Here is a 121,896-nt window from a genome sequence, read left to right as displayed (position 1 = left end):
CCAGCTCTGAACGGTCCCAACCCTAACCCAGCTCTGAACAGTCCCAACCCTGACCCAGCTCTGAACGGTCCCAACCCTAACCCTAACCCAGCTCTGAACGGTCCCAACCCTAACCCAGCTCTGAACGGTCCCGACCCTGACCATGAACCCAGCTCTGAACGGTCCCGACCCTAACCCTAACCCAGCTCTGAATGGTCTTAACCCTAACCCAGCTCTGAACGGTCCCAACCCTAACCCAGCTCTGAACGGTCCTAACCCTGACCCTGACCCAGCTCTGAACGGTCCCAACCCTAACCCAGCTCTGAACGGTCCCAACCCTAACCCAGCTCTGAACGGTCCCAACCCTGACCCTGACCCAGCTCTGAACGGTCCCAACCCTAACCCAGCTCTGAACGGTCCCAACCCTAAACCTGACCCAGCTCTGAACGGTCCCAACCCTGACCCAGCTCTGAACGGTCCCAACCCTGACCCAGCTCTGAACAGTCCTAACCCTTACCCAGCTCTGAACGGTCCCAACCCTGACCCAGCTCTGAACGGTCCCAACCCTAACCATGAACCCAGCTCTGAACGGTCCCAACCCTAACCCAGCTCTGAACGGTCCCAACCCTAACCCTAACCCAGCTCTGAACGGTCCCAACCCTAACCCTGACCCAGCTCTGAACGGTCCCAACCCTAACCCTTACCCAGCTCTGAACGGTCCCAACCCTAACCCTGACCCAGCTCTGAACGGTCCCAACCCTAACCCTGACCCAGCTCTGAACGGTCCCAACCCTAACCCTAACCCAGCTCTGAATGGTCCTGGAGACAATCACATGACTGACAATCAACAGCATCCCTGCGATGGTTTACTGACACACATTTAGTAAGTGTGTGTGTTAGTCTCTCTCTAACCAGGTCTTCGAGAGAGAAGAGGTGTGTGTCTGAGTCTTCAGGGAGGAGGGTCCTCAGCGCCTCAGCCAATGAAAACAGGTATTCAGTGTTCCGTCCGCTCGGTCCGACTGCATCTACAATCTGATTGGCTATCAGCTCCAGGGGGGCGGGACCCAGGTAGTCAGGGTTGTCATTAGAACCGATGTAGAGCAGAGCCTGGCTGGGTGCAGGGGGAGTGTCAGCGTGTCGTGTGGGGGTCACGGAGGGTCGGGGGTGAAAGTTCACTGCGATGACGCGATAACCGCCCTTCTCCCGGTGGTCAAGGTAACACTTCACTTCCTGCTCTCGGCCAGATGGCAGCTTATATGCCACGCCCCAGACACAACCCTGAGAGAGAGGAGAGAGAGAGAGAAGCCAAGTTATACCAGCCACGACCTTTACCAATAAAACTACCAGAGACCAATCACTGCCAATAGCAGGAGACACAGGGAGACATTCAGTGACGATTGGCGGCGAAGAGCTCGGAAAGTCCCAAATTTATCGAAATTATCAGCGGCGCAACTGTGCGATAACTAAATCAGAGGGAGGGTCTTGCTAGCTAGCTTTGACACTGCACTGGATAGGCTAGCAGCCAATGAGACGCTGTGCTGAATAGGCTAGCAGCCAATGAGACGCTGCGCTGAATAGGCTAGCAGCCAATGTGACGCTGCGCTGGATAGGCTAGCAGCCAATGAGACGCTGCGCTGGATAGGCTAGCAGCCAATGAGACGCTGCGCTGGATAGGCTAGCAGCCAATGAGACGCTGCGTTGAATAGGCTAGCCGCCAATGAGACGCTGTGCTGAATAGGCTAGCAGCCAATGAGACGCTGTACTGAATAGGCTAGCAGCCAATGAGACGCTGCGCTGGATAGGCTAGCAGCCAATGAGACGCTGTGCATGCTGTTTGGAAGCTACACTGACAAAGGGAGAACTGGCCAGCGGAGAGAAGGACAGAAGACAAATCTGAGGACATCTATATTAGAGGTCTGAGGGCCAGCATCTGGAATCAAAAATAATTGTATTAGTCACATGCGCCGAATACAACAGGTGTAGACCTCACAGTGAAATGCCGAATACAACAGGTGTAGACCTCACAGTGAAATCCTTCTTACAAGCCCTTAACTAACAATGCAGTTTAAAAAATACGAATAAGAAACAAAAGGGAACAAGTAATTAAAGAGCAGCAGTAAAATAACAATAGCGAGGCTATATACAGGGGGTACCAGTACAGAGTCAATGTGCGGGGGCACCAGTTAGTCGAGGTAAAATGGACAGTTGAAGTCGGAAGTTTACATACACCTTAGCCAAATACATTTAAACTCAGTTTTTCACAATTCCTGACATTTAATCGTAGTAAAAATGATTCCCTGTCTTAGGTCAGTTACATTTACATTTACATTTAAGTCATTTAGCAGACGCTCTTATCCAGAGCGACTTACAAATTGGTGCATTCACCTTATAATATCCAGTGGAACAACCACTTTACAATAGTGCGTCTAAATCTTTTAAGGGGGGGTTAGAAGGATTACTTTATCCTATCCCAGGTATTCCTTAAAGAGGTGGGGTTTCAGGTGTCTCCGGAAGGTGGTGATTGACTCCGCTGTCCTGGCGTCGTGAGGGAGCTTGTTCCACCATTGGGGTGCCAGAGCAGCGAACAGTTTTGACTGGGCTGAGCGGGAACTGTGCTTCCTCAGAGGTAGGGAGGCGAGCAGGCCAGAGGTGGATGAACGCAGTGCCCTTGTTTGGGTGTAGGGCCTGATCAGAGCCTGAAGGTACGGAGGTGCCGTTCCCCTCACAGCTCCGTAGGCAAGCACCATGGTCTTGTAGCGGATGCGAGCTTCGACTGGAAGCCAGTGGAGAGAGCGGAGGAGCGGGGTGACGTGAGAGAACTTGGGAAGGTTGAACACCAGACGGGCTGCGGCGTTCTGGATGAGTTGTAGGGGTTTAATGGCACAGGCAGGGAGCCCAGCCAACAACGAGTTGCAGTAATCCAGACGGGAGATGACAAGTGCCTGGATTAGGACCTGCGCCGCTTCCTGTGTGAGGCAGGGTCGTACTCTGCGAATGTTGTAGAGCATGAACCTACAGGATCGGGTCACCGCCTTGATGTTAGTGGAGAACGACAGGGTGTTGTCCAGGGTCACGCCGAGGCTCTTAGCACTCTGGGAGGAGGACACAAGGGAGTTGTCAACCGTGATGGCGAGATCATGGAACGGGCAGTCCTTCCCCGGGAGGAAGAGCAGCTCCGTCTTGCCGAGGTTCAGCTTGAGGTGGTGATCCGTCATCCACACTGATATGTCTGCCAGACATGCAGAGATGCGATTCGCCACCTGGTTGTCAGAAGGGGGAAAGGAGAAGATTAATTGTGTGTCATCTGCATAGCAATGATATGAGAGACCATGTGAGGATATGACAGAGCCAAGTGACTTGGTGTATAGCGAGAATAGGAGTGGGCCTAGAACAGAGCCCTGGGGGACACCAGTGGTGAGAGCACGTGGTGCGGAGACAGATTCTCGCCACGCCACCTGGTAGGAGCGACCTGTCAGGTAGGACGCAATCCAAGCGTGTGCCGTGCCGGAGATGCCCAGCTCAGAGAGGGTGGAGAGGAGGATCTGATGGTTCACGGTATCAAAGGCAGCAGATAGGTCTAGAAGGATGAGAGCTGAGGAGAGAGAGTTAGCTTTAGCAGTGCGGAGAGCCTCCGTGACACAGAGAAGAGCAGTCTCAGTTGAATGCCCAGTCTTGAAACCTGACTGATTAGGATCAAGAAGGTCATTCTGAGAGAGATAGCAAGAGAGCTGGCCAAGGACGGCACGTTCAAGAGTTTTGGAGAGAAAGGAGAGAAGGGATACTGGTCTGTAGTTGTTGACATCGGAGGGATCGAGTGTAGGTTTTTTCAGAAGGGGTGCAACTCTCGCTCTCTTGAAGACGGAAGGGACGTAGCCAGCGGTCAAGGATGAGTTGATGAGCGAGGTGAGGTAGGGGAGAAGGTCTCCGGAAATGGTCTGGAGAAGAGAGGAGGGGATAGGGTCAAGTGGGCAGGTTGTTGGGCGGCCGGCCGTCACAAGACGCGAGATTTCATCTGGAGAGAGAGGGGAGAAAGAGGTCAAAGCACAGGGTAGGGCAGTGTGAGCAGGACCAGCGGTGTCGTTTGACTTAGCAAACGAGGATCGGATGTCGTCAAGGTAGCAAAGGTAGCAAAGAGGTAGCAAAGAGCTTCCTAGTGTTAGAGGCAGATGCTTGGAGTTTAGAGTGGTAGAAAGTGGCTTTAGCAGCAGAGACAGAAGAGGAAAATGTAGAGAGGAGGGAGTGAAAGGATGCCAGGTCCGCAGGGAGGCGAGTTTTCCTCCATTTCCGCTCGGCTGCCCGGAGCCCTGTTCTGTGAGCTCGCAGTGAGTCGTCGAGCCACGGAGCAGGAGGGGAGGACCGAGCCGGCCTGGAGGATAGGGGACAGAGGAAATCAAAGGATGCAGAAAGGGAGGAGAGGAGGGTTGAGGAGGCAGAATCAGGAGATAGGTTGGAGAAGGTTTGAGCAGAGGGAAGAGATGATAGGATGGAAGAGGAGAGAGTAGCGGGAGAGAGAGAGCGAAGGTTGGGACGGCGCAATACCATCCGAGTAGGGGCAGAGTGAGAAGTGTTGGATGAGAGCGAGAGGGAAAAGGATACAAGGTAGTGGTCGGAGACTTGGAGGGGAGTTGCAATGAGATTAGTGGAAGAACAGCATCTAGTAAAGATGAGGTCAAGCGTATTGCCTGCCTTGTGAGTAGGGGGGGAAGGTGAGAGGGTGAGGTCGAAAGAGGAGAGGAGTAGAAAGAAGGAGGCAGAGAGGAATGAGTCAAAGGTAGACGTGGGGAGGTTAAAGTCACCCAGAACTGTGAGAGGTGAGCCATCCTCAGGAAAGGAACTTATCAAGGCGTCAAGCTCATTGATGAACTCTCCAAGGGAACCTGGAGGGCGATAAATGATAAGGATGTTAAGCTTGAAAGGGCTGGTAACTGTGACAGCATGGAATTCAAATGAGGAGATAGACAGATGGGTCAGGGGAGAAAGAGAGAATGTCCACTTGGGAGAGATGAGGATTCCAGTGCCACCACCCCGCTGGCTCGATGCTCTAGGGGTATGCGAGAACACGTAGTCAGACGAGGAGAGAGCAGTAGGAGTAGCAGTGTTATCTGTGGTAATCCATGTTTCCGTCAGCGCCAGGAAGTCTAGGGACTGGAGGGTAGCATAGGCTGAGATGAACTCAGCCTTGTTGGCCGCAGACCGGCAGTTCCAGAGGCTGCCGGAGACCTGGAACTCCACGTGGGTCGTGCGCGCTGGGACCACCAGGATAGAGTGGCAGCGGCCACGCGGTGTGGAGCGTTTGTATGGCCTGTGCAGAGGGGAGAGAACAGGGATAGACAGACACATAGTAGACAAGCTACAGAAGAGGCTATGCTAATGCAAAGGAGATTGGAATGACAAGTGGACTACACGTCTCGAATGTTCAGAAAGTTAAGCTTACGTTGCAAAAATCTTATTGACTAAAATGATACAGTACTGCTGGCTGGTGGAGTAGGCTAGCTAGCAGTGGCTGCGTTGTTGACTTTGAACGTGTAGCTGGCTAGGTAACCTCGATAGTTTCAGTACTACACCTTGTCATGATACAAAGCAACTTTGTAGCTAGCCAGTTAGGATCACCACTTTATTTTAAGAATATGAAATGTCAGAATAATAGTAGAGAGAATGATTTATTTCAGCTTCTATTTCTTTCATCACATTCCCAGTGGGTCAGAAGTTTACATACACTCAATTAGTATTTGGTAGCATTGCCTTTAAATTGTTTAACTTGGGTCAAACATTTCAGGTAGCCTTTCACAAGCTTCCCACAATAAGTTGGATGAATTTTGGCCCATTCCTCCTGACAGAGCTGGTGTAACTGAGTCAGGTTTATAGGCCTCCTTGCTCGCACACGCTTTTTCAGTGGCCACCATTTTTCAGTGATGTCCACTCCAATACCTTGACTTTGTTGTCCTTAAGCCATTTTGCCACAACTTTGGAAGCATGCTTCTTCCTGACAGATGTCTTGAGATGTTGCTTCAATATATCCACATAATTTTCCTCCTCATGATTCCATCTATTTTGTGCAGTGCACCAGTCCCTCCTGCAGTAAAGCACCCCCACAACATGATGCTGCCACCCCCGTGCTTCACGGTTGGGATGGTGTTCTTCGGCATGCAAGACTCCCCCTTTTTCCTCCAAACATAACGATGGTCATTATGGCCAAACAGTTCTATTTCATCAGACCAGAGGACGTTTCTCCAAAAAGTACAATCTTTGTCCCCATGTGCAGTTGCAAACCGTAGTCTGGCTTTTTTATGGCGGTTTTGGAGCAGTGGCTTCTTCCTTGCTGAGCGGACTTTCAGTTTATGTCGATATAGGACTAGTTTTACTGTGGATATAGATACTTTTGTACCTGTTTCCTCCAGCATCTTCACAAGGTCCTTTGCTGTTGTTCTGGGATTGATTTGCACTTTTCGCACCAAAGTACGTTCATCTCTAGGAGACAGAACGTGTCTCCTTCCTGAGCGGTATGACGGCTGCATGGTCCCATGGTGTTTATACTTGCGTACTATTGTTTGTACAGATGAACGTGGTACCTTCAGGCATTTGGAAATTGCTCCCAAGGATGAACCAGACTTGTGGAGGTCTACCATTTATTTTTCTGAGGTCTTGGCTGATTTCTTTTGATTTTCCCATAATGTCAAGCAAAGAGGCACTGAGTTTGAAGGTAGGCCTTGAAATACATCCACAGGTACACCTCCGATTGACTCAAATGATGTCAATTAGCCTATCAGAATCTTCTAAAGCCATGACATCATTTTCTGGAATTTTCCAAGCTGTTTAAAGCCACAGTCAACTTAGTGTATGTAAACTTCTGACCCACTGGAATTGTGATACAGTGAAGTATAAGTGAAATAATCTGTAAACAATTGTTGGAAAAATTACTTGTGTCATGCACAAAGTAGATGTCCTAACCGACTTGCCAAAACTATAGTTTGTTAACAAGAAATTTGTGGAGTGGTTGAAAAACGAGTTTTAATGACTCCAACCTAAGTGTATGTAAACTTTCCAAAATCAACTGTACATGTAGGTTATTAAAGTGACTATACATTGATAATAACAGAGAGTAGCAGCGGCGTAAGAGGAGGTGGGGGGGCAATCCAAATAGTCTGGGTAGCCATTTGATTAGATGTTCAGGAGTCATATGGCTTGGGGGTAGAAGCTGTTTAGATCCTTGGACCTAGACTGTAACAGCGTTGCTTCTATCCCTCTTACCTACCACTCCACAAAAGACGCGGTCCTTGCAGAGCAAGTGAAACAATTACTTCATAATGCTGACAAGGAGGGGATGGCTGCCGTTTTACAGGCTCCTAACCAACTGTGCCATTTTGTTTATTTTTTTCCGCATTGTTTGTAACTCATTTTGACAACACCTTTTCCCTCTCAGAGGGGACTGAAAAGATTTGGCATGGGTCCCCAGAACCTCACGGCCCAGTACATCCCTGGGGCCAAGCTTCCTGACATCCGGGACCTATATACCAGGCGGTGTCAGAGGAAGGCCCTAAAAATGGTCAAAGACTTGTCACCCAAGCCATAGACTGTTCTCTATGCTACCGCACGGCAAGCGGTACCAGAGCGCCAAGTCTAGGTCCAAATGGCTCCTTAACAGCTTCTACCCCCAAGCCATCAGACTGCTACACAATTAATCAAATGGCTACCCAGACTATTTACATTGTCCCCCCCCTTCCCTTTGTTTTTACACTGCTGCTACTCGCTGTTTATTATGTATGCATAGTCACTTTACAAATTACCTCGACTAACCTGTACCCCGCACATTGACTCGGTACCGGTGCCCCCTGTATATAGCCTCGTTATTGTTATGTCATTTTCTCGTGTTACTTTTCGATTTAATTTTTGTACTTTACTTTATTTAGTAAATATTTTCTTAACTTTATTTCTTGAACTGCATTGTTGGTTAATAAAGGCTTGTAAGTAAGCATTTCACTGTAAGGTTGTATTCGGCACATGGGGCGGCTGGTAGCCTAGTGGTTAGAGCGTTGGACTAGTTGCCATTTCACACCTGGTACATTACCACACAAACACACAGGTGTAAGTAACTAGGTGGCAGCTCACCTCTGGGTCCTCCACCAGAGTCACGACTCGGCCAGGCTGAAAAGAGAGGACATGGAGGAGCAGATTGAGCTTTAATAAATACAACATTTTAAAAAGATCAACAACACTGAGCCTTCAGTCACCATATTACAGTTCTGATGCTGTAGAGCAGTTATGTAGCTAGCTGGATATCACCACTAGTCAACATAGACTATTACTGAATAATAAACTCACACTACCTTCACTTGTCACCAATAGAGACTGATACGTCACCTTGCCTGGCACTCCCCTGTGGTCCGTGCTGCCTTGCCAGAAGCGCCGGCTGAAGCCTATAATGTAGCCCATCCGCTTCTCCTCATAGGGAAAATCCACCTTCCAGATCAGAGAGCCATAACCGAACACCCACATAGCTACTGTACCTGTCTGGCTAACTGGCACACCTCACGTAGCGTGTACTGTCAAACGTTTACTTTTTAGCACTATACACCACCATCTTCGCTGTTTGTCACAGCTGTTACAGTACTGCATTCACAACGGAGCTCAATGTCGTGACCAGCTACTACTGTACTGCATTCACAACGGAACTCAATGTCGTGACCAGCTACTACTGTACTGCATTCACAACGGAGCTCAATGTCGTGACCAGCTACTACTGTACTGCATTCACAACGGAGCTCAATGTCGTGACCAGCTACTACTGTACTGCATTCACAACGGAGCTCAATGTCGTGACCTGCTACTTCTGTCTCAAGCAACCAGAAATTCGACACGTGATAGTCAGACACAACTTGCTCGCCCAGACTTTGCTTGCCAGGCATTAGTAATCAACCATCACCAAATTCAATCTGCACTCAAAATCAAGTCAAAGTTGAATCGTCACGTTTACAGGATACAGCAGGGGTGTAATCATGATGCCGATTCTGTTGCAAAACGTTTCTGTTTCTGTGACATGGGCAGCGCCAATGAGAAAGGTTACATGCATATAATAATCCGATTATTGTGGATAGTCGGATTAATATAATAGTTGATCTAAACGTTTACATGCGTTGCCTAATAATCATGTTTACATGGACACATCTGAAATCAGGCTACATAATGGTACAATGATAAATGCAGAAAATCGCCAATCAAAATACATTTTCTACCACAGCGACAACGTTATTCCTGGGAAGTATATTTGATTCTCAGTTCGGACATGTAACGTTTGTTTATCATAACTATTTCTAAGACGCAAACTTTCAGTTGTTCCGAACTCACTTCACTCGCGCTAGAGCACCTTACTCTGTTTATCTCAATCACCTGTTTTTCTGAGCAATCTTTCAAATTATTAGGACATGTAAACACCTTACTCTGTTTATCTCAATCACCTGTTTTTCTGAGCTATCTTTCAAATTATTAGGACATGTAAACGCCTTACTCTGCTTATCTCAATCACCTGTTTTTCTGAGCAATCTTTCAAATTATTAGCACATGTAAACACCTTAAATACACTGACGAAACGCCAATTAAGGTGTTTACATGTCCTAATAATTTGAAAGATTGCTCAGAAAACCATGTGTTTTAACCAGTGTATACTTCGATTTTGTCCTTATGCCGATTAAGATAAACAGAGTAAGGTGTTTACATGACTATTGCATAATCTGCCTACAGCCATAATCAGTTTAATATTAAATTATTCCTGCGCATGTAAACAAACTCATTGAGGCTATCTCCATTTTGAAGTAGTCCATGTTCTTCTTCATGACAGGCTGATCCCTCCTGATGACCCGGTTGGACATGACTCCAGAAGGGTCACCAGAAGGGTTCAGCCAATGAAGCCGGAAGTCCCACCAGTTAACTACATTAAAATGGTGAAAGCCCTCAATGGCGACGCCCATGCTAGTATGGCCCTTTCCCCACTGAAGAGGCCTTTATCATTCTCTATGGTCCGTTGCAGTTTTGGTTCCATTTTCTCTGTTTGCTTCGGTTTGGTAAACGGTTTCCGTAATGAAAACACCCAGGGTGGAAATGGGGCAGTGAAAGGCTTACTTGCAAGCTCTCCTCAACAGTGCAGTCCCCAATACAAATATCAATAATACAAAATATGACAAGTATTACAAAGTTGTATAGCCTACATAGTAATAAAACTGGTTGTGGTAGAATATATACAAATCAAGTGTTATTTGTCACATGCGCCGAATACAACAGGGGTAGACCTTACAGTGAAATGCTTACTTACAAGCCCTTAACCAACAATGCAGTTAAGAAAAATACCTTAAAAATTAAAGTAACAAAGAATTTAAATAGCAGCAGTAACTTAAGAATAGCGAGGCTATATACAGGGGGTACTGGTACAGAGTCAATGTGGAGGCTATATACAGGGGGTACCGGTACAGAGTCAATGTGGAGGCTATATACAGGGGGTACCGGTACAGAGTCAATGTGGAGGCTATATACAGGGGGTACCGGTACAGAGTCAATGTGGAGGCTGTCATGTCTTCCCTGTAGCTCAGTTGGTAGAGCATGGTGTTTGCAACACCAGGGTTGTGGGTTTGATTCCCACGGGGGGCCAGCACAGAAAAAAAAAAAAAAAAATGTATGAAATTGTATGAAATGTATGCATTCACTACTGTTAGTCGCTCTGGATTAGAGCGTCTGCTAAATGATGTAAATGTTAAGTGATATGACATGCTAACCTATAAAATCCTTTCTCTGTAATTAATATTACCTGATTAAGCTAATCATGTAAATGTAATTAACTAGAAAGTCGGGGCACCACGGAAGAATGTTTATAGAGCCGTTATCTTCCGAATAAACTCTTAAAATACTTAGTCATATTTTACATCGATAGCAGTCAATATTAACCCTTATCTTATTTTCAGTCTCATAATGAAAGTTGTAAATTCTTGGCTATCTTCACGAACCCTGGCTAACAAGTTGAATCAGCAATACAAAATTGGGTTTAATTATTTATTTACTAAATACCTAAACTAATCACACAGAATTACAAATACACCGAATACAAATGATGTCATACATGATGGCTGGTTACACAAAGGAAAGGGGGTTGGGCTTGAATGAAAGAGCGGGAAGACTTAGGAACAAAGAAACAGCAGCTATGCTATCGTAAATACATTATCTTATGCATTCTAAATTACCGCCCATTTAGAAAAGGAAAATGCAATAAATATTTACTCTGAGCTGCGCTTCGGTAGATTGATCGTAGATGCTGGCCGGGTTGGCCAACAGATCTTCCTGTCCTCGGAAGAATGTCTCTGGTGGTAAATTGGATACGTGGTGGTATCTTTGTCTGTCTGTTAGACTGGATCCGTTGTCCGTCCTTTCCTAGCCCCCGTCTACAGCGGCCGCTGCTAACTCAACGGCTAGGAAGTATCACTTCTGTAGTGAATAAGCTCAAAGTTCATACCATTCGCCACCAAAGCTCACGCCGAGGTTGGCTTAGTTCTGTACTTGACGTGTGTCCTTCTAATGTAGAGGCTGCAGACCTCACGTACTGGAACAATGGTTATCTTTTCGTCAAAGGCTTATATAGTGGAGAGGGGGAAGGATGTGTTTCATCGTTTATAACCCCTGTCTCTTCACAGGGGTGGGCCACTGATCAAGCAGGGCACTTTCCTTATGAAAACCCAATTAAAATTACATTTAATCTCCTAACAAACAATTTCAATATCAAACATTTCAATTGCATAACAATTCCATGTTACTCTGATAACTAGAGGGTGTATACTTTCTCAGGTACAGTTTATGTCATCCTGTCATCAGTCATAATGTCTCAGATGACAACCGAACTGACATCCATACTCATTACGTTCCCAAGCATATTTCCAACTGGTTTTATTACCAAAATATGGTTCCTTTTCCCCATTTGTTTGATGTTCCCAGACTCTCTATATTTAACACAGGCTATTCAAGTCCTTCAGTAGGGTCAGAAAGAGAGGGGAAGGGAGAAAGGTATTTATGGGGGGGTCATAAACCTTACCCACAGGCCAACGTCATGACAAGGCTATATACAGGGGGTACCGGTACAGAGTCAATGTGGAGGCTATATACAGGGGGTACCGGTACAGAGACAATGTGGAGGCTATATACAGGGGGTACCGGTACAGAGTCAATGTGGAGGCTATATACAGGGGGTACCGGTACAGAGTCAATGTGGAGGCCATATACAGGGGATACTGGTACAGAGTCAATGTGGAGGCTATATACAGGGGGTACCGGTACAGAGTCAATGTGGAGGCTATATACAGGATATACCGGTACAGAGTCAATGTGGAGGCTATATACAGGGGGTACCGGTACAGAGTCAATGTGGAGGCTATATACAGGGGGTACTGGTACAGAGTCAATGTGGAGGCTATATACAGGGGGTACCGGTACAGAGTCAATGTGGAGGCTATATACAGGGGGTACCGGTACAGAGTCAATGTGGAGGCTATATACAGGGGATACTGGTACAGAGTCAATGTGGAGGCTATATACAGGGGGTACCGGTACAGAGTCAATGTGGAGGCTATATACAGGGGATACCGGTACAGAGTCAATGTGGAGGCTATATACAGGGGGTACCAGTACAGAGTCAATGTGGAGGCTATATACAGGGGATACCAGTACAGAGTCAATGTGGAGGCTATATACAGGGGGTACCGGTACAGAGTCAATGTGGAGGCTATATACAGGGGGTACCGGTACCGAGTCAATGTGGAGGCTATATACAGGGGATACCAGCCTATGTATGACTCTCAATCAGCAACAACAATCTACACCTGTTCCTGATTGAGAGCCATACACAGCCGAAACAAAGAAAACCACCAACATAGAAAAAGAAACCTAGAACGCCCACCCATGTCACACCCTGGCCTAACCAATAATAGAGAACAAAAAACCCTCTCTATGGCCAGGGCGTTACAAGTTGAAGTCGGAAGTTTACATACACCGAAGCCAAATACATTTAAACTCAGTTTTTCACAACTCCTGACATTTAATCCTAGTAAAAATGCCCTGTCTCAGGTCAGTGGCTTCTCTCTTGCTGAGCGGCCTTTCAGGTTATGTCGATATATGTCTTGTTTTACTGTGGATATAGATACTTTTGTGCGGGCTATAAAACAAGACATATATCGACATAACCTGAAAGGCTGCTCAGCAAGGAAGAAGCCACTGCTCCAAAACCGCCATAAAAAAAGCCAGACTACGGTTTGCAACTGCACATGGGGACAAAGATTGTACTTTTTGGAGAAATGTCCTCTGCTCTGATGAAACAAAAATAGAACTGATTCCTCCAGCATCTTCACAAGGTCCTTTGCTGTTATTCTGGGATTGATTTGCACTTTTCGCACCAAAGTACGTACATCTCTAGGAGACAGAACGCGTCTCCTTCCTGAGCGGTATGACGGCTGCGTGGTCCCATGGTGTTTATACTTGCGTACTATTGTTTGTACAGATGAACATGGTACCTTCAGGGTTTTGGAAATTGCTTCCAATGATGAACCAGACTTGTGAAGGCCTACAATTGTTTTTCTGAAGTCTTGGCTGATTTCTTTTGATTTTCCCAATACATCCACAGGTACACCTCTAATTGACTCAAATTATGTCAATTAGCCTATCAGAAGCTTCTAAAGCCATGACATCATTTTCTGGAATTTTCCAAGCTATTTAAAGGCACAGTCAAGTTAGTGTATGTAAACTTCTGACCCACTGGAATTGTGATACAGTGAATTATAAGTGAAATAATCTGTCTGTAAACGATTGTTGGAAAAATGACTTGTGTCATGCACAAAGTAGATGTCCTAACCGACTTGCCAAAACTATACTTTGTTAACAAGAAATTTGTGAAGTGGTTGAAAAACGAGTTTTAATGACTCCAACCTAAGTGTATGTAAACTTCCAACTTCAACTGTATGTACATGTAGGTAGAGTTATTAAAGTGACTATGCATAAATAATTACAGAGAGTATCATCAGCATAAAAGAGGGGGTGGGGCAATGCAAAAAGTCTGGGTAGCCATTTGATTAGATGTTCAGGAGTCTTATGGCTTGGGGGTAGAAGCTGTTTAGAAGCCTCTTGGACCTAGACTTGGCACTCCGGTACCGCTTGCCGTGCGGTAGCAGAGAGAACAGTTCATTACTAGGGTGGCTGGAGTCTTTGACATTTTTAGGGCCTTCCTCTGACACCGCCTAGTATATAGGTCCCGGATGTCAGGAAGGTTGGTCCCAGGGATGTACTGGGCCGTACGCACTACCCTCTGTACCAGGCAGTGATGCAACCAGTCAGGATGCTCTCGATGGTGCAGCTGTAGAACCTTTTGAGGATCTGAGGACCCATGCCAAATCTTTTCAGTCTCCTGAGGGGGAATTGGTTTTGTCGTGCCCTCTTCACGACTGTCTATGTGTGCTTGGACCATGTTAGTTGGTGATGTGGACACCAATGAACTTGAAGCTCTCAACACAATAGGATATAGAGTATAAAATTATGAAATGTGTTTTGTCAAGTAGGTTTATTCTTATTTAAAAGTAATAAACACACACGCACTCAGTTGAGCAAACTATTTAAAAAATACAATAATCATTGAATTGATAGTGGGAAATAAATATATTATTTCAATAATCCAATCATTGTTGAAAGGTAGAAATGCATGATTCGAAAAAATTACTCCTTTATGTTCCAATAGCTTGTTCTTGTGAGCGCGTCTGAAGGCTGCTCCAAAACTTCAGTCGTGAGCGGGACAGCTCTTTCGAGAAAATGCATTTTTTTTCATTTAGGTTCGTTCAAACATGTCAAACGTTGTATAACATAAATCTTTAGGGCCTTTTTCAACCAGAGCTCCAATAAGATTCAAGGGGGATGATTGCATTGTCTTTCAAAACGTTTCGAAAGGGGAGGGTAGCCAGGGGCGCCAGCGTCATAATGGTGATGGCCCTCCTCATGTGACCAATTTCAACAGCGTCTCATTCATTCAGTTTTCACAGTAGGAGACTCAAACCACTTTGTAAAGACTGGGGACATCTAGTGGAAGCAATAGGAAGTGCTCAGTGAACCATTGCTCACTGTGTGAATTACAGGCAAAGTGGTGAAGTTGAGTCCACAATTCAGAATTCCACATCCTGTTAAGATCGGTCTCGGGGTTTTGACTGCCATATGAGTTCTGTTATACTCACAGACACCATTCAAACAGTTTTAGAAACTTTAGGGTGTTTTCTATCCACAAGTATTAATTATATGCATATCCTAGCTTCTGAGTTTGAGTAGGAGGCCGTTTAAAATGGGCACGATTTTTTTTCAAAAATCGCTGTAGCGCCCCCTATCCTAGGCGACCGTCAAGAGGTTAATGCTATTGGGAGCTGTGGAAAAAAACTATATTTTCCAAAGAGGAACTACAATCCCCAAACCCCCTTGTTCAAAGCCGACCGAAAACAGAAAGCGGAAACAACAGAGAACCACAAACACACACCCTTGTCTTGGCGATCTACTCAGGGAAATAAAATACCTTTACCTTTTAAGCAATACTATTAAAGTAGACATCTAAGAAAATACCAAGTCGACAAGTACTTAGTGGCATTTGACTAAGTTGGTCACCATGGCGCTGAAAAGAATACAGAAGGTAAGATGGTTAGTTAGCGTTGTGGCTAGCGGTGCCAGGCTAGCTAGCTAACTAACGTTAGCATCAGTCATCTATCGGAAGTTATTGTTTGTTAATGTTACGCTAACTAGATAATTGGTTCATTTCAAAACTAATCCTAACCACGTAGCTAGCTATCGAGCTGGACTGCACACATACGAGGAGACTAGTTAACAATTAATTAACACGGCCCACCATCTTAATGTTTAGCATGACATGGTATCGTGGTATGGCACCACGTCTGAACTAGATTGTAATTTTCTTTGTCAGCCATTCAACCCCTCTCCAGGACACAGTTATTCATGCTAAATACACTTATTTAGGTGCAGCACCTGTTCATAATGATAACTAGCTAGTCTAATTTGACTTGAGGTTGTAGCTAAGGCAGGGCATTATGAAGTAGGCCCATCATTATTACAGTCAAATGTATCTACGAATAAAGCTATGACCAAGGACATGTTAAGAAACCCAGCTTTTTCGTGGATGTAAAATGTGTCTGACCTAGTCCTCAAAGACAACTTTCAGTTTCATGTGTAACCCTTAGCACTACTTGTCTGACTTGTTTTGGCCCCTAGGAGCTTCATGACCTGCAGAGGGACCCGCCAGCACAGTGCTCTGCTGGACCCGTGGGAGAGGACTGTAAGTTTAGGACTCTGAGGGTAATGTAGTCTATATCCGCTGAAGGGGAGAGGGACTAGGGCTGGTTGTATAGGCCCTACCTAGAGGGACTAGGGCTGGTTGTATAGGCCCTACCTAGAGGGACTAGGGCTGGTTGTATAGGCCCTACCTAGAGGGACTAGGGCTGGTTGTATAGGCCCTACCTAGAGGGACGAGGGCTGGTTGTATAGGCCCTACCCGGAGGGACGAGGGCTGGTTGTATAGGCCCTACCCGGAGGGACGAGGGCTGGTTGTATAGGCCCTACCCGGAGGGACGAGGGCTGGTTGTATAGGCCCCTACCCGGAGGGACGAGGGCTGGTTGTATAGGCCCCTACCCGGAGGGACGAGGGCTGGTTGTATAGGCCCTACCCGGAGGGACGAGGGCTGGTTGTATAGGCCCTACCCGGAGGGACGAGGGCTGGTTGTATAGGCCCCTACCCGGAGGGACGAGGGCTGGTTGTATAGGCCCCTACCCGGAGGGACGAGGGCTGGTTGTATAGGCCCTACCCGGAGGGACGAGGGCTGGTTGTATAGGCCCCTACCCGGAGGGACGAGGGCTGGTTGTATAGGCCCTACCCGGAGGGACGAGGGCTGGTTGTATAGGCCCTACCCGGAGGGACGAGGGCTGGTTGTATAGGCCCTACCCAGAGGGACTAGGGGCTGGTTGTATAGGCCCTACCTGGAGGGACGAGGGCTGGTTGTATAGGCCCTACCCGGAGGGACGAGGGCTGGTTGTATAGGCCCCTACCCGGAGGGACGAGGGCTGGTTGTATAGGCCCTACCCGGAGGGACGAGGGCTGGTTGTATAGGCCCCTACCCGGAGGGACGAGGGCTGGTTGTATAGGCCCTACCCGGAGGGACGAGGGCTGGTTGTATAGGCCCTACCCGGAGGGACGAGGGCTGGTTGTATAGGCCCTACCCGGAGGGACGAGGGCTGGTTGTATAGGCCCTACCCGGAGGGACGAGGGCTGGTTGTATAGGCCCTACCCGGAGGGACGAGGGCTGGTTGTATAGGCCCTACCCGGAGGGACGAGGGCTGGTTGTATAGGCCCTACCCGGAGGGACGAGGGCTGGTTGTATAGGCCCTACCCGGAGGGACGAGGGCTGGTTGTATAGGCCCTACCCGGAGGGACGAGGGCTGGTTGTATAGGCCCTACCCGGAGGGACGAGGGCTGGTTGTATAGGCCCCTACCCGGAGGGACGAGGGCTGGTTGTATAGGCCCCTACCCGGAGGGACGAGGGCTGGTTGTATAGGCCCTACCCGGAGGGACGAGGGCTGGTTGTATAGGCCCTACCCGGAGGGACGAGGGCTGGTTGTATAGGCCCTACCCGGAGGGACTAGGGCTGGTTGTATAGGCCCTACCCGGAGGGACTAGGGCTGGTTGTATAGGCCTTACCTGGTGAAGTGATGCTCTATAGGCCTAATACATGTTCTCTTTCTATATTCCAGTGTTCCATTGGCAAGCAACAATAATGGGGCCAGTGAGTATGACTTCAAAAGGATGTGTGTGGTTTAATGATTGCAACATGGGTCATCTGAACAATAAGTATGAATGGGTATTGAAATAATTTTATTGTACATTTTTATAATTTATAACAATGTATATCTGTTCCTGTTATTCCTAGGGTGATAGTCCATACCAAAGTGGGGTCTTCTTTCTCACAATCCACTTCCCCACCGACTATCCCTTCAAGCCACCAAAGGTAAGAATTGATTTGTTATGGAAGTCATTACATCGTTAAACTGTTGCTAAAGAACGGTCCTTCGTGGATAAACTGAACATAAACACATGTCCATCTTTCTACAGGTAGCGTTCACAACGAAGATTTATCATCCGAACATCAACAGTAACGGCAGCATTTGCTTGGACATCTTGCGATCCCAGTGGTCTCCAGCATTGACTGTATCAAAAGGTGAGAGAACTGGGTTGGTACTTTACTACACATGCTGCCACAATGTAGCTGGCTAACTGGGTTTGGTACTTTACTACACGTGCTGCCACAATGTAGCTGGCTAACTGGGTTTGGTACTTTACTACACATGCTGCCACAATGTAGCTGGCTAACTGGGTTGGTACTTTACTACACATGCTGCCACAGTGTAGCTGGCTAACTGGGTTGGTACTTTACTACACATTCTGCCACAATGTAGCTGGCTAACTGGTAGAAATGACACACCTGGTTCCATTACATTTACATTTAAGTCATTTTAGCAGATGCTCTTATCCAGAGCAACTTACAGTAGTGAATGCATACATTTCACACATATATTTGTTTTTGTTTTTTTGTGCTGGCCCCCTGTGGGAATCGAACCCACAACCCTGGTGTTGCAAACACCATGCTCTACAAACTGAGCTACAGGGAAGGCTGTAGCTCAGCCCTAGTCCCTTCCATGTTAAAACATTGTTCTATCCATTTCCTTCCAACACTTGTAGAATGTTCTATTACAACCCTCCTATAACTTTAACCTGATCATTAAATCACAATATTACAACCCTCCTATAACTTTAACCTGATCGTTAAAATCACAATATTACAACCCTCCTATAACTTTAACCTGATCGTTAAAATCACAATATTACAACCCTCCTATAACGTTAACCTGGTAGTTAAATCTGAATGAACAATCTCACTGAATGTGAAATGTCGATGACCATTTAAGATGAACTTCATCTGTTGCTTCATCTGTTTCCCAGTTCTGTTGTCCATATGTTCGTTGCTCTGTGACCCGAACCCAGACGACCCCCTAGTTCCAGACATAGCACAGATCTACAAACTAGACAAAGAGAAGTGAGTATATTGTTACTGTGTGAAGGGCCTATTTCTCCAATGAGCTATTGGAACCAAATGCTTTGAATATCAAATTCAAATCAAATGTATTTATATAGCCCTTCTTACATCAGCTGATATCTCAAAGTGCTGTACAGAAACCCAGCCTAAAACCCCAAACAGCAAGTAATGCAGGTGTAGAAGCACAGTGGCTAGGAAAAACTCCCTAGAAAGGCAGGAACCTAGTAAGACACCTAGAGAGGAACCAGGCTATGAGGGGTGGCCAGTCCTCTTCTGGCTGTGCCGGGTGGAGATTACAACAGAACATGGCCAAAATGTTCATAAATGACCAGCATGGTCAAATAATAATAATAATAATAATAATAATAATAATAATCACAGTAGTTGTCGAGGGTGCAACTCGTCAGCACCTTTTCATAGCCGATCATTCAGAGTATCTCTACCGCTCCTGCTGTCTCTAGAGAGTTGAAAACAGCAGGTCTGGGACAGGTAGCACGTCCGGTGGACAGGTCAGGGTTCCACAGCCGCAGGCAGAACAGTTAAAACTGGAGCAGCAGCACGGCCAGGTGGACTGGGGACAGCAAGGAGTCATCATGCCAGGTAGTCCTGAGGCATGGTCCTAGGGCTCAGGTCCTCCGAGAGAGAGAGAAAAAGAGAGAATTAGAGAGAGCATACTTAAATTCACACAGGACACCTGATAAGACAGGAGAAATACTCCAGATATAACAGACTGACCCTAGCCCCCCGACACATAAACTACTGCAGCATACATACTGGAGGCTGAGACAGGAGGGGTCAGGAGACACTGTGGCCCCATCCGATGATACCCCCGGACAGGGCAAAACAAGCAGGATATAACCCCACCCACTTTGCCAAAGCATAGCCCTCACACCACTAGAGGGATAACTTCAACCACCAACTTACCATCCTGAGACAAGGCCAAGTATAGCCCACAAAGAGGACTTATTTAGATGGTTGCAGTATATTTGAACATTCTATAGCAAATCAACAGAGATGACACTTAAACTTTGTTTCATGTTATTTCTGTCTTTGTTATTGTGAGATAACCGTATTTATTTTGTTTCCAGATACAACAGACTAGCAAGAGATTGGACCCAGAAGTATGCAATGTAAAGGCCCTCCTGAAGATTTTTTTTAAAGTCACAAAACACTGTACATTCTGGTAATAGAAAGTAAACTTAGGTGATATGGAACACATTGTACTGTCAACATTTATCATGTGAACCCATGAACTATAGATGATTTTGTGTTTACAGGGGGTATACACTGCACATATGTACATTAAGGGTGATATAGGGTGACAGATATGGGGAACAACAACTGTACATTGTTGTTATCCCTACTTCCTGGTTTTGGGAACATTTGTTTCTCGTCTCATGAATGGAAGAGGAAGTCATTAGAATACTGTAGCCCACGGTTACATTCAGAATACTGTAGCCTGCTGTTCCAGTCATCAGAATACTGTAGCCTGCTGTTCCAGTCATCGGAATACTGTGGCCTGCTGTTCCAGTCATCGGAATACTGTGGCCTGCTGTTCCAGTCATCGGAATACTGTGGCCTGCTGTTCCAGTCATCAGAATACTGTGGCCTGCTGTTCCAGTCATCAGAATACTGTGGCCTGCTGTTCCAGTCATCAGAATACTGTAGCCTGCTGTTCCAGTACAACATACTCATGGCTCTGTTGACTGTCACCCATAAAGAGGGAAATTGAGGAATTGTATCAAACTTCTGGAACTACTTTAGTTGTTTTAGCATTAAGTCAGTAGTTGTATCATTAAAACATTGAAATACATACTCTGCAAATAACAGTGATTTAGGGTCTTCAATTATGGCTATGGCTAATGCTGTTTAGCACTTTTGTATAATTAAAGAATGGTACACTTTTTATTAATGTTCATGTGTTCTAATTCACTGCAGTTGAAAGCATGGAAAATTGTCCTGAGGTAAGCATGAGTTAGTTTTATTATGGGTTAAATATTCCACTGGTTTAAAGGCTCAACATGTTCAGTGGAGTGAATGATGCTCACAGTGAGTTGAGTTGTAAATGCTGACTGCTTAAAGACACTCCCAGGGAAACGAGTGCAGGCCGCTGGATGGAGATTCAGATGGTTACTCTTCTGATCCAACAAAGTGTGATGGGGACATGCCCCTGTTATTTGGTATGGCCAAGGGGCATCAGGCTGTCTTACAGAAAGTGTAATGGGGGCATGCCTGCCCCTGTTATTTGGTATGGCCAAGGGGCATCAGGCTGTCTTACAGAAAGTGTGATGGGGTCATGCCTGCCCCTGTTATTTGGTATGGCCAAGGGGCATCAGGCTGTCTTACAGAAAGTGTAATGGGGACATGCCCCTGTTATTTGGTATGGCCAAGGGGCATCAGGCTGTCTTACAGAAAGTGTAATGGGGGCATGCCTGCCCCTGTTATTTGGTATGGCCAAGGGGCTTCGGGCTGTCTTACAGAAAGTGTAATGGGGACATGCCTGCCCCTGTTATTTGGTATGGCCAAGGGGCATCAGGCTGTCTTACACCAATAGCTGATTGTTTACACCTCCATTGATTAAAGACAGTACTGTGCAGCCGTCTTCATCGACCTGGCCAAGGCTTTTGACTCTTGTCAATCACCGTATTCTTATCGGCAGACTCAACAGCCTTGGTTTCTCTAATGACTGCCTCGCCTGGTTCACTAACTACTTCTCAGAGTTCAGTGTGTCAAATCGGAGGGCCTGTTGTCCGGACCTTTGGCAGTCTATGTGGGTGCCATAGGGTTCAATTCTCGGGCCGACTCTTTTCTCTGTATACATCAATGATGTCGCTCTTGCTGCGGGTGATTGTTTGATCAACCTCTACGCAGACGACACCATTTTGTATACTTCCGGCCCTTCTTTGGACACTGTTAACAAACCTCCAGACGAGCTTCAACGCCATACAACACTCCTTCCGTGACCTCCAACTGCTCTTAAATGCAAGTAAAACGAAATGCATGCTCTTCAACCGATCGCTGCTCGCACCCGCCCTCACATCCAGCATCACTACTCTGGATGGTTCTGACTTAGAATTTGATTTATTTCACCTTTATTTAACCAGGTAGGCTAGTTGAGAACATGTTCTCATTTACAACTGCGACCTACAACTGCGAATATGTGGACAACTACAAATACCTAGGTGTCTGGCTAGACTGTAAACTCTCCTTCCAGACTCACATTCAGCATCTCCAATCCAAAATTAAATCTAGAATCGGCTTCCTATTTCGCAACAAAGCATCCTTCACTCATGCTGCCAAACATACCCTCGTAAAACTGACCATCCTACCGATCCTTGACTTCGGCGATGTCATTTACAAAATAGCCTCCGACACTCTACTCAGCAAACTGGATGCAGTCTATCACAGTGCCACCCGTTTTGTCACCAAAGCCCCATATACCACCCACCACTGCGACCTGTATGCTCTAGTCGGCTGGCCCTCGCTACATATTTGTCGCCAGACCCACTGGCTCCAGGTCATCTATAAGTCTTTGCTAGGTAAAGCTCCGCCTTATCTCAGCTCACTGGTCGCCATAGCAACACCCACCCGTAGCACGCGCTCCAGCAGGTATATCTCGCTGGTCATCCCCAAAGCCAACACTTCCTTTGGCTGCCTTTCCTTCCAGTTCTCTGCTGTCAATGACTGGAACGAATTGCAAAAATCACTGAAGTTGGAGACATATCTTTAAGCGTCAGCTGTCAGAGCAGCTTACGATCACTGCAGCTGTACACAGCCCATCTTTAAATAGCCTAACCAACTACCTACCTCATCCCCATATTTGTTTTTGTTTTTCTGCTCTTTTGCACACCAGTATTTCTACTTGCACATCCTCATCTGCACATATATCACTCCAGTGTAAATTGCTAAATTGTAATTACTTCGCCACTATTGACCTATTTATTGCCTTACCTCCTTACTTCATTTCCACACACTGTATACAGATTTGTGTTATTGACTGTAAGTTTGTTTATGTGTAACTCTGTGTTGTTGTTTTTGTCGCACTGCTTTGCTTTATCTTGGCCAGGTCACAGTTGTAAATGAGAACTTGTTCTCAACTGGCCTACCTGGTTAAATAAAGGTTAAATAAAATAAAATAGAAAAATTGTTTGTACAACTAATGCAATGAAACCCATGAGTCAAGAACGCAGCAAGGGCCTTCCCTGTAGGGCCTTCCCTGTAGCTCAGTTGGTAGAGCATGGTGTTTGCAACACCAGGGTTGTGGGTTCGATTCCCACGGGGGGCCAGCACAGAAAAAAAAAATGTATGAAATGTATGCATTCACTACTGTAATTCCCTCTGGATAAGAGCGTCTGCTAAATGACTAAAATGTAAAATGTAAAAAAAAAAATTCATCATTTTTATAAATGAAAGCCACGGGTCAAGAACGCAAAAAAATATAATTTATATAAATGTGTCATGTGTCAAGAACACGGCAATTTATTGGAGTAATTCTAAAGTCACTTGATTATTTATTGGTCACATGTTTTTATTCAATTGGTTGACGCTCCCATTTGTGGTGAATGTGCTGCGGTGAATGTTAAACTACGTCAACACCGCCATGACCTTATCCCACAATGCAGCGGGATGGTGAAGGAGCGTTATCCGTGCATGGCGGGGGCAAACGGACAGGACTGAATTCGGTAGCTAATAACTAATAATCACCGAGGAGGTTGTGAGTCAGTCAGTCCCGTTGTTGTCTCTGTCAGCTCTGACCGTCTAGTGTTTTCAACCAGAAATGGCGCCTTTCGGTCTGTTGTTTTCTGGCCTTTTGAAAAAGTCATTCAGTCTTTTCTCCGACGCTTCCTGTCTGACAAGGTAACATAAGGAGCAACACTTCCCGTTGTCTAGATAGATAGTTTTAGCTATGTTAGGTAGGTAGTTAGTAAGACTGTTTGGACATCCATAAAGCCAGTTCTGCAAAGGAATTGCTGCATGTCCAGCTATCACAGCAGTATTAGTCTAATTAGAGCCGAGCTAGCTAGCTAGTTAGGGTTAGCTAACGTTAGCTTGACTGGCACTGACTGGTGGCCAAGGACATGTTTTATTTAGTAAAATGTTTTTAACCTTTATTAAAAATGGGTAAGTCAGTTAAGAACACGTGTATTATTTACAATGACGGCAAAAGGCATCCTGTTTGGACGGGGGCTGGGATTTAAAATAAAAAATCTAGGACAAAACACAACATAACAAGAGATACCACAACACTACATAAAGAGAGACCTAAGACAACAACATGGTAGTAGAACAAAACATGGTACAAACATTACTGGGCTCAGACAACAGCACAAAGGGCAAGAAGGTAGAGACAACAACACATCACACAAAGCAGCCACAACTGTCAGTAAGAGTGTCCATGACTGAGTGTTTGAATGAAGAGATGGAGATAAAACTGTCCAGTTTGAGTGTTTGTTGCAGCTCTTTCCAGTCGGTAGTTGCAGAGAACTGAAAAGAGGAGCGACCCAGGGATGTGTGTGCTTTGGGGACCTTTAACAGAATGTGACTGGCAGAACTGGTGTTGTATGTGGAGGATGAGGGCTGCAATAGATATCTCAGATAGGGGGAGTGAACGGGTGCTGTATGTGGAGGATGAGGGCTGCAGTAGATATCTCAGATGGGGTGAGTGAACGGGTCTTGTATGGGGAGGATGAGGGCTGCAGTAGGTATCTCAGATCGGAGGGAGTGAACGGGTGTTGTATGGGGAGGATGAGGGCTGCAGTAGATATCTCAGATAAGGGGGAGTGAACGGGTGCTGTATGTGGAGGATGAGGGCTGCAGTAGATATCTCAGATAGGGGGGAGTGAACGGGTGTTGTATGTGGAGGATGAGGTCTGCAGTAGGTGTCTGTGTGTGACTGACCACATTGCTTAGATTTGGGTAAACTAGCCATCTAGGAACGATAAAACATGTTGACCTTCTGAATGTAGTGTTGGATTATTGTAGAGATTAGTCATATAAAAGAACTACCAGCTGGTCAATAGCTTCTACCCCCCCAGACCATCAGGCTGTTGAATAGCCACCACTCGTCATGCCACAGTTGTTAGTATCTATATAGTATTATTCAGTTTTATAAGTATAATTTTGTGTTGTTTTGCTTTGTCCTGCATCGTTGGATTTTGGTGCTCAAGAATTTCACTCTACCCTGTAATTATGTCTACAACTCTGTACATGTGACTATTAAACTCTCAAATCTAACTATGTATTGATGTGGTTGATTATCTATCTAGATATAGCCTATATTGGTCATATTAACATATTCAAATTGCATAGGACGAGCTTTATGGTGATATGAGGTGGATGAATGATGTGTGTACGGTTAGGGCTACCCCATTGATAGTTGTGTGTACGGTTAGGGCTACCCCATTCATAGTGGTGTGTTGGAGGGTTAGGGCTACCCCATTCATAGTGGTGTGTTGGAGGGTTAGGGCTACCCCATTCATAGTGGTGTGTTGGAGGGTTAGGGCTACCCCATTCATAGTGGTGTGTTGGAGGGTTAGGGCTACCCCATTCATAGTGGTGTGTTGGAGGGTTAGGGCTACCCCGTTCATAGTGGTGTGTTGAAGGGTTAGGGCTACCCCGTTCATAGTGGTGTGTTGAAGGGTTAGGGCTACCCCATTCATAGTGGTGTGTTGGAGGGTTAGGGCTACCCCATTCATAGTGGTGTGTTGGAGGGTTAGGGCTACCCTGTTCATAGTGGTGTGTTGGAGGGTTAGGGCTACCCCATTCATAGTGGTGTGTTGAAGGGTTAGGGCTACCCTGTTCATAGTGGAGGGTTAGGTCTACCCTGTTAATAGTGGTGTGTTGAAGGGTTAGGGCTACCCTGTTCATAGTGGTGTGTTGAATGGTTAGGGCTACCCTGTTCATAGTGGTGTGTTGAAGGGTAAGTTAGGGCTACCCTGTTAATAGTGATGTGTTGGAGGGTAAGTTAGGGCTACCCTGTTAATAGTGATGTGTTGGAGGGTTAGGGCTACTCCATTCATAGTGGAGGGTTAGGGATACCCTGTTCATAGTGGTGTGTTGAAGGGTTAGGGCTACCCTGTTCATAGTGGTGTGTTGGAGGGTTCGGGCTACCACATTCATAGTGGTGTGTTGGAGGGTAAGTTAGGGCTACCCCATTCATAGTGGTGTGTTGAAGGGTTAGGGCTACCCTGTTCATAGTGGTGTGTTGGAGGGTTAGGGCTACCCCATTCATAGTGCTGTGTTGAAGGGTTAGGGCTACCCTGTTCATAGTGGAGGGTTAGGTCTACCCTGTTAATAGTGGTGTGTTGAAGGGTTAGGGCTACCCTGTTCATAGTGGTGTGTTGAATGGTTAGGGCTACCCTGTTCATAGTGGTGTGTTGAAGGGTAAGTTAGGGCTACCCTGTTAATAGTGATGTGTTGGAGGGTAAGTTAGGGCTACCCTGTTAATAGTGATGTGTTGGAGGGTTAGGGCTACTCCATTCATAGTGGAGGGTTAGGGATACCCTGTTCATAGTGGTGTGTTGAAGGGTTAGGGCTACCCTGTTCATAGTGGTGTGTTGGAGGGTTCGGGCTACCACATTCATAGTGGTGTGTTGGAGGGTAAGTTAGGGCTACCCCATTCATAGTGGTGTGTTGAAGGGTTAGGGCTACCCTGTTCATAGTGCTGTGTTGAAGGGTTAGAGCTACCCCATTCATAGTGGTGTGTTGAAGGGTTAGGGCTACCCCATTCATAGTGGTGTGTTGAAGGGTTAGGGCTACCCCATTCATAGTGGTGTGTTGAAGGGTTAGGGCTACCCTGTTCATAGTGGTGTGTTGGAGGGTAAGTTAGGGCTACCCCATTCATAGTGGTGTGTTGGAGGGTAAGTTAGGGCTACCCCATTCATAGTGGTGTGTTGAAGGGTTAGGGCTACCCTGTTAATAGTGGTGTGTTGGAGGGTTAGGGCTACCCCATTCATAGTGGTGTGTTGAAGGGTAAGTTAGGGCTACCCTTTTAATAGTGGTGTGTTGGAGGGTTAGGGCTACCCCATTTATAGTGGTGTGTTGAAGGGTAAGTTAGGGCTACCCTGTTCATAGTGGTGTGTTGAAGGGTAAGTTAGGGCTACCCTGTTAATAGTGGTGTGTTGAATGGTAAGTTAGGGCTACCCTGTTCATAGTGGTGTGTTGAAGGGTTAGGGCTACCCCATTCATAGTGGTGTGTTGAAGGGTTAGGGCTACCCTGTTCATACTGGTCTGTTGGAGGGTAAGTTAGGGCTACCTCCTTCATAGTGGTGTGTTGAAGGGTAAGTTAGGGCTACCCTGTTCATAGTGGTGTTGAAGGGTAAGTTAGGGCTAGCCCATTAATAGTGGTATGTTGGAGGGGTAGGGCTACCCCATTCATAGTGGTGTGTTGAAGGGTAGGTTAGGGCTACCCTGTTCATAGTGGTGTGTTGAAGAGTTAGGGCTACCCCATTCATAGTGGAGGGTTAGGGCTACCCCGTTCATAGTGGAGGGTTAGGGCTACCCTGTTCATGGTGGTGTGTTGAAGGGTTAGGGCTACCCCATTAATAGTGGTGTGTTGGAGGGTTAGGGCTACCCTGTTCATAGTGGTGTGTTGAAGGGTTAGGGCTACCCTGTTCATAGTGGTGTGTTGAAGGGTTAGGGCTACCCCGTTCATAGTGGTGTGTTGAAGGGTTATGGCTACCCTGTTCATAGTGGTGTGTTGAAGGGTTAGGGCTACCCCGTTCATAGTGGTGTGTTGGAGGGTTAGGGCTACCCCATTCATGGTGGTGTGTTGGACGGTTAGGGCTACCCCATTCATAGTGGTGTGTTGAAGGGAAAATGTGGTGTGTTGTAGGGATAATGTATTGTGTTGTAGGGATAATGTATTGTGTTGTAGGGATATTGTATTGTGTTGTAGGGATATTGTATTGTGTTGTAGGGATATTGTGTTGTAGGGATATTGTGTTGCAGGGATAATGTATTGTGTTGCAGGGATAATGTATTGTGTTGCAGGGATAATGTATTGTGTTGCAGGGATAATGTATTGTGTTGTAGGGATAATGTGTTGTAGGGATAATGTATTGCGGCGTGCAGTGGGGATAATGTATTGCGGCGTGCAGTGGGGATAATGTATTGCGGCGTGCAGTGGGGATAATGTAGTGTGTCGTGCAGTGGGGATAATGTAGTGTGTCGTGCAGTGGGGATAATGTAGTGTGGCGTGTTGTAGGGCTAATGTATTGTGGCGTGTTGTAGGGCTAATGTATTGTGGTGTGTTGTAGGGCTAATGTATTGTGGTGTGTTGTAGGGCTAATGTATTGTGGTGTGTTGTAGGGATAATGTATTGTGGTGTGTTGTAGGGATAATGTATTGTGGTGTGCTGTAGGGATAATGTGTTGTGGTGTGTTTTAGGGATAATGTGTTGTGGTGTGTTTTAGGGATAATGTGTTGTGGTGTGTTTTAGGGATAATGTGTTGTGGTGTGTTGTAGGGCTAATGTGTTGTGGTGTGTTGTAGGGCTAATGTATTGTGGTGTGTTGTAGGGCTAATGTATTGTGGTGTGTTGTAGGGCCAATGTATTGTGGTGTGTTGTAGGGCCAATGTATTGTGGTGTGTTGTAGGGCCAATGTATTGTGGTGTGTTGTAGGGATAATGTGTTGTGTTGTAGGGATAATGTATTGCGGTGTGTTGTATGGGCTAATGTATTGTGGTGTGTTGTAGGGATAATGTCTTGTGGTGTGGTAGCTCTTTTCTCTACTATCAAATGAGGAGAGACAAACTTATCACACAAGTCAGAGTTATACTTAAACTAAATCTTTAATAATGAGAGCTTTGCAAAAGCAATGACTTGTCAATGATTCACCATTTTCTAATGATCCATTGAGAGTGGCGAGACAGAAGAACAAAGGTATTTTATAGCCAAGATACCCCCCTTTCAACCTACATGATGAACAACAGATGGATAGAATGGGTCACCAGGTGAAGATCTGGATGACAAGATACCTGTAATACATAGCGGACAGCATCTGCTGTGTCAACAGTTTTCATTGAATAGACCAGTGTCTGGCCCTCTGACTCCAAACTGCAACCATCTCTCCCTGGTACCATATAGAACAGAAACATTAAATCATGCTCTGGAATGTTCTTTAGGTTTTATCACCCAAAGACATCGTAAATCTCCTGTCAGTGTTATCTCCCAGAGGCCCTCCTCAGTAGAACACACACACAATAGTTAACAAAATACTCTATTCTGTTGCATAACACAACCATGATGCGATAAAAGCATTATAACATAATCTTAACATTTTTCCATGACAAGGGATAATGTGGTGTGTAGTAGGGATAATGTATTGTGGTGTGTTGTAGGGATAATGTATTGTGGTGTGTAGTAGGGATAATGTGGTGTGTTGTAGGGATAATGTATTGTGGTGTGTAGTAGGGATAATGTATTGTGGTGTGTTGTAGGGATAATGTATTGTGGTGTGTAGTAGGGATAATGTATTGTGGCGTGTTGTAGGGATAATGTATTGTGGCGCGTAGTAGGGATAATGTATTGTGGCGCGTAGTAGGGATAATGTATTGTGGCGCGTAGTAGGGATAATGTATTGTGGTGTGTAGTAGGGATAATGTATTGTGGTGTGTTGTAGGCTCGTCAATGTGATCCCAGCTGTAAAGAGTTTCACAACCAGTGCCGGCGCTCCCCCTAAGAGGCCCCTGAACGGATACATGAGATTTGTGAAACAGCAACAACCTCTCGTTGTCAGGGAGTATCCAGGTGACTGGTGTTAGAATGTATTGTATCTCTACAGTTTCACTCATTCCTTTATCTTCACACATCACTGAGTTCATGTTGATGTGAGTTTCAGACGTCAAAGCTGTCGATGTGATAAGGAAGATTGCACACCAGTGGAGAACTCTGACAGCAGACCAGAAACAAGTAGGTTGTGTCTTGATTCAGTAGGGACACCTTGGCCCCCCCCAGACCCTGACACCTTGGACAGCAAGGCCCCCCCCCCAGACCCTGACACCTTGGACAGCAAGGCCCCCCCCACACCCTGACACCTTGGACAGCAAGGCTCCCATACCCTGACATATTGGACAGCAAGGCCCCCCCCAGACCCTGACACCTTGGACAGCAAGGCCCCCCCAGACCCTGACACCTTGGACAGCAAGGCCCCCCCCCCAGACCCCGACACCTTGGACAGCAAGGCCCCAGATATCTTCTGTCTCCTTGGGTGACAGAGAATACATTTGACCCTTCTGTGGTCCATGTTTGCACCTTCCATCAGAGAAGACTACACAGACTGTCATGCGTCTACTTCCTACCAACATGGATCTACTTGGCGGTGTATTTAAATAACTGAAAATAGGCTGTTTGACTTATAGTCCACCTGAAAAGACATATCAATGTTGTTGTAATGTGGACAGACTTGTGTGGTTAATTAGCTAAATACACGTTGACTTTCCCCCACAGCCTTTTCAACAGGCGTCAGTGGATGCCAGGGAACAGTTTAAGGTGGACATGCAGAGGTACCAGTCCCAGCTCACACCTGCACAGGCTGCTGCTCTGAAACAGGAGAGGAGACGGAGGCTGGCCAAGAGGAAAGCCATCAGGAGGAAGAGGGTGAGTGTAGCTCATTGATCTTCATAGTGATGTGCTGTGGACACTATTTGGCATGACAGGCCCCTCCTAGTGAAAGTAATGGCATACTACTAAGGCCTTGTGTTAGTAGTGGTGTGTTCTGATGTTGTGCCACTGAAATGATCCTGGTGACTCATCTGACTTGACCACCGTCTTCCACTTTTAGGAGTTGAACAGTCTGGGCAAACCCAAACGTCCCCGGTCGTCCTTTAACATCTTTATGGCAGAACACTTTGAGGAGTCCAAAGGGACGACCACACAGGTTAGTACTGAGGAGTCCAGGGGGACGACCACGCGGGTTAGTACTGAGGAGTCCAGGGGGACGACCACGCGGGTTAGTACTGAGGAGTCCAGGGGGACGACCACGCGGGTTAGTACTGAGGAGTCCAGGGGGACGACCACGCGGGTTAGTACTGAGGAGTCCAGGGGGACGACCACGCGGGTTAGTACTGAGGAGTCCAGGGGGACGACCACGCGGGTTAGTACTGAGGAGTCCAGGGGGACGACCACGCGGGTTAGTACTGAGGAGTCCAGGGGGACGACCACGCAGGTTAGTATTGAGGACAACATGTTTAAAAAGTGAAAGGGTCGGAATACTTTCCGAAGGCGCTGGATAACACTTACCTGTTATAATGCTGCTATAACACTGTTACCTGTTATAATGCTGCTATAACACTGTTACCTGTTATAATGCTGCTATAACACTGTCACCTTTTTTCCCCTCAGGGCAAGATGAAGATGCTGCGGGAGGACTGGACCAAACTGTCAACCTCACAGCAACAAGTAGGTGGAATGAAGTGTTTGATATATAGTGCATTCGTAACGTTTTCATCAAGGATCTCTCTGTACTTTCCTCCGTTCATCTTTGCCTCGATCCTGACTGCTGCCACCACCATGCTTCACCGTAGTGATGGTGCCAGGTTTCCTCCAGATGTGACGCTTGGCATTTAGGCAAAATAGTTCAATCATGGTTTCATCAGACTGGAGAATCTTGTTTCTCATGGTCTGAGAGTCCTTTAGGTGCCTTTTGGCAAACTCCAAGCGGGCTGTCATGTGCCTTTTACTGAGGAGTGGCTTCCGTCTGGCCACTCTACCATAAAAGCCTGATTGGTGGAGTGCTGCAGAGATGGTTGTCCTTCTGGAAGGTTCTCCCATCTCCAGAGAGGAACTCTAGAGCTCTGTCAGAGAGACCATCATCTGACCAAGGCCATTCTCCCCCGATTGCTCAGTTTAGATGTAGTTATATACATATGGTGGTGGTGGTGGTGGTTTTAGATGTAGTTATATACATATGGTGGTGGTGGTGGTCGTATAGATGTAGTTATATACATATGGTGGTGGTGGTGGTGGTATAGATGTAGTTATATACATATGGTGGTGGTGGTGGTGGTATAGATGTAGTTATATACATATGGTGGTGGTGGTGGTGGTATAGATTTAGTTATATACATGTGGTGGTGGTGGTGGTATAGATGTAGTTATATACATGTGGTGGTGGTGGTGGTGGTATAGACGTAGTTATATACATGTGGTGGTATAGATGTAGTTATATATATATATGGTGGTGGTGGTGGTGGTATAGATGTAGTTATATACATATGGTGGTGGTGGTGGTATAGATGTAGTTATATACATATGGTGGCGGTGGTGGTATAGATGTAGTTATATACATGGTGGTGGTGGTGGTGGTGGTGGTGGTATAGATGTAGTTATATACATATGGTGGTGGTGGTATAGATGTAGTTATATACATATGGTGGTGGTGGTATAGATGTAGTTATATACATGGTGGTGGTATAGAAGTAGTTATATACATATGGTGGTGGTGGTATAGATGTAGTTATATACATATGGTGGTGGTGGTGGTGGTGGTATAGATGTAGTTATATACATATGGTGTTGTTGGTGGTGGTATAGATTTAGTTATATACATATGGTGGTGGTGGTGGTGGTATAGATGTAGTTATATACATATGGTGGTGGTGGTGGTATAGATGTAGTTATATACATATGGTGTTGTTGGTGGTGGTATAGATTTAGTTATATACATATGGTGGTGGTGGTGGTGGTATAGATGTAGTTATATACATATGGTGGTGGTGGTGGTATAGATGTAGTTATATACATATGGTGGTGGTGGTGGTGGTGGTATAGATGTAGTTATATACATATGGTGGTGGTGGTATAGATGTTGTTATATACATATGGTGTTGGTGGTATAGATGTAGTTATATACATGGTGGTGGTGGTGGTATAGAAGTAGTTATATACATATGGTGGTGGTGGTGGTATAGATGTAGTTATATACATATGGTGGTGGTGGTGGTGGTATAGATGTAGTTATATACATATGGTGGTGGTGGTGGTGGTATAGATGTAGTTATATACATATGGTGGCGGTGGTGGTATAGATGTTGTTATATACGTGGTGGTGGTGGTGGTGGTGGTATAGATGTACTTATATACATGTGGTGGTGGTGGTGGTGGTATAGATATATCAATATGGTGGTGGTGGTGGTGGTATAGATGTAGTTATATACATATGGTGGTGGTGGTGGTATAGATGTAGTTATATATATATATATGGTGGTGGTGGTGGTATAGATGTAGTTATATACATATGGTGGTGGTGGTGGTGGTATAGATGTAGTTATATACATGGTGGTGGTGGTGGTATAGATGTAGTTATATACGTGGTGGTGGTATAGATGTAGTTATATACCTATGGTGGTGGTGGTATAGATGTAGTTATATATATATGGTGGTGGTGGTGGTGGTATAGATGTAGTTATATACATATGGTGGTGGTGATGGTGGTGGTATAGATGTAGTTATATACATATGGTGGCGGTGGTGGTATAGATGTAGTTATATACATGGTGGTGGTGGTGGTATAGATGTAGTTATATACATATGGTGGTGGTATAGATGTAGTTATATACATATGGTGGTGGTGGTGGTATAGATGTAGTTATATACGTATGGTGGTGGTGGTGGTGGTGGTGGTATAGATGTAGTTATATACATATGTTGGTGGTGGTATAGACGTAGTTATATACATATGTTGGTGGTGGTATAGATGTAGTTATATTCATATGGTGGTGGTGGTGGTATAGATGTAGTTATATATATATGGTGGTGGTGGTGGTGGTATAGATGTAGTTATATATATATGGTGGTGGTGGTGGTGGTATAGATGTAGTTATATACATATGGTGGTGGTGGTGGTGGTGCTATAGATGTAGTTATATACATATGGTGGTGGTGGTGGTGGTGGTATAGATGTAGTTATATACATATGGTGGCGGTGGTGGTATAGATGTAGTTATATACATGGTGGTGGTGGTATAGATGTAGTTATATACATATGGTGGTGGTGGTATAGATGTAGTTATATACATATGGTGGTGGTGGTATAGATGTAGTTATATACATATGGTGGTGGTGGTATAGATGTAGTTATATAAATATATATGGTGGTGGTGGTATAGATGTAGTTATATACATATGGTGGTGGTGGTGGTGGTATAGATGTAGTTATATACATATGGTGGCGGTGGTGGTATAGATGTAGTTATATACGTGGTGGTGGTGGTGGTGGTGGTGGTATAGATGTAGTTATATATATATGGTGGTGGTGGTGGTATAGTTGTAGTTATATACATATGGTGGTGGTGGTATAGATGTAGTTATATACATATGGTGGTGGTGGTGGTATAGTTGTAGTTATATACATATGGTGGTGGTGGTGGTATAGATGTAGTTATATACATATGGTGGTGGTGGTATAGATATTGTTATATACATATGGTGGTGGTGGTGGTATAGATGTAGTTATATACATGGTGGTGGTGGTGGTATAGAAGTAGTTATATACATATGGTGGTGGTGGTGGTATAGATGTAGTTATATACATATGGTGGTGGTGGTATAGATGTAGTTATATACATATGGTGGTGGTGGTGGTGGTGGCATAGATGTAGTTATATACATATGGTGGCGGTGGTGGTATAGATGTTGTTATATACGTGGTGGTGGTGGTGGTGGTGGTATAGATGTAGTTATATACATATGGTGGTGGTGGTGGTGGTGGTGGTATAGATATATCAATATGGTGGTGGTGGTGGTGGTATAGATGTAGTTATATACATATGGTGGTGGTGGTGGTATAGATGTAGTTATATATATATGGTGGTGGTGGTGGTGGTATAGATGTAGTTATATACATATGGTGGTGGTGATGGTGGTGGTATAGATGTAGTTATATACATATGGTGGCGGTGGTGGTATAGATGTAGTTATATACATGGTGGTGGTGGTGGTATAGATGTAGTTATATACATATGGTGGTGGTATAGATGTAGTTATATACATATGGTGGTGGTGGTGGTATAGATGTAGTTATATACGTATGGTGGTGGTGGTGGTGGTGGTGGTATAGATGTAGTTATATACATATGTTGGTGGTGGTATAGACGTAGTTATATACATATGGTGGTGCTAGTGGTATAGATGTAGTTATATTCATATGGTGGTGGTGGTGGTATAGATGTAGTTATATACATATGGTGGTGGTGGTATAGATGTAGTTATATACATATGGTGGTGGTGGTATAGATGTAGTTATATAAATATATATGGTGGTGGTGGTATAGATGTAGTTATATACATATGGTGGTGGTGGTGGTGGTATAGATGTAGTTATATACATATGGTGGCGGTGGTGGTATAGATGTAGTTATATACGTGGTGGTGGTGGTGGTGGTGGTATAGATGTAGTTATATATATATGGTGGTGGTGGTGGTATAGTTGTAGTTATATACAGATGGTGGTGGTGGTATAGATGTAGTTATATACATATGGTGGTGGTGGTGGTATAGTTGTAGTTATATACATATGGTGGTGGTGGTGGTATAGATGTAGTTATATACATATGGTGGTGGTGGTATAGATATTGTTATATACATATGGTGGTGGTGGTATAGATGTAGTTATATACATGGTGGTGGTGGTGGTATAGAAGTAGTTATATACATATGGTGGTGGTGGTGGTATAGATGTAGTTATATACATATGGTGGTGGTGGTGGTATAGATGTAGTTATATACATGTGGTGGTGGTGGTGGTGGTATAGATGTAGTTATATACATATGGTGGCGGTGGTGGTATAGATGTTGTTATATACGTGGTGGTGTTGGTGGTGGTGGTATAGATGTAGTTATATACATATGGTGGTGGTGGTGGTGGTGGTATAGATATATCAATATGGTGGTGGTGGTGGTGGTATAGATGTAGTTATATACATATGGTGGTGGTGGTGGTATAGATGTAGTTATATATATATGGTGGTGGTGTTGGTGGTATAGATGTAGTTATATACATATGGTGGTGGTGATGGTGGTGGTATAGATGTAGTTATATACATATGGTGGCGGTGGTGGTATAGATGTAGTTATATACATGGTGGTGGTGGTGGTATAGATGTAGTTATATACATATGGTGGTGGTATAGATGTAGTTATATACATATGGTGGTGGTGGTGGTATAGATGTAGTTATATACGTATGGTGGTGGTGGTGGTGGTATAGATGTAGTTATATACATATGTTGGTGGTGGTATAGACGTAGTTATATACATATGGTGGTGCTAGTGGTATAGATGTAGTTATATTCATATGGTGGTGGTGGTGGTATAGATGTAGTTATATATATATGGTGGTGGTGGTGGTGGTATAGATGTAGTTATATACATATGGTGGTGGTGGTGGTGGTGCTATAGATGTAGTTATATACATATGGTGGTGGTGGTGGTGGTATAGATGTAGTTATATACATATGGTGGCGGTGGTGGTATAGATGTAGTTATATACATGGTGGTGGTGGTATAGATGTAGTTATATACATATGGTGGTGGTGGTATAGATGTAGTTATATACATATGGTGGTGGTGGTATAGATGTAGTTATATACATATGGTGGTGGTGGTATAGATGTAGTTATATAAATATATATGGTGGTGGTGGTATAGATGTAGTTATATACATATGGTGGTGGTGGTATAGATGTAGTTATATACGTGGTGGCGGTGGTGGTATAGATGTAGTTATATATATATGGTGGTGGTGGTGGTATAGTTGTAGTTATATACATATGGTGGTGGTGGTATAGATGTAGTTATATACATATGGTGGTGGTGGTGGTATAGTTGTAGTTATATACATATGGTGGTGGTGGTGGTGGTATAGATGTAGTTATATACATGTGGTGGTGGTGGTGGTATAGATGTAGTTATATACATATGGTGGTGGTGGTGGTATAGATATTGTTATATACATATGGTGGTGGTGGTATAGATGTAGTTATATACATGGTGGTGGTGGTGGTATATAAGTAGTTATATACATATGTTGGTGGTGGTATAGATGTAGTTTTATACATATGGTGGTGGTGGTATAGATGTAGTTATATACATATGGTGGTGGTGGTATAGATGTAGTTATATATATATGGTGGTGGTGGTGGTGGTATAATGTAGTTATATACATATGGTGGTGGTGGTGGTGGTATAGATGTAGTTATATACATATGGTGGTGGTGGTGGTGGTATAGATGTAGTTATATACATATGGTGGCGGTGGTGGTATAGATGTAGTTATATACATGGTGGTGGTATAGATGTAGTTATATACATGGTGGTGGTATAGATGTAGTTATATACATATGGTGGTGGTGGTATAGATGTAGTTATATACATATGGTGGTGGTGGTGGTGGTATAGATGTAGTTATATACATATGGTGGTGGTGGTATAGATGTTATATACATATGGTGGTGGTGGTATAGATGTAGTTATATACATGGTGGTGGTGGTGGTATAGATGTAGTTATATATATATATATGGTGGTGGTGGTGGTATAGATGTAGTTATATACATATGGTGGTGGTGGTATAGATGTAGTTATATACATATGGTGGTGCTGGTGGTATAGATGTAGTTATATACATGTGGTGGTGGTATAGATGTAGTTATATACATATGGTGGCGGTGGTGGTATAGATGTAGTTATATACATGGTGGTGGTGGTATAGATGTAGTTATATACATATGGTGGCGGTGGTGGTATAGATTTAGTTATATACGTGGTGGTGGTGGTGGTGGTATAGATGTAGTTATATACATATGGGGGTGGTGGTGGTATAGATGTAGTTATATACATATGGTGGTATAGATGTAGTTATATATATATATGGTGGTGGTGATGGTGGTATAGATGTAGTTATATACATATGGTGGTGGTATAGATGTAGTTATATACATATGGTGGTGGTGGTGGTATAGATGTAGTTATATATAGATGGTGGTGGTGGTATAGATGTAGTTATATACATATGGTGGTGGTGGTATAGATGTAGTTATATACATGGTGGTGGTGGTGGTATAGAAGTAGTTATATACATGTGGTGGTATAGATGTAGTTATATACATATGGTGGTGGTATAGATGTAGTTATATACATATGGTGGTGGTGGTATAGATGTAGTTATATACATATGGTGGTGGGGGTGGTGGTATAGATTTAGTTATATACATATGGTGGTGTTGGTTGTATAGATGTAGTTATATACATATGGTGGAGGTGGTGGTGGTATAGATGTAGTTATATACCTATGGTGGTTGTGGTGGTATAGATGTAGTTATATACATGGTGGTGTTGGTGGTATAGATGTAGTTATATACATATGGTGGTGGTGGTATAGATGTAGTTATATTCATATGGTGATGGTGGTATAGATGTAGTTATACATATGGTGGTGGTGGTGGTATAGATGTAGTTATATACATATGTTGGTGGTGGTGGTATAGATGTAGTTGTATACATATGTTGGTGGTGGTGGTATAGATGTAGTTGTATACATATGGTGATGGTGGTGGTATAGATGTATTTATATACATATGGTGGTGGTGGTATAGATGTAGTAATATACATATGGTGGTGGTGGTGGTATAGATGTAGTTATATATATATGGTGGTGGTGGTATAGATGTAGTTATATACATATGGTGGTGGTGGTGGTGGTATAGATGTAGTTATATACATATGGTGGTGGTGGTATAGATGTTGTTATATACATATGGTGGTGGTGGTATAGATGTAGTTATATACATGGTGGTGGTGGTGGTATAGAAGTAGTTATATACATATGGTGGTGGTGGTATAGATGTAGTTATATACATATGGTGGTGGTGGTATAGATGTAGTTATATACGTATGGTGGTGGTTTTGGTGGTGGTATAGATGTAGTTATATACATATGGTGGCGGTGGTAGTATAGATGTTGTTATATACGTGGTGGTGGTGGTGGTGGTATAGATATATCAATATGGTGGTGGTATAGATGTAGTTATATACATGTGGTGGTGGTGGTGGTATAGATGTAGTTATATTTATATATGGTGGTGTTGGTGGTGGTATAGATGTAGTTATATACATATGGTGGTGGTGGTGGTGGTATAGATGTAGTTATATACATATGGTGGTGGTGGTGGTATAGATGTAGTTATATACATATGGTGGTGGTGGTGGTATAGATGTAGTTATATATATATGGTGGTGGTGGTATAGATGTAGTTATATACATGTGGTGGTGGTGGTATAGATGTAGTTATATACATATGGTGGTGGTGGTGGTATAGATGTAGTTATATATAGATGGTGGTGGTGGTATAGATGTAGTTATATACAGATGGTGGTGGTGGTATAGATGTAGTTATATACATGGTGGTGGTGGTGGTGGTATAGAAGTAGTTATATACATGTGGTGGTGGTGGTATAGATGTAGTTATATACATATGGTGGTGGTATAGATGTAGTTATATACATATGGTGGTGGTGGTATAGATGTAGTTATATACATATGGTTGTGGGGGTGGTGGTATAGATTTAGTTATATACATATGGTGGTGTTGGTTGTATAGATGTAGTTATATACATATGGTGGTGGTGGTGGTATAGATGTAGTTATATACCTATGGTGGTTGTGGTGGTATAGATGTAGTTATATACATGGTGGTGTTGGTGGTATAGATGTAGTTATATACATATGGTGGTGGTGGAATAGATGTAGTTATATACATATGATGGTGGTGTTGGTGGTGGTATAGATGTAGTTATATACATATGGTGGTGGTGGTATAGATGTAGTTATATTCATATGGTGATGGTGGTATAGATGTAGTTATACATATGGTGGTGGTGGTGGTATAGATGTAGTTATATACATATGTTGGTGGTGGTGGTGGTATAGATGTAGTTGTATACATATGGTGATGGTGGTGGTATAGATGTAGTTGTATACATATGGTGGTGGTGGTATAGATGTAGTTATATATAGATGGTGGTGGTGGTATAGATGTAGTTATATAGATATGGTGGTGGTGGTATAGATGTAGTTATATACATGGTGGTGGTGGTGGTATAGATGTAGTTATGTATAGATGGTGGTGGTGGGTGGTATAGATGTAGTTATATACATATGGTGGTGGTGGTATAGATGTAGTTATATACATGGTGGTGGTGGTGGTATAGATGTAGTTATATACATGGTGGTGGTGGTGGTATAGATGTAGTTATATACATGGTGGTGGTGGTGGTATAGAAGTAGTTATATACATATGGTGGTGGTGGTGGTGGTATAGATGTAGTTATATACATATGGTGGTGGGGGTGGTGGTATAGATTTAGTTATATACATATGGTGGTGTTGGTTGTATAGATGTAGTTATATACATATGGTGGTGGTATAGATGTAGTTATATACCTATGGTGGTTGTTGTGGTATAGATGTAGTTATATACATATGGTGGTGGTGGTATAGATGTAGTTATATTCATATGGTGATGGTGGTATAGATGTAGTTATACATATGGTGGTGGTGGTGGTGGTATAGATGTAGTTATATACATGTGGTGGTGGTGGTATAGATGTAGTTAAATACATATGTTGGTGGTGGTGGTGGTATAGATGTAGTTGAATACATATGGTGGTATAGATGTAGTTGTATACATATGGTGGTGGTGGTGGTATAGATGTAGTTATATACATATGGTGGTGGTGGTATTGATGTAGTTATATACATATGGTGGTGGTGGTGGTGGTATAGATGTAGTTATATACATATGGTGGCGGTGGTGGTATAGATGTAGTTATATACATGGTGGTGGTATAGATGTAGTTATATACATATGGTGGTGGTGGTATAGATGTAGTTATATACATATGGTGGTGGTGGTATAGATGTTATATACATATGGTGATGGTGGTATAGATGTAGTTATATACATGGTGGTGGTGGTGGTATAGAAGTAGTTATATACATACGTGACTAACTGACTGATGTTTCAGGTCTACGTGACTAACTGACTCTGTTTCAGGTCTACGTGACTAACTGACTCTGATGTTTCAGGTCTACGTGACTAACTGACTCTGATGTTTCAGGTCTACGTGACTAACTGACTCTGATGTTTCAGGTCTACGTGACTAACTGACTCTGATGTTTCAGGTCTACGTGACTAACTGACTCTGATGTTTCAGGTCTACGTGACTAACTGACTCTGATGTTTCAGGTCTACGTGACTGACTCTGATGTTTCAGGTCTACGTGACTAACTGACTGATGTTTCAGGTCTACGTGACTAACTGACTCTGTTTCAGGTCTACGTGACTAACTGACTGATGTTTCAGGTCTACGTGACTAACTGACTGATGTCTCAGGTCTACGTGACTAACTGACTCTGATGTCTCAGGTCTACGTGACTAACTGACTCTGATGTCTCAGGTCTACGTGACTAACTGACTCTGATGTTTCAGGTCTACGTGACTAACTGACTCTGTTTCAGGTCTATGTGACTGACTCTGTTTCAGGTCTACGTGACTAACTGACTTCTGTTTCAGGTCTACGTGACTAACTGACTCTGATGTTTCAGGTCTACGTGACTAACTGACTCTGATGTTTCAGGTCTACGTGACTGACTGATGTCTCAGGTCTACGTGACTAACTGACTCTGATGTTTCAGGTCTACGTGACTAACTGACTGATGTTTCAAGTCTACGTGACTAACTGACTGATGTCTCAAGTCTACGTGACTAACTGACTGATGTCTCAGGTCTACGTGACTAACTGACTGATGTCTCAGGTCTACGTGACTAGCTGACTGATGTTTCAGGTCTACGTGACTAACTGACTGATGTTTCAGGTCTACGTGACTAACTGACTGATGTTTCAGGTCTACGTGACTAACTGACTGATGTTTCAGGTCTACGTGACTAACTGACTCTGTTTCAGGTCTACGTGACTAACTGACTCTGTTTCAGGTCTACAAGACTAACTGACTCTGTTTCAGGTCTACGTGACTAACTGACTCTGTTTCAGGTCTACGTGACTAACTGACTGATGTTTCAGGTCTACGTGACTAACTGACTCTGATGTTTCAGGTCTACGTGAATAACTGACTTTCTGTGCTCTGCAGGTCTACGTGACTGACTCTGTTTCAGGTCTACGTGACTAACCGACTGTGCTCTGCAGGTCTATGTGACTGACTGTGTGCTCTGCAGGTCTACGTGACTGACTGATGTTTCAGGTCTACATGACTAACTGACTCTGATGTTTCAGGTCTACATGACTAACTGACTCTCTGTGCTCTGCAGGTCTACGTGCAGCTGGCGGAGGATGATAAGGTGCGCTATAAGAATGAGATGAAGTCCTGGGAGGAACACATGATGGATATCGGACGGGAGGACCTGATCAGACGGAAAGAGACCCACAAGGACAAAACGGCTACTAAAGGAGGCAAACAGAAATCCAAAATGAAAGTGGTGAAGACTAAATCTGTAGGAGCTACGACAGCGAGGAGCGGGAAAAAGGCCTGAGTTGTTCTGGAGAGGAGGGGTGCCGTTATAAAGGCAAGGTACCGTCCCAAAATTGTTTTATTTTGTTTATCAGTTGTCCATAGTCATATCAATGCTCCTAGAGCCTCAAACTGTGAAAGAACCTTCATCCGTCTGGGAAAGATCATGAGACATTCTCAACTGACCGTCAGAATGAGAATTCACTGTTAACTATCATAAAGCAGTGCTTTTTCTAGTAGGAAAATATGAATTATGTCGAAGTTAAGTTCCTGTAAACAGGGCCACGTTCTGTATCTACTGTCTCTATACATTACGTACTGTACAGGCTAGTCTATACTAGATATAGTCTTTGTTAAGATAATTGCCGGCTGAGTGTTGACATACCAGTTACTTTGTTTGTAGACTATTCGTTTTTACCTGCGTAAAAAGTTGGCTCATGTTTTGTATCTAATCTTTATTAAATAAACATTTACGTACATTTAAAATAAAAAAAAGAACACTTCATATTATACACAATGTTTATACAGTGAAAACAAATTGGGAGGAAATCGACAAGGTACATAAACACTGTATGATGAAAGTAAACTATGTACAATATCTACACATTAATGCTCCCATCGTATAATAAAACTGAACAATATCTACACATTAATGCTGAACAAGGTGAACTGTATATAAGTCAGAGATGTGCTGAGTGATTCGGTGATGGCTCCTGTAGCAGAGCCTGGAAGTCTGGAGAGCAGACCAGCTTGGGTTAGGGTTAGAGTTAGGGGTTAGGGTTAAGGGTTAGGGGTTAGGTTTTAGAGTTAGGAAGTCTGGAGAGTGGTCCGGTGATGGCTCCTGTAGCAGAGCCTGGAAGTCTGGAGAGCAGACCAGCTTGTGTTTGACGTTCCCCAGGATACTCATGTCTCCAGTCGGGCCCTCAGACAGACGCACAGACACCAGTTGCTGTGGGAGAAATAACAGATGATTTAGCCCCTTATTGTCTGACCCTAAGACATTGTCTGCACATCCTGGATCACAGTGAATCAGGACTACGTGGTTCTTTAGGACTACCGTAAATTCCGGACTATAAGCCGCAACTTTTTTCCCAGGCTTTGAACCTCGCGGCTTAAACAATGACGTGGCTAATATATGGATTTTTCCCGCTTTCAATTTTTTTTCTCTCCAAAAAAACACATTCTGTGACGTGCTCAGTTTTTTGGCGGCATGAAGCTTTCATTTAGACCAATTAAATTGCCGAACGGGTTAAGGTAAACAACTTTTTTGTTTACTGTTTAGATTAAATCGAGCGCTCTCAAACTTCCCATCATTCTGATTACGGTAGTCATTTTGTCACCCTCATCATGGCAAAGACACGGAGAAATGCATATGATGCAGCTTTCAAGTTGAAGGCGATTGATCTGGCTGTTGGAAAAGGAAATAGAGCTGCTGCACGGGAGCTTGGTCTTAATGAGTCGATGATAAGACGTTGGAAACAGCAGTGTGAGGAATTGACTCAGTGCAAAAAGACAACTAAAGCTTACTGCTAATTTTTTATTTTTTGTTACAAGCCGTGTTTCGTTAAAGCCTATTTTTGTTACAAGCCGTGTTTCGTTAAAGCCTGTGTAAAGTTAATTTGTTTCAATGTAACGGTAGACACCTGCGGCTTATAGACGTGCGGCTTATTTATGTTCAAAAAAATAAATACATAATAATTCAGTGGGTGCGGCTTATATTCGGGTGCGCTTAATAGTCCGGAAATTACGGTAAACACATCCTGGACTACAGGACTACGTGGTTCTTTAGGACTAAACACATCCTGGATCACAGTGATACAGGACTACATGGTTCTTTAGGACTAAACACATCCTGGATCACAGTGAATCAGGACTATGTGGTTGTTTAGGACTAAACACATCCTGGACTACAGGACTACGTGGTTCTTTAGGACTAAACACATCCTGGATCACAGTGATACAGGACTACATGGTTCTTTAGGACTAAACACATCCTGGATCACAGTGAATCAGGACTACGTGGTTCTTTAGGACTAAACACATCCTGGATCACAGTGAATCAGGACTAAACACATCCTGGATCACAGTGAATCAGGACTGTGGTTCTTTAGGACTAAACACATCCTGGATCACAGTGCTACAGGACTATGTGGTTCTTTAGGACTAAACACATCCTGGACTACAGGACTATGTGGTTCTTTAGGACTAAACACATCCTGGACTACATGGTTCTTTAGGACTAAAAACATCCTGGATCACAGTGAATCAGGACTACATGGTTCTTTAGGACTAAACACATCCTGGATCACAGGACTATGTGGTTCTTTAGGACTAAACACATCCTGGACTACATGGTTCTTTAGGACTAAAAACATCCTGGATCACAGTGAATCAGGACTACATTGTTCTTTAGGACTAAACACATCCTGGATCACAGTGATGCAGGACTACGTGGTTCTTTAGGACTAAACGCATCCTGGATCACAGTGAATCAGGACTATGTGGTTCTTTAGGACTAAACACATCCTGGACTACAGGACTACATGGTTCTTTAGGACTAAACACATCCTGGATCACAGTGAATCAGGACTATGTGGTTCTTTAGGACTAAACACATCCTGGACTACAGGACTACATGGTTCTTTAGGACTAAACACATCCTGGATCACAGTGCTACAGGACTATGTGGTTCTTTAGGACTAAACACATCCTGGACTACAGGACTACGTGGTTCTTTAGGACTGAACACATCCTGGACTATATGGTTCTTTAGGACTAAACACATCCTGGATCACAGTGAATCAGGACTATATGGTTCTTTAGGACTAAACACATCCTGGATCACAGTGAATCAGGACTACGTTGTTCTTTAGTACTAAACACATCCTGGATCACAGTGAATCAAGACAACTAAAGCTTACTGCTAATTTTTTATTTTTTGTTACAAGCCGTGTTTCGTTAAAGCCTATTTTTGTTACAAGCCGTGTTTCGTTAAAGCCTATTTATTTTTGTTACAAGCCGTGTTTCGTTAAAGCCTGTGTAAAGTTAATTTGTTTCAATGTACCGGTAGGCACCTGCGGCTTATAGACGTGCGGCTTATTTATGTTCAAAAAAATAAATACATAATAATTCAGTGGGTGCGGCTTATATTCGGGTGCGCTTAATAGTCCGGAAATTACGGTAAACACATCCTGGACTACAGGACTACGTGGTTCTTTAGGACTAAACACATCCTGGATCACAGTGATACAGGACTACATGGTTCTTTAGGACTAAACACATCCTGGATCACAGTGAATCAGGACTATGTGGTTGTTTAGGACTAAACACATCCTGGACTACAGGACTACGTGGTTCTTTAGGACTAAACACATCCTGGATCACAGTGATACAGGACTACATGGTTCTTTAGGACTAAACACATCCTGGATCACAGTGAATCAGGACTACGTGGTTCTTTAGGACTAAACACATCCTGGATCACAGTGAATCAGGACTAAACACATCCTGGATCACAGTGAATCAGGACTGTGGTTCTTTAGGACTAAACACATCCTGGATCACAGTGCTACAGGACTATGTGGTTCTTTAGGACTAAACACATCCTGGACTACAGGACTATGTGGTTCTTTAGGACTAAACACATCCTGGACTACATGGTTCTTTAGGACTAAAAACATCCTGGATCACAGTGAATCAGGACTACATGGTTCTTTAGGACTAAACACATCCTGGATCACAGGACTATGTGGTTCTTTAGGACTAAACACATCCTGGACTACATGGTTCTTTAGGACTAAAAACATCCTGGATCACAGTGAATCAGGACTACATTGTTCTTTAGGACTAAACACATCCTGGATCACAGTGATGCAGGACTACGTGGTTCTTTAGGACTAAACACATCCTGGACTACATGGTTCTTTAGGACTAAACGCATCCTGGATCACAGTGAATCAGGACTATGTGGTTCTTTAGGACTAAACACATCCTGGACTACAGGACTACATGGTTCTTTAGGACTAAACACATCCTGGATCACAGTGCTACAGGACTATGTGGTTCTTTAGGACTAAACACATCCTGGACTACAGGACTACGTGGTTCTTTAGGACTGAACACATCCTGGACTATATGGTTCTTTAGGACTAAACACATCCTGGATCACAGTGAATCAGGACTACGTTGTTCTTTAGTACTAAACACATCCTGGATCACAGTGAATCAGGACTACGTTGTTCTTTAGGACTAAACACATCCTGGATCACAGTGAATCAGGACTAAACACATCCTGGATCACAGTGAATCAGGACTATGTGGTTCTTTAGGACTAAACACATCCTGGACTACAGCACTACATGGTTCTTTGGGACTAAACACATCCTGGATCACAGTGCTACAGGACTATGTGGTTCTTTAGGACTAAACACATCCTGGACTACAGGACTACGTGGTTCTTTAGGACTAAACACATCCTGAACTATATGGTTCTTTAGGACTAAACACATCCTGGATCACAGTGAATCAGGACTAAACACATCCTGGATCACAGTGAATCAGGACTATGTTGTTCTTTAGGACTAAACACATCCTGGACTACATGGTTCTTTAGGACTAAACACATCCTGGATCACAGTGAATCAGGACTATGTGGTTCTTTAGGACTAAACAGGAGAACTAGACTGTTAGGTACCTGTTCTAAAGGGGAAGGCCGTTCCCTCTGGGACGTCCATGGTGATGTTTCTCAACACCATCTAACCCTGTAATATGTCTATTATAATAACGGACCTGTTCTAAAGGGGAAGGCCGTTCCCTCTGAGACGTCCATGGTGATGTTTCTCAACACCATCTAACCCTGTAATATGTCTGTTATATTAACGGACCTGTTCTAAACGGGAAGGCCGTTCCCTCTGGGCCGTCCATGGTGATGTTTCTCAACACCATCTAACCCTGTAATATGTCTATTATATTAACGGACCTGTTCTAAAGGGGAAGGCCGTTCATAGTGATGTGTCTATTATATTAACGGACCTGTAGGAAAGAGAAGGCAGCTCCCTCTGATACGTCCATAGTGATGTCTCCCAGCACCAGCTGCACCTTGCCAGACTTCCTGATCTGTAGTTTACCCAGAAACCCCTCTGTGAACTCTGACAGGACAGGAACATCTTGACCAGCAGGGTCCTGAGGAAGAACATGGCCTTTAGGGTTAGGAGAACTCTGACTGGATGGGAACGCTGTCTCTAGCAGGGTCCTGTGGAAGAACATGGCCTTTAGGGTTAGGAGAACTCTGACCGGATGGGAACGCTGTCTCTAGCAGGGTCCTGTGGAAGAACATGGCCTTTAGGGTTAGGAGAACTCTGACCGGATGGGAACGCTGTCTCTAGCAGGGTCCTGAGGAAGAACATGGCCTTTAGGGTCAGGGGTTAGGAGAACTCTGACTGGATGGGAACGCTGTCTCTAGCAGGGTCCTGAGGAAGAACATGGCCTTTAGGGTCAGGGGTTAGGAGAACTCTGACTGGATGGGAACGCTGTCTCTAGCAGGGTCCTGAGGAAGAAGATGGAATACAACAAATATAGACCTTAGCGTGAAATGCTTCTCTGTTAGAATGAAGTGGACGGTAGAAAATAAGGATAGAATGTGGTCATTACTCACTGGTGCTTTATTGTGAGAGGAGCGCTTGCCGTCGGACTTGAAGTCTTTTTTAGCATTTTTTTCTGGGGCTGTGATTGGCTGGCCGGTGGCTGTGGTTGGCTGGCCAGGGACGGAGGCTGTGGTTGGCTGGCCAGGGATAGTATCAGGTAGCTGGATGAACAGAAACTCTTCTGTCTCTGAAACCGTCAGCTGGTGGAACAGCTCTGCTACAGAGGGCTGGTCTGGGCTCAGGACACCCTGGCCTGGTCTATACTGAGGGATCTGGTCTGGGCTCAGGACCCCCTGGCCTGGTCCGTACTGAGGTCCTGCTCCATGCTGAAGGGCCAGGTGTGGGTTAGTAGTAGCAGGAGCTCTGAATGCTGTAGGGCAACAAACACAGGACCATCAGCTACCTGGGAACCCGTTTGGATTGACAAGACTGAAACGCATGTATCATGTGTTTATGTATTGAGTCTGTGCACCTCCATATATCCTCCATGTATGTGCATGTCTAACTGTCTACATCCAGGGCCTTCAGGAAACACCCCTTTGACTTATTCCTAATTTTGTTGTTACAGCCTGAATTTAAAATGGATTACATTGAGATTGTGTCACTAGCCTACACTCAATACCCCATAATGTCAAAAATTGAATTATGTTTGTAGAAATTAACAAATTAAAAATGAAAAGCTGAAATGTCTTGAGTGAATAAGTTTTCAAGCCTGAATGAGTTCAGGAGTAAAATGTGCTGAACAATGGACTACCCCGTTGTCTCTGCCGATGTGCTGTTTGTTGTTATTTTCTCTCTTTTACTGTTAACAGTTTAATCAAACTCTGGCTTTAACAAGTTTACCAACGTCCTAGTTTTGTCCTCCCTCTACTTTCTTCCAAAAGCGTCCGGGTTGGAAACGTTTAATCTGGCATGGATCTGCAGGACCTCCAACAGACGGAAAAGCTGAGTAACGCGATGCCTTCTCACTGCAGTCGCTGTCCTCGGAATATACAGGAGGATCGCTGGGTTGTGAACCCTGCTTCAGATGCGATAGTTAGGCCGAGGGCAATTAAAGGGTAGGAAAGGAGGATGGTGTCTGTACCACCAGGAAATACAGGTAGTTAATGTTAATGTTAATCCCCCTGCACAGTCAGGCAACAACATGGATTCTGGAAAGAAATGCTGTCCACATGCTCAACCGGTCGCTCATTCAGCCGGTTAGAAACATTTCAACCAGTTTTCCCCACTAAGCAACGAGTCAGTCAGAGCCTGAGCCTTCCCAGGTGTCTCCTCCACCGTTACGGGGTCTGAGCCGCCGGAGTCTCCCCACCATTAGCTCTGACAAATTGACCTAGTCATTGGTGACTCCATTACCCCGTTGGCGACTCATTACCCGCAGTATTAGACTTAAAACGAATCATCCAGCGATCATACACTGTTTACCAGGGGGCAGGGCTACCGACGTTAAGGCTAATCTGAAGATGGTGCTGGCTAAAGCTAAAACCGGCGAGTGTAGAGAGAATAGGGACATTGTTATCCACGTCGGCACCAACGATGTTAGGATGAACGGCAGAGAGTCTCTGGCCCCCTCCCAGTTAGGGGGAGTGATGAGCTCTACGGCAGAGAGTCTCTGGCCCCCTCCCAGTTAGGGGGAGTGATGAGCTCTACGGCAGAGAGTCTCTGGCCCCCTCCCAGTTATGGGGAGTGATGAGCTCTACAGCAGAGTCTCTGGCCCCCTCCCAGTTAGGGGGAGTGATGAGCTCTACAGCAGAGAGTCTCTGGCCCCCTCCCAGTTAGGGGGAGTGATGAGCTCTACAGCGGATCTCTGGCCCCCTCCCAGTTAGGGGGAGTGATGAGCTCTACAGCAGAGAGTCTCTGGCCCCCTCCCAGTTAGGGGGAGTGATGAGCTCTACAGCAGTCACACAACTCAATCACTTGTTAAACTGTTTCCTGTTTCCTCCCAAAAGGTAGAATTTGTAGATAATTGGCCCTCTTTCTGGCTCACCCACAAACAGGACCAAGCCTGACCTGTTGAGGAGTGATGGACTCCATCCTAGCTGGAGGGGTGCTCTCATCTTATCTATGAACATAGACAGGGCTCTAACTCCACAATGAGAGAGGGTGCAGGCCAGGCAGCAGGCCAGGGTGCAGGCCAGGCAGCAGGGTGCAGGCCAGGCAGCAGGGTGCAGGCCAGGCAGCAGGGTGCAGGCCAGCTTAGTAGAGTCTGCCACTAGCAGATTCAGTAGCCATTGTGTCGTCACTCTCAACGGATCATTAGAAAATGGTGAATCGTTGAAAGTCGTTGCTATTGGAAAGCTCTCATTATTAAAGATGTAGTTTAAGTATAACTCTGACTGCTGTGAAAGGTTCGTCTCTCCTAATTTGATAATACAGAAATAAACCACCACAGGCACTAAATACAGCTGCTAGAATCTTGACTCGAACTGTCAAATTAGATCATTATTCCAGTGCTAGCCTCTACACTGGCTTCCTGTTAAGGATAAGGCTGAATTTCAAGGTTTTACTGTTAACCCACAAAGCAATACATAGACTTGCTCCTACCCATCTCTCTGATTTGGTCCTGCTGTACCTACACGTACGCTACGGTCACAAGACGCAGGCCTCCTAATTGTCCCTAGAATTTCTAAGCAAACAGCTGGAGGCAGGGCTTTCTCCTATAGAGCTCAATTTTTATGGAATGGTCTGCCTATCCATGTGAGAGATGCAGACTCGGTCTCAACCTTTAAGTCTTTACTGAAGACTCATCTCTTCAGTAGGTCCTATGATTGAGTGTAGTCTGGCCCAGGGGTGCGAAGGTGAACGGCAAGGCACTGGAACGACGAACCACCCTTGCTATCTCTGCCTGGCTGTCTCCCCTCTCTCCACTGGGATTCTCTGCCTCTGACCCTATTACGGGGACTGAGTCACTGGCTTGCTAGTGCTCTCCCATGTTGTCCCTAGGAGGGCAGCATCGCATCTTGCAAGGCTTTTTTCACTAAACTTGAGTGGGTTGAGTCACTGACATGATCTTCCTCTCCGGTCTTGGGTGACAGCTTTGTGGGCTCCACCTTGTCTCAGGGTAGTACGTTGGTGGTCTGTTGATGTCCCTCTGATGTTGGGGGGGGCTGTGTTTTGGCAAAGTGGGTGGGGTTATATCCTGCCTGGTTGCCCCCCTCAGTCCCCAGTGTCGGGGGGCTAGTGTCAGTCTGTCCTATCCTGTCTTCTCTGGTGTCCTGTGTGATCTTAAGTATGCTCCCTCTACTTCCGCCATCTCTCTCTGCCCCAGGACCATGCCTGACAACTCCTGGCTGTCCCCACTCCCCCAGGCCGTGCTGCTGATCCAGTTTCCGCTGTTCTGCCTGCGGCTATGGAACCCTGACCTGTTCACGGACGTGCTACCTTTTCCCAGACCTGCGGTTTCCTGTCTCTCTCTACCGTACCTGCAGTCTCGACTAGAGGTCCACCGATTGGGATTTTTCAACAACGATGCCGATTATTGGAGGACCAGAAAAAGCCGCTACCAATTAATCGGTCGATTTTTATTTATTGATATATATATATATGTATATGTAATAATGACAATTACAACAATACTGAATGAACAATGAACACAATACATCAATAAGATCTATTTAGTCTCAAATAAATAATGAAACATGTTCAATTTGGTTTAAATAATGCAAAAACAAAGTGTTGGAGAAGAAAGTAAAAGTGCAATAAGTGCCATGTAAAAAAGCTAATGTTTAAGTTCCTTGCTCAGAACATATGAAAGCTGGTGGTTCCTTTTAACATGAGTCTCCAAAATTCCCAGCTAAGAAGTTTTAGGTTGTTGTTATTATAGGACTATTTCTCTCTATACCATTTGTATACCTTTGACTATTGGATGTTCTAGTAGGTACTTTAGTATTGCCAGCCTAATCTCGGGAGTTGATAGGCTTGAAGTCATAAACAGAGCAATGAGAGCTGCTGGCAAACGAACTAAAGTGCTGTTTGAATGAATGCTTACGAGCCTGCTGCTGCCTACCACCGCTCAGTCAGCCTGCTCTATCAAATCATAGACTTAATTATAATATAATAACACATTAGAAATACGAGCCTTAGGTCATTTAATATGGTCAAATCCGTCAACAAAACATTTATTATTTCAGTGAAATACGGAACCGTTCCGTATTTATCTAACGGGTGGCATCCATAAGTCTAAATATTCCTGTTACATTGCACAACCTTCAATGTTATGTCATAATTACGTAAAATTCTGGCAAATTAGTTTCCAACGAGCCAGGCGGCCCAAACTGTTGCATATACCCTGACTGCGTGCAATGAACGCAAGAGAAGTGACACAATTTCCCTACTTTAATATTGCCTGCTAACCTGGATTTCTTTTAGCTAAATATGCAGGTTTAAAAATATATACTTCTGTGTATTGATTTTAAGAAAGGCATTGATGGTTAGGTACAGTCGTGCAACGATTGTGCTTTTTTTGCAAATGCGCTTTTGTTAAATCATCCCCCGTTTGGCGAAGTCGGCTGTCTTTGTTAGGAAGAAATAGTCTTCACACAGTTCGCAACGAGCCAGGCGACCCAAACTGCTGCATATACCCTGACTCTGTTGCACAGAACGCAAGAGAAGTGACACAATTTCCCTAGTTAAAAGAAATTCAAGTTAGCAGGCAATATTAACTAAATATGCAGGTTTAAAAATATATACTTGTGTATTGATTTTAAGAAAGGCGTTGATGTTTATGGTTAGGTACACATTGGTGCAACGACAGTGTTTTTTTTTTATGTGAATGCGCTTGTTACCCATTTTGCGAAGTAGGCTGTGATTCAATGATAAATTAACAGGCACCGCATCGATTATATGCAATGCAGGACAAGCTACATAAACTCGTAATATCATAAACCATGTGTAGTTAACTAGTGATTTATGTTAAGATTGATTGTTTTTTATAATATACGTTTAATGCTAGCTAGCACCTTACCTTGGCTCCTTGCTGCACTCGCATAACAGGTAGTCAGCCTGCCACGCAGTCTCCTCGTGGAGTGCAATGATCGGTGTCCAAAAATGGCGATTACCGATTGTTATGAAAACTTGAAATCGGCCCTAATTAATCGGTCAACCTCTGAATGCTCCGCTATGAAAAGTCAACTGACATTTACTCCTGAGGTGCTGACCTGTTGCACCCTCTACAACCACGGGGATTATTATCATTTACCTGAGGTGCTGACCTGTTGCACCCTCTACAACCACGGGGATTATTATAATTTACCTGAGGTGCTGACCTGTTGCTCCCTCTACAACCACTGTGATTATTATCATTTACTCCTGAGGTGCTGACCTGTTGCTCCCTCTACAACCACTGGGATTATTATCATTTACTCCTGATGTGCTGACCTGTTGCTCCCTCTACAACCACTGATTTGACCCTGCTGGTCATCTATGATCATCTTGAAGAACAATCTAGCCTTAATGGAGGCTGTCACCAACATTCAGTGGAAAATACAATTTACACATTCTTCTCTACAAAGTCTACACTGCACAGGCACTCTGGCCGCTAGAGAACTAAACAGATTTCGGAGGCTGTCACCAACATTCAGTGGAAAATACAATTTACACATTCTTCTCTACAAAGTCTACACTGCACAGGCACTCTGGCCGCTAGAGAACACTGCTGTGCTGGTAATATGACTTTCCCAATTTACACCTTTTATCTCTACCTGCACAGCCAGAATAGGATCGCGTTTCTTCCTAGGCTCCTGCCTTTCTAGGGAGTTTTTCCTAGCCACCGTGCTTCTACATCTGCATTGCTTGCTGTTTGGGGTTTTAGACTGGGTTTCTGTACAGCACTTTGAGACATCTGCTGATGCAAAAAGGGCTTTATAAATAAAGTTGATTGGACTCAGTGTAATAGTCGAATATTGTTTAACATGATTTTTGAATGACTACCTCATCTCTGTACCCCACACATACAATAATATGGAAGGTCCCTCAGTCGAGCAGGGAATTTCAACCACAATGACCAATGAGGTTTTCCAATGCCTCAAAGGGTACCTATTGGTAGATGGGTAAAAATGTAAAAAAACAGACATTGAATATCTGAGCATGGTGAAGTTATTAATTACACTTTGGATGGTGTATCAATACACCCAGTCACTACACAGATACAGGCGTCCTTTCTAACTTAGTTGCTGGGGATGAAGGAAACCACTTGGATTTCACCATGAGGCCAATGGTAACTTTTTAAAACAGTTAGAGTTTAATGGCTGATAGTCGACCTGACGATGGATCAACAACATGTAGTTACTCCACAATGTGAAAATATTGTACAATCCAGGTGTGCAAAGCTCTTAGAATCACCTTTGGCAGTGGGTGAGTGTCTAATATGTATTGACTCAAGGGTGTGAATACTTATGTAAATTTGATATTTCTATTTAATTTGATACATTTTGAAATCTAAAAATGATTTTAATCCATTTTGAATAAAGGCTGTAACACAATGTGGAATAAGTCGAGGGGTATGAATACTTTTTGAAGGCACTGTATATACTTACATGGAGTTGTTGCCTCTGTTATCAGGAAGTTTCTGGATTGATACAGTGGCAGTTGAATCGGCTTGTTCTTGGCATCATTTTTCAAACCAGGATCATCTAAAAACTACATGGGGGGGGGGGGGGAAAGTGTGCGGTTTAAATAAATATATGTATTTCAACCAGGGGTTGGAACTGGTTCGTGGAAATAATGAAATGTTTCTATGAACAGAACCAGAACCGTGAATGAAAGTGATCTATACTGTTCCGGAACAGAACTGTTACGTTAAACACATGGGAACCAGTTAATAACGTTATCCCTCTGTCAATCAGAAACTTCTTCCAGCGTCTGCCTGCCAGCTAAAAATCGTTGCCATTGTGTGTGCGTGTAGGCTACCTGCCCCTCGCCCTCCAAAGCATTGCTGTAACCTACTGACGTTACAAGCATGATTCAGAAGATGCGGGGAGAGATTTTTAATTAGCGAAGAATGGATTCACTTTTTCAATGCTAGTTAGGGATATTATAGTTATCACATTGGGTTTATTAACTACAGAAAGGTAAGATGTGATTTGCATTCTGGTGCCGCTCTGCACACACAAGCTTGTTAACTAGCTAGCTTCTCTGGTCCAATGTTAAACCAACTCTGAAGATCAAAGACATTCAAAGTTCCTCCAGAAGCCGCTCCTCTGTAGGTATAATTCTGTGGCCCTAATTCAAAATTTCAGTTGCATCTCACGCCCGACTAGTCTTTCTATCACACATGTAAACAACTCACTGAGCTATAGCGTTCCAGCTCCATAACAAGTTGCTCTACCTGCACTGCAGGATTGGTGAAGTTGGTTTAAACAAGCTGCTCTACCTGCACTGCAGGATTGGTGAAGTTGGTTTAAACAAGCTGCTCTACAGCACCGCAGGATTGGTGAAGTTGGTTTAAACAAGCTGCTCTACTGCACTGCATGATTGGTGAAGTTGGTTTAAAAAGGAACGATATAAACCGGTACTTTTCTTTGGTTCGGAACTTTTATTTTGCTGGTCAGAACACAATGGGACTAGTCATTAAGGCTGTGTTACTTTAGGTTGACTAGTCAATAAGGCTGTGTTACTTTAGGTTGACTAGTCATTAAGGCTGTGTGTTTTACTTTAGGTTGACTAGTCATTAAGGCTGTGTGTTTTACTTTAGGTTGACTAGTCATTAAGGCTGTGTTACTATAGGTTGACTAGTTATTAAGGCTGTGTTACTATAGGTTGACTAGTCATTAAGGCTGTGTGTTTTACTTTAGGTTGACTAGTCATTAAGGCTGTGCTACTATAGGTTGACTAGTCATTAAGGCTATTTTACTTTAGGTTGACTAGTCATTAAGGCTGTGTTACTTTAGGTTGACTAGTCATTAAGGATGTGTTACTTTAGGTTGACTAGTCATTAAGGCTGTTACTTTAGGTTGACTAGTCATTAAGGCTGTGTTACTTTAGGTTGACTAGTCATTAAGGCTGTGTTACTTTAGGTTGACTAGTCATTAAGGCTGTGTTACTATAGGTTGACTAGTCATTAAGGCTGTGTGTTTTACTTTAGTTTGACTAGTCATTAAGGCTGTGTTATTATAGGTTGACTAGTCATTAAGGCTGTGTGTTTTACTTTAGGTTGACTAGTCATTAAGGCTGTTTTACTTTAGGTTGACTAGTCATTAAGGCTGTGTTACTTTAGGTTGACTAGTCATTAAGGATGTGTTACTTTAGGTTGACTAGTCATTAAGGATGTGTTACTTTAGGTTGACTAGTCATTAAGGCTGTGTTACTTTAGGTTGACTAGTCATTAAGGCTGTGTTACTATAGGTTGACTAGTCATTAAGGCTGTGTGTTTTACTTTAGGTTGACTAGTCATTAAGGCTGTGTTACTATAGGTTGACTAGTCATTAAGGCTGTGTGTGTTACTTTAGGTTGACTAGTCATTAAGGCTGTGTTACTATAGGTTGACTAGTCATTAAGGCTGTGTGTGTTACTTTAGGTTGACTAGTCATTAAGGCTGTGTGTGTTACTTTAGGTTGACTAGTCATTAAGGCTGTGTGTTTTACATTAGGTTGACTAGTCATTAAGGCTGTGTGTGTTACTATAGGTTGACTAGTCATTAAGGCTGTGTGTTTTACTATAGGTTGACTAGTCATTAAGGCTGTGTGTTTTACTTTAGGTTGACTAGTCATTAAGGCTGTGTGTTTTACTTTAGGTTGACTAGTCATTAAGGCTGAGTGTTTTACTTTAGGTTGACTAGTCATTAAGGCTGTGTGTTTTACTTTAGGTTGACTAGTAATTAAGGCTGTTACTTTAGGTTGACTAGTCATTAAGACTGTGTTACTATAGGCTGACTAGTCATTAAGGCTGTGTTACTTTAGGTTGACTAGTCATTAAGGCTGTGTTACTACAGGTTGACTAGTCATTAAGGCTGTGTTACTACAGGTTGACTAGTCATTAAGGCTGTGTTACTTTAGGTTGACTAGTCATTAAGGCTGTGTTACTATAGGTTGACTGGTCATTAAGGCTGTGTTACTTTAGGTTGACTGTAATTAAGGCTGTGTTACTATAGGTTGACTAGTAATTAAGGCTGTGTTACTATAGGTTGACTAGTCATTAAGGCTGTTACTATAGGTTGACTAGTCATTAAGGCTGTGTGTTTTACTTTAGGTTGACTAGTCATTAAGGCTGTGTTACTTTAGGTTGACATGTCATTAAGGCTGTGTTATTTTAGGTTGACTAGTCATTAAGGCTGTGTTACTATAGGTTGACTAGTCATTAAGGCTGTGTTACTATAGGTTGACTAGTCATTGAGGCTGTGTTACTTTAGGTTGACTAGTCATTAAGGCTGTGTTACTTTAGTTTGACTCGTCATTAAGGCTGTGTTACTTTAGGTTGACTAGTCATTAAGGCTGTGTTACTATAGGTTGACTGGTCATTAAGGCTGTGTTACTTTAGGTTGACTGGTCATTAAGGCTGTGTTACTTTAGGTTGACTGGTCATTAAGGCTGTGTGTGTTACTATAGGTTGACTGGTCATTAAGGCTGTGTTACTATAGGTTGACTAGTCATTAAGGCTGTTACTTTAGGTTGACTAGTCATTAAGGCTGTTTGTTACTTTAGGTTGACTAGTCATTAAGGCTGTTTGTTACTTTAGGTTGACTAGTCATTAAGGCTGTTTGTTACTTTAGGTTGACTAGTCACTAAGGCTGTGTGTGTTACTTTAGGTTGACTAGTCATTAAGGCTGTTTGTTACTTTAGGTTGACTAGTCATTAAGGCTGTGTTACTTTAGGTTGACTAGTCACTAAGGCTGTGTGTGTTACTTTAGGTTGACTGTAATTAAGGCTGTGTTACTATAGGTTGACTAGTAATTAAGGCTGTGTTACTATAGGTTGACTAGTCATTAAGGCTGTTACTTTAGGTTGACTAGTCATTAAGGCTGTGTGTGTTACTTTAGGTTGACTAGTCATTAAGGCTGTGTGTTTTACTTTAGGTTGACTAGTCATTAAGGCTGTGTGTGTTACTTTAGGTTGACTAGTCATTAAGGCTGTGTTACTTTAGGTTGACATGTCATTAAGGCTGTGTTATTTTAGGTTGACTAGTCATTAAGGCTGTGTTACTATAGGTTGACTAGTCATTAAGGCTGTGTTACTATAGGTTGACTAGTCATTAAGGCTGTGTGTGTTACTATAGGTTGACTAGTCATTAAGGCTGTGTTACTTTAGGTTGAATAGTCATTAAGGCTGTGTGTTGTACTTTATGTTGACTAGTCATTAAGGCTGTGTTACTATAGGTTGACTAGTCATTAAGGCTGTGTGTTGTACTATTGGTTGACTAGTCATTAAGGCTGTTTTACTATAGGTTGACTAGTCATTAAGGTTGTTTTACTATAGGATGACTAGGCATTAAGGCTGTGTTACTATAGGTTGACTAGTCATTAAGGCTGTGTGTGTTACTTTAGGTTGACTAGTCATTAAGGCTGTGTGTTTTACTTTAGGTTGACTAGTCATTAAGGCTGTGTTACTATAGGTTGTCTAGTCATTAAGGCTGTGTTACTTTAGGTTGACTAGTCATTAAGGCTGTGTTACTTTAGGTTGACTAGTCATTAAGGCTGTGTTACTTTAGGTTGACTAGTAAATAAGGCTGTGTTACTTTAGGTTGACTAGTCATTAAGGCTGTGTTACTTTAGGTTGACTAGTCATTAAGGCTGTGTGTGTTACTTTAGGTTGACTAGTCATTAAGGCTGTGTGTGTTACTTTAGGTTGAATGGTCATTAAGGCTGTGTGTGTTACTTTAGGTTGACTGGTCATTAAGGCTGTGTGTGTTACTTTAGGTTGACTGGTCATTAAGGCTGTGTTACTATAGGTTGACTAGTCATTAAGGCTGTGTTACTATAGGTTGACTAGTCATTAAGGCTGTGTGTGTTACTTTAGGTTGACTAGTCATTAAGGCTGTGTGTTTTACTTTAGGTTGACAAGTCATTAAGGCTGTGTGTGTTACTTTAGGTTGACTAGTCATTAAGGCTGTGTTACTTTAGGCTGACTAGTCATTAAGGCTGTGTTACTATAGGTTGTCTAGTCATTAAGGCTGTGTGTGTTACTTTAGGTTGACTAGTCATTGAGGCTGTGTTACTTTAGGTTGACTAGTCATTAAGGCTGTGTTACTTTAGGTTGACTCGTCATTAAGGCTGTGTTACTTTAGGTTGACTCGTCATTAAGGCTGTGTTACTTTACGTTGACAAGTCATTAAGGCTGTGTTACTTTAGGTTGACTGGTCATTAAGGCTGTGTTACTTTAGGTTGACTGGTCATTAAGGCTGTGTTACTATAGGTTGAGTAGTCATTAAGGCTGTTACTTTAGGTTGACTAGTCATTAAGGCTGTGTTACTTTCGGTTGACTAGTCATTAAGGCTGTTTGTTACTTTAGGTTGACTAGTCACTAAGGCTGTGTTACTTTATGTTGACTAGTCATTAAGGCTGTGTGTTGTACTTTATGTTGACTAGTCATTAAGGCTGTGTTACTACAGGTTGACTAGTCATTAAGGCTGTGTTACTTTAGGTTGACTAGTCATTAAGGCTGTGTTACTACAGGTTGACTAGTCATTAAGGCTGTGTTACTTTAGTTTGACTCGTCATTAAGGCTGTGTTACTTTAGGTTGACTGGTCATTAAGGCTGTGTTACTTTAGGTTGACTGGTCATTAAGGCTGTGTTACTTTAGGTTGACTGGTCATTAAGGCTGTGTGTGTTACTATAGGTTGACTGGTCATTAAGGCTGTGTGTGTTACTATAGGTTGACTGGTCATTAAGGCTGTGTTACTATAGGTTGACTAGTCATTAAGGCTGTTTGTTACTTTAGGTTGACTAGTCATTAAGGCTGTTTGTTACTTTAGGTTGACTAGTCATTAAGGCTGTGTGTGTTACTATAGGTTGACTAGTCATTAAGGCTGTGTGTTTTACTATAGGTTGACTAGTCATTAAGGCTGTGTGTTTTACTTTAGGTTGACTAGTCATTAAGGCTGTGTGTTTTACTTTAGGTTGACTAGTCATTAAGGCTGTGTGTTTTACTTTAGGTTGACTAGTCATTAAGGCTGTGTGTTTTACTTTAGGTTGACTAGTAATTAAGGCTGTTACTTTAGGTTGACTAGTCATTAAGACTGTGTTACTATAGGCTGACTAGTCATTAAGGCTGTGTTACTTTAGGTTGACTAGTCATTAAGGCTGTGTTACTACAGGTTGACTAGTCATTAAGGCTGTGTTACTACAGGTTGACTAGTCATTAAGGCTGTGTTACTTTAGGTTGACTAGTCATTAAGGCTGTGTTACTATAGGTTGACTGGTCATTAAGGCTGTGTTACTTTAGGTTGACTGTAATTAAGGCTGTGTTACTATAGGTTGACTAGTAATTAAGGCTGTGTTACTATAGGTTGACTAGTCATTAAGGCTGTTACTATAGGTTGACTAGTCATTAAGGCTGTGTTACTTTAGGTTGACTAGTCATTAAGGCTGTGTGTGTTACTTTAGGTTGACTAGTCATTAAGGCTGTGTGTTTTACTTTAGGTTGACTAGTCATTAAGGCTGTGTGTGTTACTTTAGGTTGACTAGTCATTAAGGCTGTGTTACTTTAGGTTGACATGTCATTAAGGCTGTGTTATTTTAGGTTGACTAGTCATTAAGGCTGTGTTACTATAGGTTGACTAGTCATTAAGGCTGTGTTACTATAGGTTGACTAGTCATTGAGGCTGTGTTACTTTAGGTTGACTAGTCATTAAGGCTGTGTTACTTTAGTTTGACTCGTCATTAAGGCTGTGTTACTTTAGGTTGACTAGTCATTAAGGCTGTGTTACTATAGGTTGACTGGTCATTAAGGCTGTGTTACTTTAGGTTGACTGGTCATTAAGGCTGTGTTACTTTAGGTTGACTGGTCATTAAGGCTGTGTGTGTTACTATAGGTTGACTGGTCATTAAGGCTGTGTTACTATAGGTTGACTAGTCATTAAGGCTGTTACTTTAGGTTGACTAGTCATTAAGGCTGTTTGTTACTTTAGGTTGACTAGTCATTAAGGCTGTTTGTTACTTTAGGTTGACTAGTCATTAAGGCTGTGTTACTTTAGGTTGACTAGTCACTAAGGCTGTGTGTGTTACTTTAGGTTGACTAGTCACTAAGGCTGTGTGTGTTACTTTAGGTTGACTAGTCATTAAGGCTGTTTGTTACTTTAGGTTGACTAGTCATTAAGGCTGTGTTACTTTAGGTTGACTAGTCACTAAGGCTGTGTGTGTTACTTTAGGTTGACTGTAATTAAGGCTGTGTTACTATAGGTTGACTAGTAATTAAGGCTGTGTTACTATAGGTTGACTAGTCATTAAGGCTGTTACTTTAGGTTGACTAGTCATTCAGGCTGTTTGTTACTTTAGGTTGACTAGTCATTAAGGCTGTGTGTGTTACTTTAGGTTGACTAGTCATTAAGGCTGTGTGTGTTACTTTAGGTTGACTAGTCATTAAGGCTGTGTGTTTTACTTTAGGTTGACTAGTCATTAAGGCTGTGTGTGTTACTTTAGGTTGACTAGTCATTAAGGCTGTGTTACTTTAGGTTGACATGTCATTAAGGCTGTGTTATTTTAGGTTGACTAGTCATTAAGGCTGTGTTACTATAGGTTGACTAGTCATTAAGGCTGTGTTACTATAGGTTGACTAGTCATTAAGGCTGTGTGTGTTACTATAGGTTGACTAGTCATTAAGGCTGTGTTACTTTAGGTTGAATAGTCATTAAGGTTGTGTGTTGTACTTTATGTTGACTAGTCATTAAGGCTGTGTTACTATAGGTTGACTAGTCATTAAGGTTGTTTTACTATAGGATGACTAGGCATTAAGGCTGTGTTACTATAGGTTGACTAGTCATTAAGGCTGTGTGTGTTACTTTAGGTTGACTAGTCATTAAGGCTGTGTGTTTTACTTTAGGTTGACTAGTCATTAAGGCTGTGTTACTATAGGTTGTCTAGTCATTAAGGCTGTGTTACTTTAGGTTGACTAGTCATTAAGGCTGTGTTACTTTAGGTTGACTAGTCATTAAGGCTGTGTTACTTTAGGTTGACTAGTCATTAAGGCTGTGTTACTTTAGGTTGACTAGTCATTAAGGCTGTGTTACTTTAGGTTGACTAGTCATTAAGGCTGTGTTACTTTAGGTTGACTAGTCATTAAGGCTGTGTTACTTTAGGTTGACTAGTCATTAAGGCTGTGTGTGTTACTTTAGGTTGACTAGTCATTAAGGCTGTGTGTGTTACTTTAGGTTGACTAGTCATTAAGGCTGTGTGTGTTACTTTAGGTTGAATGGTCATTAAGGCTGTGTGTGTTACTTTAGGTTGAATGGTCATTAAGGCTGTGTGTGTTACTTTAGGTTGACTGGTCATTAAGGCTGTGTGTGTTACTATAGGTTGACTGGTCATTAAGGCTGTGTTACTATAGGTTGACTAGTCATTAAGGCTGTGTTACTATAGGTTGACTAGTCATTAAGGCTGTGTGTGTTACTTTAGGTTGACTAGTCATTAAGGCTGTGTGTTTTACTTTAGGTTGACAAGTCATTAAGGCTGTGTGTGTTACTTTAGGTTGACTAGTCATTAAGGCTGTGTTACTTTAGGCTGACTAGTCATTAAGGCTGTGTTACTATAGGTTGTCTAGTCATTGAGGCTGTGTGTGTTACTTTAGGTTGACTAGTCATTAAGGCTGTGTTACTTTAGGTTGACTCGTCATTAAGGCTGTGTTACTTTAGGTTGACTCGTCATTAAGGCTGTGTTACTTTAGGTTGACTCGTCATTAAGGCTGTGTTACTTTACGTTGACAAGTCATTAAGGCTGTGTTACTTTAGGTTGACTGGTCATTAAGGCTGTGTTACTTTAGGTTGACTGGTCATTAAGGCTGTGTTACTTTAGGTTGACTGGTCATTAAGGCTGTGTTACTATAGGTTGAGTAGTCATTAAGGCTGTTACTTTAGGTTGACTAGTCATTAAGGCTGTGTTACTACAGGTTGACTAGTCATTAAGGCTGTGTTACTTTAGGTTGACTAGTCATTAAGGCTGTGTTACTATAGGTTGACTGGTCATTAAGGCTGTGTTACTATAGGTTGACTGGTCATTAAGGCTGTGTTACTATAGGTTGACTAGTAATTAAGGCTGTGTTACTATAGGTTGACTAGTCATTAAGGCTGTTACTATAGGTTGACTAGTCATTAAGGCTGTTTGTTACTTTAGGTTGACTAGTCATTAAGGCTGTTTGTTACTTTAGGTTGACTAGTCATTAAGGCTGTGTTACTTTAGGTTGACTAGTCATTAAGGCTGTGTGTGTTACTTTAGGTTGACTAGTCATTAAGGCTGTGTGTTTTACTTTAGGTTGACTAGTCATTAAGGCTGTGTGTGTTACTTTAGGTTGACTAGTCATTAAGGCTGTGTTACTTTAGGTTGACTAGTCATTAAGGCTGTGTTACTACAGGTTGACTAGTCATTAAGGCTGTGTTACTTTAGTTTGACTCGTCATTAAGGCTGTGTTACTTTAGGTTGACTGGTCATTAAGGCTGTGTTACTTTAGGTTGACTGGTCATTAAGGTTGTGTTACTTTAGGTTGACTGGTCATTAAGGCTGTGTGTGTTACTATAGGTTGACTGGTCATTAAGGCTGTGTGTGTTACTATAGGTTGACTGGTCATTAAGGCTGTGTTACTATAGGTTGACTAGTCATTAAGGCTGTTTGTTACTTTAGGTTGACTAGTCATTAAGGCTGTTTGTTACTTTAGGTTGACTAGTCATTAAGGCTGTGTGTGTTACTTTAGGTTGACTAGTCATTAAGGCTGTGTGTGTTACTATAGGTTGACTAGTCATTAAGGCTGTGTGTTTTACTTTAGGTTGACTAGTCATTAAGGCTGTGTGTTTTACTTTAGGTTGACTAGTCATTAAGGCTGTGTGTTTTACTTTAGGTTGACTAGTCATTAAGGCTGTGTGTTTTACTTTAGGTTGACTAGTAATTAAGGCTGTTACTTTAGGTTGACTAGTCATTAAGACTGTGTTACTATAGGCTGACTAGTCATTAAGGCTGTGTTACTTTAGGTTGACTAGTCATTAAGGCTGTGTTACTACAGGTTGACTAGTCATTAAGGCTGTGTTACTACAGGTTGACTAGTCATTAAGGCTGTGTTACTTTAGGTTGACTAGTCATTAAGGCTGTGTTACTATAGGTTGACTGGTCATTAAGGCTGTGTTACTTTAGGTTGACTGTAATTAAGGCTGTGTTACTATAGGTTGACTAGTAATTAAGGCTGTGTTACTATAGGTTGACTAGTCATTAAGGCTGTTACTATAGGTTGACTAGTCATTAAGGCTGTTTGTTACTTTAGGTTGACTAGTCATTAAGGCTGTTTGTTACTTTAGTTTGACTAGTCATTAAGGCTGTGTTACTTTAGGTTGACTAGTCATTAAGGCTGTGTGTGTTACTTTAGGTTGACTAGTCATTAAGGCTGTGTGTTTTACTTTAGGTTGACTAGTCATTAAGGCTGTGTGTGTTACTTTAGGTTGACTAGTCATTAAGGCTGTGTTACTTTAGGTTGACATGTCATTAAGGCTGTGTTATTTTAGGTTGACTAGTCATTAAGGCTGTGTTACTATAGGTTGACTAGTCATTAAGGCTGTGTTACTATAGGTTGACTAGTCATTGAGGCTGTGTTACTTTAGGTTGACTAGTCATTAAGGCTGTGTTACTTTAGTTTGACTCGTCATTAAGGCTGTGTTACTTTAGGTTGACTAGTCATTAAGGCTGTGTGTTTTACTTTAGGTTGACTAGTCATTAAGGCTGTGTGTTTTACTTTAGGTTGACTAGTAATTAAGGCTGTTACTTTAGGTTGACTAGTCATTAAGGCTGTGTTACTATAGGCTGACTAGTCATTAAGGCTGTGTTACTTTAGGTTGACTAGTCATTAAGGCTGTGTTACTACAGGTTGACTAGTCATTAAGGCTGTGTTACTACAGGTTGACTAGTCATTAAGGCTGTGTTACTTTAGGTTGACTAGTCATTAAGGCTGTGTTACTATAGGTTGACTGGTCATTAAGGCTGTGTTACTTTAGGTTGACTGTAATTAAGGCTGTGTTACTATAGGTTGACTAGTAATTAAGGCTGTGTTACTATAGGTTGACTAGTCATTAAGGCTGTGTTACTATAGGTTGACTAGTCATTAAGGCTGTGTTACTTTAGGTTGACTAGTCATTAAGGCTGTGTGTGTTACTTTAGGTTGACTAGTCATTAAGGCTGTGTGTTTTACTTTAGGTTGACTAGTCATTAAGGCTGTGTGTGTTACTTTAGGTTGACTAGTCATTAAGGCTGTGTTACTTTAGGTTGACAAGTCATTAAGGCTGTGTTATTTTAGGTTGACTAGTCATTAAGGCTGTGTTACTATAGGTTGACTAGTCATTAAGGCTGTGTTACTATAGGTTGACTAGTCATTGAGGCTGTGTTACTTTAGGTTGACTAGTCATTAAGGCTGTGTTACTTTAGTTTGACTCGTCATTAAGGCTGTGTTACTTTAGGTTGACTAGTCATTAAGGCTGTGTTACTATAGGTTGACTGGTCATTAAGGCTGTGTTACTTTAGGTTGACTGGTCATTAAGGCTGTGTTACTTTAGGTTGACTGGTCATTAAGGCTGTGTGTGTTACTATAGGTTGACTGGTCATTAAGGCTGTGTTACTATAGGTTGACTAGTCATTAAGGCTGTTACTTTAGGTTGACTAGTCATTAAGGCTGTTTGTTACTTTAGGTTGACTAGTCATTAAGGCTGTTTGTTACTTTAGGTTGACTAGTCATTAAGGCTGTGTTACTTTAGGTTGACTAGTCACTAAGGCTGTGTGTGTTACTTTAGGTTGACTAGTCACTAAGGCTGTGTGTGTTACTTTAGGTTGACTAGTCATTAAGGCTGTTTGTTACTTTAGGTTGACTAGTCATTAAGGCTGTGTTACTTTAGGTTGACTAGTCACTAAGGCTGTGTGTGTTACTTTAGGTTGACTGTCATTAAGGCTGTGTTACTATAGGTTGACTAGTCATTAAGGCTGTGTTACTATAGGTTGACTAGTCATTAAGGCTGTTACTTTAGGTTGACTAGTCATTCAGGCTGTTTGTTACTTTAGGTTGACTAGTCATTAAGGCTGTGTGTGTTACTTTAGGTTGACTAGTCATTAAGGCTGTGTGTGTTACTTTAGGTTGACTAGTCATTAAGGCTGTGTGTTTTACTTTAGGTTGACTAGTCATTAAGGCTGTGTGTGTTACTTTAGGTTGACTAGTCATTAAGGCTGTGTTACTTTAGGTTGACATGTCATTAAGGCTGTGTTATTTTAGGTTGACTAGTCATTAAGGCTGTGTTACTATAGGTTGACTAGTCATTAAGGCTGTGTTACTATAGGTTGACTAGTCATTAAGGCTGTGTGTGTTACTATAGGTTGACTAGTCATTAAGGCTGTGTTACTTTAGGTTGAATAGTCATTAAGGTTGTGTGTTGTACTTTATGTTGACTAGTCATTAAGGCTGTGTTACTATAGGTTGACTAGTCATTAAGGCTGTTTTACTATAGGATGACTAGGCATTAAGGCTGTGTTACTATAGGTTGACTAGTCATTAAGGCTGTGTGTGTTACTTTAGGTTGACTAGTCATTAAGGCTGTGTGTTTTACTTTAGGTTGACTAGTCATTAAGGCTGTGTTACTATAGGTTGACTAGTCATTAAGGCTGTGTTACTTTAGGTTGACTAGTCATTAAGGCTGTGTTACTTTAGGTTGACTAGTCATTAAGTCTGTGTTACTTTAGGTTGACTAGTCATTAAGGCTGTGTTACTTTAGGTTGACTAGTCATTAAGGCTGTTACTTTAGGTTGACTAGTCATTAAGGCTGTGTTACTTTAGGTTGACTAGTCATTAAGGCTGTGTTACTTTAGGTTGACTAGTCATTAAGGCGTGTGTGTTACTTTAGGTTGACTAGTCATTAAGGCTGTGTGTGTTACTTTAGGTTGACTAGTCATTAAGGCTGTGTGTGTTACTTTAGGTTGAATGGTCATTAAGGCTGTGTGTGTTACTTTAGGTTGAATGGTCATTAAGGCTGTGTGTGTTACTTTAGGTTGACTGGTCATTAAGGCTGTGTGTGTTACTTTAGGTTGACTGGTCATTAAGGCTGTGTTACTATAGGTTGACTAGTCATTAAGGCTGTGTTACTATAGGTTGACTAGTCATTAAGGCTGTGTGTGTTACTTTAGGTTGACTAGTCATTAAGGCTGTGTGTTTTACTTTAGGTTGACAAGTCATTAAGGCTGTGTGTGTTACTTTAGGTTGACTAGTCATTAAGGCTGTGTTACTTTAGGCTGACTAGTCATTAAGGCTGTGTTACTATAGGTTGTCTAGTCATTAAGGCTGTGTGTGTTACTTTAGGTTGACTAGTCATTGAGGCTGTGTTACTTTAGGTTGACTCGTCATTAAGGCTGTGTTACTTTAGGTTGACTCGTCATTAAGGCTGTGTTACTTTAGGTTGACTCGTCATTAAGGCTGTGTTACTTTACGTTGACAAGTCATTAAGGCTGTGTTACTTTAGGTTGACTGGTCATTAAGGCTGTGTTACTTTAGGTTGACTGGTCATTAAGGCTGTGTTACTTTAGGTTGACTGGTCATTAAGGCTGTGTTACTATAGGTTGAGTAGTCATTAAGGCTGTTACTTTAGGTTGACTAGTCATTAAGGCTGTGTTACTACAGGTTGACTAGTCATTAAGGCTGTGTTACTTTAGGTTGACTAGTCATTAAGGCTGTGTTACTATAGGTTGACTAGTCATTAAGGCTGTGTTACTATAGGTTGACTGGTCATTAAGGCTGTGTTACTTTAGGTTGACTAGTAATTAAGGCTGTGTTACTATAGGTTGACTAGTCATTAAGGCTGTTACTATAGGTTGACTAGTCATTAAGGCTGTTTGTTACTATAGGTTGACTAGTCATTAAGGCTGTTTGTTACTTTAGGTTGACTAGTCATTAAGGCTGTGTTACTTTAGGTTGACTAGTCATTAAGGCTGTGTGTGTTACTTTAGGTTGACTAGTCATTAAGGCTGTGTGTTTTACTTTAGGTTGACTAGTCATTAAGGCTGTGTGTGTTACTTTAGGTTGACTAGTCATTAAGGCTGTGTTACTTTAGGTTGACTAGTCATTAAGGCTGTGTTACTACAGGTTGACTAGTCATTAAGGCTGTGTTACTTTAGTTTGACTCGTCATTAAGGCTGTGTTACTTTAGGTTGACTGGTCATTAAGGCTGTGTTACTTTAGGTTGACTGGTCATTAAGGTTGTGTTACTTTAGGTTGACTGGTCATTAAGGCTGTGTGTGTTACTATAGGTTGACTGGTCATTAAGGCTGTGTGTGTTACTATAGGTTGACTGGTCATTAAGGCTGTGTTACTATAGGTTGACTAGTCATTAAGGCTGTTTGTTACTTTAGGTTGACTAGTCATTAAGGCTGTTTGTTACTTTAGGTTGACTAGTCATTAAGGCTGTGTGTGTTACTTTAGGTTGACTAGTCATTAAGGCTGTGTGTGTTACTATAGGTTGACTAGTCATTAAGGCTGTGTGTTTTACTTTAGGTTGACTAGTCATTAAGGCTGTGTGTTTTACTTTAGGTTGACTAGTCATTAAGGCTGTGTGTTTTACTTTAGGTTGACTAGTCATTAAGGCTGTGTGTTTTACTTTAGGTTGACTAGTCATTAAGGCTGTTACTTTAGGTTGACTAGTCATTAAGACTGTGTTACTATAGGCTGACTAGTCATTAAGGCTGTGTTACTTTAGGTTGACTAGTCATTAAGGCTGTGTTACTACAGGTTGACTAGTCATTAAGGCTGTGTTACTACAGGTTGACTAGTCATTAAGGCTGTGTTACTTTAGGTTGACTAGTCATTAAGGCTGTGTTACTATAGGTTGACTGGTCATTAAGGCTGTGTTACTTTAGGTTGACTGTCATTAAGGCTGTGTTACTATAGGTTGACTAGTCATTAAGGCTGTGTTACTATAGGTTGACTAGTCATTAAGGCTGTTACTATAGGTTGACTAGTCATTAAGGCTGTTTGTTACTTTAGGTTGACTAGTCATTAAGGCTGTTTGTTACTTTAGGTTGACTAGTCATTAAGGCTGTGTTACTTTAGGTTGACTAGTCATTAAGGCTGTGTGTGTTACTTTAGGTTGACTAGTCATTAAGGCTGTGTGTTTTACTTTAGGTTGACTAGTCATTAAGGCTGTGTGTGTTACTTTAGGTTGACTAGTCATTAAGGCTGTGTTACTTTAGGTTGACATGTCATTAAGGCTGTGTTATTTTAGGTTGACTAGTCATTAAGGCTGTGTTACTATAGGTTGACTAGTCATTAAGGCTGTGTTACTATAGGTTGACTAGTCATTGAGGCTGTGTTACTTTAGGTTGACTAGTCATTAAGGCTGTGTTACTTTAGTTTGACTCGTCATTAAGGCTGTGTTACTTTAGGTTGACTAGTCATTAAGGCTGTGTTACTATAGGTTGACTGGTCATTAAGGCTGTGTTACTTTAGGTTGACTGGTCATTAAGGCTGTGTTACTTTAGGTTGACTGGTCATTAAGGCTGTGTGTGTTACTATAGGTTGACTGGTCATTAAGGCTGTGTTACTATAGGTTGACTAGTCATTAAGGCTGTTACTTTAGGTTGACTAGTCATTAAGGCTGTTTGTTACTTTAGGTTGACTAGTCATTAAGGCTGTTTGTTACTTTAGGTTGACTAGTCATTAAGGCTGTGTTACTTTAGGTTGACTAGTCACTAAGGCTGTGTGTGTTACTTTAGGTTGACTAGTCACTAAGGCTGTGTGTGTTACTTTAGGTTGACTAGTCATTAAGGCTGTTTGTTACTTTAGGTTGACTAGTCATTAAGGCTGTGTTACTTTAGGTTGACTAGTCACTAAGGCTGTGTGTGTTACTTTAGGTTGACTGTAATTAAGGCTGTGTTACTATAGGTTGACTAGTAATTAAGGCTGTGTTACTATAGGTTGACTAGTCATTAAGGCTGTGTTACTTTAGGTTGACTAGTCATTAAGGCTGTGTGTGTTACTTTAGGTTGACTAGTCATTAAGGCTGTGTGTGTTACTTTAGGTTGACTAGTCATTAAGGCTGTGTGTTTTACTTTAGGTTGACTAGTCATTAAGGCTGTGTGTTACTTTAGGTTGACTAGTCATTAAGGCTGTGTGTGTTACTTTAGGTTGACATGTCATTAAGGCTGTGTTATTTTAGGTTGACTAGTCATTAAGGCTGTGTTACTATAGGTTGACTAGTCATTAAGGCTGTGTTACTATAGGTTGACTAGTCATTAAGGCTGTGTGTGTTACTATAGGTTGACTAGTCATTAAGGCTGTGTTACTTTAGGTTGACTAGTCATTAAGGCTGTGTGTGTTACTTTAGGTTGAATGGTCATTAAGGCTGTGTGTGTTACTTTAGGTTGACTGGTCATTAAGGCTGTGTGTGTTACTTTAGGTTGACTGGTCATTAAGGCTGTGTTACTATAGGTTGACTAGTCATTAAGGCTGTGTTACTATAGGTTGACTAGTCATTAAGGCTGTGTGTGTTACTTTAGGTTGACTAGTCATTAAGGCTGTGTGTTTTACTTTAGGTTGACAAGTCATTAAGGCTGTGTGTGTTACTTTAGGTTGACTAGTCATTAAGGCTGTGTTACTTTAGGCTGACTAGTCATTAAGGCTGTGTTACTATAGGTTGTCTAGTCATTAAGGCTGTGTGTGTTACTCTAGGTTGACTAGTCATTGAGGCTGTGTTACTTTAGGTTGACTAGTCATTAAGGCTGTGTTACTTTAGGTTGACTCGTCATTAAGGCTGTGTTACTTTAGGTTGACTCGTCATTAAGGCTGTGTTACTTTACGTTGACAAGTCATTAAGGCTGTGTTACTTTAGGTTGACTGGTCATTAAGGCTGTGTTACTTTAGGTTGACTGGTCATTAAGGCTGTGTTACTTTAGGTTGACTGGTCATTAAGGCTGTGTTACTATAGGTTGAGTAGTCATTAAGGCTGTTACTTTAGGTTGACTAGTCATTAAGGCTGTGTTACTACAGGTTGACTAGTCATTAAGGCTGTGTTACTTTAGGTTGACTAGTCATTAAGGCTGTGTTACTATAGGTTGACTGGTCATTAAGGCTGTGTTACTTTAGGTTGACTGTAATTAAGGCTGTGTTACTATAGGTTGACTAGTCATTAAGGCTGTTACTATAGGTTGACTAGTCATTAAGGCTGTTTGTTACTTTAGGTTGACTAGTCATTAAGGCTGTTTGTTACTTTAGGTTGACTAGTCATTAAGGCTGTGTTACTTTAGGTTGACTAGTCATTAAGGCTATGTGTTTTACTTTAGGTTGACTAGTCATTAAGGCTGTGTGTGTTACTTTAGGTTGACTAGTCATTAAGGCTGTGTTACTTTAGGTTGACATGTCATTAAGGCTGTGTTATTTTAGGTTGACTAGTCATTAAGGCTGTGTTACTATAGGTTGACTAGTCATTAAGGCTGTGTTACTATAGGTTGACTAGTCATTGAGGCTGTGTTACTTTAGGTTGACTAGTCATTAAGGCTGTGTTACTTTAGTTTGACTCGTCATTAAGGCTGTGTTACTTTAGGTTGACTAGTCATTAAGGCTGTGTTACTATAGGTTGACTGGTCATTAAGGCTGTGTTACTTTAGGTTGACTGGTCATTAAGGCTGTGTTACTTTAGGTTGACTGGTCATTAAGGCTGTGTGTGTTACTATAGGTTGACTGGTCATTAAGGCTGTGTTACTATAAGTTGACTAGTCATTAAGGCTGTTACTTTAGCTTGACTAGTCATTAAGGCTGTTTGTTACTTTAGGTTGACTAGTCATTAAGGCTGTTTGTTACTTTAGGTTGACTAGTCATTAAGGCTGTGTTACTTTAGGTTGACTAGTCACTAAGGCTGTGTGTGTTACTTTAGGTTGACTAGTCATTAAGGCTGTTTGTTACTTTAGGTTGACTAGTCATTAAGGCTGTGTTACTTTAGGTTGACTAGTCACTAAGGCTGTGTGTGTTACTTTAGGTTGACTGTAATTAAGGCTGTGTTACTATAGGTTGACTAGTAATTAAGGCTGTGTTACTATAGGTTGACTAGTCATTAAGGCTGTTACTTTAGGTTGACTAGTCATTCAGGCTGTTTGTTACTTTAGGTTGACTAGTCATTAAGGCTGTGTGTGTTACTTTAGGTTGACTAGTCATTAAGGCTGTGTGTGTTACTTTAGGTTGACTAGTCATTAAGGCTGTGTGTTTTACTTTAGGTTGACTAGTCATTAAGGCTGTGTGTGTTACTTTAGGTTGACTAGTCATTAAGGCTGTGTTACTTTAGGTTGACATGTCATTAAGGCTGTGTTATTTTAGGTTGACTAGTCATTAAGGCTGTGTTACTATAGGTTGACTAGTCATTAAGGCTGTGTTACTATAGGTTGACTAGTCATTAAGGCTGTGTGTGTTACTATAGGTTGACTAGTCATTAAGGCTGTGTTACTTTAGGTTGACTAGTCATTAAGGCTGTGTGTTGTACTTTATGTTGACTAGTCATTAAGGCTGTGTTACTATAGGTTGACTAGTCATTAAGGCTGTGTGTTGTACTATTGGTTGACTAGTCATTAAGGCTGTGTTACTATAGGTTGACTAGTCATTAAGGTTGTTTTACTATAGGATGACTAGTCATTAAGGCTGTGTTACTATAGGTTGACTAGTCATTAAGGCTGTGTGTGTTACTTTAGGTTGACTAGTCATTAAGGCTGTGTGTTTTACTTTAGGTTGACTAGTCATTAAGGCTGTGTTACTATAGGTTGTCTAGTCATTAAGGCTGTGTTACTTTAGGTTGACTAGTCATTAAGGCTGTATTACTTTAGGTTGACTAGTCATTAAGGCTGTGTTACTTTAGGTTGACTAGTCATTAAGGCTGTGTTACTTTAGGTTGACTAGTCATTAAGGCTGTGTTACTTTAGGTTGACTAGTCATTAAGGCTGTGTGTGTTACTTTAGGTTGACTAGTCATTAAGGCTGTGTGTGTTACTTTAGGTTGAATGGTCATTAAGGCTGTGTGTGTTACTTTAGGTTGACTGGTCATTAAGGCTGTGTGTGTTACTTTAGGTTGACTGGTCATTAAGGCTGTGTTACTATAGGTTGACTAGTCATTAAGGCTGTGTTACTATAGGTTGACTAGTCATTAAGGCTGTGTGTGTTACTTTAGGTTGACTAGTCATTAAGGCTGTGTGTTTTACTTTAGGTTGACTAGTCATTAAGGCTGTGTTACTTTAGGCTGACTAGTCATTAAGGCTGTGTTACTTTAGGCTGACTAGTCATTAAGGCTGTGTTACTATAGGTTGTCTAGTCATTAAGGCTGTGTGTGTTACTTTAGGTTGACTAGTCATTGAGGCTGTGTTACTTTAGGTTGACTAGTCATTAAGGCTGTGTTACTTTAGGTTGACTCGTCATTAAGGCTGTGTTACTTTAGGTTGACTCGTCATTAAGGCTGTGTTACTTTACGTTGACAAGTCATTAAGGCTGTGTTACTTTAGGTTGACTGGTCATTAAGGCTGTGTTACTTTAGGTTGACTGGTCATTAAGGCTGTGTTACTTTAGGTTGACTGGTCATTAAGGCTGTGTTACTATAGGTTGAGTAGTCATTAAGGCTGTTACTTTAGGTTGACTAGTCATTAAGGCTGTGTTACTTTAGGTTGACTAGTCATTAAGGCTGTGTTACTTTAGGTTGACTAGTCATTAAGGCTGTGTGTTGTACTTTATGTTGACTAGTCATTAAGGCTGTGTTACTACAGGTTGACTAGTCATTAAGGCTGTGTTACTTTAGGTTGACTAGTCATTAAGGCTGTGTTACTACAGGTTGACTAGTCATTAAGGCTGTGTTACTTTAGTTTGACTCGTCATTAAGGCTGTGTTACTTTAGGTTGACTGGTCATTAAGGCTGTGTTACTTTAGGTTGACTGGTCATTAAGGCTGTGTTACTTTAGGTTGACTGGTCATTAAGGCTGTGTTACTTTAGGTTGACTAGTCATTAAGGCTGTTTGTTACTTTAGGTTGACTAGTCATTAAGGCTGTTTGTTACTTTAGGTTGACTAGTCATTAAGGCTGTTTGTTACTTTAGGTTGACTAGTCATTAAGGCTGTGTTACTTTAGGTTGACTAGTCACTAAGGCTGTGTGTGTTACTTTAGGTTGACTAGTCATTAAGGCTGTTTGTTACTTTAGGTTGACTAGTCATTAATGCTGTTTGTTACTTTAGGTTGACTAGTCATTAAGGCTGTGTTACTTTAGGTTGACTAGTCACTAAGGCTGTGTGTGTTACTTTAGGTTGACTAGTCATTAAGGCTGTTTGTTACTTTAGGTTGACTAGTCATTAAGGCTGTGTTACTTTAGGTTGACTAGTCATTAAGGCTGTGTTACTACAGGTTGACTAGTCATTAAGGCTGTGTTACTACAGGTTGACTAGTCATTAAGGCTGTGTTACTATAGGTTGACTGGTCATTAAGGCTGTGTTACTTTAGGTTGACTGTAATTAAGGCTGTGTTACTATAGGTTGACTAGTAATTAAGGCTGTGTTACTATAGGTTGACTAGTCATTAAGGCTGTTACTTTAGGTTGACTAGTCATTAAGGCTGTTTGTTACTTTAGGTTGACTAGTCATTAAGGCTGTTTGTTACTTTAGTTTGACTAGTCATTAAGGCTGTGTTACTTTAGGTTGACTAGTCATTAAGGCTGTGTGTGTTACTTTAGGTTGACTAGTCATTAAGGCTGTGTGTTTTACTTTAGGTTGACTAGTCATTAAGGCTGTGTGTGTTACTTTAGGTTCACTAGTCATTAAGGCTGTGTTACTTTAGGTTGACATGTCATTAAGGCTGTGTTATTTTAGGTTGACTAGTCATTTAGGCTGTGTTACTATAGGTTGACTAGTCATTAAGGCTGTGTTACTATAGGTTGACTAGTCATTAAGGCTGTGTGTGTTACTTTAGGTTGACTAGTCATTAAGGCTGTGTTACTTTAGGTTGAATAGTCATTAAGGCTGTGTGTTGTACTTTATGTTGACTAGTCATTAAGGCTGTGTTACTATAGGTTGACTAGTCATTAAGGCTGTGTGTTGTACTATTGGTTGACTAGTCATTAAGGCTGTTTTACTATAGGTTGACTAGGCATTAAGGCTGTGTTACTATAGGTTGACTAGTCATTAAGGCTGTGTGTGTTACTTTAGGTTGACTAGTCATTAAGGCTGTATTACTTTAGGTTGACTAGTCATTAAGGCTGTGTTACTTTAGGTTGACTAGTCATTAAGGCTGTGTTACTTTAGGTTGACTAGTCATTAAGGCTGTGTTACTTTAGGTTGACTAGTCATTAAGGCTGTGTGTGTTACTTTAGGTTGACTAGTCATTAAGGCTGTGTGTGTTACTTTAGGTTGAATGGTCATTAAGGCTGTGTGTGTTACTTTAGGTTGACTGGTCATTAAGGCTGTGTGTGTTACTTTAGGTTGACTGGTCATTAAGGCTGTGTTACTATAGGTTGACTAGTCATTAAGGCTGTGTTACTATAGGTTGACTAGTCATTAAGGCTGTGTGTGTTACTTTAGGTTGACTAGTCATTAAGGCTGTGTGTTTTACTTTAGGTTGACAAGTCATTAAGGCTGTGTGTGTTACTTTAGGTTGACTAGTCATTAAGGCTGTGTTACTTTAGGCTGACTAGTCATTAAGGCTGTGTTACTATAGGTTGTCTAGTCATTAAGGCTGTGTGTGTTACTTTAGGTTGACTAGTCATTGAGGCTGTGTTACTTTAGGTTGACTAGTCATTAAGGCTGTGTTACTTTAGGTTGACTCGTCATTAAGGCTGTGTTACTTTAGGTTGACTCGTCATTAAGGCTGTGTTACTTTAGGTTGACAAGTCATTAAGGCTGTGTTACTTTAGGTTGACTGGTCATTAAGGCTGTGTTACTTTAGGTTGACTGGTCATTAAGGCTGTGTTACTTTAGGTTGACTGGTCATTAAGGCTGTGTTACTATAGGTTGAGTAGTCATTAAGGCTGTGTTACTTTAGGTTGACTAGTCATTAAGGCTGTGTTACTTTAGGTTGACTAGTCATTAAGGCTGTTTGTTACTTTAGGTTGACTAGTCATTAAGGCTGTGTTACTTTAGGTTGACTAGTCATTAAGGCTGTGTGTTGTACTTTATGTTGACTAGTCATTAAGGCTGTGTGTTGTACTTTATGTTGACTAGTCATTAAGGCTGTGTTACTACAGGTTGACTAGTCATTAAGGCTGTGTTACTTTAGGTTGACTAGTCATTAAGGCTGTGTTACTACAGGTTGACTAGTCATTAAGGCTGTGTTACTTTAGGTTGACTCGTCATTAAGGCTGTGTTACTTTAGGTTGACTGGTCATTAAGGCTGTGTTACTTTAGGTTGACTGGTCATTAAGGCTGTGTTACTTTAGGTTGACTGGTCATTAAGGCTGTGTTACTATAGGTTGACTGGTCATTAAGGCTGTTACTTTAGGTTGACTAGTCATTAAGGCTGTTTGTTACTTTAGGTTGACTAGTCATTAAGGCTGTTTGTTACTTTAGGTTGACTAGTCATTAAGGCTGTGTTACTTTAGGTTGACTAGTCATTAAGGCTGTGTGTTACTTTAGGTTGACTAGTCATTAAGGCTGTTTGTTACTTTAGGTTGACTAGTCATTAAGGCTGTTTGTTACTTTAGGTTGACTAGTCATTAAGGCTGTGTTACTTTAGGTTGACTAGTCACTAAGGCTGTGTGTGTTACTTTAGGTTGACTAGTCATTAAGGCTGTTTGTTACTTTAGGTTGACTAGTCATTAAGGCTGTGTTACTTTAGGTTGACTAGTCATTAAGGCTGTGTTACTACAGGTTGACTAGTCATTAAGGCTGTGTTACTTTAGGTTGACTAGTCACTAAGGCTGTGTGTGTTACTTTAGGTTGACTAGTCATTAAGGCTGTTTGTTACTTTAGGTTGACTAGTCATTAAGGCTGTGTTACTTTAGGTTGACTAGTCATTAAGGCTGTGTTACTACAGGTTGACTAGTCATTAAGGCTGTGTTACTACAGGTTGACTAGTCATTAAGGCTGTGTTACTATAGGTTGACTGGTCATTAAGGCTGTGTTACTTTAGGTTGACTGTAATTAAGGCTGTGTTACTATAGGTTGACTAGTAATTAAGGCTGTGTTACTATAGGTTGACTAGTCATTAAGGCTGTTACTTTAGGTTGACTAGTCATTAAGGCTGTTTGTTACTTTAGGTTGACTAGTCATTAAGGCTGTTTGTTACTTTAGTTTGACTAGTCATTAAGGCTGTGTTACTTTAGGTTGACTAGTCATTAAGGCTGTGTGTGTTACTTTAGGTTGACTAGTCATTAAGGCTGTGTGTTTTACTTTAGGTTGACTAGTCATTAAGGCTGTGTGTGTTACTTTAGGTTCACTAGTCATTAAGGCTGTGTTACTTTAGGTTGACATGTCATTAAGGCTGTGTTATTTTAGGTTGACTAGTCATTAAGGCTGTGTTACTATAGGTTGACTAGTCATTAAGGCTGTGTTACTATAGGTTGACTAGTCATTAAGGCTGTGTGTGTTACTTTAGGTTGACTAGTCATTAAGGCTGTGTTACTTTAGGTTGAATAGTCATTAAGGCTGTGTGTTGTACTTTATGTTGACTAGTCATTAAGGCTGTGTTACTATAGGTTGACTAGTCATTAAGGCTGTGTGTGTACTATTGGTTGACTAGTCATTAAGGCTGTGTTACTATAGGTTGACTAGTCATTAAGGCTGTGTTACTATAGGATGACTAGTCATTAAGGCTGTGTTACTATAGGTTGACTAGTCATTAAGGCTGTGTGTGTTACTTTAGGTTGACTAGTCATTAAGGCTGTGTTACTTTAGGTTGACTAGTCATTAAGGCTGTGTTACTTTAGGTTGACTAGTCATTAAGGCTGTGTTACTTTAGGTTGACTAGTCATTAAGGCTGTGTGTGTTACTTTAGGTTGACTAGTCATTAAGGCTGTGTGTGTTACTTTAGGTTGAATGGTCATTAAGGCTGTGTGTGTTACTTTAGGTTGACTGGTCATTAAGGCTGTGTGTGTTACTTTAGGTTGACTGGTCATTAAGGCTGTGTTACTATAGGTTGACTAGTCATTAAGGCTGTGTTACTATAGGTTGACTAGTCATTAAGGCTGTGTGTGTTACTTTAGGTTGACTAGTCATTAAGGCTGTGTGTTTTACTTTAGGTTGACTAGTCATTAAGGCTGTGTGTGTTACTTTAGGTTGACTAGTCATTAAGGCTGTGTTACTTTAGGCTGACTAGTCATTAAGGCTGTGTTACTATAGGTTGTCTAGTCATTAAGGCTGTGTGTGTTACTTTAGGTTGACTAGTCATTAAGGCTGTGTTACTTTAGGTTGACTAGTCATTAAGGCTGTGTTACTTTAGGTTGACTCGTCATTAAGGCTGTGTTACTTTAGGTTGACTCGTCATTAAGGCTGTGTTACTTTACGTTGACAAGTCATTAAGGCTGTGTTACTTTAGGTTGACTGGTCATTAAGGCTGTGTTACTTTAGGTTGACTGGTCATTAAGGCTGTGTTACTTTAGGTTGACTGGTCATTAAGGCTGTGTTACTATAGGTTGAGTAGTCATTAAGGCTGTTACTTTAGGTTGACTAGTCATTAAGGCTGTGTTACTTTAGGTTGACTAGTCATTAAGGCTGTGTTACTTTAGGTTGACTAGTCATTAAGGCTGTTTGTTACTTTAGGTTGACTAGTCATTAAGGCTGTGTTACTTTATGTTGACTAGTCATTAAGGCTGTGTGTTGTACTTTATGTTGACTAGTCATTAAGGCTGTGTTACTACAGGTTGACTAGTCATTAAGGCTGTGTTACTTTAGGTTGACTAGTCATTAAGGCTGTGTTACTACAGGTTGACTAGTCATTAAGGCTGTGTTACTTTAGTTTGACTCGTCATTAAGGCTGTGTTACTTTAGGTTGACTGGTCATTAAGGCTGTGTTACTTTAGGTTGACTGGTCATTAAGGCTGTGTTACTTTAGGTTGACTGGTCATTAAGGCTGTGTTACTATAGGTTGACTGGTCATTAAGGCTGTTACTTTAGGTTGACTAGTCATTAAGGCTGTTTGTTACTTTAGGTTGACTAGTCATTAAGGCTGTTTGTTACTTTAGGTTGACTAGTCATTAAGGCTGTGTTACTTTAGGTTGACTAGTCACTAAGGCTGTGTGTGTTACTTTAGGTTGACTAGTCATTAAGGCTGTTTGTTACTTTAGGTTGACTAGTCATTAATGCTGTTTGTTACTTTAGGTTGACTAGTCATTAAGGCTGTGTTACTTTAGGTTGACTAGTCATTAAGGCTGTGTGTGTTACTTTAGGTTGACTAGTCATTAAGGCTGTTTGTTACTTTAGGTTGACTAGTCATTAAGGCTGTTTGTTACTTTAGGTTGACTAGTCATTAAGGCTGTGTTACTACAGGTTGACTAGTCATTAAGGCTGTGTTACTACAGGTTGACTAGTCATTAAGGCTGTGTTACTATAGGTTGACTGGTCATTAAGGCTGTGTTACTTTAGGTTGACTGTAATTAAGGCTGTGTGTTACTATAGGTTGACTAGTCATTAAGGCTGTGTTACTATAGGTTGACTAGTCATTAAGGCTGTTACTTTAGGTTGACTAGTCATTAAGGCTGTTTGTTACTTTAGGTTGACTAGTCATTAAGGCTGTTTGTTACTTTAGGTTGACTAGTCATTAAGGCTGTGTTACTTTAGGTTGACTAGTCATTAAGGCTGTGTGTGTTACTTTAGGTTGACTAGTCATTAAGGCTGTGTGTTTTACTTTAGGTTGACTAGTCATTAAGGCTGTGTGTGTTACTTTAGGTTCACTAGTCATTAAGGCTGTGTTACTTTAGGTTGACATGTCATTAAGGCTGTGTTATTTTAGGTTGACTAGTCATTTAGGCTGTGTTACTATAGGTTGACTAGTCATTAAGGCTGTGTTACTATAGGTTGACTAGTCATTAAGGCTGTGTGTGTTACTTTAGGTTGACTAGTCATTAATGCTGTGTTACTATAGGTTGACTAGTCATTAAGGCTGTGTTACTTTAGGTTGACTAGTCATTAAGGCTGTGTTACTTTAGGTTGAATAGTCATTAAGGCTGTGTGTTGTACTTTATGTTGACTAGTCATTAAGGCTGTGTTACTATAGGTTGACTAGTCATTAAGGCTGTGTGTTGTACTATTGGTTGACTAGTCATTAAGGCTGTTTTACTATAGGTTGACTAGTCATTAAGGTTGTTTTACTATAGGATGACTAGTCATTAAGGCTGTGTTACTATAGGTTGACTAGTCATTAAGGCTGTGTGTGTTACTTTAGGTTGACTAGTCATTAAGGCTGTGTTACTTTAGGTTGACTAGTCATTAAGGCTGTGTTACTTTAGGTTGACTAGTCATTAAGGCTGTGTTACTTTAGGTTGACTAGTCATTAAGGCTGTGTTACTTTAGGTTGACTAGTCATTAAGGCTGTGTGTGTTACTTTAGGTTGACTAGTCATTAAGGCTGTGTGTGTTACTTTAGGTTGAATGGTCATTAAGGCTGTGTGTGTTACTTTAGGTTGACTGGTCATTAAGGCTGTGTGTGTTACTTTAGGTTGACTGGTCATTAAGGCTGTGTTACTATAGGTTGACTAGTCATTAAGGCTGTGTTACTATAGGTTGACTCGTCATTAAGGCTGTGTTACTATAGGTTGACTAGTCATTAAGGTTGTTTTACTATAAATGACTAGTCATTAAGGCTGTGTTACTATAGGTTGACTAGTCATTAAGGCTGTGTGTGTTACTTTAGGTTGACTAGTCATTAAGGCTGTGTGTTTTTTTCTTTAGGTTGACTAGTCATTAAGGCTGTGTGTGTTACTTTAGGTTGACTAGTCATTAAGGCTGTGTTACTTTAGGCTGACTAGTCATTAAGGCTGTGTTACTATAGGTTGTCTAGTCATTAAGGCTGTGTGTGTTACTTTAGGTTGACTAGTCATTGAGGCTGTGTTACTTTAGGTTGACTAGTCATTAAGGCTGTGTTACTTTAGGTTGACTCGTCATTAAGGCTGTGTTACTTTACGTTGACAAGTCATTAAGGCTGTGTTACTTTAGGTTGACTGGTCATTAAGGCTGTGTTACTTTAGGTTGACTGGTCATTAAGGCTGTGTTACTTTAGGTTGACTGGTCATTAAGGCTGTGTTACTTTAGGTTGACTGGTCATTAAGGCTGTGTTACTTTAGGTTGACTGGTCATTAAGGCTGTGTTACTATAGGTTGAGTAGTCATTAAGGCTGTGTTACTTTAGGTTGACTAGTCATTAAGGCTGTTTGTTACTTTAGGTTGACTAGTCATTAAGGCTGTGTTACTTTATGTTGACTAGTCATTAAGGCTGTGTGTTGTACTTTATGTTGACTAGTCATTAAGGCTGTGTTACTACAGGTTGACTAGTCATTAAGGCTGTGTTACTTTAGGTTGAATAGTCATTAAGGCTGTGTTACTATAGGTTGACTAGTCATTAAGGCTGTGTTACTTTAGGTTGACTAGTCATTAAGGCTGTGTGTTACTATAGGTTGACTAGTCATTAAGGCTGTGTTACTATAGGTTGACTAGTCATTAAGGCTGTGTTACTTTAGGCTGACTAGTCATTAAGGCTGTGTTACTATAGGTTGACTAGTCATTAAGGTTGTGTGTGTTACTTTAGGTTGACTAGTCATTAAGGCTGTGTTACTTTAGGCTGACTAGTCATTAAGGCTGTGTTACTATAGGTTGACTAGTCATTAAGGTTGTGTGTGTGTTACTTTAGGTTGACTAGTCATTGAGGCTGTGTTACTTTAGGTTGACTAGTCATTAAGGCTGTGTTACTTTAGTTTGACTCGTCATTAAGGCTGTGTTACTTTAGGTTGACTAGTCATTAAGGCTGTGTTACTATAGGTTGACTGGTCATTAAGGCTGTGTTACTTTAGGTTGACTGGTCATTAAGGCTGTGTTACTTTAGGTTGACTGGTCATTAAGGCTGTGTGTGTTACTATAGGTTGACTGGTCATTAAGGCTGTGTTACTATAGGTTGACTAGTCATTGAGGCTGTGTTACTTTAGGTTGACTAGTCATTAAGGCTGTGTTACTTTAGTTTGACTCGTCATTAAGGCTGTGTTACTTTAGGTTGACTAGTCATTAAGGCTGTGTTACTATAGGTTGACTAGTCATTAAGGCTGTGTGTTGTACTTTATGTTGACTAGTCATTAAGGCTGTGTTACTACAGGTTGACTAGTCATTAAGGCTGTGTTACTTTAGGTTGACTAGTCATTAAGGCTGTGTTACTACAGGTTGACTAGTCATTAAGGCTGTGTTACTTTAGGTTGACTAGTCATTAAGGCTGTGTGTTACTATAGGTTGACTAGTCATTAAGGCTGTGTTACTATAGGTTGACTAGTCATTAAGGCTGTGTTACTTTAGGCTGACTAGTCATTAAGGCTGTGTTACTATAGGTTGACTAGTCATTAAGGTTGTGTGTGTTACTTTAGGTTGACTAGTCATTAAGGCTGTGTTACTTTAGGCTGACTAGTCATTAAGGCTGTGTTACTATAGGTTGACTAGTCATTAAGGTTGTGTGTGTGTTACTTTAGGTTGACTAGTCATTAAGGCTGTGTTACTTTAGTTTGACTCGTCATTAAGGCTGTGTTACTTTAGGTTGACTAGTCATTAAGGCTGTGTTACTATAGGTTGACTGGTCATTAAGGCTGTGTTACTTTAGGTTGACTGGTCATTAAGGCTGTGTTACTTTAGGTTGACTGGTCATTAAGGCTGTGTGTGTTACTATAGGTTGACTGGTCATTAAGGCTGTGTTACTATAGGTTGACTAGTCATTAAGGCTGTTACTTTAGGTTGACTAGTCATTAAGGCTGTTTGTTACTTTAGGTTGACTAGTCATTAAGGCTGTGTTACTTTAGTTTGACTCGTCATTAAGGCTGTGTTACTTTAGGTTGACTAGTCATTAAGGCTGTGTCACTATAGGTTGACTGGTCATTAAGGCTGTGTTACTTTAGGTTGACTGGTCATTAAGGCTGTGTTACTTTAGGTTGACTGGTCATTAAGGCTGTGTGTGTTACTATAGGTTGACTGGTCATTAAGGCTGTGTTACTATAGGTTGACTAGTCATTAAGGCTGTTACTTTAGGTTGACTAGTCATTAAGGCTGTTTGTTACTTTAGGTTGACTAGTCATTAAGGCTGTGTTACTTTAGGTTGACTAGTCACTAAGGCTGTGTGTGTTACTTTAGGTTGACTAGTCATTAAGGCTGTTTGTTACTTTAGGTTGACTAGTCATTAAGGCTGTGTTACTTTAGGTTGACTAGTCATTAAGGCTGTGTTACTACAGGTTGACTAGTCATTAAGGCTGTGTTACTACAGGTTGACTAGTCATTAAGGCTGTGTTACTTTAGGTTGACTAGTCATTAAGGCTGTGTTACTACAGGTTGACTAGTAATTAAGGCTGTGTTACTTTAGGTTGACTAGTCATTAAGGCTGTGTGTTACTATAGGTTGACTAGTCATTAAGGCTGTGTTACTATAGGTTGACTAGTCATTAAGGCTGTGTTACTTTAGGCTGACTAGTCATTAAGGCTGTGTTACTATAGGTTGACTAGTCATTAAGGTTGTGTGTGTTACTTTAGGTTGACTAGTCATTAAGGCTGTGTTACTTTAGGCTGACTAGTCATTAAGGCTGTGTTACTATAGGTTGACTAGTCATTAAGGTTGTGTGTGTGTTACTTTAGGTTGACTAGTCATTGAGGCTGTGTTACTTTAGGTTGACTAGTCATTAAGGCTGTGTTACTTTAGGTTGACTCGTCATTAAGGCTGTGTTACTTTAGGTTGACTAGTCATTAAGGCTGTGTTACTATAGGTTGACTGGTCATTAAGGCTGTGTTACTTTAGGTTGACTGGTCATTAAGGCTGTGTTACTTTAGGTTGACTGGTCATTAAGGCTGTGTGTGTTACTATAGGTTGACTGGTCATTAAGGCTGTGTTACTACAGGTTGACTAGTCATTAAGGCTGTGTTACTTTAGGTTGAATAGTCATTAAGGCTGTGTTACTATAGGTTGACTAGTCATTAAGGCTGTGTTACTTTAGGTTGACTAGTCATTAAGGCTGTGTGTTACTATAGGTTGACTAGTCATTAAGGCTGTGTTACTATAGGTTGACTAGTCATTAAGGCTGTGTTACTTTAGGCTGACTAGTCATTAAGGCTGTGTTACTATAGGTTGACTAGTCATTAAGGTTGTGTGTGTTACTTTAGGTTGACTAGTCATTAAGGCTGTGTTACTTTAGGCTGACTAGTCATTAAGGCTGTGTTACTATAGGTTGACTAGTCATTAAGGTTGTGTGTGTGTTACTTTAGGTTGACTAGTCATTGAGGCTGTGTTACTTTAGGTTGACTAGTCATTAAGGCTGTGTTACTTTAGGTTGACTCGTCATTAAGGCTGTGTTACTTTAGGTTGACTAGTCATTAAGGCTGTGTTACTATAGGTTGACTGGTCATTAAGGCTGTGTTACTTTAGGTTGACTGGTCATTAAGGCTGTGTTACTTTAGGTTGACTGGTCATTAAGGCTGTGTGTGTTACTATAGGTTGACTGGTCATTAAGGCTGTGTTACTATAGGTTGACTAGTCATTGAGGCTGTGTTACTTTAGGTTGACTAGTCATTAAGGCTGTGTTACTTTAGGTTGACTAGTCATTAAGGCTGTGTTACTATAGGTTGACTAGTCATTAAGGCTGTGTGTTGTACTTTATGTTGACTAGTCATTAAGGCTGTGTTACTACAGGTTGACTAGTCATTAAGGCTGTGTTACTTTAGGTTGACTAGTCATTAAGGCTGTGTTACTACAGGTTGACTAGTCATTAAGGCTGTGTTACTTTAGGTTGACTAGTCATTAAGGCTGTGTGTTACTATAGGTTGACTAGTCATTAAGGCTGTGTTACTATAGGTTGACTAGTCATTAAGGCTGTGTTACTTTAGGCTGACTAGTCATTAAGGCTGTGTTACTATAGGTTGACTAGTCATTAAGGCTGTGTGTGTTACTTTAGGTTGACTAGTCATTAAGGCTGTGTTACTTTAGGTTGACTAGTCATTAAGGCGTGTGTTACTATAGGTTGACTAGTCATTAAGGCTGTGTGTGTTACTTTAGGTTGACTAGTCATTAAGGCTGTGTTACTTTAGGTTGACTAGTCATTAAGGCTGTGTTACTTTAGGTTGACTAGTCATTAAGGCTGTGTTACTATAGGTTGACTGGTCATTAAGGCTGTGTTACTTTAGGTTGACTAGTCATTAAGGCTATGTGTGTTACTTTAGGTTGACTAGTCATTAAGGCTGTGTTACTTTAGGTTGACTAGTCATTAAGGCTGTGTGTGTTACTTTAGGTTGACTAGTCATTAAGGCTGTGTTACTTTAGGTTGACTAGACATTAAGGCTGTGTGTTGTACTTTATGTTGACTAGTCATTAAGGCTTTGTTACTATAGGTTGACTAGTCATTAAGGCTGTGTTACTTTAGGTTGAGTAGTCATTAAGGCTGTGTGTGTTACTTTAGGTTGACTAGTCATTAAGGCTGTGTGTGTTACTTTAGGTTGACTAGTCATTGAGCCCTAGGACCATGCCTCAGGAGTACCTGGTATGATGACTCCTTGCTGTCCCCAGTCCACCTGGCCGTGCTGCTGCTCCAGTTTCAACTGTTCTGCCTGCGGCTATGGAACCCTGACCTGTTCACCGGACGTGCTTGTTGCACCCTCGACAACTACTATGATTATTATTATTTGACCATGCTGGTCATTTATGAACATTTTAACATTTTAACATCTTGACCATGTTCTGTTATAATATCCACCCTGCACAGCCAGAAGAGGACTGGCCACCACTCATAGCCTGGTTCCTCTCTGGGTTTCTTCCAAGGTTATTGGCCTTTCTAGGGAGTTTTTCCTAGGGGAGTTTTTCCTAGCCACCGTGCTTCTTTCACATGCTTTGCTTGCTGTTTGGGGTTTTAGGCTGGGTTTCTGTACAGCACTTTGAGAATATCAGCTGATGTACGAAGGGCTATATAAAAATAAATTTGATTTGATATCCAAATGCGCTACTGTTTTTCAGCCATGGCCTGCAAAGTCATCATTCAATGTTCTGGCGCCTTCTGAGAGCCTATGGGAGCATTAGAAAATGTCACGTTACAGCAGAGATCCCCTGTTTTGGATAGAGATGATCAAGAAGGCCAAGAAATGGTCAGAGAGGGCGCTTCCTGTTTGGAATCTTCTCAGGTTTTGGCCTGCCAAATGAGTTCTGTTATACTCACAGACACCATTCAAACAGTTTTAGAAACTTTGGAGTGTTTTCTATCCAAAGCTAATAATTATATGCATATTCTAGTTTCTGGGCAGGAGTAATAATCAGATTAAATCGGGTACGTTTTTTATCCGGCCGTGAAAATACTGCCCCCTATCCATAAAAAGTTAAGGCTGTGTTACTTTAGGTTGACTAGTCATTAAGGCTGTGTTACTTTAGGTTGACTAGTCATTAAGGCTGTGTTACTTTAGGTTGACTAGTCATTAAGGCTGTGTTACTATAGGTTGACTAGTCATTAAGCTTGTTTTACTATAGGATGACTAGTCATTAAGGCTGTGTTACTATAGGTTGACTAGTCATTAAGGCTGTGTGTGTTACTTTAGGTTGACTAGTCATTAAGGCTGTGTTACTTTAGGTTGACTAGTCATTAAGGCTGTGTTACTATAGGTAGACTAGTCATTAAGGCTGTTTTACTTTAGGTTGACTAGTCGTTAAGGCTGTGTGTGTTACTTTAGGTTGACTAGTCATTAAGGCTGTGTGTTGTACTATAGGTTGAGTAGTCATTAAGGCTGTGTGTTTTACTTTAGGTTGACTAGTCATTAAGGCTAAGTTACTATAGGTTGACTAGTCATTAAGGCTGTGTGTTGTACTATAGGTTGACTAGTCATTAAGGCTGTGTGTTGTACTATGGGTTGACTAGTCATTAAGGCTGTGTGTTTTACTTTAGGTTGACTAGTCATTAAGGCTGTGTTACTATAGGTTGACTAGTCATTAAGGCTGTGTTACTTTAGGTTGACTAGTCATTAAGGCTGTGTTACTTTAGGTTGACTAGTCATTAAGGCTGTGTGTGTTACTTTAGGTTGACTGGTCATTAAGGCTGTGTTACTTTAGGTTGAATAGTCATTAAGGCTGTGTTACTTTAGGTTGACTAGTCATTAAGGCTGTGTTACTTTAGGTTGACTAGTCATTAAGGCTGTGTTACTATAGGTTGACTAGTCATTAAGCTTGTTTTACTATAGGATGACTAGTCATTAAGGCTGTGTGTTGTACTTTATGTTGACTAGTCATTAAGGCTGTGTTACTATAGGTTGACTAGTCATTAAGGCTGTGTTACTTTAGGTTGACTGGTAATTAAGGCTGTGTTACTATAGGTTTACTGGTTATTAAGGCTGTGGTACTTTAGGTTGACTAGTCATTAAGGCTGTGTTACTTTAGGTTGACTAGTCATTAAGGCTGTGTGTGTTACTTTAGGTTGACTAGTCATTAAGGCTGTTTGTTTTACTTTAGGTTGACTAGTCATTAAGGCTGTGTGTGTTACTTTAATTTGACTAGTCATTAAGGCTGTGTGTGTTACTTTAGGTTGACTAGTCATTAAGGCTGTGTTACTTTAGGTTGACTAGTCATTAAGGCTGTGTGTGTTACTTTAGGTTGACTAGTCATTAAGGCTATGTGTGTTACTTTAGGTTGACTAGTCATTAAGGCTGTGTTACTTTAGGTTGACTAGTCATTAAGGCTGTGTGTGTTACTTTAGGTTGACTAGTCATTAAGGCTGTGTTACTTTAGGTTGACTAGACATTAAGTCTGTGTGTTGTACTTTATGTTGACTAGTCATTAAGGCTTTGTTACTATAGGTTGACTAGTCATGAAGGCTGTGTTACTTTAGGTTGAGTAGTCATTAAGGCTGTGTGTGTTACTTTAGGTTGACTAGTCATTAAGGCTGTGTGTGTTACTTTAGGTTGACTAGTCATTGAGCCCTAGGACCATGCCTCAGGAGTACCTGGTATGATGACTCCTTGCTGTCCCCAGTCCACCTGGCCGTGCTGCTGCTCCAGTTTCAACTGTTCTGCCTGCGGCTATGGAACCCTGACCTGTTCACCGGACGTGCTTGTTGCACCCTCGACAACTACTATGATTATTATTATTTGACCATGCTGGTCATTTATGAACATTTTAACATTTTAACATCTTGACCATGTTCTGTTATAATATCCACCCTGCACAGCCAGAAGAGGACTGGCCACCACTCATAGCCTGGTTCCTCTCTGGGTTTCTTCCAAGGTTATTGGCCTTTCTAGGGAGTTTTTCCTAGGGAGTTTTTCCTAGCCACCGTGCTTCTTTCACATGCTTTGCTTGCTGTTTGGGGTTTTAGGCTGGGTTTCTGTACAGCACTTTGAGAATATCAGCTGATGTACGAAGGGCTATATAAAAATAAATTTGATTTGATATCCAAATGCGCTACTGTTTTTCAGCCATGGCCTGCAAAGTCATCATTCAATGTTCTGGCGCCTTCTGAGAGCCTATGGGAGCATTAGAAAATGTCACGTTACAGCAGAGATCCCCTGTTTTGGATAGAGATGATCAAGAAGGCCAAGAAATGGTCAGAGAGGGCGCTTCCTGTTTGGAATCTTCTCAGGTTTTGGCCTGCCAAATGAGTTCTGTTATACTCACAGACACCATTCAAACAGTTTTAGAAACTTTGGAGTGTTTTCTATCCAAAGCTAATAATTATATGCATATTCTAGTTTCTGGGCAGGAGTAATAATCAGATTAAATCGGGTACGTTTTTTATCCGGCCGTGAAAATACTGCCCCCTATCCATAAAAAGTTAAGGCTGTTACTTTAGGTTGACTAGTCATTAAGGCTGTGTTACTTTAGGTTGACTAGTCATTAAGGCTGTGTTACTTTAGGTTGACTAGTCATTAAGGCTGTGTTACTATAGGTTGACTAGTCATTAAGCTTGTTTTACTATAGGATGACTAGTCATTAAGGCTGTGTTACTATAGGTTGACTAGTCATTAAGGCTGTGTGTGTTACTTTAGGTTGACTAGTCATTAAGGCTGTGTTACTTTAGGTTGACTAGTCATTAAGGTTGTGTGTTTTACTTTAGGTTGACTAGTCATTAAGGCTGTGTTACTATAGGTAGACTAGTCATTAAGGCTGTTTTACTTTAGGTTGACTAGTCGTTAAGGCTGTGTGTGTTACTTTAGGTTGACTAGTCATTAAGGCTGTGTGTTGTACTTTAGGTTGACTAGTCATTAAGGCTGTGTTACTTTAGGTTGACTAGTCATTAAGGCTGTGTTACTATAGGTTGACTAGTCATTAAGCTTGTTTTACTATAGGATGACTAGTCATTAAGGCTGTGTTACTATAGGTTGACTAGTCATTAAGGCTGTGTGTGTTACTTTAGGTTGACTAGTCATTAAGGTTGTGTGTTTTACTTTAGGTTGACTAGTCATTAAGGCTGTGTTACTATAGGTAGACTAGTCATTAAGGCTGTTTTACTTTAGGTTGACTAGTCGTTAAGGCTGTGTGTGTTACTTTAGGTTGACTAGTCATTAAGGCTGTGTGTTGTACTATAGGTTGAGTAGTCATTAAGGCTGTGTGTTTTACTTTAGGTTGACTAGTCATTAAGGCTAAGTTACTATAGGTTGACTAGTCATTAAGGCTGTGTTACTTTAGGTTGACTAGTCATTAAGGCTGTGTGTGTTACTTTAGGTTGACTGGTCATTAAGGCTGTGTTACTTTAGGTTGACTAGTCATTAAGGCTGTGTTACTATAGGTTGACTAGTCATTAAGGCTGTGTTACTATAGGTTGACTAGTCATTAAGGCTGTGTTACTATAGGTTGACTAGTCATTAAGGCTGTGTTACTATAGGTTGACTAGTCATTAAGCTTGTTTTACTATAGGATGACTAGTCATTAAGGCTGTGTTACTATAGGTTGACTAGTCATTAAGGCTGTGTGTGTTACTTTAGGTTGACTAGTCATTAAGGCTGTGTGTGTTACTTTAGGTTGACTAGTCATTAAGGCTGTGTGTGTTACTTTAGGTTGACTAGTCATTAAGGCTGTGTGTTTTACTTTAGGTTGACTAGTCATTAAGGCTGTGTGTTTTACTTTAGGTTGACTAGTCATTAAGGCTGTTTTACTTTAGGTTGACTAGTCATTAAGGCTGTTTTACTTTAGGTTGACTAGTCATTAAGGCTGTATTACTATAGGTTGACTAGTCATTAAGGCTGTGTTACTATAGGTTGACTAGTCATTAAGCTTGTTTTGCTATAGGTTGACTAGTCATTAAGGCTGTGTTACTATAGGTTGACTCGTCATTAAGGCTGGGTTACTTTAGGTTGACTCGTCATTAAGGCTGTGTTACTATAGGTTGACTGGTCATTAAGGCTGTTTGTTACTTTAGGTTGACTAGTCATTAAGGCTGTTTGTTACTTTAGGTTGAATAGTCATTAAGGCTGTTTGTTACTTTAGGTTGACTTGTCATTAAGGCTGTGTTACTTTAGGTTGACTAGTCATTAAGGCTGTGTGTGTTACTTTAGGTTGACTAGTCATTAAGGCTGTGTGTTTTACTTTAGGATGACTAGTCATTAAGGCTGTGTGTGTTACTTTAGGTTGACTAGTCATTAAGGCTGTGTGTGTTACTTTAGGTTGACTAGTCATTAAGGCTGTGTGTGTTACTTTAGGTTGACTAGTCATTAAGGCTGTGTTACTTTAGGTTGACTAGTCATTAAGGCTGTGTGTGTTACTTTAGGTTGACTAGTCATTAAGGCTGTGTGTGTTACTTTAGGTTGACTAGTCATTAAGGCTGTGTTACTTTAGGTTGACTAGTCATTAAGGCTGTGTGTTGGACTTTATGTTGACTAGTCATTAAGGCTGTGTTACTATATGTTGACTAGTCATTAAGGCTGTGTGTTGTACTTTATGTTGACTAGTCATTAAGGCTGTGTTACTATAGGTTGACTAGTCATTAAGGCTGTGTTACTTTAGGTTGACTAGTCATTAAGGCTGTGTTACTTTAGGTTGACTAGTCATTAAGGCTGTGTTACTATAGGTTGACTAGTCATTAAGGCTGTGTTACTTTAGGTTGACTAGTCATTAAGGCTGTGTGTTGTACTTTATGTTGACTAGTCATTAAGGCTGTGTTACTATAGGTTGACTAGTCATTAAGGCTGTGTTACTATAGGTTGACTAGTCATTAAGGCTGTGTTACTTTAGGTTGACTAGTCATTAAGGCTGTGTTACTATAGGTTGACTGGTCATTAAGGCTGTGTTACTATAGGTTGACTGGTTATTAAGGCTGTGGTACTTTAGGTTGACTGGTCATTAAGGCTGTGTGTGTTACTATAGGTTGACTAGTCATTAAGGCTGTGTGTGTTACTATAGGTTGACTAGTCATTAAGGCTGTTTGTTACTTTAGGTTGACTAGTCATTAAGGCTGTGTTACTTTAGGTTGACTAGTCATTAAGGCTGTGTGTGTTACTTTAGGTTGACTAGTCATTAAGGCTGTTTGTTTTACTTTAGGTTGACTAGTCATTAAGGCTGTGTGTGTTACTTTAGGTTGACTAGTCATTAAGGCTGTGTGTGTTACTCTAGGTTGACTAGTCATTAAGGCTGTGTGTGTTACTTTAGGTTGACTAGTCATTAAGGCTGTGTTACTTTAGGTTGACTAGTCATTAAGGCTGTGTGTGTTACTTTAGGTTGACTAGTCATTAAGGCTGTGTGTGTTACTTTAGGTTGACTAGTCATTAAGGCTGTGTTACTTTAGGTTGACTAGTCATTAAGGCTGTGTGTTGTACTTTATGTTGACTAGTCATTAAGGCTGTGTTACTATAGGTTGACTAGTCATTAAGGCTGTGTGTGTTACTTTAGGTTGACTAGTCATTAAGGCTGTGTGTTTTACTTTAGGTTGACTAGTCATTAAGGCTGTGTGTTTTACTTTAGGTTGACTAGTCATTAAGGCTGTTTTACTTTAGGTTGACTAGTCATTAAGGCTGTTTTACTTTAGGTTGACTAGTCATTAAGGCTGTATTACTATAGGTTGACTAGTCATTAAGGCTGTGTTACTATAGGTTGACTAGTCATTAAGCTTGTTTTGCTATAGGTTGACTAGTCATTAAGGCTGTGTTACTATAGGTTGACTCGTCATTAAGGCTGGGTTACTTTAGGTTGACTCGTCATTAAGGCTGTGTTACTATAGGTTGACTGGTCATTAAGGCTGTTTGTTACTTTAGGTTGACTAGTCATTAAGGCTGTTTGTTACTTTAGGTTGACTAGTCATTAAGGCTGTTTGTTACTTTAGGTTGACTTGTCATTAAGGCTGTGTTACTTTAGGTTGACTAGTCATTAAGGCTGTGTGTGTTACTTTAGGTTGACTAGTCATTAAGGCTGTGTGTTTTACTTTAGGATGACTAGTCATTAAGGCTGTGTGTGTTACTTTAGGTTGACTAGTCATTAAGGCTGTGTGTGTTACTTTAGGTTGACTAGTCATTAAGGCTGTGTGTGTTACTTTAGGTTGACTAGTCATTAAGGCTGTGTTACTTTAGGTTGACTAGTCATTAAGGCTGTGTGTGTTACTTTAGGTTGACTAGTCATTAAGGCTGTGTGTGTTACTTTAGGTTGACTAGTCATTAAGGCTGTGTTACTTTAGGTTGACTAGTCATTAAGGCTGTGTGTTGGACTTTATGTTGACTAGTCATTAAGGCTGTGTTACTATATGTTGACTAGTCATTAAGGCTGTGTGTTGTACTTTATGTTGACTAGTCATTAAGGCTGTGTTACTATAGGTTGACTAGTCATTAAGGCTGTGTTACTTTAGGTTGACTAGTCATTAAGGCTGTGTTACTTTAGGTTGACTAGTCATTAAGGCTGTGTTACTATAGGTTGACTAGTCATTAAGGCTGTGTTACTTTAGGTTGACTAGTCATTAAGGCTGTGTGTTGTACTTTATGTTGACTAGTCATTAAGGCTGTGTTACTATAGGTTGACTAGTCATTAAGGCTGTGTTACTATAGGTTGACTAGTCATTAAGGCTGTGTTACTTTAGGTTGACTAGTCATTAAGGCTGTGTTACTATAGGTTGACTGGTCATTAAGGCTGTGTTACTATAGGTTGACTGGTTATTAAGGCTGTGGTACTTTAGGTTGACTGGTCATTAAGGCTGTGTGTGTTACTATAGGTTGACTAGTCATTAAGGCTGTGTGTGTTACTATAGGTTGACTAGTCATTAAGGCTGTTTGTTACTTTAGGTTGACTAGTCATTAAGGCTGTGTTACTTTAGGTTGACTAGTCATTAAGGCTGTGTGTGTTACTTTAGGTTGACTAGTCATTAAGGCTGTTTGTTTTACTTTAGGTTGACTAGTCATTAAGGCTGTGTGTGTTACTTTAGGTTGACTAGTCATTAAGGCTGTGTGTGTTACTCTAGGTTGACTAGTCATTAAGGCTGTGTGTGTTACTTTAGGTTGACTAGTCATTAAGGCTGTGTTACTTTAGGTTGACTAGTCATTAAGGCTGTGTGTGTTACTTTAGGTTGACTAGTCATTAAGGCTGTGTGTGTTACTTTAGGTTGACTAGTCATTAAGGCTGTGTTACTTTAGGTTGACTAGTCATTAAGGCTGTGTGTTGTACTTTATGTTGACTAGTCCTTAAAGCTGTGTTACTATAGGTTGACTAGTCATGAAGGCTGTGTTACTTTAGGTTGACTAGTCATTAAGGCTGTGTGTGTTACTTTAGGTTGACTAGTCATTAAGGCTGTGTGTGTTACTTTAGGTTGACTAGTCATTGAGCCCTAGGACCATGCCTCAGGACTACCTGGTATGATGACTCCTTGCTGTCCCCAGTCCACCTGGCCGTGCTGCTGCTCCAGTTTCAACTGTTCTGCCTGCGGCTATGGAACCCTGACCTGTTCACCGGACGTGCTTGTTGCACCCTCGACAACTACTATGATTATTATTATTTGACCATGCTGGTCATTTATGAACATTTTAACATTTTAACATCTTGACCATGTTCTGTTATAATATCCACCCTGCACAGCCAGAAGAGGACTGGCCACCCCTCATAGCCTGGTTCCTCTCTAGGTTTCTTCCTAGGTTTTTGGCCTTTCTAGGGAGTTTTTCCTAGGGAGTTTTTCCTAGCCACCGTGCTTCTTTCACATGCTTTGCTTGCTGTTTGGGGTTTTAGGCTGGGTTTCTGTACAGCACTTTGAGAATATCAGCTGATGTACGAAGGGCTATATAAAAATAAATTTGATTTGATTTGATATCCAAATGCGCTACTGTTTTTCAGCCATGGCCTGCAAAGTCATCATTCAATGTTCTGGCGCCTTCTGAGAGCCTATGGGAGCATTAGAAAATGTCACGTTACAGCAGAGATCCCCTGTTTTGGATAGAGATGATCAAGAAGGCCAAGAAATGGTCAGAGAGGGCGCTTCCTGTTTGGAATCTTCTCAGGTTTTGGCCTGCCAAATGAGTTCTGTTATACTCACAGACACCATTCAAACAGTTTTAGAAACTTTGGAGTGTTTTCTATCCAAAGCTAATAATTATATGCATATTCTAGTTTCTGGGCAGGAGTAATAATCAGATTAAATCGGGTACGTTTTTTATCCGGCCGTGAAAATACTGCCCCCTATCCATAAAAGGTTAAGGCTGTGTTACTTTAGGTTGACTAGTCATTAAGGCTGTGTTACTTTAGGTTGACTAGTCATTAAGGCTGTGTTACTATAGGTTGACTAGTCATTAAGGCTGTGTGTTTTACATTAGGTTGACTAGTCATTAAGGCTCTGTTTTACTTACATCATCCCGTTGAAGCTTGTGTAACATATCATTGTTTTCCTCTGAAGCACGTCTCTCCTTCTTAAAACACTAAGCTACAGGAGAGGAGCTGCCGTCTCTAAGGTCGGTCCCTCTCCACCCCCCTGCACAGAACAGAGGACAGGACACACTGGAATCAAGTGTTTCTAATGATCATAATAATAACCTATTTCTTTAACACACAGTCAAGAGATCTTCTGGCAGAGAAGGTCCAATTCACCTGGTTTCTTTACTGTGTCTGCAGGACCCTGTTCAAAGATGGAGTGGGACTGAATGGTTTGAGGGGGGCGCTCTCTTCTCTCCGCTCTTCTCTCCCTGTGCCTGTCCTCCCTCACTCTTCTGTCCTTCGTTGGTGCAACATGGGCCTCTTCCTTTAACCTGGGGGAAGGTGATCAACATTAACATGTATTCTTCTAAACTGGATCCTTGGTAGTCTAATGGAATGTGTCTTCAAGCAATACCAGTCCACACTCACTCATCTTTACTCTTCCTCAGAGAATGGACATTGGGTACGAAGGTTTTCTGTAATAAAAATATAAATGATTAATTTCTACTATTTTTGTCACATTTGAATATCATGACTGTTTTGTTTAATGCTTGTGACAGGACACTGGACAGCTGTATATTTGCCTTTGTTCATCACCCACTGTGTTTCCGTTTACACTGTAGACTGGTTATTTAGTAGTACTTACAACAGAGTGGTGAGGACGATGAGTCTACCGTGAGCGGAAGAGACTTCACCATTCATTTTCTGGATTCAGATTCAGTCAGACATCGTTTTAAGCTTTTACGATGGACATTTACAGCTGATTTTGGCATAGTATATCGATTCGCTCTCCTTAAATATTTCTCATCTGATATTCCTTTGTCTCTGAATTGTTTAATCAAACTTTTCCCCGACAGCTCCTGATATCAGGGTATAAAAACTACAATCTGTTCTGAATTAGCCTAGTGCGCATGTCCGCCCAGCTATATCCGGTCTCTAGCTTGTTTCCCTGGCTAAACTAGCCGTGTTAGTTTTCGTCACTGTCAAACTTCATAAATACTGCACCTTCAACTTCAAAACTCATTTGCTAGTTATATAATTATGTAACTAAGAAATTCGCTGGAAAGAAACTTAAATGATGTATTGTTTTAAACAGTCACGACTGGTTTGAGTTATTTGTCAGATAACGGTGGAGAAGGACGATATCGTTGCTACTTGACCCGGATCCACCGACGTCATTGGCGTAGCTGGACGCTGACTGGTCTGGGAACTGACATCCTGCAGCCTCTCCCCGCATGGCTCAATGGGATATGTAGTGCAATAACTCGAATCGTCTGCACTCCTAAACAACGTATATTTTTTATATGTTGGAAAAGGGTAAAGTCTACAAAACGTAGTCCACTCTGTTCGTAAACATATTCATTCTTGTTTTCGAACAGAAAATTGTATTGAGATCAAATGTTTCATTGATGACAAAATTATCAGAATGTCAGCCAAAAGCCATCTCGTTCCATCTTTTCCCACCGCCGGCCACTGGGCTTCCTCTCACATTTGGTAGTGAGTGGAAACGCCAAGCGGATGCTTCACATTTATACATCAGGTGAAATATCTGTCTCATTGTTCTATCTATGGGATTAGCATGGGCAGCACCACTGAGGGCTTCCGCCATTTTAATGTAGTCAACTGGGTGGAACTTCAACTTCATTGGCTGATCCCTCCTGCTGATCCTATTGGAGTCATGTCCAACTGGGTCATCAGGAGGGTTCAGCCAATCGTGAAGAAGAACATCTACCTTCTTGCCGTTTGTGCTGTTGTCTGTGACCAATGTTTGTACCATTTTTTGTGTGCTGCTACCATGTTGTGTTGCTACCATGTTGTGCAGCTACCATGTTGTGTTATGTGTTTCTGCCTTGCTATGTTGTCGTCTTACGTCCCTCTTTATGTAGTGTTGTGTTGTCTCTCTTGTCGCGATGTGTGTTTTTTGTCCTATATTTATTTTTTATTTTCAATCCCAGCCCCCGTCCCAACAGGAGGCCTTTTTGGTAGGCCGTCATTGTAAATAAGAATTTGTTCTTAACTGACTTGCCTAGTTAAATACATTTATATTTTAGTGGCCCCCCACTTTATGGTGGAGATAATATATGTATGTTTTAAAGTACATTTCCTGGAATTCTACACATTTTGCCATGGGGTGAAGATAATGTTGCAGTTTTAAAGTACGTTTTCTGCAGTTCTACACATTTTTGCATGGGGCAGAGAGACAATTATTCAATTTTATAACACATTTCATACACTTCTACTCATTTTGCCATGGGTCAGAGCAATTTTTTGTTGTTGCAGTTTTACAGCTGATTTCCTGCAATTCTGCATGTGCCCTGCGTGCCTGGTCGGTATACCTGGGGCGGCAGGTAGCCTAGTGGTTAGGGCGTTGGACTAGTAACCGAAAGGTTGCAAGATTGAATCCCTGAGCTGACAAGGTAAAAATATGTCGTTCTGCCCCTGAACAAGGCTGTCATTGAAAATAAGAATTTGTTCTTCACTGACTTGCCTAGTTAAATAAAGATAAAATTAAATTAAAACATGTGACTACGATTAGTTAGTCTAGCCAGCCAATTTATCAATCCATTTTTTTTCTTCTGACGTGGCTAATTGAGTAGGGGGGGCCTCTTAGCAGCCTGGGGCCCTAAGCGACTGCTTATTTAGCTTATACCTGGAGCAGGGCCCTGGTGGCACAGATACAAAGATGAGTCCTTTATCTATCTCTATGGGTTGAGTGCGTAGCCTGTGATATACCGTATGAGCGTTCCCATTGGGTATCACCTTTTTGAACCCGCCCAGAGTCAGGTCCCGGGACCGCAGGGACGTCAGTCTGCCTGGAGGAGGGGGAGAGTTCAGCACGGTCCGACGAGGTAACCCACTGCCAGCTACATTTAGTCTGGTGATACCGGAGTAGCCAGCCATAAAGTCCGTGTTGCTGTTTGGATCAGTCATTCTGCTGATCACTGGCTGGAACGGACGGCTTTGTGGCAATACAGTATTAAGGGGATGTTGACGGTTGAAGGCTAAACTAAACCTACACCCTTTATTCGATGGGGCAGCCTACAAATGAAATGGCAGCATAACTCCGATTTGGAATAAACAATATTTGAACCGAATTCCTATTTCTTCTTCATCACGCTGTCCAATAGCCTAATAAACAGGCGTATGATAAGTTGAATGAATAATAGGCCTTCTTACTGTGAAGTCAGAGAATGCAGGTATCCCCTCCGTAAACACGGATATCGGTGTTCACACAACCCTCTGTTATTGTACTGTAAGCCCCCAGAAGCCACCGCGTCCATCTTGTCCGTAATGTCTGGCCACATCTGACCAAAAACAACGACTGAACAGCAGCCTATATACGATCCAAATCCAACAGTCTGTCCTGGAAAGCATATTGTAGGTGTTGCGTCCAAGGCCTTGGTAAAAAGCATTTGGCTACATCCTTGATACAAAGTAACTTAGTACCTGATCACAGTAAACACAACCTACATCCCGTCTCTGTAGCCCAGTTCGTACTAATATAGGACACTTCACAATAGACGGTTCCCCGAGTTAATCACATCAGCACCGTTTATTCTGCTTTGTTATGTCTTCACATGATTCCGTTATCTGAACACAAGGTGGCAGTGTTTATTCGGACTGAAGTATATCTGTATTGTTTTTTTGTTTGTTTGTTTATTTATTTAACCTTTATTTAACCAGGTCGGCCAGTTGAGAACAAGTTCTCATTTACAACTGCGACCTGGTCAAGATAAAGCAAAGCAGTGCGACACAAACAACACAGAGTTACACATGGAATAAACAAACATACAGTAGAACAAAAGAAAACAAAAAGTCTATATACAGTGAGTGCAAATGAGGTAAGTTAAGGCAATAAATAGGCCATGGTGGCGAAGTAATTACAATATAGCAATTAAACACTGGAATGGTAGATGTGCATATCTATTGTAACCTGATAAAATAGTATTCCCAATTGTAGAATAGAACCCCTATTGTATTTGTTCCAATTCATTATTGTTATGTTTCCTTTTCTGCCGTTTTGGTGAGAATAATAATTCCCGTGAGATGATAAGGCCCAGGACTGTGCAACGTGATAAAGGCCACACCCTCTCATGCAACACTATGCCAATTGGCCACATGGTGGCGCTATAACAATCTATTGAATATGCTAACTTTGGAAGGTCAGCCCCCGCACCCCGTGTGACTTGGAGTCATGAAATTTGGTCCATAGGTCCCTCTCCTCACAAGGAACAAATGTCCCTCAAGAGCCCATAAAGTCCGCCATGATGGATTTTCCACCATTTAGAATTTTGTGAAAATCACTTGAAACTCTACTCCTCTCGCACCGATTGACGGATCTGCACGAAACTTGACATGTGGCATGTATGGACCAAGGTTAATCAACACAATAATTTCCATACTAGTAACAAAAACATGGCCTCTATTTCCCAATTAACATTCATGTGGGCGTGGTCTCACACATAAATGCATACAAATCAGACAAGGATATTCGTATTGTGACAAAAATTGGTTCACTGTCATAACTCAGCATTTGTAAGCACATTTAGATTGACCACACGGTGGAGCTATAACAGGCAGGGATGTCAGTCCAGCTAACTTGTAAAGTATGGTTCAGTTCGGCACATGGTGGTGCTGTTTATCAGGAAACAATGTCACGCAAGTTCATTGGCTTGTAGCGCCATGTTGTTTGATGTAGTCTTGGAAAATACTGTGTTTAAAGATGTCCGTGGATAGCTGCTACATACCAAATTGGGTGTTGATCGGTCCAGCGGTTTTGGTGTAGTAGACTTTTAAAGTAATTAAGAAAAGGTCCATAATGGGCATTTTGTATGATCTGTTTTGATGTTGAGTTCTGATATTTGGCAAGCACGGTATAAAGTACATATTTGCTCATCCAACTGGAATGGGTCCAATTTGTCCTGATGGCAGCACTATGGAACCAACAATGCACCAACAGATGTGAGGCTTATTTACAAAGTCATTTTAGGCCTCACCCCCCCTTATCTGAGACACCTACTGCAGCCCTCATCCTCCACATACAACACCCGTTCACTCCCCCCTATCTGAGAGATCTACTGCAGCCCTCATCCTCCACATACAACACCCGTTCACTCCCCCCTATCAGAGATGCCTACTGCAGCCCTCATCCTCCACATACAACACCCGTTCACTCCCCCCTATCTGAGATATCTACTGCAGCCCTCATCCTCCACATACAACACCCGTTCACTCCCCCCTATCTGAGATATCTACTGCAGCCCTCATCCTCCCCATACAACACCCGTTCACTCCCCCCTATCTGAGATACCTACTGCAGCCCTCATCCTCCACATACAACACCCATTCTGCCAGTCACATTCTGTTAAAGGTCCCCAAAGCGAACACATCCCTGGGTCGCTCCTCTTTTCAGTTCGCTGCAGCTAGCGACTGGAAAGAGCTGCAACAAACACTCAAACTGGACAGTTTTATCTCCATCTCTTCATTCAAAGACTCAATCATGGACTCTCTTACTGACAGTTGTGGCTGCTTTGTGTGATGTATTGTTGTCTCTACCTTCTTGCCCTTTGTGCTGTTGTCTGTGCCCAATAATGTTTGTACTATGTTGTGCTGCTGCCATGTTGTGTTGCTACCATGTTGTTGTCATGTTGTGCTTCTGCCATGTTGTGTTGCTACCATGTTGTTGTCATGTTGTGCTGCTGCCATGTTGTTGCTACCATGTTGTTGTCATGTTGTGTTGCTACCATGTTGTTGTCATGTTGTGTTGCTGCCATGTTGTGTTGCTACCATGTTGTTGTCATGTTGTGCTGCTGCCATGTTGTGTTGCTACCATGTTGTTGTCATGTTGTGTTGCTACCATGCTGTGTTGTCATGTGTTGCTGCCATGCTATGTTATCGTCTTCGGTCTCTCTTTATGTAGTGTTGTGTTGTCTCTCTTGTTGTCAGGTTTAGACATTTTAGCAAATTGATTAAAAATAAAATACTGAAATATCACATTTACATAAGTATTCAGACCCTTTACTCAGTACTTTGTTGAACCACCTTTGGTCTTCTTGGGTATGACTCTACAAGCTTGGCACACCTGTATTTGGGGAGTTTCTCCCATTCTTCTCTGCAGATCCTCTCAAGCTCTGTCAGTTTGGTGGGGAGCGTTGCTGCACAGCTACTTTAAGGTCTCTCCAGAGATGTTAGATCGGGTCCAAGTCCGGGCCCTGGACATTAAGATACTTGTCAAGTACATCAAGAGACTTGTCCCGAAGCCACTCCTCCGTTGTCTTGGCTGTGTGCTTAGGGTGTTTGTCCTGTTGGAAGGTGAACCTTCGCCCCAGTCTGAGGTCCTGTGCGCTCTGGAGCAGGTTTTTATCAAGGATCTCTCTGTACTTTGCTCCGTTCATCTTTCCCTCCATGCAATCTAGTCTCCCAGTCCCTGCCACTGAAAAACATGACTTTTTAATGTTGCATAATTTTGGGGGTATTATATCAGACCCGACCCAGATCTGAGACAAAAGTCCAAATTTAGGACCAGGTTTTTAGACATTTTGGCAAATTGATAAAAAAAAAAATGAAATACCACATTTACATACGTATTCCAAATCAAACTTTATTTGTTACATGCGCCGAATACAAGTGTAGACGTTACTGTGAAATGCTTACTTACAAGCCCTTAACCAACAGTGCAGTTCAAGAAGAGTTAAGACATTTTTTTACCAAATAAACTCAAGTAAAAAATAATATAAATGTAACACAACATAACAATGTGGAGGCTATATACAGGGTGTTACGGTAGAGAGTCAATGTGGAGGCTATATACAGGGGGTACCAGTACAGAGTCAATGTGGAGGCTATATACAGGGTGTTACGGTAGAGAGTCAATGTGGAGGCTATATACAGGGTGTTACGGTAGAGAGTCAATGTGGAGGCTATATACAGGGGGTACCGGTACAGAGTCAATGTGGAGGCTATATACAAGGGGTACCATTACAGAGTCAATGTGGAGGCTATATACAGGGTATTACGGTACAGAGTCAATGTGGAGGCTATATACAGGGGGGTACTGATACAGAGTCAATGTGGAGGCTATATACAGGGGTACTGGTACAGAGTCAATGTGGAGGCTATATACAGGGGGTACCGGTACAGAGTCAATGTGGAGGCTATATACAGGGGGTACCGGTACAGAGTCAATGTGGAGGCTATATACAGGGGGTACCGGTACAGAGTCAATGTGGAGGCTATATAGAGGGGGTACCGGTACAGAGTCAATGTGGAGGCTATATACAGGGGGTACCGGTACAGAGTCAATGTGGAGGCTATATACAGGGGGTACTGGTACAGAGTCAATGTGGAGGCTATATACAGGGGGTACTGGTACAGAGTCAATGTGGAGGCTATATACAGGGGGTACTGGTACAGAGTCAATGTGGAGGCTATATACAGGGGGTACCGGTACAGAGTCAATGTGGAGACTATATACAGGGGGTACCGGTACAGAGTCAGTGTGTGGGGGTACAGGTTAGTTGAGGTAATTCGTACATGTAGGTAGGGGTGAAGTGATTATGCATAGATAATAAACACAGAGTAGCAGCAGTGTACAAAACAAAAGGAGGGGGGGTTGTCAGTGTAAATAGTCCGGTGGCCATTTGATTAATTGTTCAGCTGTTTTATGGCTTGGGGGTAGAAGCTGTTAAGGAGCCTTTTGGTCCTAGACTTGGTGCTTCGGTACCACTTGCCGTGCGGTAGCAGAGAAAACAGTCAATGACTTGGGTGACTGGAGTCTCTGACAATTTTATGGGCTTTCCTCTGACACCGCCTATTATATAGGTCCTGGATGGCAGGAAGCTTGTCCCCAGTGATCTACTGGGCCGTAGGCTCTACCCTCTGTATTGCCTTACGGTCAGAGGCCGAGCAGCTGCCATACCAGTCGGTGATGCAACCCGTCAGGATGCTCTCGACGGTGCAGCTGTAGAACTTTTTGAGGATCTGAGGACCCATGCCAAATCTTTTCAGTCTCCTCTGAGGGGGAAAAGGTGTTGTCGTGCCCTCTTCACGACTGTCTTGGTGTGTTTGGACCATGATAGTGTGTTGGTGACGTGGACACCAAGGAACTTGAAGCTCTCGACCCGCTCCACTACAGCCCCGTTGATGTTAATGGAGGCCTGTTCATCCCGCCTTTTCCTGTAGTCCACTATCAGCTCCTTTGTCTTGCTCACATTGAGGGGAAGGTTGTTGTCCTGGCACCACACTGCCAGTTCTCTGACCTCCTTCCTATAGGCTGTCTCATCATTGTTGGTGATCAGGCCTACCACTGTTGTGTCGTCAGCAAAGTTGATGGTGTTGGAGTCGTGCCTGGCCATGCAGTCGTGGGTGAACAGGGAGTACAGGAGGGGACTGAGCACGCACCCCTGAGGGGCCCCAGTGTTTAGGATCAGCGTGACAGATGTGTTGTTGCCTACCCTTATCACCTCGGGGCGGCCTGTCAGGATGTCCAGGATCCAGTTGCAGAGGGAGGTGTTTAGTCCCAGGTTCCTTAGCTTAGTGATGAGCTTCGTGGGCGCCATGGTGTTGAACGCTGAGCTGTAGTCAATGAACAGCATTCTCACATAGGTGTTCCTTCTGTCCAGGTGGGAAAGGGCAGTGTGGAATGCGGTTGAGATTGCATCATCTGTGGATCTGTTGGGACGGTATGCGAATTGGAGTGGGTCTAGGGAATCCGGGAGGATGCTGTTGTGAGCCATGACCAGCCTTTCAATGCACTTCATGGCTACCGACGTGAGTGCTATGGGGCGGTAGTCATTTAGGCAGGTTACCTTCGCTTCCTTGGGCACAGGGACTATAGTGGTCTGCTTGAAACATGTAGGTATTATAGACTCGGTCAGGGAGAGGTTGAAAATGTCAGTGAAGACACTTGCCAACTGATCTGCGCATGCCTTGAGTACACATTCTGGTAATCCGTCTGGCCCCCTGGCTTTGTGAATGTTGACCTGTGTAAAAGTCTTGCTCACATTGGCTAGCGAGAGCGTTATCACACAGTCATCCAGAACAGCTGGTGCTCTTGTGCACGCATCAGTGTTGCTTGCCCCGAAGCGAGCATAAAATCATTTAGCTCGTCTGGTAGGCTCACGTCACTGGGCAGCTAGCATCTGGGTTTCCCTTTGTATTCCGTAATAGTTTTCAAGCCCTGCCACATCCGACGAGCGTCCGAGCCAGTGTAGTGGGATTCAATCTTAATCCTGTATTGACATTTTGATTATTTGATGATTCGTCTGAGGGCATAGCAGGATTTCTTTTAAGTGTCCGGATTAGTGTCCTGCTCCTTGAAAGCGGCAGCTCTAGCCTTTAGCTCGGATGTGGATGTTGCCTGTAATCCATGGCTTCTGGTTGGGATATGTACGTATGGTCACTGTGGGCACTATTCAGACCCTTTACTCAGTACTTTGTTGAAGCACCTTTGGCTGCAATTACAGCCTCGAGTCTTCTTGGGTATGATGCTACAAGCTTGGCACACCTGTATTTGGGGAGTTTCTCCCATTCTTCTCTGCAGATCCACTCAAGCTCTGTCAGGTTGGATGGGGAGCGTGGCTGCACAGCTATTTTCAGGTCCCTCCAGAGATGTTAGATCGGGCTCAAGTCCGGGCTTTGGCTGGCCCACTCAAGGACATTCAGAGACTTGTCCCGAAGCCACTCCTGCATTGTCTTGGCTGTGTGCTTAGGGTGGTTGTCCTGTTGGAAGATGACTCTTCGCCCCAGTCTGAGGTCCTGAGCACTCTGGAACAGGTTTTCATCAAGGATCTCTCTGTACTTTGCTCTGTTCATCTTTCCCTTGATCCTGACTAGTCTCCCAGTCCCTGCCACTGAAAAACATCCCCACAGCATGATGCTTTAACCACCATGCTTCACCGTAGGGATGGTGGCAGGTTTCCTCCAGACGTGATGCTTGGCATTCAGGCCAAAGAGTTAAATCTTGGTTTCATCAGACCAGAGCATCTTGTTTTTCATGGTCTGAGAGTCCTTTAGGTGCCTTTTGGGAAACTCCAAGCGTGCTCTCCTGTGCCTTTTACTGAGGCTTCCGTCTGGCCACTCTATCACAAATGCCTGATTTGGTAGGGTGCTGCAGAGATGGTTGTCCTTCTGGAAGGTTCTCCCATCTCCACAGAGGAACTGTGGAGCTCTGTCAGAGTGACCATCGGGTTCTTGCTAACCTCCCTGACCAATGCCCTTCTCCCCCGATTGCACAGTTTGCCTGGGTGGCCAGCTCTAGGAAGAGTCTTGGTGGTTCCAAACTTCTTCCATTTAAGAATGATGGAGGCCACTGTGTTTTTGGCAACCTTCAATGCTGCAGACATTTGTTGGTACCCTTCCCCAGATCTGTGCCTTGACACAATCCTGTCTCAGAGCTCTACAGACAATTCCTTCGACCTCATGGTTTGGTTTTTGCTCTAACATGCACTGTCAACTGTGGGACCTTTATAAAGATAGGTGTGTACCTTACCAAATCATGTCCAATCAATTGAATTTACAACATGTGGACTCCAATAAAGTTGTAGAAAAATCTCAAGGATGATCAATGGAAACAGAATGCACCTCAGGGTCAGGGCAGGCGGAATGGTCAGGCAGGCATAGTGTCAGGGCAGGCAAGAGGTCAGAACCAGGGGAGGACTTGAAAAACAGAGACTAGGAAAAAAACGGATCTCGGAAAAACACACTGGTAAGCTTGACAAGACAAGATGAACTGGCAACAGACAAACTGAGAACACAAGAATAAATACACTGGGAATAATGGGGAAGATGGGTCATAACCCTTCCAGTCAACCATGTACTGGAAACCCCTGCCCCATGGTCGAACACTCAGGAGACGTCTCACAGTGTACGCTGGGTGGCCATCGATGACGCGGGTGGAGGGGTGGGCCTGGAAACAGATGACAAAGAGCTGTGAGACAAGGGCTTAATCCTGGACACATAAAAAGTAGTGTGTGTACGGAGTAACTGTAGACAAACTGCAGTGGGATTAAGGACTCTAGAGATGTGGAAAGGACCAATAAAATGGGGGGAAGGTTTGCGGGACTCCACCCGCAGGGGTAGGTCCCGTGTAGACAGCCATACCCTCTGCCCAAGACTATAGTGTGGATCTGGAGTCCGGTGGCGGTCCGCTTGTCGACGGTACCTGGAGGTGGTCTTGAGAAGAGCCGACCGAGCTCTTTTCCAGGTACGCCGACAGTGGCGTATGAACATCTGGGCTGATGGTATGTTGACTTCTACTTCTTGCTCTGGGAAGAGTGGGGGCTGATACCCCATGTAGCACTCGAAAGAGGGGAGCCCTGCTGCCAAGCAGGGACGAGTGTTCCTAGCATACTCCACCCAGACCAGTTGCTGGCTCCAGGTGGTGGTGTTGGTTAGAGACGAGACACCGAAGTGTCATTTCCATGAATTGATTGGCTCGCTCCGACTGGCCGTTGGACTGGGGATGAAACCCGGAGGACAGGCTGGCCGACAACCCAATAAGACTGCAGAATGCCTTCCAGAATCGGGACGAGAACTGAGGACCACGATCAGAGACAATGTCAACCGGGAGTCCATGGATTCGGAAGACGTGCTGCACCATGAGCTGGGCCGCCTCTTTGTCTGATGGTAAGTTGGGGAGAGGGATGAAATGGGCGGCTTTAGAGAACCTGTCCACCACCGTAATGTTGCCATCTGACGGAGGGAGCCTAGTGACAAAATCCAGGGAAATATGGGACCAGGGGCGATGAGGAACAGGGAGTGGCTGAAGGAGGCCAGACGGAGCTTGTCTTATTTTGAACACACACCGTGCATGCGGCGATGAAGACCGAGATGTCAGGAACCATAGAAGCGTTGTCGGAGGAAGGCCAGGCTTCGACGGGCGCCAGGATGACCGGTAAGCCTGGAGGAGTGAGCCCATTCCAGGACCTGAGACCGGGCCGAATCGGGGCGAACATCCGGTGAGCCGGGCCCCCCAAATGGTCCGGCTGGGAACATTGTGCCTTACAGGCCTGCCTAGAGTTATGGCGCTTGAATGTGCGGAGGTATTCTAAATTCTTATGGTCAGTCCATACCAAAAATGGATGTTCCGCCCCTTCCAGCCAGTGCCTCCACTCCTCCAGCGCCATCTTAACTGTCAGAAGTTCCCGGTTCCCAACGTCATAGTTCCTTACCGCAGAGTTGACGATGGGACAGGAAGGCACAGGGATGAAGCTTTTGGTCCTGGAGAGAACGCTGGGACAGGACGGCACCCACTCCCACGTCAGAAGCGTCAACCTCAACCACAAACTGACTGGCCGGATCCGGATGGATGAGGATGGGGGCTGTGGTGAACCGCTGCTTAAGGTCCACAAATGTCATGTCAACAGCTGGAGAGCATGTGAACGGTACCTTGGGAGAGCTGAGTGCAGAGACAGGAGCCGCTAGGGTGCTGTAGCCCCGAATGAAACGGCGGTAGAAATTAGCAAACCCCAGAAACCGTTATAACTACACCCTGGACGTGGGTTGGGGCCAATCCACCACCACCCTCACCTTTTCAGAGTCCATCTGGACATTCCCTTCAGCGGTGACGTATCCCAGAAAGGAGATAGTAGAGTGGTGAAAATCGAACTTCTCTGCCTTCACAAACAACTGATTCTCCAAGAGCCGCTGAAGGACTTATCGGACATGGAGAACGTGTTCTTGGGCAGACCGGGAGAAAACAAGGATGTCGTCGAGGTATACAATCCCAAAACAATTTGACATCTCCCGGAACACATCGTTGACTAGGGTCTGGAAAACAGCAGGAGCGTTGGTGAGCCCAAACAGCATGACCAGGTACTCATAATGTCCACTGGCAGTGTTGAAGACCGTCTTCCACTCGTCTCCCTGGCACATCCGACCAAGGTGGTAAGCATTCTGAAGGTCCAGCTTGGAAAAGATGGTAGCCCCCTGGATAGGTTCGAAAGCAGTGGAGAGGAGTGGCGGGGGTAACGATTCTCAACCGTGACGTCATTGAGGCCCCGGTAGTCGATACATGGACGCAGAGCCTTGTCCTTCTCCACAAAAAGAACCCTGCACCCACAGGGGAGGCAGAAGAGTGAATGCTCGCGGCAGCCAGAAAGTCCTCAATCTACTTCTCCTTGGTCTCTAGACCAGACCGGGAATAAAGCCGGCCTCGAGGCAGTGTGGTGCCTGGGAGGAGGTCAAAAGCGCAGTCGTAAGGACGATGCGGAGGAAGAGAGGTAGCACGGGCCTGCTGAAAACCTTCAGGTCATGGTACTCTACAGGAGTGGCAGAGAAATCCGAGGCTGTATTTACACCTGGAGGAGGAGGTCCCGGGGGAGGCTGTGCCATCGTAAGGCAAAACGGCTCCAACCCAGGAGTGAATTCGTGGTCCAGTCAATAACGGGGTTGTGCTTCTGGAGCCATGAGAATCCCAAAAGCACCGGGATGTGGGGAGATTCGATGAGGAGAAGCTGTATTGACTCACTGTGATTGCCTGATACCCGCTTTGCTCAAAACAAACCCCCGACTCAGACGTTGCAAGAGGCTTTTGCCCGCGGCACACCATATGGCAAAGAATCACGAAGATGGAAGGAGATAACAGCTGCCATTACAACTTACATCTGCAAAGACATGGCCCCAATTTACACGGTCGAGAAACGGGGGTTTCGTGAGTTGGTGCTGACACTCGACCCAAGGTACCAAATACAAATTGATATGTGACACGTATTAATGCCAAACTAACATGCAAAACAGGCAAGCCCCCAAAAATATATATATTTTATATTTATTTAAGTGTTTTCTGTTTACCTTTTTAGATTTTATACATTCATATTTTATATTTTGTAACATGCATAATTGAACATTTGCACAAAGGTTCTAAACCTTTTACTTGTTGAGTATAATTCAAAATTTAATAACAAATAGGCCTTTACATATGGTCATTTTATATAAACTATTCATTGAATTTACAGAAAATGTGCTATATAGTGATATGTATCGTTATCGGGATATGAGATTTTGGCCTTAACGCCCAGCCCTATTCCCGGAGAATCTTATCTTTCCATAGAGTGGTCAAACCGTTCGGACACTACCAATGTTTTTGTGAGAAGACCAGTTTTCGGGATGTCTCATGGTCTGACAAACACTGCTTTAGCTCTGCCACCTTCCACGGCAGATGCGGAAGTGTGGCACTGGAGGATGTGGTGGATTGAGATGCATCTAATGCAAAAAAATGATCTGCCAGGGCGGCAAGTAGCTAGTGGTTAGAGCGTTGGACTAGTAACCGAAAGATTGCAAGATCAAATCCCCGAGCTGACAAGGTAAAAATCTGTCGTTCTGCCCCTCAACAAGGCAGTTAACCCACTGTTCCTAGGCCATCATTGAAATTAAGAATTTGTTCTTAACTGACCTGACCTGCCTGGTAAAATAAAATCTGACACATTTTGATGGGGATTTTATTATGTTACTTAGTACATATGAGTCAATAAACTCTTAAGGATTCAATTGTACCAATTTGTTTTTCTTGGCCGCCCATGCTATTATTCTCTGTTCCCAACGCACTAGACGACCAATTCTTGCCTCATTGCCTGCGTCTGTTATGGGTCCGCAGTCAAACGACCACCCCTCATCACTGTCAAACGCTCCCTAAAACACTTCTGCGAGCAGGCCTGTCATACATGAAGGGAACTCTCGTGCGCCAGCTGTGTGGTTAGTGAGAAAGTGCATATTGCAAATGTACGCTCCCTTACTAGACGTCCGACTACGTCCGATAAATCCGCGGACGGCGTCGGGCCGCTCACAGGGGCCGGATCTTCCAGGAAGTCATCGAACGGAGTCTCTCGGACCTTCCGTTTCCATTTAATAAAATGTTCAAAATTTTGGTCATTTCTTTGCAGTCCCAGATTATTCCACGGGAGGGTGAACGGAATCATATTGCAAACGTAACATATATCACCAATCACGACACAGCTTTTTCTCCTAAACGGAAAAGAATTCGAAGACGAAACTCGGTCTGTGTGGGTTTGGCATAATGGGCAGTTGGCCCCGAACAGGATGGAGTCGAGGCCTCGACGCTTTTCGAGTTAAGGCTATTTTTCTGGGATTGAAAGTCAAACAGGAAAATAGAGTGCTGATTTGACCGCTTCACATCAAACTACATGAGCCTACGGTGTCAGGAGAAAAGGAACCATGCATTTACCAATGTTCATTTCAGAGAAATTGTACAATGACACATTGGTGATATTCAACAATAGGAGGGTTTTTTTTTCAAAAAAGTTACATATCCAGTTGCAGCGTGTTCAGATGAGTCCGTTAAGGCGGGTTTCGGAGCTCTGCGAGATTTCTGTGATTTTCTGTGATTTTCTGAAACAACACACACTTGTTCAACCCTCTGTAAATAAGTCAGTTCTTAACATAAAGACCTAAAACTCAATATTCTATAAGAGCCTAACGTTCAGATTCCTGTGTCAACCAGAAGTGCCTTAAAATGGTGTCATAGGGGCTGTTTTGAAGGGTTAAAAAGGTCATAATCTTCCCACAACTTCATATGTGTGACTAGGCAACCCTCATGAACTGTAATTCAGTCATATATCCCATCAGATGTCAAAGAAAAGCTCTCTCTCACACACACACAGCAAGGACGGAGTGACACAGTGCGGTGCTTAAAGACACAAAGAGCCTGCAATGGCATTACCATTATCTCTAGGCTGTGCCTAGTTCAATGAGACGCCCCGCTTGACCGTAGCTCGCTCGGTCTGAGCGCAGTGACCGTGAGAAAACTAGGCCCAAAATGATGCCTGCACCAATATGTCAAGTGCTTTTGGGTGACAGTGAGAGAACCGTTAGGGTTAGAAGCACAATTCAACCTCAGAAGCGTTCCTGAGGTCCTCCCGATCTGTGCAAGCCTAACCTTGACCCGGTGGCATTAACCCTTCACAGTAAAAAGGTGTTTAGATCAAAAAGTGTGCAATGACTTCTCTCCCCATAGGAATACATTGACAATTCTCCTAAATTCAACCTGAAGTCTATGTGGGTTATGAATGCCTTATGAACCTGTCTTCTATAACAATCCATCAGGCTACTGTGAGGTCTACCTGTGTCGATTCTAAGGTTCCTGGAGCAACCGGAAGTTGTTAAAAACACCCAAGAGCTATTGTCATATGGCCAACCTGCAGATAGTGAAAATCACGCAACTCAACCATGTGTCATTCAGTCAATTCTTAAGGTAGAGGCTTCATATTCAGGATTCTGTTTATGTCTACCCCAAAGGCAACGTGTGTTGAGCAAGAGCTTCCTGTGACAACCGGAAGTAGTTAAAAACAGCCTAGAGCTATTGTCATTTAACCTGCACATAGTGAAAATCACGCAACTCAACCATCTGTCATTCAGTCAATTCTTAAGGTAGAGACTTCATATTCAGGATTCTGTATATGCCTACCCCAAAGACAACGTGTGTCTATTCTTTTTGCAAAAAAGACTATAACACACACACACAATTTGGCCATAGGGACATAGTGTGGGGCTTAGAGGCTTATACCGCCTTCAATAGTTATTTTCGTTCAAACGATTCAAGAACTGTCAGACCTAGAGCTCCGAAATTTTAGAAACCTGTTCTAGAGCTCAAGTCGATAGTGCACGGTGATTTATGTGGCTCTAGAAGGTTCTCAGACCGAGAAACCGACTCGTGCATTTGCAATATGTTCAATTCATTTTGAATATCACGGACATGGCGACATGTACAAATGTCCCAGAGTCGCAAGACTAGGTGCATTGAAACCGCCTCGGCCCATAGAGACGGACCCCAATGTCTCTGTCCGATAGCTAATTCAGGGACCCCGTAGTAACGCCCTGAAAAAGTGGATTTTCAGCACCAATTAAGGCCATTGCTCGGGCACCGAATGACCTATCGAGCCGAAACTTGGGATTCAGGGTCGCCTCACATAGGCCAACACATATTGTCAGAGCTGGACCCGCAGCTATAATGTAACTATGTGTTTTATGTTTTTTTATGGTTAAAATTGAAAGCACTGTGAATTATGGGCCTTCTCTGACATATGTGATGGCTTCTATACGAGTTGGAAAAAGTGGATTTGGTGTCAGATGAAATCAGTTTTGTGTCAGAATGACATCTAATTGACTGATGGACGCTGACTGCTGGGTGACGAGCGATGGAGAGCAACCACAGTCACTGCACGGCCATCCCGAGTTCATCGGGCCAGTCAATTATGCATTTCTGCAGTATTTTTGAGCATGCCTAAATTCGTGATGCTAAATGCCCATTGAATCATATTGCAAACGTAACGCGCAATATTGCAAATGTAACGTGCATTTGCAATATGATTCAACAGCAAAAAATATCACCAAAGTTGACATGATGAAATCAACACAACGAGCGATGGAGAGGAACCACAGTCACTGCACAGCCATCCCCACTTCATCTGGACAGTGAATTATGCATTTCTGCAGTATTTTTGAGCATGCCTAAATTCGTGATGCTAAATGCCCATTGAATCATATTGCAAACGTAACGCGCTATATTGCAAATGTAACGCGCATTTGCAATATGATTCAACAGCAAAAAATATCACCAAAGTTGACATGATGAAATCAACACAACGAGCGATGGAGAGGAACCACAGTCACTGCACGGCCTTCCCGAGATCATCGGGCCAGTCAATTATGCATTCTGAGCATGTCAAATTCGTTAAAAATGTTTAAAGCAACAGAGTCCCACTTCTCCCTCATCATACATGACAAGTAGACTGTCTGCATTGATTCATGGCTTAACATAGGGCTATATATCATTTGGGCAGTATAAATGCCATTTGGACTATGGTTCACTGACTTTTGGGTTTGGAAACCGACTTCCTATGATTGTACATGGCAAACGGACAAACATCCTGATTTGGCACATTCAATACTTTCATACACGTATAATTGACAAAAAAAGAATTGGACATTTCATTTGCACATTTATAATGGCATTTGGCAAAAAAAAGTAAAAAAATATGTAACTTTTGACTTCCTATGAAATCATATTCCAAATGCACAAATCATATGCCTTATGCACAAGCAAATATGTCACTTTTAACTTCCTATGAAATCATATTCCAAATGCACAAAACATATGCCTTATGCACAAGCAAAAACAACCCAAAAAATATGTCAAATGTATGTCCATACAGCTCTTATACATGTGTAATTGACATAAAAATAAAAAAAAATCGAAAAACGGTCCAGAAACCACTCTTTAAGGGGTTGAAAAGTTTTCAAAAAATGTCATTTTTTCAAAATTTGACTCTTGGGTCTTGAATTGTGTTACATTTGCAATATGAAAATTCACAGCGGAGAGCTCTAGCCATCTATTGGATATTTGCTGTGATTTGGCACATTCAATACTTTCATAATTGACAAAAAAAGCATTGGACATGTCATTTTGCAAAAACAATGAAAAAAAAAAAGTAACTTTTTTCCTATGAAATCATATTCAAAATGCACAAAACATATGCCTTGTGCACAAGCAAAAGCAACCCAAAAAACGACGTCAATAAAAAACGTCATAAGCATGTTCATACAGCTCTTATACATGTGTAATTGACATAACAATCGAAAAAAATTCGAAAAACGGTCCAGAAACCACTTTTTTAAGGGTTGATAAGTTTTCCAAAAAATATTCATATTATCAAAATCTGACCCTTGGGTGTCATTTGCTGTATGAAAATCCACGGTGGAGTGCGCTCACCATCTAAAGGAAATTTGGGGTGTTACAATTGGCAATTGCCATCGGAAAATTGCCATATGATTTGCACGGAGATGGACCGCTTTCGGTGGTATTTACAATCGTGTGTGTGATTCGTGCTATGCCAATATGTTCCCATGTTATTTTGTCCAAATCAGGGGGGTTTTCCCTTACTAATCGACCTGGCCCGGGTATCCTGGAAGGATATTGACCTCATCCCGTCAGTAGAGGATGCCTGGTTGTTCTTTAAAAGTGCTTTCCTCACCATCTTAAATAAGCATTCCCCTTTACATTTTTTTTTAACTAAGAACAGATATAGCCCTTGGTTCCCCCCAGACTTGACTGCCCTTGACCAGCACAAAAACACCCTGTGGCGGACTGCATTAGCATCGAATAGTCCCCGCGATATGCAACTTTTCAGGGAAGTCAGGAACAAATACATACAGTCAGTTAGGAAAGCAAAGGCTAGCTTTTTCAAACAGAAATGTGCATTCTGCAGCACTAATCCCCCCCTTCTCCTGCACCCAAATCCAGACAGCTGATGTTCTGAAAGCTGCAAAATCTGGATCCCTACAAATCAGCTGGGCTAGACAATCTGGACCCTCTCTTCCTAAAATTATCCACCGCCATTGTTGCAACCCCTATTACTAGTCTGTACAACCTTTCTTTCGTATCGTCTGAGTTTCCTAAAGATTGTAAAGTGGCCGCGGTCATCCCCCTCTTCAAAGGGGGAGTCACTCTAGACCCAAACTGTTACAGACCTATATCCATCCTGCCCTGCCTTTCTAAAGTCTTCGAAAGCCAAGTGAACAAACAGATCACCGACCATTTCAAATCAAATGTATTTATATAGCCCATCTTACATCAGCTGATATATCAAAGTGCTGTACAGAAACCCAGCCTAAAACCCCAAACAGCAAGCAATGCAGGTGTAGAAGCACGGTGGCTAGGAAAAACTCCCTAGAAAGGCCGAAACCTAGAGAGGAACCAGGCTATGAGGGGTGGCCAGTCCGCTTCTGGCTATGCCGGGTGGAGATTATAACAGAACATGGCCAAGATGTTCAAATGTTCATAAATGACCAGCATGGTCAAATAATAGGAATCACAGTGAACAGGTCAGGGTTCCATAGCCGCAGGCAGAACAGTTGAAACTGGAGCAGCAGCACGGCCAGGTGGACTGGGGACAACAAGGAGTCATCATGCCAGGTAGTCCTGAGGCATGGTCCTAGGGCTCAGGTCCTCCAAGAGACAGAGAGAGAGAGAGAAAGAAATAAAGAAAGAAAGAATTAGAGAGAGCATACTTAAATTCACACAGGACACCGGATAAGACAGGAGAAATACTCCAGATATAACAGATTGACCCTAGCCCCCCGACACATAAACTACTGCAGCATAAATACTGGAGGCTGAGACAGGAGGGGTCAGGAGACACTGTGGCCCCATCCGATGATACCCCCGGACAGGGCCATTTCGAATCCCTACAGTACCTTCTCCGCTATGCAATCTGGTTTCCGAGCTGGTCATGGGTGCACCTCAGCCACGCTCAAGGTCCTAAACGATATCATAACCGCCATCGATAAAAGACAGTACTGTGCAGCCGTCTTCATTGACATGGCCAAGGCTTTTGACTGTCAATCACCGTATTCTTATCGGCAGACTCAAAGGCCTTGGTTTCTCTAATGACTGCCTCGCCTGGTTCACTAACTACTTCTCAGAGTTCAGGGTGTCAAATCGGTGGGCCTGTTGTCCGGACCTCTGGCAGGCTCTATGGGGTGCCAAAGGTTTAAATTCTCGGGCTGACTCTTTTCTCTGTATATATCAATGATGTCGCTCTTGCTGCGGGTGATTCTTTGATCCACCTCTACGCAGACGACCCCATTCTGTATACATCTGGCCCTTCTTTGGACACTGTGCTATCAAACCTCCAAACAAGCTTCCGTGCCATACAACACTCCTTCCGTGGCCTCCAACTGCTCTTAAATGCTAGTAAAACGAAATGCATGCTCTTCAACCGATTGCTGCCCGCACCTGCCCTCCCGACTAGCATCACTACTCTGGACGGCTCTGACTTAGAATATGTGGACAACTATAAATACCTAGGTGTCTGGCTAGACTGTAAACTCTCCTTCCAGACTCACATTAAGCATCTCCAATCCAAAGTTAAATCTAGAATCGGCTTCCTATTTCGCAACGAAGCCTCCTTCACTCATGTTGCCAAACATACCCTCGAAAAACTGACTAACCCACCGATCCTCGACTTCGGCGATGCCATTTACAAAATAGCCTCCAACACTCCACCCAGCAAACTGGATGCAGTCTATCACAGTGCCATCCGTTTTGTCACCAAAGCCCCATATACCACCCACCACTGCGACCTGTATGCTCTCTTTGGCTGGTCCTCGCTACATATTCGTCGCAAAACCCACTGGCTCCAGGTCATCTATAAGTCTTTGCTAGGTAAAGCCCCGCCTTATCTCAGCTCACTGGTCACCATAGCAACACCCACTCGTAGCACACGCTCCAGCAGGTATATTTCACTTGACATCCCCAAAGCCAACACCTCCTTTGGTCCCCTTTCCTTCCAGTTCTCTGCTGCCAATGACTAACGAATTGCAAAAATCACTAACGTTGGAGACATATCTTTAACCTCTCTGGGCTAGGCGGGACGAATTCATCCCACCTACGCAACAGCCAATTGAATCCCGTGGCGCAATTTTCAAATACCTTAGAAATGCTATTACTTCAATTTCTCAAACATATGACTATTTTACAGCATTTTAAAGACAAGACTCTCGTTAATCTAACCACACTGTCCGATTTCAAAAAGGCTTTACAACGAAAGCAAAACATTAGATTATGTCAGCAGAGTACCCAGCCAGAAATAATCAGACGCCCATTTTTCAAGCTAGCATATAATGTCACAAAAAACCCAGAAGACAGCTAAATGCAGCACTAACCTTTGATGATCTTCATCAGATGACACACCTAGGACATTATGTTATACAATACATGCATGTTTTGTTCAATCAAGTTCATATTTATATCAAAAACCAGCTTTTTACATTAGCATGTGACGTTCAGAACTAGCATACCCCCCACAAACTTCCGGGGAATTTACTAACAATTTACTAAATTACTCACGATAAATGTTCACAAAAAACATAACAATTATTTTAAGAATTATAGATACAGAACTCTTTTGTGCAATCGAGGTGTCCGATTTTAAAATAGCTTTTCGGTGAAAGCACATTTTGCAATATTCTCAGTAGATAGCCCAGCCACCACGTTCGTGCGTTCCAGACACTATCCGAAATGGTAAATCAGGGTCACGAGCATGGCGCAATTCGTGACAAAAAAATTCTAAATATTCCATTACCGTACTTCGAAGCATGTCAACCGCTGTTTAAAATCCATTTTTATGCCATTTTTCTCGTAAAAAAGCGATAATATTCCGACCGGGAATCTCCGTTTAGGTAAACAGAGGTAAGAAAACAAAGCATTCGGTCGACGCGGGCACGAGCCTGAGTCTCACAGTACTGTAACCAGCCACTACCAAAACGCGCTACTTTTTTTCAGCCAGAGCCTGCAAAGCCACGATTCAGCTTTTTGCCGCCTTCTGAGAGCCCATGTGAGCCGTAGGAAGTGTCACGTAACAGCAGAGATCCTTTGTAATGGATAGAGATAATCAAGAAGGGGAAGAAATTGTCAGACAGGCCACTTCCTGCATGGAATCTTCTCAGGTTTTGGCCTGCCATATGAGTTCTGTTATACTCACAGACACCATTCAAACAGTTTTAGAAACTTTAGGGTGTTTTCTATCCAAAGCCAATAATTATATGCATATTCTATTTACTGGGCAGGAGTAGTAACCAGATGAAATCGGGTACGTTTTTTATCCAGCCGTGTCAATACTGCCCCCTAGCCCTAACAGGTTAAGCGTCAGCTGTCAGAGCAGCTTACCGATCGCTGCAGCTGTACACAGCCCATCTTTAAATAGCCCAACTACCTACCTCATCCCCATATTTATTCAGCTCTTTTGCACACCAGTATTTCTACTTGCACATCCTCATCTGCACATATATCACTCCAGTGTAAATTGCTAAATTGTAATTACTTCGCCACTATTGGCATATTCATTTCCTTACCTCCTTACTTCATTTGCACATACTGTATACAGATATTTTTCTATTGTTTCTATTGTGTTATTGACTGTACGTTTGTTTATCCCATGTGTAACTCTGTGTTGTTTGTGTCACACTGCTTTGCTTTATCTTGGCCAGGTCGCAGTTGTAAATGAGAACTTGTTCTCAACTGGCCTACCTGGTTAAATAAAGGTGAAATAAAAAGTCAATAGTTCAATAATAATTCATTCGATTTTTTCATTGTGTTTATGATGGCAGATTAATGTATTTTCAGGGTTTTTTTATATCGTTTTTCTTTCAAGATGAGCGATGAGAAGAGAATCGTCCAACACATTGGCTGTCTCACTACACCCCCATATGCCATGCCTTGAAATATGCACAGACGGATTAAAAGTCAGTTTACATTGTAATACGTTTGTCTTCATAGCATTCCCAGAAAGCATGGATTATTGAGTCATTGTTAGTTTTACTCTTCAGACATGACTCTGCCATTGTGTTGTAGAATGTATGAATTTTGTCTCTTGTATCATACATTCTATACATTAGTTAATACTGGATTAAACATACATTCTATACATTAGTTAATACTGGATTAAACATACATTCTATACATTAGTTAATACTGGATTAAGCATACATTCTATACATTAGTTAATACTGGATTAAGCATACATTCTATATGTTAGTTAATACTGGATTAAACATATATTTTTGTTAACTAATTCCATGCTCCAACTTTCCCTCCATCTTGTGCCAACATCAGTTATTTTTTAGTCTTGGTTCCATATATTTATTTATGAGAGATTGTCAGCTGGATATGCTCTGCAAGGTTTTGTATATCTTATCTATCACGCTAAAATAAGGTTCCCTCAAGGTTGCTCTGATGTCCAAAATATTTCAAATTTAAATTTGTATTTGAAACTATCTACACTGGTCAGTCCAAAATTACTTTTTAATTCTATCATGGAAATAAATGCATTTCCTGTTACCAATTCATTTACAATTTCTATGACTTTAGTTTTCCATGTGGACCAATTTCTGGGTGAATTCTGAAAAGCTATCCAAGGATTGTGTTTTTAGGTAGTGATATTGGTTCTTGTGGAATGCGTTTAATTTTGTTCCATATTATTATAGTGTTCTATATTATTGTAGTGTTCTATATTATTGTAGTGTTCTATATTGTTATAGTGTTCTATATTGTTGTAGTGTTCTATATTATTATAGTGTTCTATATTATTATAGTGTTCTATATTGTTGTAGTGTTCTATATTATTATAGTGTTCTATATTATTATAGTGTTCTATATTGTTCTAGTGCTCTATATTGTTGTAGTGTTCTATATTATTATAGTGTTCTATATTGTTATGATGTTCTATAGTGTTCTATATTATTATAGTGTTCTATATTATTATAATGTTCTATATTGTTCTGGTGTTCTATATTGTTCTAGTGTTCTATATTATTATTATAGTGTTCTATATTGTTCTAGTGTTCTATATTGTTCTAGTCTTCTATATTGTTCTAGTGTTCTATATTATTATAGTGTTCTATATTATTATAGTGTTCTATATTGTTATAGTGTTCAATATTGTTATAGTGTTATAGTGTTCTATAGTGTTCTATATTATTATAGTGTTCTATATTGTTATAGTGTTCTATATTATTATAGTGTTCTATATTGTTCTAGTGTTCTATATTGTTCTAGTGTTCTATATTGTTCTAGTGTTCTGTATTGTTATAGTGTTCTGTATTGTTATAGTGTTCTGTATTGTTATAGTGTTCTGTATTGTTATAGTGTTCTGTATTGTTATAGTGTTCTATATTGTTATAGTGTTCTATATTGTTGTAGTGTTCTATATTGTTGTAGTGTTCTGTATTGTTATAGTGTTCTATATTGTTGTAGTGTTCTATATTGTTGTAGTGTTCTGTATTGTTGTAGTGTTCTGTATTGTTCTAGTGTTCTATATTGTTATAGTGTTCTATATTGTTATAGTGTTCTATATTGTTGTAGTGTTCTATATTATTATTGTGTTCTATAGTGTTCTATATTGTTGTAGTGTTCTGTATTGTTCTATTGTTCCATATTGTTGTAGTGTTCTATATTATTATAGTGTTCTATATTATTATAGTGTTCTATATTGTTATAGTGTTCTATATTGTTGTAGTGTTCTATATTATTATAGTGTTCTATATTATTATAGTGTTCTATATTGTTGTAGTGTTCTATATTATTATAGTGTTCTATATTATTATAGTGTTCTATATTGTTCTAGTGCTCTATATTGTTGTAGTGTTCTATATTATTATAGTGTTCTATATTGTTATGATGTTCTATAGTGTTCTATATTATTATAGTGTTCTATATTATTATAATGTTCTATATTGTTCTGGTGTTCTATATTGTTCTAGTGTTCTATATTATTATTATAGTGTTCTAGTGTTCTATATTGTTCTAGTCTTCTATATTGTTCTAGTGTTCTATATTATTATAGTGTTCTATATTATTATAGTGTTCTATATTGTTATAGTGTTCTATATTGTTATAGTGTTCTATAGTGTTATAGTGTTCTATAGTGTTCTATAGTGTTATAGTGTTCTATATTGTTATAGTGTTCTATATTATTATAGTGTTCTATATTGTTCTAGTGTTCTATATTGTTATAGTGTTCTATATTGTTCTAGTGTTCTGTATTGTTATAGTGTTCTGTATTGTTATAGTGTTCTGTATTGTTATAGTGTTCTGTATTGTTATAGTGTTCTGTATTGTTATAGTGTTCTATATTGTTATAGTGTTCTATATTGTTATAGTGTTCTATATTGTTGTAGTGTTCTATATTGTTGTAGTGTTCTGTATTGTTATAGTGTTCTATATTGTTGTAGTGTTCTATATTGTTGTAGTGTTCTATATTGTTGTAGTGTTCTGTATTGTTGTAGTGTTCTGTATTGTTCTAGTGTTCTATATTGTTATAGTGTTCTATATTGTTGTAGTGTTCTATATTATTATTGTGTTCTATAGTGTTCTATATTGTTGTAGTGTTCTGTATTGTTCTATTGTTCCATATTGTTATAGTGTTCTATATTGTTATAGTGTTCTATATTTTTGTAGTGTTCTATATTATTATAGTGTTCTTAACCATGAAGTTGTTCATGTTCTCAGCTTTATCATTTGAAAATAGACACCTAAAAAGATTCTGAGGATGAGCATCTTCAATATGTTCCCATTGTTCCTCTTTAGGATATTTAACTATATGTTTCAAGTAAAAGCTTTGGGTAGTGAGTTGATACAATTCCAAGTCTGGAAGGTTAAAACCTCCCTCAAACGTTCCTTTTTATTCTATTTCATTTGCCCATAATGACCGTGAAATGCTTACTTTACAAGCCCTTAACCAACAGTGCAGTTCAAGAAGAGGTAAGAAAATATTTACCAAATAAACTAAATAAAAAATAAATAACACAATAACATAACAATAAGGAGGCTATATACATGGGGTACCGGTACCGATGCAGTGTGCACGGGTACAGGTTAGTTGAGGTAATTTGTACATGTAGGTAGAGTTATTAAAGTGACTATGATCCCTCCTGTCTTCTGATCCCTCCTGTCTCAGCCTCCAGTATTTATGCTGCAGTAGTTTGTGTCGGGGGGCTAGGGTCAGTCTG

The 121,896-nt window shown here is 42.1% G+C and overlaps 4 protein-coding genes across 6 annotated transcripts; 2 read left to right on the top strand and 2 right to left on the bottom strand.

Annotated features, from left to right (window-relative positions):
- Positions 1–720: 720 nt before the first annotated feature.
- On the bottom strand, positions 721–8,855 carry chac2 (ChaC, cation transport regulator homolog 2 (E. coli)). Its single transcript, XM_045701249.1, has 3 exons — positions 8,338–8,855; positions 8,086–8,121; positions 721–1,257 (listed from the first exon to the last, which is right to left on the bottom strand). Exons 1-3 carry the CDS (start codon positions 8,470–8,472, stop codon positions 778–780), a joined length of 651 nt encoding a protein of 216 aa, XP_045557205.1. The 5' UTR covers positions 8,473–8,855; the 3' UTR covers positions 721–777.
- Positions 8,856–15,362: 6,507 nt separating this feature from the next.
- On the top strand, positions 15,363–21,030 carry LOC106595133 (ubiquitin-conjugating enzyme E2 D4). The gene is made up of 7 exons (XM_014186507.2): positions 15,363–15,658; positions 16,252–16,315; positions 17,785–17,816; positions 17,961–18,038; positions 18,143–18,248; positions 19,031–19,124; positions 20,213–21,030. The coding sequence occupies exons 1-7, from the start codon at positions 15,635–15,637 to the stop codon at positions 20,256–20,258; spliced, it is 444 nt and encodes a 147-aa protein (XP_014041982.1). The 5' UTR covers positions 15,363–15,634; the 3' UTR covers positions 20,259–21,030.
- Positions 21,031–23,699: 2,669 nt separating this feature from the next.
- Positions 23,700–95,877, top strand: tfam (transcription factor A, mitochondrial). Of its 3 annotated transcripts, XM_045701246.1 has the most exons (8): positions 23,700–23,981; positions 29,746–29,873; positions 29,965–30,035; positions 30,573–30,722; positions 30,907–31,002; positions 31,467–31,523; positions 42,448–42,707; positions 95,575–95,877. In XM_045701246.1, exons 1-7 carry the CDS (start codon positions 23,902–23,904, stop codon positions 42,667–42,669), a joined length of 804 nt encoding a protein of 267 aa, XP_045557202.1. In that variant the 5' UTR covers positions 23,700–23,901; the 3' UTR covers positions 42,670–42,707; positions 95,575–95,877. The 3 variants fall into 3 exon arrangements, with proteins under 3 accessions (XP_045557202.1, XP_045557203.1, XP_045557204.1); XM_045701247.1 differs by lacking the exon at positions 95,575–95,877 and having other exon boundaries at positions 42,448–43,133; XM_045701248.1 differs by lacking the exon at positions 95,575–95,877 and having other exon boundaries at positions 23,746–23,806; positions 42,448–43,133.
- LOC106577402 (DNA-directed RNA polymerase III subunit RPC4) lies at positions 43,088–98,511 on the bottom strand. Its single transcript, XM_014155369.2, is given in 8 exon segments — positions 43,088–43,596; positions 47,679–47,828; positions 48,301–48,659; positions 54,823–54,925; positions 95,313–95,434; positions 95,551–95,708; positions 95,806–95,852; positions 98,137–98,511. Coding segments are annotated over 8 exon segments (1,272 nt in total). The 5' UTR covers positions 98,308–98,511; the 3' UTR covers positions 43,088–43,434.
- Positions 98,512–121,896: the final 23,385 nt, after the last annotated feature.

This window comes from Salmo salar, chromosome ssa18 (genome assembly GCF_905237065.1).
Source record: "Salmo salar chromosome ssa18, Ssal_v3.1, whole genome shotgun sequence".
NCBI lineage: Eukaryota > Metazoa > Chordata > Actinopteri > Salmoniformes > Salmonidae > Salmo > Salmo salar.
Note: the sequence above shows the minus strand (reverse complement) of the source record. Positions and strands in the feature narration are given on the sequence as shown.

Coding starts and splice junctions, on each gene's coding strand:
- chac2 (XM_045701249.1), bottom strand. CDS start 8,472: ATGTGGGTGTTCGGTTATGGCTCTCTGATCTGGAAGGTGGATTTTCCC. Junction 8,122..8,337: donor ACAGGGGAGTGCCAGGCAAG/GTGACGTATCAG, acceptor CTCTCTTTTCAG/CCTGGCCGAGTCGTGACTCT. Junction 1,258..8,085: donor CTCTGGTGGAGGACCCAGAG/GTGAGCTGCCAC, acceptor CCTCTCTCTCAG/GGTTGTGTCTGGGGCGTGGC.
- LOC106595133 (XM_014186507.2), top strand. CDS start 15,635: ATGGCGCTGAAAAGAATACAGAAG. Junction 15,659..16,251: donor CGCTGAAAAGAATACAGAAG/GTAAGATGGTTA, acceptor TTTGGCCCCTAG/GAGCTTCATGACCTGCAGAG. Junction 18,039..18,142: donor ATCCCTTCAAGCCACCAAAG/GTAAGAATTGAT, acceptor ATCTTTCTACAG/GTAGCGTTCACAACGAAGAT.
- tfam (XM_045701246.1), top strand. CDS start 23,902: ATGGCGCCTTTCGGTCTGTTGTTTTCTGGCCTTTTGAAAAAGTCATTC. Junction 30,036..30,572: donor TGACAGCAGACCAGAAACAA/GTAGGTTGTGTC, acceptor TTTCCCCCACAG/CCTTTTCAACAGGCGTCAGT. Junction 31,524..42,447: donor TGTCAACCTCACAGCAACAA/GTAGGTGGAATG, acceptor TGTGCTCTGCAG/GTCTACGTGCAGCTGGCGGA.